Consider the following 112,407-nt stretch of genomic DNA (forward strand, 5'->3'; position numbering starts at 1 on the left):
CCCTGCCCCGATGGTGGAAGACAGCTAGTCCTTGTGCCTGGACCGCTGGCATCATCCTAGCTGGAGCATTTTGGATAACGTGTCTGCCAGGAGGCCCAACGAACCGGGCGTCCCTGGGGTGCGAGGGAATGGCTCGGAGCTGGTGGGCTCCGGGAAGAGCCAGGCATCGCGGCTGGGAGGGAGGGAAGCACAGAGCAGCTTTCAGAGGGAGAGGAAAGGATAGCAATTAACATTAAAAATGCAGGATGATTCCCAAAGCAGAGCTTGCCCCATCCAAGCGTGGTTTGTTCCTCCATCCCATTCGTTACACACCCATGAAATCTGGGAAGCAGGCGAAGAGGAGCAGAAATTTGCGGACACGCACACTGCGATCAGCAACGCCAAGGGACATGAGAGCTGAGCTGCCGGCGTGAGCAAACCCCGCGCTGGGAGCCGGAGCAGCAGCCAGCCGTTATGTCCCCAATAGCCACTCTTGTTTTAAGAAACTAATTTTAAGCCCAGGCTTGTGGGCCACGTTTTGGACTAAAGGTAGAAAAGTCTCAATTTTAAAAGAAAATATAGTTTAGGTAGCAAGTGTTAATTGCTTAACTCGGTTAAACAACATTCTAGGCACACCGTGGCTGGCAGAAGGCTGGAGGACGGGTGTGCACGTTCCCTGCCGGCTTCCCAGCCGTTTCGCTCGCAGCTGTGGCTGTTAGCAAGGGCAGGGGATCAGTGCCTGGGATGAGAGGGGATACAGCACACCGCAGCTCCAGAGACCGGAGAGGAGCCGGTCCATCATACCGAGAGCTGCGTTCAACCCTGCTTCGTCCCGGCTGCTTGCGTTAGCTCCAAGTATTAACGCCAGGAGGGCTGAAGCCCACGCAGACAGGTTCAGACGGGCTTGTTGTGCTGGTTTGGGCTGGGAGAGAGTTGATTTTCTTCAGAGTAGCTGCTATGGGGCCGTGTTTTGGATCCGTGCTGGAAGGAGTGTTGATGATAACCCCGGGATGTTTCAGTTCCTGCTGAGCAGTGCTGACACAGAGCCAAGGCCTTTGCTGCTCCTCACCCCACCTCACCAGCAAATAGCTGGGGGTGCACGAGGAGTTGGGAGGGGACACAGCCGGGACCGCCAACCCCAATGACCAAGGGGATATTCCATACCGTATGACGTCATGCTCAGCATATAAAACTGAGGAAAGAAAAGGAAGGGGGGGAGACGTTCGGAGTGATGGCATTTGTCTTCCCACATAACCGTTACGTGTGATGGAGCCCCCGGGCAGAGGCTGAGCACCCAAGGAGCAGCATCCCTTGCCAAGCTGAGCAAGCCCAGCACCAATTTTCTCTCCAGACAGGAGATATCCCACCAGCATGTCCGGCTACTTCTGGGGAGGGGGGGGCTGCTCCTTGGGAGCTGGCTCTTCCGTGGTCCTGGGGGTGTAGTTTGTGCTCTGATGCTGCTTGGGCTTTATCCTCCTTTATCCCGAAGGCAGCAGTAAAGGCTGAGCTCGCTCCTGATGCTGTAAGTGGCCGCGGACGCTGTGAAGCAACGGGGTGTCTCTAGGCTGCGTGTCTGCAGGGGACTGGCCGGGGAGGGGAAGACTCGCTGCTGCTCTCCCTGCGTCAAGTGCATTCCTCCACTAGAAGCAACAGGAGGCGAGGATTAAAAATAGAATTAAATCTTTATTCCTTTGAGAGTTTTCCCATTAAAAAAAAAAAAAAAATCCACATGCTGCTAATCTTTCCAAGGCAAAAGCTCCCCCAACTCGGGGGTTACGAGCAAGGCAGGACCCTCCTGTGAGCCCCGCTGCTGCGCTGCAAACGACGGCTGCCCTCGGAGCGGGGCTGGTGTGCGAGAGCTCCAGGCTTGGGTTTGGGAAAGCCACGAAAGATGTTTTCTTTTTTTAGCCTCCTGCTCTCTGTGAAGACATTAGGATTTGTATGGCTATGAGTAACTGCACTAGGAAAATCCTCCCACTGCTGTGCAGACGGATCTAGCAGAGTTCTGCAGAGCAGGGAAGAGCTGGGTGCAGGAAGGTGCCCAGCACCAGAGGAGTGGGTGATCACAGCCCACGTTCGCATTAGCAAGACACTTCTGTGCAGCGATGGGTTGCCAGGACTGGTCTAACTTACTATTTCTAAGGCAAGTAGGAAATTCATGTTCTTTTGCTAATCCCTAATCAGTTTTCCTGAGAGTGACGGCATTTTTGTTGGGTACAGTGGGTAAATCAATTAAACGCTTTATCAGGTTATTTCTACAAAAGCTGCTCTCCACACTCACCAAATGATTGATGAAGGAGCGACTCTCTTGCCTCCAGGGAATGGTGACTCAGAAGTGACCTTATTAAGCTATTTCACATAGCTGAGAATTAGACAACTCTGCTCAAAGAGACAAAGTAAACTTCATTACTTTGTTTAAAACTTCTTCGCCAGCTTTCAGATCCGTGAGGACCCTGAGGATGGTCTGCGCTCTCAGCTGGTTACTGGAAAACCGGGAGATTTTACAGGGCTTGATCTGTAGGAGCAAAGACTCCTGGCCAGCAGCGTTTCTGGGATCTGCTCGTAGGCTCCTGCTGATCTCAGTGCCGGGAGTCAAAAGCCAGAGCTAACTGCTTGAGTATGTACCTGTTAAATCAGCGTTACTTGTAATTCCTGTATTTGCTGAACTATGTATAGAAACCAGTGAAGACAAACAGTGCTGTAAATCAAATATTTTTTTTTTTATAAAATTATGCTCGTAGTAAGAAAGCCCCAAGTTAACTTTAGCCTTTATCTGAACTATAGCTATTAACTTAGTTGTAGGAAACATAAACTCAAGGCTTTCGTACCGTTTGAGATAGCTAAATGAACAGCCTTGGAGGTGTGGAATTAAGTTAACCAAACATGCCTAGACAGGTCACACGATTTCAGGAAATGAAAACCGCAGGTCAGGCATGCAGGGAAGCACAGCACCAGCGATGCATCTTCACATCCAGCCCTCAAATCTGGTGAGAACAGCAGAGGGGGAAAACTGCCCTGTGCCTTTCTGTCAAGATCATCCTCTCTACGGTCAATGAGTGATGCTCCTGAGCTTGGGAGCCTCTCGGGGCTGAGGAAAGGCCCCCCTACAGCTCAGCCATCCCATGATTGTGCAGAGGCAGGTCTGCAAGGGGCTGTTCCGCTGCTGTGAGCACCCTGGATGGGATTCAGGGACTCCGGGCTCTCTCCGTTTCCAGCGCTGTATTGATTTTAATAGAGACGACCTAGAGGGGAGCAGAACAGGCTGTGCTGTTTGAATTGTTTTAAAGTTTTTAAACAAGTTGGCTGTCTTCCTGGGCTCTTAAATTAAAGCGTGATTAAGTCACTTTCAGTCTGGAAAGAGCTGATGGGTGTTTCCTGGTTTGACTCTTTAAAATTTTGCTAGAGTGATTAATGCAATGAAAAATTCTCAACTCTCAAGTCAGGGCTGTCAGCCAACACTCAAAGCATTTATCTAAGCACATGCTCTGACTCTTTTGGCCTGTGGACAGGAGGAAATGGGACAAAATGAGGGTGTAGGAAAGAGTAGCTGGGCATAAAGGACACTGGCACAGCAACACCTGTACCTTAGTACTGATAATCGTTGTGGGAGGAGAAAAACTGCTGGTGACAAGGGTTTCATGGGAAGTTGACTTTCCCCCCGTGGTGGGGAAAAACCTGGCTAAACCTCAGCCCCAGCTCATGGCTACTTGGCAGTTGTTGGTTTTAAGTTATATGCAAGTAATCTTTGTGCAGCGCTGGTCCCAGCACGAAGGGAGCACACGTGAACGCTCCCCTGGTACGGCTGCGGTGCTGCTGCACTGGGAGAGCAGCCCTCCCTCCGTGCTGGGGCTCCACTATATCCTGGTAACGTCGCCGAGAACACGCAAGAGCTCCAGGCTTTCCCAGTTACTAGAAATGCCCGCGGTCTCCCTCCCTTTGATTTCCACGCTCCTTTCTAACATTTAAAAGCTCAAATCTATTTTGTTTCTTCCGGGATTGCTAACCAAAGCTGACTCCTGAATGAATTCTGTCTCCGCTTCGGTTAGTCATCCCTTCAGGACAGATTTAGTAACTGCTCAGGGAAACCGCACAGAAGCCAACAGTTCACCGTTGGAAGGCAGCACCCACTCGCTGTCAACTTCATCTTCTTCCGAGCTAGAAAGCTGAAAGTGCAGCAAGTCGGCCAGAATTAGGCGAACAAGCCTCTGGCCTCACCTGTTGGGTAGGAAGGTGGATAAATTGACACGTACCTAGTCCCGAACCTGACTGCAGGCTCCGGAAAGTTGCTGCAGTGTGAAATAACAGAGCAGAGATAGCAAATTATCTACAGCAGAGATCACCCTCCCCACCTGCCGGAGCACCCCTCGGGGCAAATGAACCTGCTGTGCCCCTGCGGCTCCAGGAAGGGCTGCCATCGCTCCTCGTGGGGGCAAACAGCCCCAAGTGCCACCACGGCTCCTTCGGAACTGCCGCAGCGCTGGCAGCACCTGCACCTGCCCCTGAACTCAAGCAAATCTCTCCTTGAGGTGCAGAATTAGTAGTGTTTTAAGGCTAAGGAATTCAAAAATGTATTTCTGACATGTTTACTGCTTGTATTTATTAAAGCTTATATGCTCCTCCAGAATTTTGCGTAACATTGGGTGACTAAAGGCACGTCATGTTAAAACTTGCCCTGGTAAGCAATAATACACCAGAGTATTTTAATGCGTAAATATGAGTCACGACACCGATGCTTTCAGGTAAGGACAGTTTATTTGTCCCTTTGAACAAATAAGGCAAGATATTTGAGACAGACCAAACAAAATCTCCTGTATCAAACTCAAAGGGGAATGCAATAAAAGTTACTATTTTGTACATATACAAACTAATGACCCAACACTATTATATACAAACAGCCAGACCTTACAAAATAGCATTTCAAGTCAGCACTTTATGCCAGTGTTGCTAATTTCTTTGTTACAAAAAAAGTTAAAGCTACAAACTTCACATTTTTAAGTCTCACACGACTGACATCATCAGTATGTCTGGGTTTCAGAAGCAAAGATAATGGTTTGTCCAGAACACTTTCAGCAATGCAGGAGCACACAAATGCAGTGTCACAATTCAGCAAGCTTTTTGCTTACAAACTCTGTTGGAACAACTTTTCCTTGGGGTACGAGCCTTGGTCTTAGCCTGGAGGACTCTGAGAAGTGAACAGGTACTACACTCCCAGAGACTCTATAAAGGGACTGAAAAGGGAATTATTTTCTCTAACAGATTGAAAATCAGTGAAGGAGAAAATAATTCCTCTGCATTAGAGCTCCAAGTGCAAGAAACATTATCGTCTCAGCCACTGCAAGCATTTAAGAAAGGTTCAAAGACAGTTAAGTCATTGGACCAGTTTTACTTATTTTGGTTCATTTGCTGTATTTTAAGACAATCACATCAGCAAAGCAGAGTATTTCAAGAGTGCTTACATTCAGTTACAGCAGTCACAGGTTGCATATTCCGTAAATAGACACCACCCTGTGGTGTTTCACCTAAAACTTGGGTTTTCTAATGCCCTCCGATCACTAGAAAGTTATCTACACAGTGCAGAGGTAAAACTACTCCCAGCAGAATCTGTTTGATCCACGCCACACACAAGCAGTGCACCGTTTCCCATGTCACATATCCATACATCTATCACACCAGAGGTGTTGGGCCAGATCCATCCAAGTGACTACAACAAGATCCAACACTTGACCAGAAAACTCCCTCCTAAGTTGCAGGAGTTTCTTTGATGCAAAGGGCGCTCATGAATATTGCTCATAATAAACACATGTTTAGGGCAAAACGTATTGCACAGATTTCAGACGAGCACTGTACGAGCCCTGACGTTCACACAGCACCTCATTAAACCTCATTAGAGAGTCAACAATGAAGATTTAACAACAATGAAGATTTTAATTACCTGGCTTTCCCAATTTGAACCCTTCCCGACACTTGAGGCTATCAAATAGCCTGTTATCCCAGTTACTTCAGCACCCCGAAACACTGCCCACTGCCTCCCTTTTCCCTTAGGGACAGCTGGTTTGCTGATCTCCGAAAGAGCTGCGTTCGCACTGCGTATCACGCCGAGACAAACTGATGCAACCAGATCTGCAGAGGGGGTAAAAATGGCTTGGTTCCTTTCACAGCAATGGAGCATACCTGTTAGCAGTAGCCAAGAGTCTGCTCCAAGGGGAAAAAAAAGAGCCTACGGAGGCGTGAAATGAGTATTTCACCTCTCTAGCAGCATTTGATTCAGGAGACACTGCTATTTAGTTTAATTATCTAGGTGATGCACCGAGGTCTAGTTCGGAAGAATGACATGGAAACTGTTCCCTCTATCAGAGCAAAATAAAAATAAATGGGTAGAAATACTTGCTCAGTCCAACTATTTCATCGTATGCTAGATATATCTAAAACTACAGACCTCTGCTTACAGCCCACGGGGCAGAGGCGTCACTTGGTCTCTGCCCTGCAACTGGGCTCTTTGCTGCTTCTCTTTTCTCTCCATTCTACTGGTGTGAGTTAATTGCACCATCCTCACAGCGATTGTACACGCTGGGGCATTTCGTTGATTGAGCTACACTGGGCAGGAATGGCAGGGAAATTTAAAGAAAGAATGCAAGAGCATCCAGAGGAACTGGAAGACAAGAGACTGAATCTCTTCCAGTAGGACATCAGTAATTGTCTTCTCATCCAGATCAACTCCACCTTTGCTCCACCACCATAAATGCACATCTTTGTTAATTCAACAAAATCTTTACTTTCAGTTCAACTTTTCTGATGTGCTAAACCTTGCAGAAATGTGAAGGATTGTGAAATTAAGTTTTTATTCAAGCATCTAAAGATGTAAATCTGAAATGAAGCCCATAAAATATTTCACAAACTGTGGAGATTTTTAAGTCCTCTCAGACACAGCAGAAGTACCTAATTCCTGAGAGAGGTTCACACAACTTCCACCCATTCAAACACTGGTTCCTTTTCCCAGCACTCCAACATCAGCAGGGTCTCCCTGAAGGACAGTTCCAAACAGACAGACAAAGGGGAATCAGATCATCAATTGGCTTTTGGTTTTAAGTCGGTGTGGATTAAATTCCAGAAGGTAATTTCTGATGGAGGCACAACACACTTTATCTACTCGTATTAAGTCATAAAGTACACAAAAAGAGGACAAAACTGAGGTCTTGAAGAAACCACACTTGCTTAAAGCACACAGTGTAAGGCATGGGGCTTATTACAGGCTTTTTAAAAAATGAGATTTAAGTTTCTTTCAAAAGGCTGGAACACTTTGTACATGTTCTCACCTGCTCTCTTCAGTGACCTACAACTTATCAGTACCTTAACAGTAGAAAGATACAGTTAACAGCTTGAAATTGAGTCTGTGTATTCACAAAGAAAAACAAAGCCAACACCCACAAAAGATGCAGCGGTTAATACCACATTCCATATTAACTTAAAACAAAATAGACTACTGAAAGTTCAGTTGAAAAGAGAGTGAGCCAACTTTCATTAGCCTATTTCTATCTGCTCCTCTGATTTAAAAACAATCCCCCTAAAAACAGTAACAAAACTCCTTCGGAATAATGTTTTAAATATATGTCTAACATTAAAACATACCATCAGGATTTTCCACTTATTGGCATTCCTGAGTTCACAAAGGTGCTATGGAAAAATAAATGAGCAGAAGTATTGCCCTCTATTTTGCTAGCGTATTTCAATAGAAATCAGTCTGTTCAGTAGTCATAAAAGCAAGGAGCTGATTGAGGATGGAGGAGTATTCTACCAGCGGCTCAGAAGTTCTGCTGCCGCCGCTTCTTGGCTTCAATGGCATCAAGGATCGGCTGCCGCTTCGACTGGTACTTCTGGCGGATCTCTTCAATCTCCTGCTCCATCATGGGGTCCAGGGCCGAGAGCCTCCGCTGAAGTTCCTCGACACTCCAAGTCTTTAGCTAGCAGGGAGACAAAAGAAGAACACACCGGCGTCAGCACAGCCACCATCCACACACCTACAGGGATTTTGCTGCCCACCTGACAGTCACAACGCATCTTCCAGCAGGAGAAGGTGGACAAGTTCTGCTCCAGACTGCTGCTCTCAACGAGACTGGCATGAGCCTCAGGACACTGGGCTGCTTTTGCTCATTTTACAGACACGTTACACGCTCTGTTTAGTGACAGCATGAGTGTATAAAACAACCAGTGAAATGCTTCTCCCATTGAGTTGTTTTTCTAATGCTTCATTTTGCAGGCTTAGAACAGAAATATGTTACTGAGATGCAACAGAAGCAAAGTTGTCTCCCCCTCCCCTTTCCTTGCAACTGAACTTCCTCCTGCTAAGTGACAAAAGGACACAAGGGAAGAGGGAGGAAAAAAATCATTGATAGAAGTTGCATTTGAAAAAACCCCTACATTTATGTACAATCAGAATTAACCTCAATCATGGTGAGGAATTCGGACTCCTCTAAGCTAGAAATCCCAAAACACACACAACAGGTCACTCTGAGTCAGCCTCAAACTGATATAATATGTAAGTACAATTTGTATTTTCCTGCACACGTGAAGATGTCAGGCTAGTCTGGACAAGCTTCCTTTCACTGAATTCCCTTTCTGCCTGCCCTTGGTTTAATTTGCTCTCTTGTGCATGTCAATTTGCTGAGAACTGGCACAGAAAAGTTTTATTCTGTGATTAGCGATGCCAAGTGTCATGCGGGAAAGTCTAGATTCTCTATAGCTACACCCTTTATATAATATTATAACTTGTGGAACAGACAGGATTTTAGGATTATGGTAAAAAATATGGACACTGGAACTGCTTCAAATGTTCACCTAAGCACCGGTCCTTTTCCCATCCAAGCCCAAGTGACCCCCAGAAACACACGGGAGATGCTGGTTTACGGCCACTGCAGCAGCATGGGAATGACTGTGCACCACCTGCTTTCAGCGACCGCCTGCTGTGGGAACTGAGAACGTGCAAAATAATTTGGGGTGGGGTTTTTTGGGTGTTGGGGTTTTTTTTGTGAACAAAGAAGTGTCAATTTTTAGACTTTCAACAAACGTTGTAATTGAGTGACTTATCTTTACTTCAGTTAAATGCAAGTGACACTGTTGTCCTGGTTTAGCTGGTAATTAGTGAGCTATCACGGTTCTTCAAGCCATTTCTGAACCAGCACACAGGGAAACGCTTGCTGCCTATTATAAGGCAACAACTGAATTACTGGCTGTTGAATGGCAGTTGTATAGTTTGCATCAGTCCTTAAAACGTATGTAAACACTAAAATATGGAAATCCTGATCCTGCTTCCTGAGGTGGAAGAGATACCAGTCCCCAAACCACAAAGTCATCTGTTAGCTCACTTCTCACAAGGTCTTTTGAAATTCTTTAGTGTATTCCACTAAAGAAGATATTTCCTAGTCGCAGTTACAGGATCACAAATCCGCTTTAATAATCTAGGCACAAGCAAAACAAAACCTTTTTAGTAAGGTTATACAGTCTTTTGGCCTCTCCAATCAGCCAACTGTTCATTAGAAAGACAAAGCACTTCCTCCTCAAAGATATACATTATTTATACACATTAATGCAACTTTACCAGACAGCAGTTTAAGTGGATGCATGGCACCAGTTGCCTTTTCACACTAATTTATCATGGAACAGGTAATTATTCACCATTCCCCTTCCTCCCAGCCCAGGGAATTGAACAGTCAAATAAAAATGCAAAAAAGAAGAAAACATTAATGCAAGTACTGAACACATACACCAAGCAGCTATATCGGCTCAAATGGCTGTCAGCTCTCCCAGAGCACCCAGCGCTAGACTTCTAGAAGAGAGTTTTGGAACAGATCTAAAATACCTCGCTCACAGCTTAAGCCAAGTATTAGGTGTCAGAAATCATCCTGGGGCTGCGATCTTCCATGGATGCCCTTTGAACCTTCTCCACCGTCCTCCCGAAGTGCTGGGTGCTGCTTACAGCCAGAAACAAATCGCCAGAGTCGGCGTACCAGACAGCAGAGCAGATTTACAGCGATGGTCTCTCCAGACCCCGAGAACGAGGCAGTAAGAAGAAAAAACTGCCGTACGGATGTTCTCGAACATCATCTAGCATTGTGGGACATCCTTCGTCCATACCAACAAGTCCTTCTGCTAACTGTAAGCAACTGCTTGCCAAGGGATGCAACTGCTCTGACAATTCCTGGGACCGTGTGATTGTCAGGACAGATGGCTAACAGCACGGAAGATACAGTATAGCTAAGTCTGGAGTGGGCAAAAGCCTACAGATGTATATTAATATGAACAAACCAGGAAGCGGGTTACCTGCGCAGACGTGTGATGCAGGACAAAGTAGCTACTTACGGAGCCTGATCATGGGTTAAACAGAACCAGGGTGGTGGGAGAGGGAAGTCGATGCAGGGCAAAAATCTAAGAGCACAGAAACACATCCTGTGTGCAATGCTATGTGTTGATGAGGACGAACTAATTACAGAGTTTTCATCTGGAATAACATGAGCATGACCGTGAATGCCATGCTACTCCTCAAAGAGGCAGAGAAGCCAAAGGGCATCATTAGCAAAAGGTCCAGAACGTGATCGTTCACCATAGATGAGCGGACGAGACTGACAGGCGTTCAATTGCTAACGAACGAGAGCCAAGCGCCCACGCAGTTGCAAAGGACACCTAGCCCTCTGCCCCCACTGTGCTTCAGGCCTGCGACACCACCAGCCCTGGGACCTGGGCTGGGCTATTTCTCAGCTTGTCCTTCCACTTGCACACGCATCTTTAAAGGAAAAAAAAAAAAACCCAGAGAACTGCTTAAACATGATGGCTTCCATTTCACTTTGCTGCGTGGCATTTCACTGGAAGCCAATGCCACAGACAGACTTCCTCCCAGAAATGAAGTTTTTAAACTCCAGCATATCAGTCTCTGCAGTGGTAGACTCCTGGGATCCTGACATTATTCTCTTAGAGAAACGCCAGAAGCAAAATAAAAAAAGAAGGACAAGGACAGAGCATCTCATGACAGACGGTTACTCAGGGTAAAGCCTCAGCGCTGAACAGCTGCAATTAGAGCTGGTTTTAGCCACGGGCTCAGTCCCATTCCTCTCCTCACTTCTCCTCAGCAATTCTTCTGTTATAAGAAGTTGTAAGTGTCTCTGGAAAAGCTATCTATTTTTGTCCACAGCGATCAAATAGCTAAGACAAACTTTTAAAGGAAGGAATCTCATTTCAAATGTAAAGGCTGATATAAAATACTTGTTCTAAGGTTGGTCAAACACATCTATCAACAGGGAGAGGAGGCAGCGCAGTGAAACTGTTCAAGCAAGGTTGTACGTGCAGAAAGCTAATTTTTAACCATTTGATTTAACAGTTGTATTTTTACTCAAGGTTTTGAGAATGATCTTAACTCTGTAAAAATGCCCAACTGAAGACAGATGCCAGAGGTGCAAGCGTTCACCTGAAAGCCTCTCGCACACGGCCACGCATGCCCTTCCCTGCTCCACAGGCTGCAGACACCACTGACAGCAACACCTCGTTTTACTATGCTGATGATTTCTACTATATAATTCAGAAGGACATATATAATTACATCCTTCGGAAGGACATAATCTATGGTCTTTCCATGCATATGCAGTTAACGATGGACAAAACAGGAACAGATCATTTGATATACAATTTCTTCTTCAAGGAGAAGATTCGTGAGCTATTCATGACATCCCTTTGCCAGCATTTCAGACAGACTTGCGGATAACTACTCTGCTGAACAACGTTCACCTCAAACTGCTTCTGAGTTACTGTCCTTTCAAATCAGCATTTTAAAAATAGGGGGAAAAAAAATACCACTTGCATTTGTTCCAGTCAGGGAAAGTGTCACTGCAACATGATATTCTACTGAATGTAAACGAATCTAAGCAGCGAAAGGAGAATAAATGAAGGCTCTCTGCAGACACGCAGACACAGGTTCAATATCCAAGGGCACCATGGTCTGAAATTTATACCTATGTCCTGAGCAAGAGGTGGTCTAAAAACCTCCACAGTATTTCTTAAACAGACCATGCCAGATTTGTATTTCACACATCATCTACTGTAAAACACAAAGCCTAGAGAATTAGCTCAGTGCCTTCCCAGTCCCCAAGAAAAACAAACAAAAAAAACAATCAGTGAAAACTTTTTGAATTAGAAGCCGATGCAAATGATTTATCACGGTTCTCTTGGTATATACAGTCTTTGCACTGAAGAGCACCCATGCCTGGTTTTCCTACAGCAGGGGCTGGAGCTTGACCAGTTTGGGATCTGGCACACTCCTCTGGTCCCTCGATGGCCCTTCAGCAGCACAAGGTCACCACTGACTGGGGTCACTCTGCACTACTGACATCAATACCATGTCATCCTCGAGTCACTTCAGCTATCATTCTTATTTGCTCGTTTACCAAAAACACTGCCAGCAAAATCCTCTTCCTGCATGAATTATAAACATCGAATATAAACGAGCTGTTTCCCAGCAGCTTTCACACGTTTCTCCCCCAACAAAGAGTTTCAACAGAGCACTAACTCACTGGCTGCACAGGAATCAGAAAATATTATCTTGGGGCAAGTGAAAAACATGTTCCTCCTGCAACCTGCTTGTTACTCGCTCACATTGAATCTGATCCCTAGATTTAGCACAAAGCCTTTTATTTGCATCTTTGCAACGTTTCATGCTATCCGGGCTTTGTTTTTAAATGCTTAGAAGTCCTGAAGCTTGTGCCAAACATGAACCCTCCATCTCCAGGGAGGGGATGCAGTTCTTCTCCCATCATCATGGCCCCTGATTTCTGATTCCTGTTTTATAGGAATATATATGACATTGGTGAGACAGGGTTATTTTCCTCATGGTGGAAGAGTTTTGCAGGAGGAGGATATTTTCAAGTCTTGATACTACAGCAAATCTTACAAATAAAATTAGGAAGTTGCTGTCTCCTTCCTTAGCCCTCTAGTCATACCCCTCTACCATAACTTCTGCGAGTTTGAACACTTGTCTTCCACATGCAGAGTATTTTCTGAATATCCTCCAACCTTTACCACCAGTAGCCTGTGGCTTCTTAGAAAGGCAACACCCAGCTGCAGCAATCGGTCTGCCCTTCACCCAAATATTCCAGGTGGCATTTACTGCTCAACATAACTCAATGTCAAACTTGTAAGTTTTAAATAGCCTTTAGAAAAACTGACTTTAGCAATTATCACTTCATAAGGGGCAGTGGGAGTTTGAAGACTAAAATACAGAAGTAATAAAATTGCAGCTTCCCACGCTACACAGGGAAATAAATTCTTAGTGGAAAAGATATGAGCTGGGTGGGAACTAAAGAAAAAAAAACCCCAACAAATTAATTGTCTATTTAGCACAGCTTTTATTGTTATATCTTCCTTTTCTGCCTAGTTTTACACTGCAATCTAACAGTTCTTGACTGCATGCCCAGCAATCAAAGCCCCCCAAAGAAACTGAGAACATCTTGAACCATAGTAATAGGGAGCACAACTCATTTATGTGCGTGTATTTAGACAGGCAAAATCCAAACATGGCTTGAGAAGTGTTTTTTATCCAAAGCAAGTTATCCAACCTATGCTAAACATTAAATGCCAAATAGAAATTTGCTGCTAGAGATAATGAAAAATATTACCAATGTAAGATAGTAGCAACAGGCTACTTCGGAAAAACAAAACAAAAAAGAAAACAGCTCAGTGGGACTACAATTTGTATGGAAGCACATCTGAGCCCCTCACGGGAGGCTACTGATTATCACAGGAGGCTACTGGTAACACCAGAAGTGGCTATGTATTAGAGATAAGTAGAAAAGAATTCCTACAAATAGTCTAGTAAGTGTTCAGATGTCCTTTGGGAAGGGAGGCTCTTCACGGAAGAGACTAATTAAACTCTTGCTTCACTTGACTGTGGCTATCAGCAATGCTATCAAGATGCTTCCCTTCCCATAAAAGCAAGGGCACCCTCGTACTTCCTCTCCAGATCCTGCAGATCAGCTCGATGCAAATCCACCTCAACTTCTGAACTTTTCTTCTATCATCTCCTCAAGCAGAGTTTTATTTCTGGGAGGCAATCACTCATTGGATGCCACTTCCTGCAACTATTTGTAGCAACCACCTCAGAGCGTAATTCAGCCCGCAGCACACCAGAGTGCATGGGTGCTGTAGAAGACCACGAGCTAGGGAGAGGTGTCAGATCTCGAGGATTCATGAATGTGAGCTCTGACGAGTGTAAGAACTGAGATTATTCTGGAATTAGTCTTCTGTGACTTGAAAGACTGGTTAAACATGGTATCAATTAAATGCTCGTATCAAATGTACTCTGAGGGAACAGATTACTGAATAGTACTATGCACCTTTTTTAAACCAGCAAAAAAAGCATTCAATTTCTCCGGCCAAAATTAAATGTAGAGGGTGATTTCTCATGCTAAGCAGTGCTCCAGACTTTGGGTCTTGAAAACGGTGATATAAATTGGTGTTGGAATAGCATGCCATTTTTTTTTCCTTAGCATTTTTCCTGAAATGCTGGCTCAATACCATTTGGCATACTTTCAGTCACTGATCTAAAAATTAAGTGCCTTGTTCTCATTTATGTTTCTAGCATAAGGAGGCCTCGATGTAATGTATGAGCAGGCATTAACTATTTATTCCCTGTAAGCTGTCCAAGGCAAGGGACACAAGAATCTAGGAACCTACAGGCACTTACCGCCCACTTTTCATCACGATTGTCAGGTCCCTACAACTTCACAAATCCGTCAAGCAGCCGTACTACAAAGGGGCTACAGTAAATGAGAACAAACCCCAGTGCCTACACAAACATTAATTATCTTGATTTTCCAGCCCTTTTAGCATTAGCATGTCAGTGAAGTTTCTCACTGTTATGAAAGCAGTGGATGAAATGCAGTCACTGTGGGATTTCATGCAAGATTAAAAATACAGATATTAATCTTTCAAAGGATTTGAAAAATAAGTCTCAGCAGCACAAGCTTCTGCTTTTAATGCATCTTAATTATTTAGGCAATGTGCTAGCAAAACACATCATGGGCTGCAGCATCCAGCACAAGTCAAAACAGCACTGCAGCTAAAACTTCCCAAAGAAAACAGGACAGGATCTGTGATCAGTGCACATCTGGAGACAGCTGTTTCAGACCACCTCATCTGGACAGCAGATGACTTCCCACAGAGAAGTAACACTCAACTTTCAACTAGCTCAGCATATGCTCTAGTGGCCAAGTCAACTTAAGTCAGGGCAAGTCAAGCAGCTGAAACAGTTAAATGAGTCCAATCACAGCATCACTTTTTGCGGAGGACGGACAGACACTAACACACTCAGCAATCGATCTCTAGGCAAACTGGAAAAAAGTATTTTAATAGAGTTATATCGGAGGAGACCCAGGCCACCTCAGATGACGTGTTTGGGCTAGCTTTACCTTTCACAAACGGGGAGTTTTATGGCTACTGAAAGTGAAACATCTTACTGCTACAATGCCAGTAAGGATCCTGGTTATTTTCTAGGTAGCTCTGCTTATTTGATTAAAATATAGGTGTATGATACTAGACCATTGTATCTGTACTATTCCTACAGAATTACTGGAAGACTGTGCCATTCTCCTTCCTGCCCTCCTCCCTGCCAGACACACTACAAACACCATGTCTAAACTGGAAACTTCTCTGTCCTGCATCTGCAGGAAGGACAGCAGCCAAGACCTCTCTTTTCAGCTTAGCAAGGCTTCTCTCAAGCTGCCACACGATCACGGGCTGATGGGCTTCTTGGGAAGCTGCCCCTCCATTCGATGCCTCTCGCAGCATCAGTACCGCTTCACTGATGGAGTCTCACTCCCCAGCAGCTGCCGAAGCTGCTGCTCTGCTCTAGCAAGAACTGCCTTAGTTTTAGTACTCAACTCTCTCTCATTTCAGGCTATATTTACACCCGCAATGTTTGATCCTGCTGGGCCCTCCTCAAGCATACTTTCAGAAGCTAATCCCTGTGACCGCTCTGGAAGAGACATACGTACATGCTTTAGATACAGGACTGCTCCTTCACCAGTTAAGGGGCATCTCTTCTTTACTTTCTCACCCTCCCCGCAGTTTGGAAGTTTTCCCCCATTTCTCGAAAGCCTGTAAGAGTTGGGGGAAGCTTTGCTGTTGGCAAGATGTCAGAAAATTCCCAATACAGAAACCAATTTCAGAGGATTATAGCAAACACCCACATCTCCCTGGCTACTCTGGCTACCCAGACATAACCAGGCAGCGATTATGCGGAGCGGTTCCCCACAGAGCAGAGCAGATTGCACAACTGTGGGAACACCATAGCCTGCATCAATAATGCTGGCATCCCCAAGCTGCTCTTAGCCAAGAATTGCACTTTATTAATCCTTACTGTAATCCTCAAAAGGCTCAAGAAAGTTTTGGTGTTACAGCCAGCAGAGCCATATAACCTCTGCATACCATTATTGCCCTCAGCATTGTACAGAAGTTATATTAAGGAAAAAAAAACCTCCAAAGTTGTAGTCATTGATATGGTGGTCATATAAAAAGAGCAATGCATTTTAATCTTCTGAGCTCCAAGATTAAATTTCCTTTTTTAACCTTAATAGCAATTATGAGTATGAATACTGTTACTCACTTCCAAAACCATCCCAAGTACCGTAACACACTTAATCTAAACAAAGAAAATGACAAATTATGTCAGTGTTATTCTGCAGCACTGAACTTCAAGAAGTCCAAACCTTAAAATCCTTTAGGGACTTAGAAAGTGGCTGACTAATCCTGTAACCACAAAGACAAGTTATCTCACTGGGGTTTTTTTTTCAGTAACTGAATTAGAAACCAAGCTAAAAGGTCAGCCTGTCTGGACAAGTTAAAAAAAAAAAAAAAGGCAAAAAAGGAGCATCACTTGCTTATAAAAAACACTTGCTTCCAAGAGATTTGATTAAGGAAAAACACAGTAGAGTTTTTTTTTTTCCTTCTCCAAGTGATTATGCTTTAATTTTCTTAAGTAAGAGTACCAAAATACCCCTGGACATGCTAAAATATATCATGTCATTGGGCTTTCAAGATCTGGCTAGCTGCACAAATCGACTGTAAAGTACACAGCTGACCAACCTGGGGTTTTTTTTCCTTTTTTTTCAAGAAAAGCAATCTGACAGAAAATGCTGATTCCTTTAAACCAAATAAAATTGTCTACAAATCTGAGGGGTTTAACTACGTTCTGCTAGGAAGGGTACGTGGGTCTGTAATGGAGCTTCCTTCCCATCCAACATACCCTTTCCTCTTCTCTCCCTTGTTCCTAAGGGCTCTACTCACCTAAGGATTAACAATTAATTTATTTATTTAGGATTACTTATCCTGAAGAAGTAAAAGTAAGAATACTGAAGTTAGAGCGATTCCCTCATACGATACTGCTCAGTGTACTATCACCATGAAACACAAATGTAACTGAAGTGGTAACCAATTAGTTAACACTAAATTAGTATGTGAATACAGTCTTCCATTACTAATGTGGAGTGAGAAGTTTGCTGCTGGTCTGTGAGCATCATTAACTTATTTGAAGACTGGACACGCTTAAATCTGCAATGCACAGTGAAGGTCTAAGACACACAGTTTCAGTTTCAAAGGTGAAGACTATATCATCCATGGTAAGCAGGCATTACAGATAGGCCAAAGTTGTTTAAAACTATCTTAACACTTAAGAGTATTAACCTTTATTCAACAAAAGTTTTTAATGTGAGTCTTAGTCTCTCCATTTATTCCTGACTCCAGGGTTGCTGCTGAAGGGGGTGTGTTTCCAGGAGGGCCACATCAGTTCCCTACCTCATGTACCCAAAAGCGAAGCTCGTTGCAAAACCCCGGTTCAACACTGCTCTGCCTCTCCTCCTTCACTAAGGGAAAGGAAGAAATAGCTGCTATTTGGAAGCAAGGGAATTGGGAGAGAGAATTAAAAGCTTTCTGAGGAAAGACTGAATTACAGAGCTTTCCAGCGCATCTTGAAAAATAAATAACTGCATGACCATGGGAGAGGTTGTCATCTTTAAAACTAGGGGCATATGTTTAATATCTCAGAGACAAATATTTTTGGGGGGACAGTCCCCCCGTGAACCATCTCCATAAAATCCATGTCGCAGGAACCTGCACGCCTTGCCATGCAAGGTTTTCCCAAGTGTTCACTATTACTTGGGCATCTATTTATAATGATTCTGTATGATGGCAAATCACAAACCCAGAAGGAATCAAGCACTCCATTCCCAAATAATACCCCTTTCAGACTATATCAGTCTTTGTGTATTAGGCTACTCTTTCTCCCTCTTTCTTGAAGGTCAAAGCTTGGGTTTTGAAGCCATCTGATCACTGAGGTTACTGAAATAAGTGATACCCTGGCCACTGGAAGTAGCCATGGCCAACTGCAAATTCCATTGTCTTCTCTGTGCGAGCAAGACCTCAAACATGCCTCACACATGATGAAACTCCCCCCGCAAAGTCTGGTGAGGTAAGCAGGAAGACACTCAGTAATTACACACACTGGCAACAAGCAACGTCTAGATTTTTCTGCAGGTTTTATAGCAATAGAAGAAGAGGGTGCACAAAGGCAAATGCACCAGGTCCAGAAGTCAGAGTGGAGATAACTTTGCTCCTCCACAGGCCATCAGTTCAGGCACTTGTCTGGATGAGACCCTGCCTATTGGAAAATATTTGCAGAGGCTTGATGGAGACCTTATCCTCAGGCTTTGCCCTTATGGTCCAGAGACTCCATCCTCCAAGAGGCGATCCAGAGCAGCTATATTAGGCTCCTGATGCAGAGAGTCCCCAAAAGAAGCCCTTTTTGCTACAGATGAGAAAAACCTGGACAAGCTTGTCTTTTTAAGCTACATTACCCTTTACAAACATTTGTACTGACAGATGAGTTGCAAGAAGATTTTAGAAGCATTTCAAATAGCTCTCGTTTGAGCAGCAGTGTTCTTTCTTTAAGGAAGATGCTGTGCCAAGAACACATCCAGCCTTGAAAACAGATCTCAAGGCATAACAAGGCTCAAACAGGTTTTCTAAAGAATTCAGTATGCTCAGAGATTTTTTTCCAGTGTCACACCTTCAATTATTAATCCCTCTTCCCTTTCTCCCCAAGCAGAAATGCACGTTGCAGCCTGACCTTAAACATACAGCAGTAGTGGAACAAATCCCATGATCAAAGACCCTGGCTGAAGTTCTGTTAGTTCATCCACAAAACTTTCAGTCAATGTCTCAGCTGATTAGATGCTACAGTAGGAAATGGGACTCCAAGATAGTCCAGGATGTTGAATTTACAAGTCTGAACACTCTCATATGAAGTTGATTTCAGGTTACATTATTTCAGTCTCCATTAAGGGCTATGACCTAAGCAATGCAACACAAACAACAGCAACTCATTTTAACTTCCCACTCACTGCAAGTTTCATTTAAAAGCCTTATGTCACAGAATGCCTGCTATATACAAAAATATAGCGGAAAAAAAAAAGAAATTTTGACAGCAAGTAGTGGCAGTAAATGCTTTGCAATCAATGTCAGTATGCACCAAAGTGAAAGCAGGTGGTGAGCAATGACCCTGTTACCAAATGGAAGAGAGCAGAAATCTATTCTCTTCCACAACAGATCTAAGAGTCAAGCCATTGAACTATCTTTCTCAATTTCAAATATTGCTAACAAATTTTAAAATGAAATGTGGTATCTTCCGGGGTTTTTTTTGTTTTGTTGTGTTGTTGTTATAAATGGAATTTAGAAAGGTTTATAAAACCTACATACATGGAGCCCGCTGTAAATCCCATCGGTGGTTTGAAGCAGCCGTGAATTTGGTGAGGTTTGCAGTAAGGCTCAGAGTGTCTTCCCCATGCAAATGTTACAGAAGATTCAATACCACTTAACAAACAATAAAAGAGATAAGCAAGCTGTTCCTGGGCTTATTTTTAAAATGACTGTATGTTTGATTACAAGGTGACAAAATGAACCATTTTTCCTTAATAAAGATGTCACAAGTTAAAAGTATTTGCTGGGGAGAACCTACTAAATATGCTGAAAAGGTAATGCTTAAAAGACACAAACAATTAGCAGAGTTTAAAAATTCTTGGCAGATGGCTGAAGAAAAAAAAAAAAGGAAATCCATTTAAGGGACATCAATGTTATGAATCAAGGCAGGTGACATTTAAAACCAATGAATAAAACATCACAAAAACCCTGTCTCTCTTTATAAATCATACTTCACAGTGGAAACTACAGCTAGGTACTACACTTTAAGAACTGCCGCAATTAGCAGGAGATACCATGGGGGTACAATTTCAGGTTTGGAAATTAATAGTCGTCTATTCTGGACTGTCTTCTGTTGTCAGGAAAATATGCTTTTTACTAGAGTCTGTTTTGTTTCCCAAAAAAATTATGGTCTTAATACTCTCCCATTGAATGAAAGCTTCATTTTAGATTTAGCACAGCACAAACAAGTTTACTTGTTTCTCAACTAGGAATGAGCCCTAGTTCCATAGGATCTAGACAGGGATATCTATCAGCCATCCCAGATCTGGCTTTATCTCTCAAACTGATGAATGCCCTAGCAAATAAGTTCACTTTACAATCAAAGTAACACTACTGGAAGAAATTAGTGCCTGAGAAGTAATTTTTATTCCAGCCAGCACTGGGAAAAAGGGGAGTTCATTATAGATGAAGGGAAGAAACTTTTGGACAGAGAAATCCCTGAAGATGCACTCAAAGTGTTTGGTTTAGTCTTGGAAAAATGTTATTGAAAAAAGCTCTACTTTAACCACACTTTTTTTTTTTCCTTCTGCCAAAAAATATACACATTCAAACGAGTTTTTGGAACAGTCAATCTTCACTCATCACACAAGGGTCAGAGTAACTTGCTCTCTTAAAAAAGGAGGAATGTATTGCAAGTTTCACAATAATTCAATAGACGTCTCAAGATTATTTGACTCTAAAATAATCCCATTTAAATGGCTGCAAATGCACACACTCCAATAAAGGTTTTTATATTCCTGTCCAAGTGGACAGACTCTCTGGAGTCTTAGTAACTAGTTCAGTTTACTCACTTGAGTAATTTGGATGGGAGAAAGGAGGAACAGAAAGATTAGTGTAGAGGCCTGCATCTGACACCTTTACCAAGCTGCTTAAAAGACAGAAGTAAAAAGGAGATAAAACTCAGAGGATCACAGTAGAGTCAGGAAACGCTATAAAATGATAAACTATAAAAAGTCACACAACGACAGCTTACCCATATAATGCAAGTACTTTTCTTCTAGCACCTGCCTTATCCATGTATCCTCAACATGCCATCTTCCTATTGCTAGAAAACACCCAAAGACCAGTTCCAACAAAATAAAAGCCAATTACTTCATCTGCCATCATTTTAAAAGCCTGCAACTGTACAGAAAATACTCCCAAGCTTTAAATTGATCGAACTTTTAGAAGGACGAAAGGTAGTAAAGCTATAAAGCATCAGTATTAGATTGCTAATAAATGCTATCCAAATGAATGTTCAAGAGAAACCAAAGACATTGAATGTTCCAGGTACTGGTAGACAACAAGCTGTTCAGAAGACAAATGACACCTTCACAGACAGAATACAATAAATTAGAGACTCTGGTCATTGTAAAGCAGGATGTGTTTACTGTTATTGATAAGCAATAAATCACCTGCCCTCTAACAGTTCCTCCCTATAAATCACTTCCACTGAAAGAAACAGACGGTTCCAGTATGCAGCCATCCTTCACCAGAGCCCTGAGCTGGGAGAAGAAATACACTGTGCCGAGTGATCTCCATTTTTAACTGCAGTCGTTCCGCAGCAGCGTAGGGGAAGGAGCAGGGCAATGCAAGAGACGTTAACACTGTGCACCGCCAGTACCAGCTGCAGCTTCTGCAGATTCCTGCTGGGACTGAGCAGAGTACAGAGCTGCAGGGTGCACCGGTCACTGCACGTCCCTGGCTCGGACTCCAGCCTGCAGTAATCCATCGTGGCTGGCGTTCGTATGCCTGGACCACACCTGATATGAGTAAGTAGGTTCTGATCTGCAGGCGTGGTCTGTCTACCAGCAGACTCAAAAATACAATATGATCCTAATGCGATTTGCTTTGAAACTATTAAGCTTTCTATAAACTGTTCAGTACAAACATCAAACTCTTGCTATCACACCAATACCTGGCTAACTAAAAGGAAAAGGATTCACATTCATGATTTCATCGCAAGCCAACAGCCATTTGTCCGAGTGAACAAGCTGAAGACACCATTAGACTAACACACTTTCCTTCTCTGCTGGTAAAGATACCAGAAGGGGTTTTACATATTTATTTATTTTAAAATCTTTTGTTTCCTATGTAATGTTTCAAACTACTAAGTAAAAGCATAGAAATGAGGATGTTAATGAAAAACAGTATATCCCAGATGAGAGCAGCATAATGAAACATTGTCTCAGTAAATGGAAAATTATATTTTTCTTTACTACTTCAAGAAAAATAATTATACCTCCACTCAGGTAAGAGGAAGGCTCGCTTTCATTTACATTATACTTGTAAAAAAGAAAGATCTAAGCAGTAGCTGTTAAAAGCTCTGGCTAGAAGCTGCTTATAGACAGACACAAAAAATATCAGAGTTTCCTATCAAGTAAGCATAAATGGACATACAGTTATTCAAAGCTATTTAAAGGAGGCTGCAGTTGCAATACCAATTCTTGCAGTGCAGGCAATTCAAGAACTCCAAAAGATGCATATATATTTTTAGAAACTGGACTTTATTGAAATGTAAGCGGTTTCTTCATGTTTTGCTTCAACAGTTTGCCAGACTATTGCTTTGCCTCTTACCTGAACAAACTGCAACTGCGAAATATGTTTCTACTGCTCCCTCCTTTGTCCCACTGGCTTGGTGAACCACCCAATTCCTACAGCTCCCTGCTCCAGGAGCCCCTGGCAGGACACAGTGGAAGGAAGAGGAACACTGTCTGGAGCAAGAGCTTCTAAACAAAACCAAAGACCACAGCAAGTAGTCTACAGATGCTTTTGAAACAAAGGTGCCTTATTTCAAAATTAGTAAATTTTAAGAAGCACAAGCCAGGGAGAAGTCAGATATCAACAGCAAGCTGTGCCCCAAGCACTTTGGAAAGACAGGTCACTGGAAAGTGATCCGTAGCTGTAGGATCAAACCCAGCCCTTGCTCCAACTCCTGTAACTCAGCAAAGCCCCTTCACTGCCCATCTCTGGCAGTCGGTGAGGTGGAGACAGGAACTGTTGCTTGTACGGGAGGGCTCTGACTGTGCAGCCCTGACAAAAGTGACAGCTGATCAGCACCTGCATTCTTCCCCTCAATTAGAGGCAATTAACACCTCCTGCTTATCCTTCCCTCTTTTGCCCTGAAAAGATTTCAGAAGCAACAGTCCTCCTGTTTGCAGGACAGTCTTCCCCAGCAGTAGAGAAACAGATGATGCTGCGCTGAGAAATGATAAAGCCTGTTTCGGGACTGGGGGAAATCACACCAACCTTTCCTGCGCAAAGAAATTCCCATCAGCAGACACTTCTGAAGAGATGAGCTAGCGCAGAGAACAGCACTCACAGCATGGAAACACAAGACCTGAAACGCCAGTTCGCTCACAGCAGACCAAAGCGTGGTGAACCTGTGGACAAAGGCCATGACAACAGCCATCTTCCAGAGACAGCCGAGGGATTTGCCACATCTACTCCTTCTGCAAACCTTGACACTCTCAGGGGCATACATTAATTTTATTTTTGTAAGGAAGAAAGTTCTGCTCCAAAGTTTTCCTGCTTCAATGAGAAAACCTGTGAAGGTAGACCCTCTTCATTATGCCAAGGAGAAGGAAAGACCCAACCTACTGGCTGCTGCTAATTGCAGGAATAGGAAAGGTCTGATTCACCAAGACCTAGCAGATGAAAGCAAATCAAGGGCTTCCCAACGGAAGCAGGATACTTCTCAGGAGAGAGACATAAACCTTGTTTCTGATTGTCAGCTTCCTTCCCAGAGCTGCGGCAGCAGGCTGCGGATTGCCAGTGCAGAAAACGACTGCTGATGGCTGCAGATCCCCACTGAGGTGGTGCATGGCAGTGCTTTCCTTCAAAAACTCAGCTATTACCTGGTGTTCTTCCAGTGAAGCGCAGACAGCAAGAGCAGCTAAAGAGAACGTAAAAGTGTCTGTACCAATTACGCTCTTGGCACAGGCAGGAACGGTCAGCAGATATACAGGTGCTGGAATCAAAAAAGCCTTGGAGCGAATGGCCTTGCATAAAGCCTGCTGAAAGACTCGATGTCCTGCGGTTCTCGTGCTCTAATGTCTGTTAAAAGTTCAGGTCCTATTTGACTCCGCATCCAAAACAATCTGCTAGGATCCTTAATTAGCACAGACTCGGTGATGTAAGAAAAAATATGAATTTCAGTTACAGCAAAACCTAAGCTCAACACCACAGGTATTAAAAAAAAAGCAGTTGCATCATGATGGCAAAATTCAAGACTGACAGGGGCACTACTGCCACTCATTTTCCCCAATGAAACCACGCTCAGGAAATAAAACTGAAAAGGTTTCAGTATTATCATAGCTACCGTAAGACACGAATGGCTGGAACCTGCTAATTTGCTAACAAACCCAGCTTTCAATAAAATGATTAGTGATATAACACACAACACTCATGACTGGATTATCCATAAATACCTGTTACAATTGGTTTGGCAAGACCGAAGGCTTTCAAGCAGGGTCCGAATGAAAAAAGTGATCCCACTTTAGCCACAAGTGATCATAGAATACTGACCTGGTCAGAGCAATTAAAAGGCTTTTAAAATAGGAATAAGCAAAGGATTTGTTGTGTCTAAGGGCAGGAAACACTGCACAATTGATTTTGCTGTATGTTAGAGTGCTACTGAAAGATTAAAGTGAAAAAATGTATGACATTGTCTAAACAAATCTTCTAGCATTATTAATTTAAGTCTGTGCAACAGTATGTGACTAATATTCACTGGCAAAATTAAATTAAACTACAAAAATTTTGAGATTATTATGGCAATTAGGAATTCTACATACATGCAGCCTGCCCATTAATAGCCTACACCTGCAGCATTTTTGTATTAGTTTGTTATGCTCTTCCTAAAAGCAAGAATTTTTACCCATAATTTGTAATTTTCCCCCCATGTTAAATAAATTGTAATGTTCTTGAAAACATTTTTTGTCATCAAGCAGGGCTTAAATCTTTTGAGATCCTTGTTCAAGCATGGGTGGGGATAAACATTAACACCATCGGGCATTGACTAATCAGTTCATAGTAACTTCTACCTCAGAAATCCAAGGCTGGAAATACGCTGCTGGAAATACACTGGGTTTATGCCACCTCAGACCACAACCAGGACACAGCCAGAGCATCACGGTTGGGAGGAATGGAGTTCATCACCTTTTAGAACAGGATTTCTGGAGGTTCAGCTCTGCAGTGGATGGGGCTGACTTGATCTAACCCTTATTTAAAATGACATTGCCATTGTGATATAAATAGTGTCTTATTTGCCTGCTTCAGAGGAACAATGTTAGTCAAGAAAAGGTCAAATGGTTTTGCTACAAGGAAAAAGAGCAAAAATCTGTTGTAATTTAATACTGACTTTTTTTTTTTTTTTGGAAGACAGGAGACTCCAGGTGCTAGTCCCATAGGAGGGAAAAGAATACAGAAGAGTAGACAAGGCATATTTATCTAGTCTGCAGTAGCACAAAGCAATAATATTTCAATCATTTCTTAAGGCCCAGGAGGAACTAGCATTCACCCAGCACCTCACTGATCTCATCTTTACTTGGAATCCTGCAAACTCTATAGACAAAGCCTGCTCAAACCTGCCTACTTTGACAATGCAGGAATAAGTTCTAGCTGCAGGCAAGTCTAGGACAGATGTACTTGACAGACCTACTAGTGAATGTTTACTTTTTACTCCACAATGATTATTGCATAGATACTTTGAATTAATATAGTATTAGTAAACATGACTTTTACCCATAGCTAGCCAAATTGATCCATTTTTAGCAAAACACGAAAAATACCCAGTTTTAAGTCTTTAAATACATTACACAACCTGAGGTTACTGCTACTAACCCTCAGATAAGCATTATAGAAATACCCACACATATTTATTACGGTTGGTTTCAAGCATTTTTCTTATCCTACAGAAAAGAAAGTAGCTCTGCTACAAAATTTGCATGCAAGACAGGCTAGTATAGTCATACACAGTCGAACTAGAGAAATACATACAGCTGGGAAGTGCAATTTCTACAAATTACTACATGAAGGTGACCCAAAGCCCGATTTATTGCTAGCTTTTATTGCTTGCTTTTATTGCTTCCAGCGCACTGGTAATCTATGCACATGGCAATACTTCAGTACTAAAGGAAATCAGTAAACAAGGTCACATGCGTGGCAAACAGTTGCTTTGCACATTCTAAAAATACTTGTAGGTCCTGTTTGCTAGAATGGCACCGACCTTTCCCTGCGTCATCCACGCTGCCTGTGCTGCTCCTGGGTGTAGCCTGCACCTACAGCTCCTGGTACGCAGGGTGGAATACATCCTACTCAGTGGAAATAAGGGTAATTGCTAAACTTGTTATCAACCAAATTAGAAAGTAAAAGAATTACAGCAAATTTCCCCTTGGGCCATCTTCTGCAGACTACAAAAGACTTCTAAGATATTCCAAACCAGCCCATCCTTCCTGGGAAATACCACACATTGAAAAATAATTGGTTATCATTAAATGAAGTTACAGCACGTAAGGTGAATGAGATAAACGAGTATCTGACTTGACTGGACTTGTGTGTTTGGCCCAGACCCTGTGATACACAGGCTGACAAGTCAGCTTGCAGGTTATTCTTGGAAAACACATTTATGCAGTGGCTTTAAGCCTTCAGGCTAAACATAACATAGTACAAAGGGCTACAAGAGAAGAAACACAGTAGGTCCCCTCAGCTAGCCATCTTTTTCAGTCTAAATAAGAAAATTCGAGATGCAGCAGCAAAGACAACAAAATATATGTAACAGCAGTAGTCTATACAATCTGTACAAAGAGAATGAAAGGCTCCAGCTATTATTCCAGCCTTAAAGTAAAGCATCTCCTCGAGTCGTGACTAGCAGAGGGATTTTGCTTTCCACGCTGCTTTGCGAAGGTGGAGTGAATCTCACCAACTACCGAATGTGGCATGACAACCTGCATCACGGGCAACACGAACAGACATCATAAGGGTGCACAATGCACTTGAAGCAAAGAGTGTTTGCACTGAAGTATCACAGAAAGAAAATGCAGCAGGGGGAACAGTGTTCAGCAGAACATGCATCTTCTGGCATTTTGAACTCAACCCAGAAATTTTCCATCCTAACAAAAATAATTAAATCATAAAATTTATAAATAAAAGATCTTTCTTTGGACTTCTGAAAAGTTCCTGAAAATTCTGAGCATGTGAACCTTAGTTACGAAGACTGAAATTGAGGATTTGAAAGAAAAATGAAGACAAGGTCAATGTTTATATAACAAAACAAAATCCAGTAACAAAGCCTGAGAAAAACAAGGAAATTCAATGGTTCTAACACTATAGATTCAGGATTTGCATTTTCCAACTGCCATCTGGAATCCTATTTTTTTTATTTTAAATGCATAATGGGGAAGTAAAGCAAGATAGCTTGTACCTTCACGTCCTCAGGCTTTTTTGTTCGCTTGTTTGTTTTTAAACAAGGAAAGTATACAGGTAATGACTGGTTATGATGACTGAGAAATACCTAAAGAAAATGAGTTTTTCCAAATGCCCCATCCAAATGCATTAGCAATTAGAATCTCCTCAAGTTTCCATTAGTCTGTCAAAACAAGAAATAATCTTATAGCAGCTCTGACTAAAACTCTTAAAGATTGTCACATTGATTGAATTTCAAAGTATAGACTTACAAATTCATAGTCTCCATCCTGTGGTACTTTCCAATCAGATGAATTTTTTGTCTGGCCAGACACATTCTTCCCAAAGCTATTGATTTGATTCTCCTTCTCCTTCTGCTCAAAATATTCAAGGAATGATGGTCTGGCTGGCTGCATCGTTTCATCCCTCCCTGGAAATATTAAAAATAATAAAAAAAGTTGTTTTGAAAAATATATTTTCAGTTATACTGCCTTACATCAAGCCCAAAAGTGATTTTATTTTTTTATAACACACTAAATCACACAGTACTGCTAAAGTACTATTTTTTCAGTAGTTTTTCAAACATAAAACTGACTGTACAGTGAGAAAACTGGAGAAGGGATGCTTAAAGCCCACCACACAAGCGATTGCAATGCTGGAGGCCTTGGCCTCTAGACCTGCAATCCATCCATCAAAGCACTCTACCAGGTAACCGAGCTTCATGCACTGAATGCTGGAACTAAACTGCGACCGAGTAGAGACGTCGGGTTTTTTTCATCCCAGCCAGGGTGCATGCACTGCAAAACACGCAAAGTTCCAAAACTAAACAGCGTTGTTTTACAAACAGAAACTCATCTTTATATTTCTGAATGGAATAGTACAAAAGCAAGGCTTTCAAAGACCACATCTACCATACAAATATCGCATTAATTGTCTTGGGTAGAAGTAGTCAAGTTCTATATTTCTTGGGCAGAAAGGATTAATTAGTTTGCAAAACTTCTTTTTTTTTTTTTTTTTCAAAACGAGTCAGTAAGTTTTCAAGTTTACTGCCTTAGTTTTCTTTTTTATAAGTTAATTCCTCTGAACACACCTTCTTAGTGGATTACACAAAGAAGCCAGATATATAGATTAACTATTCAATTCTAAACCCCATTTAAGAAACCTGGGGTAATAAGAAATGGGCAAGGGTACAAAAAGAGACAGAGGAGTCAAAATAATCCCCTAAATATGAATACTTTGACTTTTAAGAGCTGGTGCTTGGGAGGCTTATGAGACCTTTCTCAATAACAAAGAGTTCAGCCAGAGTGATGGGAGAAGAAAGAATGTAGCCAAGAGCACAAAGCTTTAGCACAACTAGATTTACATTATTCTCATTTGTCTAAATTATTCTTTAGAACAAGCAGAAGTTAAGAGAAAAGGAAGAATGCTGCTGATCTATTAAGAGCAATGAGCTAGTAAAACTACATTCTCATAGGGTGCCCAGATACGTTGGGAAGTTGGTGGGATTACGGATACGAGCACTAATCTATCCCACTTCTTCCTTCGGCCATCACACCATTTGATTCCCTGCTCGCCTGATTGAAAGCACTATTACATACAAATAAATCTAGCAACCCATTCAGCAAACAGGTTTCCATCACTGAAGGAAGAAACACGGGGTCACAAGTTCCCAGATCAAAGCAGATCCCCAGCGCAGTCTGGAGAGAGGAGGTGGGCTCCGGAAACGGAGGCAGCTTCAGCTGTAGGGTGACGACAGCGCGACAGGGAAGGAAGCGATGAAAAGTGAGAGGATGAAAATACTGATTTCCTAGCGCACACACAGCATAAAAGCCAATACAGGAAGAAAACACAACATTTAACTTCATAGCAAGTCAAGACCAAAAGACTTTCAGTATCTCCAAAGGAAATTTCTTTACTAGTGCAACCGGAACAGCATCAGATACTGCCCAGACTACTCGCACTTGTGAGTTACAGTGCAGCTAATATCTTGTGAGGAGTCTCAATCTAAACGAAGAGGCAGGCTCGCACAGCAAACGTGCTTTAACAGTGCTGCACCACAACATCATGACAGCTGCAAAGGCAGCTAAAGACTACGCACAGCTTAATGCCATTGCGCTGCTCTTTATGAGAAAACGCTTCACAAAAACCTGTGAGCATAATGGCAGTAAGCACTGTAACAATACCTAGTAAAATGTTTTTGTTCTGATAAAATATGGTTCTCTAGACACTGGAGTAGGTTAATCACACTTGAAACATATGTTTTAGGCAATGTTGAAAGAAGGAGTAAGACCAGAGTTAGCAGAAAACGGCATCACAATAAGCCTAATTCTGGACCGTGGAAATAAGTTCACTGTTGAATGCCAAACATTTGAAACAAATATAATCTGTCAGGCAGGCAATCAACCAAATGTTTAGAGCTTCAGACAAGCACAGAGGGGATGGAGCCATCTTTTGAGGGGTTTGTGGGGTCTGCGTAACACCAAGACTCTCCTACAAGAGCTGTACAGAAGGCAGGCTGTCACAAGACCGTCCTCGCTAAGGACACTCAGCAGTGCTTTCCTCTTGAAAAAATATAAGCTACTCTGGAAACCCATTAAGATTTAATCACTGAATATTATTCTTGCACATAAAATTGCCATCCAGTGATCCAGAACTTCCCTGGCAGACATTGTCTGATCCTCAGACAAGTGTATGAATTCCTTGGTCAGCTATGAGATACTTTAGGAAGTTATTTGTCTATAGACATGGTAAATACAGCACAAATTTCCACACAGTATGAGAAATCTTGGCAGGATATTCAGGTTGCGATACTGAGAGAAGTGTGGTTCTACACAGCCTGAAAAGTCATGATGCATTTTGAAAAAGCACTGCATCGTACTGCCTCTCCGGGGTCAGCTAAAAGCTCAAGCATGAACTGAAGTGCTTATACTTTTGCACTAAGACAACTGGAGCAAAGAAATTATTCTACCCCTGGCAGTAGTTCCTCTTTTTTTTTTAAAAAAAAACCCAAAAACATCATCGTACAGAATTAGATCTCGAAAGACACCTTCAGACAGGCTGCGTGAAGGTCAGTCAGGGAACACCTCTGTGAAGTGGAGAACAGATCTGCTGTTGGGAGTAATTACTGGAATACAATAGCAATCCAATTACTGCTAAGTGATAAAACATTTATTTATAATGAAGTAAATACACCCCTCGTATTCTGCTGCAGTCCAGCCTGTTTGAAGCAGGAGGTAAGTTGTTATGGCCAATCAATGCAACGTTCAATGTAGAAACAGAGAAATTCATAACTACCTAGGCTATTCTATACCCAGCTTCCTGACAGCCAGCTGGGGTCTCAGATTTTCTTTTTTTTTTTTTTTTTTTTGTGTAGGAAGCCTGAATTACTCAATCAAGTTTGTACTGTATGTTTTGAAAACAATTGTTTGCAGCACAGGAGACTTTGAAAGCAAGCATTTCACTCCAGTGACATTGGCTTATTCAGTTCTTTTCTGTTTTTTTTTAATTATTATTATTAAAAAAGACTGTGTGCTCATACCAGAGCTTAATTCAGATTGTCACATAAAATAATCATGCTCATTTCCCCACATCTTGTATTTTACCAAGAATTGCAATATTTGTAAACGACTAGTTACATGTACTGAACAACAACCTATTGTAGCAACAGTGAATTCTCAAAAGGCACTTCCAAACCCCAGCTTTATTTAACAAAACCTCTGTTTTCATGCAGAAATGAGACAGACAAAGGAGGAAGCACATGAAGTGCTGGTGGTAGCTTATAATCCTGAAGAGTACAACTGGATTTTCAGGCTGGAAAGCTGGAGGGCTGCAGCAGAAGGCTGCCTGGACACCGAATGGGTCTCTGCCATGCTGGGTGGGAAGGAAGGGGGTTTCTTCAGCCTGGGGAGGCCAGGAGAGGCTCTAGCTGCGATTTCCCACCCCAACAGGCCACCAGAGCCCCGCTCTCCCCAGCGAAAGAATGAGAGGAACGGTCTGAACTGCAGCAAGGGCAACTTAGCTGAACATAAGGAAGAAAGGTTTCACAACAGGGATGGTTGTGCAACGGAGCAGGGCCGGAAAGACTGTGCAAAGCCCTGAGCAACCGGATCCACATTGCACATGGTCCCAGCCATCACGCAGGGAACCAGACCGATGACCTCTGGAGGCCCCTGCCAAGCCAGGCTCTTGGACTCACGCTCCTCACACCCGCTGTCAGACACCTCTAACCTGGCAGTCACCTTAGGCCTTTCAACTGCATGCAGCATTTAGTCACCAGTTTTAGTACTTTTCTACACATCAACATGTAACACTGCATCTTTATTTAGCATTGGTGGGTTTTTTTGTTTAAACTGATTAAAATAGAGATAGCTAACTGACAAACAAAAAATGGGAAAAAGATAGTATAAAATGAAAAATATCTGGAATATAGATCTAAGATGTCCGAAATTTTAGTTGCTGCTATGATCTCAGTAGGGGTGCGTATGCAGCAAGACCGACAAACACTCCTGGAGACAGAAAGACATTACACCAAATCAATTATCATCCCAGCACGACTGGATTTCTTTTTGTCAGTCTTGGCACTTAACAGCAGTGTCATTTTTCCAAAGATGATCTGCTATTAATTCAACACAAGAATCACACCGCTATATCTTTAAGATAGTGATAGCAGGCAGCTGAAGGCAAAAATCGATCACTGCTATTTGCAGAAGCAGATGCTGCTGAAAGATGACACTGCACTAAATGTGTCTGTGCCAAAAAGCATTTAACTTCCTAGTTTTATAGGGTTAGACTAAAATATGAACATTTGACAGAAAGTGAGATCACAAGTGTGGCAAAGAAGAGAAGAGAAGGTCACCCTGCGGTGACAAGAAAGGCTTCACCATGCATTTATTTTGAAACCTAAAGAGTTGCTTGTAAGGATGAGCCATGAGAGCTCCCTGGAGCCATTAATGGTCTACCATTTGGATATGCAGTCATTTTTTTAGGAGCTGTATTAATTACACAAATGGAACACCACAGCTCTACTGGAGCCGGTCCAGCTGACTGCAGAATTGCAGGTTTGGGCTAGCTGTACGAGCCGTGGGCGCTGGGAGGACCGCTCAACATTCAGCCTGCCATGCAGTGAAGAGCAGAAGCCCTCCGCAGAAAACTCACAAGTGCTGTCTGGTATAAAGTCACATCTAGAAAAGTCTAAGAATGTCAGTATTGTTGTGTGTGAGAACAGAAAAAGATGTGAAATTGATTGGTCCAAAGGTAACAAATAGAAGGGGATATTTTGATTTTTAAAGGAGTTTATTACCGATTTCAGCGATAGTGTTACGCAAGCTGGGACAGTCCTTAACTAAAGCACAAACAGCCCAGACAAGCCAGAAGATGACTGGTGGATACAGGCAGGGCACAGCAAGAAGCCAGCGAGGCACCATCAGTGGCCTCAGCGTGCTGGATCCTCTCCTCTGCTGGGCTACAGCAAGGGCACGTTTTAAGGAAAAAGTAAACCTACGTGGTCCCTCCCAAGAAACATCACCTGAGTACTTGAGGAAATGGAAGAGGTCAGTCTTAGCAGCATACAGACCTCCTTACATCACACAAAAGATGACAAAGAAGGAGTCGAGAGCCTTCAAGATATTTTTATTTCCATATGATGCTGCAGAGAAAGTAGAGTTATAAAGAAGAAACAGCACAGTCAATTAAAGCAGCAAGAAACTTTTTTTCCCCCAGCAGTAAAGAATATCCACAAAAATAGATCATTCAGTCCCAGAAATCAAAGCACTCATTTCGTTGATTTTGTCAAATTAGCTCTCACAATTGAAAATTTTCAGAGGCTCATGAGCTTCAAAGGACACGTTCAAAATGAAAGTGGGATTTACAAAAGTCCTTCTATCTATCTGAACAAGCTTGCTGAGTAATGAAACTATAGAGTTTCTGCTTTTCTCTAAAATTGTTCTTCTGTACTCAAACTTGACAGCAGAAAAATCCTTGTTTTGCTATTCTTTCCTCTTGAAAAAGATTGCTATTATCTACCTAGGGTGAATATTCTAGAGTCACAAAGCTTGTCATGAGAGAGAGAAAGATAAGTTCAGGAACACATTTTGTGGTCTCTTTAGTCAACTCAGTACAGTTAATACTTAAAACACCTATTCTTGACGTCACGGTGAGAGATTTCCTCCCTTCTATCACAAAAATTGGAGCTAGAGTTGTGCCTGGGAACAGTCAGGAGATCATGCTACAAATTAATCTACAAAGAAGGTAATGTACATCAACAACAACGAAGTGATCAATTACTATGTTAGCAGTATCAAACTAAAACATGATACTTGGTACATGTATACATATTTGTCAAGATTCCAGGAGGCTGCAATCTTTAGAAAGACAAATGGCCTTGGCTCTGGCGAATACCTGTGTTACGAGAATGAGGTGTCAGCAGCAACAAGATCAAAACCTTTTAAATTGACTTGTGCTGGGAAAGTATCACAAACACCCTGCACAAAGCTCAAGAAGATGCAGCCCTGTGAGCAGAAGCTCTGCAGAGATGCAGTGAAGAGCACTCATGTTATCTTTAAATAAAGCAGAGCCAGAAAGGATCCCCTGGGATGAGCAGCACAACCTTCTGCTATCATAGACAAGATTATATAGTTCCTTTCACAGAGGGATCAAGATCTATTGCAAAGCAATTGGTTTGCTTTGTCCTTGCTGTTGACAGGCTTGCTGTTCTCCTACAGTTACAAACCCTCTCTCTTCCAGTCTGAAGTTTATGGGCAGCCAGCGTATGTGCACTTGTTCTTGAGCAAGCCTCAGCTCTTACGCACTCAAATCACTTTCCCTTAGAGTATTCACCTCCCCTCCTTGCCCTTTTTATTTTTTTTAAATACTTCTAATATCCAATGTTATCTTTCATTTGGGTGGTCTAAATAAGCATAGATCTTTGAGTTCTCACATAACAGGCTTAGTCCCCAGGAGTCTTAGCAAGCTTCTCTCTGTCTGCTTTAGATGGAATTATGTAATTTTAAGGCTTAAAGTGCACACGTATTTAGGATGCACAAAACAGTGCCTGATGATTATGTGCAAGCAACACTTCATTAATATTAAATTTCAAATGGAATTGCAGTTTTATTTGCTTCAGGCTATTTCTTAGAGATTACAGATGAACTTTAGCAGCTGGACAGCATAATTTGTAAGTATGAATAGGACTGAGTCATTTTATGCAGCAGAGCAGAGAGATGCCAATTTATTCAGCCAGAGCAAAAAGTGCTCCATCATTAATGAATTCACCCCATGGCAACACAAGCTGAGATTTCCTCACATTAAAAGCAGACTATATAACACTTCATATCTATTGAAGCTTATGAGGATAAGTCTTCCCATAATTATGGCCTATCTCAAACTAAATCAAAGCAGAACATACGTGACAGGTCCTGCCTTTAAGAAGGAGCTCCTAAATGACCATAAAAATCAATGCTAGGTATCCTAACTAATCTCTTTTAATGAATAAAAGACATCAAAGTCATCTAAGGAAAAGAGTACCAACACTCATCCAAAGCTGTGGTGTATATAACTGAGGACTCTTTCTGAAAGAGGAGGAAATCATCACAGTAATGAAGCTGTTTAAGACCAGGTTACCTCCTTTTGGATCTCTTTTACATAAAAACTCAGAAAAGATTATAAAGATATAGCAGCTTTCTTCCTTCATCAAAAATTTTCAGTGGACACCTACAGCTTTCACCTCATTAGCTTGAATTGCTAATTTAGTCCAGCAACTACAGTACGTGACACAGGCAGCGAGATGTGAAGGTGTGTCAGGAAAAAAGTGAACGTTTTGTATGCTGCATCATCTGGCTCAGGCTGCGATGGAGCTTAATGAGAAACAACCTCATCGACAGGGCTGCAATCTTCAGGTCCAGCACGCTGTGGGCAACAGCTCAGGCTCCCGAACTGGCATATAACCACTTGCTAACACCCTTTCTGTTCATAACCGGGAAACTCATTTGCTTATCTAGAGAGCACAGAAAACAACATGGCAATGAACTTCTTTTTTCCCCCCCCGAAGCTTGAAAATCTGCTGGTAAAAATGAATTTGGTTTTAAACTTCTGCAATTAAGGAATTTAAGAGTTTAGAGAGTCCTCCTCCTTCCTGCTAAGAAGGAAAGCTTTCTCCAGGGTTTACTTTGATCCAGTAGGAAGCAAGGTTATTCTTAGAAGAGACAGGTAGGTTACAGTTTGCCTATACATGCAAATATACGCACGCGTATGGGGCAGATATACTTACTAAGTGCTTTCCTACTACTCTATCTCTTCGTTGAGTCTCCTGAAACACATTTCCTCCTCTATGCTATTCAGGGCTCTCTTAGTCATACTTCCCATCTTCCTCAAGACAATGCTTCTGTCCAGGAAAAAAAAATAAATATCCCCCTACTTTCTACCCCCCAGCCATCAACAAATGCAGTGTTAGGAACAGCAAAAATAGCTGGGTTAAACACATACATCTCTTTCTCCAATTTCAATGTCTCTGAAAATATAAATATTAACAGATGATGAACTTTGTCGTAGCTTTAAAGCTTTGTCAAACATTCAGGACAACCGAAGGTAGACAAGCATCCAACTTAGACCCCAGATTTAACTTTTCTTCATGCTTCACTATTTTAATTGCTCACACACACTGCACAGAAGTCCAGTAGCCCACCACTATTCAAATGGAAAAAACAAACTCACAGCAAAAACCCAACAACAAAATGGCAGCGTATACCACTCCTCCCATCACACAAAAATACCATCCGCATGGCCACACAACCTGATGTTCTTAAACTGTGCTGGTCACTGTTTATGTCAAGTTTGCCAGCCAGGCTGCTATTAAGATAAGAGTCAGAAAGTAACACAGCTAGAAGAGTTATCTGTGAAGATTTATATTCTCTACACCTCAGGAGTGACAGTATAATGCTTCTCACAGTTCGAGAAAAGTTTAATCAATGGAGGTGTTTCTATAAACAGTGTGTTATTTCAATGCATAACACAGAGTGTTTTATGGTCCAATTCTGCCTAAATGGACCAATTTATTTTAAACACAAAAATGAACCACTGGACATTGATAACACTAAGTAGTGGGAAGCTGCTATGAGGAGCTATTGTCTACAGAGAAAACCAGCCAGTACCTTTGACATACACATGATATAAATCCTGACAAGACGTGGAGCTATTCTCTACAGTACCTGCATTAGCTATTTGGATAACCTGTATCCTCACATTTTTGGGCATCTACTGATACTACACCACCTATAGCTACCCCAGCTACACACCAGTAATACTTTATTCAATTATAATATTAATGCAATCACATAAACCTTCTGTCATCCACATTCATTCTGCTGTTCACGTTACAGCTTTTACAGTCATTGCTTTACATGAAAAATTACAGGTTAATTAGCAGAGACAGAACGTTTCCTGAGTCTTGGCAGTAACACTTCTCTGGTTTAGGTTTAAGTGTCACCCACTGGGCGCCTCACAAAGCCACCAAGACCAACAAGCTTACTCTGAATCATTTTTCTAATAGGAAATTGCCAAGTTTGCATTTTAGCTCATTTAATTTGCTAATGAAACCCAATCTTCCCTCTAAAGGCAGAATACCTTTTAAAAAGGACACAACCATACTTAGCAGCATGGACACGGCAAAAGCATAACAAAACCCAACCCACTCCTAATTTTATTATAAGAATTAAGCCTAGAAGTTTTTATTTTAGACATTCACAAGCTATTAAGAATTTTTACCTGCAGATTACATTATCAAGGTAGAGGCAACAACAGCGTTATCAGAGCTTCTGGTCTACCTCTGCACCAGACGCTCTACTGACAAAAACCCCATGCGCACAATTCTTCCACCCTCTCCAAATCCCTCATTCATCTCGACCCAAAAACCAGACAGCCCAACTCACACCACTGTCGACAGTTCTACATTCTCCAGTGTCGTTTTATTTGGTGCTTAAGCAAGAAAGAGGCACTTTAACATAGAAAGTAGGACAGATTATAGTACTAGACAAACTAGATCCTATTTCACTTGGATCTGATCATATTGCAGAGTTCAAGGAAAGCAATATGTTTATCTGCTTTATTATAAAATTACGTTCCACTCTAAATTGAGGACAAACTCATGCCAAGTTTCCACTATCTAAAAACCTACTGCAAATAAAGCAGAAAAAAGCAAAAAAAAGAGTAAAAAGTGTTGCGCCATTTACTAGCACTATATATTCCCTCATAGAAAAATTAAAAAAATATCATTTCAGACATATTCACAGTTCAAAAGTTATTCCAGCTCTCAAGCACAATGGAAACGTCTGTTATTACAAATGATTGTTCATGTATAGTTCTTCAGCTACTTCCAAAGTTTTCCTGGAATAGTTTAACTGCAATCCATAAGTAATCTGTTAGCAATCAATTTATAAGTAAAATGTGTCACAGCACAATTTAGTATCTGCTGTTTCAGGCACTCACTTGAGCGCTTTCAAAATGCGTAACAATGTCATAGCGACATTTTTAATACTGCCTGGATATTTATATTGAGTGCTTAGAAAAAAGCCAAGCAAGTGAAAGAATTTAAACAAACAGAATTACAGCTCAATTGACTACAAAACAAAAACTTCCCCTACAATGTAAAATACTAGAATTTAAGAATGTTTTCCCTCTGAGCCTGAGAAATTATGAATTGATTTATGCAAGAATCACTTTCAAGGCTATTGGAAGTTGTTTGCTAGAGATTTCTAAGACAATTCTGTCTAAAGCGTCATATTTTAATGTCCTATAAACACTTTTTACATTAAAAAGAAATAAAACCAAACAAAAAAAAGTGGTGAAGAGACAGATTTATTTTTTTAAATTAGGAGGAAGGGCTAGACCACCCGCTCAGAAGCCTTCAGTTAAAAAGCCCCAGACACCTAGGAAAGCTAAAGTCTCCTACTAATGCCATGCAACAAAAGAAATCTGAACGTTTTTATTGACCTAAAACAGGTTTTATTGTGAGTCATAACACAAGTTGCCAAGTGAAATATAGACTTCTTTAAAAATATGAATCAATGAAGTTTCTTCAAACTCAGTGGTTTCTAAGCAGGATTATTACATTTATATTTAAGATTACAAAAAGAACTTGCTCCAGAGAGTTCTGCAGCAGGGTGATGAGCTTTACAGTTAATTGAACTGAGTGTTAAGAGAACATGAATGTGGAAATGGCAAGCTGACAAATGGAGTTTTAGGCAATTCACCTAAAGGGCAAGCTGCTCAAAGACGCTGCCTCACAGTGCGTCCAAGAAAAACACAGAACTGCTCTGTGCGGCAGCAAGAATTTCAGCTTTGTGCTACTGGGGAAGGAGGAGAATAAGGCGTTAAGGAAAAGTTTAGTTTTAGTCTGGTACAATCATCTTCATTAATATCAGATTGCTTGCAATCAAGGTACAAGTTATTAGAGAGCAGCAGAACCTGCAGCAGAGCGAGCACTGAGTGCAGCTGGGTTTCATAGACACTACTGTGTGAAACCTGCCGAGATGGAAGCGGTACCGGTGTCAACCATCGCTTGCACTCAGGATCTCAGAATGCTTCCTCCAGAAGGCAGAGCTGCTCAAGCACTTCTGCCGCATACTCGGCTTTGAATACTGATACAGAGCAGCAGTTGAAGAACAGAGTGGTCTTAAGAAGTCTGAAGTCTAAGGGGGGGGTTTAAAATAAAAACTCGACTTTCTAGTCAGAGATCTCGAGCTCTTAGAGCTTGTTCTGGAGCTCCCTCTTGAGGTTAGATACTAGACTATATTGAAGACATTGCTATATCCTCATAACTGATACTACTCAAAATGAGAGTATGTCCTTGCAAATGATTATTATCAAAGGCATCTCCTGAAAACTCTGTACACTACTTTGTACAAAGCATTAGATGCTTTTGAGTTACAAGCGCTGCAATCTTAGGAAGATAAGCACATGTTAAACACAGGAAGATAAACTGAAGAGGCGCTTTACTTACACACCTTTGGTAGCCAGCGCAGGAGCACCACAGAGAGTAAAACCCCTGTTATTGTGAATCGTGAAATGGAACAGTACACAGCCATGATGAGAAATTAACAGTGTTGTCTATTTGTAAAGAAACTGCAACTTCACTTGATTTATTCAAGGCTTTAACATGTCACACTCTTTGGCTGACCTTTTAGCTACTCTAAGCATCCATCTCCTTGCTAGAGCTGACTTCTTCCACAAAACCCGATGGCGTCACTCCATCATCTTTGTTGCCACAAGCTGCTACACTGGCTGACGCCTCTCTGGTTTTTAATGTGCTGAATCAGTGTTTGCCAAAGTTCAGAAAACTCTTTAAACGAGTTCTGCTGAAGTTTCACTCCTGAAACCAGCATCTTTCCACAAGCTCTAGAGGGCCCCCACATGGAAGAAGCTTTCAACGCAGAAATTCCCAAGAAAAGGATTTTTCCAAACTCCTGCTGAGAATTTTTTCCTCTCCCACAACAGCTAAATGTTCAAAATCAGATGGCCAAGGAAGTCTTTGGAAGCAGTGCAAGAGCCAAAAGAACAAGCCTTGCCTACGATGGTTGTTCTTTACTGCTGCTGAGCCCCCACTCAGCACTTTCCTCGGTCCTTGAACAAACATCCATGCTGGCCAGCTGAGTCATCTATGACTACCTCTGCCTCATACTGTTGAGACTACCAAATCTGTGGGAACGGATTTCTAGGAGAATGTGTAATTGAGAAGAGATTCTCTTCTAGTCATACTTTTCCCTGCCATCTCTTTAATCCAAAAAAACCCCACCATTTTTAACGTTTTTCCAGGTCAAGCTGTGAGGCCTTCCACAGACTATCAGGGATCAAAGTCACATCATTTTACATCTTACATCCTATGACAAGGCTTGTAGTTTTAGCAAGCTTTTCTGTTTTGAGGCGGACTGGATTTCAACTTGAATGTCTCAGACCAGCGATGCACAGTTTATTCAGTCATCCTTAGTGATTAAAGTAACACTACAGAAATATGTAAGCCTGGAGAGATGCTGTCTCCTCCCCCTGCATGCTTAGCTGTGCTTAAAACGTGCAAGATATTTGTCATTTCATAAAGGTAGCCCTTAATTTGACGCATCAGTTCCGAAACAGATTTGCAGTTTTCAGATGCCAGGTTATAGCCAGATCACCTTCTAAAGCAGCACTATTTTTTTTTTATTAACCCTTTGCTAGAGTCTCCCTCCTCTACATTCTGTGAAAAAGACAAATAGACAAAAAAGCTAGATTCAGATCTTAGCACAGAAATTGTGCACTACTCATCAGCTATACCAAGTGCAAGACTAAAAAGAATGGCTTGAAACTCAGACCTAGGAAGGGTCTCTCTTCTCTACTGCCAAAGGCATTGACCTAAAGAGTTTTAGCTCCCTACAACCAAAAGCCATCACAGTAAGCTACCAAAAATATCAAAGCAGGTTGGGAATACATATCATAGCCCACATTAGGTCCTAAGTAATATTCTAGAAGTTAAAGATGTTTTCTTACTTTTCATGGTGCCCTCCTCCTCTTCCTCTTCTGTGTTTATGACCATTGTACCCAACTGGGATTCCAAGGTGCCATCATGTTCTATCATTGTGTTGGCTCCATCACTCATTGTGTTGACAGCTCTTATGGTACCAGTTTCATCTCCACTTGCCCTCACCATGGTACCTGAATCGCTTTCATCTTCTTCCTGTACAAGGATGCCATAAATACATTTTTACTGATGGTGGTGAAGTCCCCTGAAGAGTGTCTGTATTCAAGGACACTGGCAAGTCTTACTAATTCAGAGATTTTTTACAAATACACACGGAAGCCAACAACATTTTATTTTATGCACTTAGTTCTCTCCCTGTCATCTCCAAGCACATAATGAAAAGTCTTCATACTCTCCTGCCAGCTTCATAAATAAGAGAACAGATAAATAATCAGCAAAAGCTTCTCAATGCAACTTGTATGTCATTGCTGACCTGGTGAACGGTCTGTAAGAGTAGATTACAATACTCATTCGGTCATCAGTGTTTCTATTCATGTTGTCAGTTTTAACAGTTGACCTAAACTCCCTGTCTCAAGTGCTACAGTTCACTGAGGAGTCGTTAGTTATTAGACAGCAACAGGTCTAAGTCTAGAGTGCACATGGGCCATGGAAAAATGATCATCCTATTTTTAGGAGTTTGTCTTTAGCATTTAGGTAGTTTTATTTGCTATAAACTTCAGAAGAACTGAAGAAAAATTAACTGAATTTGCAAATCTTTAAAAAGAAATGAAATTATCAAAGTCTAGTCATCGTTGTCAGATAAAAAGTATTTCTTATCTTTCCATTTGTTAACAGGTACTATTAGTATAGAAGTTTGAATTATTGTTGTCAAGTCTCAAGAGGTTTTTGCTCCTGCAACAAACTCTGGTAGGACAACTTCCTGGCAGATAGTTACGCTAGCCAGAGGTAGTAGTTTCATTAGGTGGTGTGTGCTTCGCTAAGTATATATTGACTAGGAGTTCATGAAGAACAAGGTCAAAATTTCCACAATCTATTTAAATAGTTTCTTGGAAATGTGGACCAGCTATCTGACTGCAAGAACAGAAGTCACTTCCTAGGTTTACAGGAGAGTTTTTAGCATCTCACCTTGGATGAGAGGCTCGTGTTTTGTTATAAGGATGAAGTTCACAGTTCTTTAAGTCTGACCACAGTCTTACTGATCTGTATTAGTGTTAGAGGGAAAACACAGGTCTCGCACATCAAGCTGTAATACTCCATCTCAATGTCATTGAAAGGAAGAAGTACACCCCTCCGCATTCTTGTGTTCCATGCATTTTATCTGTTCTGTCAAGGGTGTCTATATAATTTACCTCCCAAGCTAAAAACCAATAGCAAGAGGAGGAGAAAACTATATGAGATGTTAATGGAGAAAAAGTAATTTTGTGTGGAGATGAGTGAGTGAGAGGAAGTAATAAATTTGTTAGCTACACATCATTTAACAAAGGACTACAGCAGAAATTTCCATAGCACTTGGAAGTGCTTCGTAACACTTTTCTGCTTGCAGACACGGAGTAGAGAAGCTTCGGGAAAAACACAGACGCTGACAGAGACCACTCGACTCCACTACACGGACACCATCTCTCAGCAATGTGACTCTCAATCAGTCAGAAACGAAGGAGACAGGGCAGGGACAATACTCTTAGAGTCAACATCATGGCGACACGACCAATAAAGTTACTTCCACGCTGAATAAATAGGTGGACCTAAACTGGAAAACTAGATGAACAATGTCTTCAGCATGGATATTGCGGACCACTCTAACCTCTGAAAAGGACTGGCATACAATGCCTTTTGTTGCCCATTTTATTTATTCAGGTTGAAGCAGGCAGAAGCTCAAAAAACAGCTTTCAACATGCTTCCCATGTTCACATGCTGTAACCACTGAAACAAGGAACCCGAACTTCAATTCACAGCAATCCCCTGAACACTTGTCATGCCCTCACCTCAGGTTTCTGTCGGTTGCTCTTGTGTGGTAGAAAGTTTCTATAAGGGGGGTTCTAAAGTACAACAATAGTAAAACAACATAACATACTTATATCATAGTGCATCACAGATTATATTATTATTTTATACTAGGAGAGCAGTCTAAGACCTGAATCTACAATGAAAAATTTCTCATTACTGCATAAATAATAAATCCATAATAATAATAGGAAAACGTATTGAGTCTTTTGCATACACTTTGTAGACCTATTCAATCGCAGGTCTCTAGCTACACTCCAAGCTAAACAGTAAGTCATACGCACTGGCTATCCCACTCAAATATAATGATCGAGCAGGGACCAAGCACCGGGTTAAGAAGTCATGAAGTAGAAAACTCGAGAACTAAGTCAAATCCATGAACAATTGGACAAAATATTGCAAACCCAACAAATAAGCAGCTAAGCCTTATGAAAGGAGAAAGAGTTTGGACTTTGTACACCATTGCTATTAAATACTCACTGAATTTTCTTCATCATCTTGATCGAGTTCACGCTGTTGCGCCTCTTGACGTTTCAGCTTGATATCCATTGCTTCATTAATCAAGTCTCGCAGAATTGACACTCCTTTGGCACTTTTAACAAACGGATGCTGAAAAACAAAAAATTTTGAAAACAAATAAGCACTGCATCTGAACCAAGATACGACAGTAAAACACTGTTACTATGGCCTACTTCCAATCAAAATTAAGGTTTAACTCAATACATTACTAAAATAAAAATCCAATACTCCTCTTTGGCACATGAGGGAGACCTACCACCCTCCAAACAAGATCATGCTCCAAAGGCACGACTACTGTGGGACCTTGGGCTCATTCCCCTTCCACAACTCTACTTATTCCTTTCCTTAGCAGCTTAGCTGTCAAGAACCAATTACACAGATCATCACCATGCCTAGAGCATTCCAAGCAATCACTTTCATTTAGCCTCCCCTTTTTAGTGTTTTAAGAGGCAGTTTCTTGGCAGCGCTGGTGAGAATTTGAAAGTAAAAAAAACAACTCCAAAAGCCAAACAAACAAAAAACCAACCCAAAGACGACAAAGATAGGAAGTTGAAGCTAGACTGGTTCTTAGAGAAGAACCGAAAAGTTGAAGTTAAGGTTTTTAAAATGACATATTAAAAAATAAAATCTATAGTAAGCAGGAGCAGCAAGAAATGAAACCAACATCCCAACAGACACGCAGCACTGCCTATCCTACCAAGTCTTTTCTAGAGCTTACATTCTGGTAAGAAAAGACAGACCTGCAGAAGCTGTGTTGCAGTGGCACGCTGCTCTGGGCTCTTCACAAGACACTGTTTTACAAAGTCTGTAAAATTGTCTGACCAGAGCTCTGGTTTCCGGAATGTTGGAGGCGGATTGGTAGGAATCATGAAAATTGCCTGAAAACAGAAGAATACTCCAGATTACCAAACAAAGCTTAAAGCTTTCCAACAATACAATATAAATACACACAAACATACACTGGTACTAAACAATGATAGACATTTCAGGTTTGCTGCTTCTGAAGAGTTTGTGTCAATATTATACACAAATTTCCTCATCAGGATCTAGTAGCAAGAAATCAGACTTCTCTTACTGAGTGCTTACACTTCTGCCTGAGCCATTATATGCCCCAAATGGTGTGGACCTGCCATTTTTAAGTCTTGAAAATTTGTGCTTGCATAAAAAAAATTGCTTTGGATAATACAGCTGAAAATATGTTTCTTCACACCCATAGCTGCAGCTATGTCTTAACAGAAGAGGATCACGATTTCCCTTCCCATGCAGATTCTCCTTCTCAAAGACTTGGTTTTCATTTAATCAACAGTACAGAGAACTGACAGAAAACAAATCATTTACTCTAAATTAAACCAGGATAGCATGTTGATAGGTTATTCAACCAGCTATAGTAGCAAAACCTTTCCATACAGCAATACATTTCAAAAGGCCACAGTCCTTACTCTCATAGGATGAATATCTGCATACGGTGGTTTGCCTTCAGCCATCTCTATTGCAGTGATTCCCAGAGACCAGATGTCTGCAACACAGTTATACCCAATTTCTTGAATCACTTCTGGAGCCATCCAAAATGGGGTCCCTATAACTGTGTTCCGCTTTGCCATGGTGTCCTGAGAAGAGCAGGATAAAGATGCAGACAATAGCAGTTGTATTAGCAGCAAACATTCATTAATGAATTATAACCCTAATTATCTTCCACTTGTGTGCATGCATATTATTAGACTCAGCAAGACTGGGATACAGAGGGCTGCAAAGAGGAATTGAAATACGCTTACAGAAGTTACAAATACTCTGAAGAAAACAACAAATGCTATTGCAAACCATTACTTGGGTCAAATGGCTCCCACAGAGGAAGCTCTGCTCTAATCCCTTGCTGGTTTAGCATCTCATTGTGTTGATGTAAAGGGCTAAAAACCAGTTTAGAACAATTTCTCAAAGTCTCCACAAGTACATCATACTCACATGCAGGTTAAAAAGATGAACTGAAGCATACACAACCATCTTGCTTTTACTTACTGTAAGCTGTCCTGCCACTCCAAAATCTGCAAGTTTAGCATGTCCCTCAGTATTCAGCAATATATTTCCAGCTTTGATGTCCCTGTGTATTTTCCTCATAAAATGCAGGTACTCTAGTCCTTTCAGTGTTGATTGCACTATTGTAGCAATTTCCTCCTCTGTGAGCTAAAGAAAAGAAGAGTTACTGCCAACCTATCAGTTGCCGAGAGGTAACACTATTGTGTTTCACAGAATCATAGAATGGTTTGGGTTGGAAGGGACCTCAAAGATCACCTAGTTCCCACCCCCCTGCCATTGGCAGGGACACCCTCCACTAGACCACGTTGCCCAAAGCCTCATCCAACCTGGTCTTAAACACTGCCAGGGATGGGGCCTCCACAACCTCTCTGGGCGACCTGTTCCAGTACCTCTACCATCCTCACGGGGAAGAATTTCTTTCTAACATCTAGTCTAAATCAGCCCTCCTTCATCTTAAACCCATTCCCCCTTGTCCTGTCACTACACTCCCTGACAAACAGTCCCTCACCATCTTTCCTGTAGGCCCCCTTCAGGTACTGGTAAACCACAATTAGATCTTTCAGTTCATGTTTTCCTGAGATTCACTAATTGCCATTTAATTGCCTTCACTAATGGTTGCCATACTAATGGGAAATTAGTTAGCAGCTTACAGCATTATGTAGTAGAATTAGATTACAACCAGCATACATATACACACATACCATCTCACAAACCATAACCCTTTCTCAACTAGTAATTATTATCCTGCAATAACCAAAGTAAGGCAAAGTAGAGTCTGTTATTCGGAATCGGTCTGGGTTTTCAGGAAAGCCAACAAACCAAAACCTGCTCCACCGATTACATTATGCAGGTAACCAAAACTCAATCAATGTAATCAGCTTTCTCATTTTCAGCGGAACAAAGGACTTGCATCTCGAGTTATGGCCAATGGTTATGGCAGGCATTGAACATCGTGAGAATTATGCCCAAACTACTCAGCTTCCTTCAGCTGCTGGACACCCCTATTTCCCATTCAAACATTCAAAGGAGAAAGGACGTACAGTTTTATTTCTTAATCGAATAATATCAGACACAGATCCAGCGCCGCAGTATTCCATGACTATCCACAGGTCTGTGTTCTTAAAATAGCTGCCATAATATTTCACCACGTGAGGACTATGAAGTGTGAAAAGAAAAGAAAACAAAGGGTCAGATACCAGTAACCAGCATAACTGAAGAAGTGCAATACATGGCAGAGACCCTAAGAAAGTTTTTAGAAATTCAGAGCTGAAGTGCCCCTGAAACCCTGATCAAAAGCATTCCAAAACAGTCTGAACTTGCACAGGGCTACTGCAGTCCTGCCAAGCCTCTTCCCCACAGCAATGCTCATCTGACCTGCCAGTAAGTCAGTTCAGGGAGCTAAACCTGAAAATAAATGCTATAATAATAAACCACCTGAAAATAAATGCTATAGAAATAAGGAGCCATGAGCCTTCAATCTGGTTTAGCTCCCTGAACCAGGTTACAACAAGGTCAGTGCTGTGGCAAGCAAGACAGCAGGACAAGGGAGTGAGGAACAGACCATGGCCACCCCTGGGAAAGCTGCTGCAGGGCATTTGCAACCAAACAGAAACACTGAATAAGGTCCAAAGTTTGCTGGAAAACAGCTAGAATGTTCACTAAGAGGAATGTTCCCCCACTACCACACACAACTACTTGTATCTAGAATTTAGTCCAGCATGTATTTTAGGAATCTTGTACAACCTAAAGCTGTCTCTCAGAGTCAGCTAACTGGTTGCCCAAAAAGCAACCAACCTAATCAAGTATATTGGTCAGAATAACCATCTGTCCTCTGGAAAAGGTAAAGCACCAAACTCACAGAAAGACTAAAGAACAAAAGTGTGCTTAATCTATTCTCTGCTGAATATTTTCTAATGAAAAACTGTAAAACTAGCAAGTCAGTCACACCACACTGTGTCCCTTAATGTTTGCGTGGAAAAGATGATGCTCCAGTGTTTTACTCCCTCTGCTGTTCATAACTGTAAGGTCTGTCTTTTAGGCCTGACAATGTTAATATTTAACTTCTTTTAATAGAGAGGCACTTAGTAATGCTTTCTAAGTTACACAGTAAGATTTTTCACAAGCAAATTCCTTTAAAGTTACGTTTTGTTGTCTGCCACCAGTCACCTTCATTTAAAGATAGTGAGAGTGAAGTGCAAGAAAGTGACTGGAACCATAGTTTTATATTGTTAATGCAATTTATTTTAAATCATTTTCTATGCCTGAAGTCCAAAGTAGTGTTTCTTAAGGCCACTTATTTCTTCATAACACCAGAAGAAATTAGTGTATTTTAAACTTTCAGCCTAGGATACACTTTGAGAGGAGGTCTTCTGCACCCACGAGCTCTTCGTTAGCTTAGTACACCTTTTCCCATAAGAACCATGCAGAGACAACCCAGAGCGCCAACCATCAGTCTGCAGAACTGCCAGCAAGTTATTCTGGGGATGCTCGGATCAGCAGACAGCTTGTATTGCAGTAGAACCTGCGCAGGCAGAAAACGGCCGGGAAGGACAATTCTGCCACCCAAGCAGATGACAGCACGTAGATGATGCACATGCAAGAGCAGTCATGCATTAGTGGCTCTCATCCACGTGCCCCTTAACAAAAAAAACTAAACAAAACCCCCTCTTCTAACAGTTTTCTATGTCCATACCAAAAGTTGTTTAGACTTTATTACCCCTTTGGACAAGGGAACTGCTGTTGAGCACACAGTCAAGTTACCACTGTTCAACAAGTGATGGCGCGTGGGGAGAACCGCAGTAACTGCTCACAGGCAGCAAGTGCAAGGTTATTCAACTTAGCTTAACGCTTTTTTGTTGCAAGCTCCATTTTTGTTGTCTTACCTTTGCTTGGATTAACACTACCCAAATGGTCAGTTAACATGACTCAGTTGATACGAGGTAACTTGATCGTACAAGTCCAGCCTTTTAAAAAACATTTAAGGCAACATCATGGCTTTTATTTGATTAAATGCTGGATCATAGACAATGCTTTTCTTTACAGACCGATAATGGGTTTTGCAGTATACATTTACCTGTCACATTGCTGCATTATGGATATTTCCTTTATAATCTCTTGCAGGTCAGATTCCACAGGAACTTGCTTAATTGCAACAACTTGACCTGTTTCTTTATGGATGGCTTTGAACACGCTGCCATAGGAGCTATGAAACAAAATATTAAACACACACATATATTGAAAGCAGTAACATTTTAAAAATGCAAGTCTTATGGGTTTGCTTTTTGCAAGTGCAGACATCAGGTAAAAAATTAACTTTCCTCCTGCTAAAAATATTTTGTCTTTTAATGTAAATAATCAGTCCACTAGCTTCTGAACACTGTAATAATACATATAAGTCACACCACACTGAGATGGTCAGAAAGGAGCCAGCCATCATTACATTGCTCATAGGTTTGGAAGGGCCTTTTACACAAACCCAACAAATGTAATTCTCTCTCTTCCCAGCAGGCAGTACCAGCTGAGCATCAGTAAGAACTGCACCTCTGATCAGAGAGGTTTGCTCGTTCTTGTCAGGTATTATCTGTCTTATTTCCAGCTTCTTTACTGACAGCATCTGGGCAGATTTACAACACAGTTTTTTCAAATGAACTGCTTAAGACGACAAACATGTCACTTGCTGAGCATTCCCTTGCTGCTCTGCCTTACCAAGCACACAATGCAACAGAAGTTCACTTCCACCACGCAGATTTTCCGCAAGAGGTACCAGGGATGAACCACAAAACCTCTCGAGTTCCCACAGAGCCCTATCAACTCCAGATTGGCATTTTTCAACAAGGTTTTAACTCCCTACTGCTGAGTTGTACGCTACTGTTTGGATTAAGATATCTTACTCCTGGGAAACAAATTCTTTATTCTGTAACTAACCAAACACAGTCACTATGCTAGGGCGTATCGTTGGAGTAACAGGATCATGACAAAAGTGAAAAATCAGAGACTGCTGAACATGTATCCATTATATAGATTTGTTCTTAGAAAAACGTACACTGGGCATGTTGGAATAGAACACATACCCTTCTCCAAGCTTCTCCAATACATCAAAAACCTCTTCAGGTTGTTTGGTTAAACTGTCTTCATCTAACTTCTTCAGCTGCCTGTATATGTAAGAATAGAGAAATTATTACATTTAGTTTTATGGCAGTTTGGGCTTTGTTGAAACAGAAGAATAAATAGCACCGCTTAAATGTACGCAAGGCTTAGCACGAAGTAAATTGATTATGAATTAAGTTTATTTCACCTGACCAGGAGACTGAATATTATTAGCATCCAATAGCAAAAGAGGACTAGGAATTACAGAGAACAGAATTTGATCAGGCACACAAATCTACAGCTCCTCTTTGTGGAAACACATCTCAGGATCAACACAACACTGCACAGTCTTACAGCTATTGAACATATCTGCTGAAGTTCAGTATCTTGTACTGAAGGATATGTACTAAGGCCATGCAAAAGGGAACATCATCTGCCCTGATGCCTTAGAGTATACGTGGAATACATCTGTTGGGAGGAAGGAGGCAATACTGATCTCGCTTGTACATTTTTAACATCAGAAGTTCAGATTTTGACTTTGTGGGCCTGGACATCACTAGGAGAATTGTATCAGGTTAAAAAAACCCCAAACAACCAACCCACCACAAACCCCCCAAAAACCAACCAACCAAAAAAAAAACCCAAAAGGAAACTCGTCTTTGACTCCTTTAGAATCTTAACACTGGTCCATCCCTCTTAAATTCATTGCTAATAAGAGTCAGTTGAAATACCTTCTAGGGAAAAAACTCCATGCTATGTACTGTGATCCTTCCCTTCACCCACAATACAACTTTCAGGGTGATTCCGAACACAATGCAACAAGATCAGCTGCATTTGTTTCAGTCCACCTCTACCACACCAGAGAGCAAGTTTACCAAGAAACCTCCTGCAACAGCTAAGGATTACATAAAGAAAAGGTTCTGAAATAAAAAAACCCTCTGAACTCCCTAAACCAGCTCATACAAGTTTTTGAAACACAGAAAGTTATTAGTCTCAGAGTTTTCAGAACTTACTGGTCTCACAGTGAGCAGTGTTTAAAGTGAAACGCATGTTGTCGCCTGCAACTGCAAATTACTACTGAAGGCTCTTACTGCTGCTGTTAAAGATGACTCCAGCCACAAGCTTGCTAATTTTAATACTAAACATATAATTTTTTTCCCCAATCTCTTCAGAAACAGAGTGAGAAATCACTCATTGATCCCTGGGTACTATGTTTATGCACAAAAGCCGTATAGGAGGAGCAGCTCATGCATGGAGTACATACAATGGCTTCCTGAAGCAAAGGAAACATCATAAAGAAGCAGACTCAGGAAGTGGTGAAATACTGAAAGTCGTCAGTAGCTTCCCTGTTAAGATAAGCAATAACCAACAGAATGTTACTTGTCCTTGTGAAAACAGGGAGCAAGGAAGGTGCGGGAAGGGCAGAAAAAGGAAAAACAATAATAATAATAATAAAAAAAAGTATCAGTGACCACAGAAGCCACCATTTCCAAGGAGCCCAAAAAGTGGCGATGCCAGAGACATCCTAACCTCAGCAAAAAGGATCTAAGGACTAAATTCTATTTAAAAAAAAAAGAAAAAAGCTTTTCACATACCCGAACACAATAACCAGACAACTACTGCACTTGCATCAAACTACCTCATCTCTGCTACAATCCGGGAGCACAATTACTTTGCACGGTCCAGTTCACCCAGCGCACTCGGTGCTGTCAGAGACACACTCTGCCTCTTTCTGCACGTCTGTACAACACGGGTACGACAGCCACACAAACCCAATCTCGCCTAAGCTGTTACTCAGATCTAATCTGAATCACCTTCCAGTTAAACAATCGCATAAGCAATTATAGAATAAAACCAGACTTTTTCTTCTTTTTTAATGGAAGATACATTGCTCTTTTGTTTAACCAAAAAAAAAAATAGACGCTTTATATCACCAAAGACCGGAGTTTCCTTTGTTCGCTGCCAGAAGCGTTGCCCGGACCCAGCTGCAAACCAGCGATAGCGTTTGACAGGCCGAACTCGCTCCCAGCCCTGCTCCGCCGCAGCCCGGCGCTCAGAGACAGGCGGCTCCCGGCTCCGCCCCGAGCTCGCCCCGACACCCCTCGAGGAGCCGGGCTCGCACCGCGCTGGGGAGACCGGGCCCGGCAGAGGCAGCGCCCGCACGGCACCGGGAGGGCAACGGACCTGCCCGCACCTCAGCCGGAGGGAAGAAGAGGTCATTACAGCGGCACGGGTCAGCACAGCCACGTTAACCGGTGGGAGCTTCCGCAGCCGCCGGTATTTCGGTTTAAGCCATTTTTCCACCACCTGAGCTCGGTGATGTCACAGCACGGACCTACCGGCGCCGCCCGGCTCGTCCCGGTACGAAGCGACTAACGCCAAGGGCCCTGCGGCCCCGGCACTCCTCCAGCCGCTGCCCGCCAGCTCGGAACGACGTGCACCGGCAGAGCCCCGGAGAGGCGGAGGGGCAGGAGCTCGGCACGGCCAGCTGCCCCGCTCCCGCCGGCGCCAGGCCCTGCGCCGACACCGCTCAGGCCCGGGACGCGCCGGCAACAAGAAGGCCGCGACACCCACACGGGCCGGCCGGAACGCAGCACCCCCGGTCCCCACGGGGATACACCAGCCGCCCGCCCTCCCCCTTACTTACCGGCGCGGGTGCCGCAGCTGCACCGTCTCCATAACGCTGCGGGGCGGCGGCCAGTCGGTGGAGCCGTCAGCCGGTCGGTCGCTCCCTCACCCCTCCATAACTGCCCGCCGCTTCCCCGCTTCCGCCCACCGCCGGAAGCCAGCGGGGAGCGCCCGCCCCCGCCCCGGCAGAGAGGGGCGTGGCCTCTCCCGGTCCCGGCCCGGCGCGGGCGGCAGCGGCGCGATGGCGGCATCGCCCAGCGCCCTGCGTCGGGCCGGCAACGAGGAGTTCCGCCGCGGGCAGTACGGGCCGGCCGCCGCGCTCTACACCCGCGCGTTGGCGCTGCTGGAGGCCGCAGGTATGGGGCGCCCTGAGCCGGGACGGGGCGGGCGGGCGGACCGACCCCGGCTGAACCCCTCTCCTGTTTGTGTCCCGGCGTAGGGGAGGCCGCCGCCGAAGAGCGGAGCGTGCTGCTCGCCAACCGCGCCGCCTGCCACCTCAAGGACGGCGCCTGCAGCCTCTGCGTCGCCGACTGCAGCGGGTGAGCTGCGGCGGGGCCGGGGGTGGCGGGGCCGGGGGTGGCGGGGCCGGGGGTGGCGGGGCCGGAGCGCTCATTCACTTGCTCCTCCGCGTTGGGTGAGGGCGGGGGGCGACACAGGGGCGGCGGCAGCCCCGGAGCAACGCCGGCCAGGCCCAGCCGCGTCCGAGGCCGCCCGCCCCGCAGGCCCGCCGGGCTCACGCCGGCGGCGGCGGCTCTTCCCCTCTGTCGCAGCGCCCTCGACCTGGTCCCGTTCGGGATCAAGCCCCTCCTCAGGCGGGCCGCGGCCTACGAGGCCCTGGAGAGGTACCAGCTGGCCTACGTGGACTACAAGACCGCGCTGCAGGTGGACTGCTCCATACAGGCGGCACACGACGGCGTCAACAGGTAACGCTACACGGTGCTCTGAGCGGGTGGTGCCCAGAGGCTTGGGAGTACGGCAGCTTCTGCGAGCCTTGCCTTGTTTCCGCAGCCATGTCAGGAGCAAGCTGGGTCCCGAGGACACGGGTGAAGCAACCGAGGCCTCTGATGGTTGGCGCAGGCTTGGCCGTGCTCCCTTTGTCTGCCAGCACCCTTAGCTTCTGTCAGAGTGCTGGTTGAGGGCTGGGAATGAATTCCCTGGGACTGTTTCTGCTTTGCTCGGTGCCTGTTTTAAAACAAATAACACACTACAGGCTCCAGTGCCCTGTGCGTTAAGCCTCCCTATGCTGACTGGTTTTACAGGCTGCCATAGTCCTTTTCTCTTGCTGGAGCTGTCTGCTTCACTGCATCGCTTGCCAGGCTGAGGAGCAACCCGCACAGCTCTTGCTTGCCTGAGCACTGACAGTCCCAGCCCTTGTCCTGTGGTATTTTTAGCCCTGAAGAAGCTCCTTTCATTAATGTCCTGTCTGTAGAAGGAACTTAGTTTAGATCGTGTAAAAGGGTTAGTGGAGAGATGCTGTCCTAAGTACATGAGCCAGGTTAAAAAGTGACCTTGCTGGCTAGGCAACTGCATGGCCCGTCCAGCCAACAGACAGAGTGACTGCCAGCTGTCTCTTCCAGGATGACTAAAGCCCTGCTGGAGAAAGATGGCGTGAACTGGCGCCAGAAGCTCCCACCAATCCCCACGGTCCCTGTTTCTGCCCAGACGAGGTGGAGCATTCCTTCTGCTGGAGCCCCCGAGGCAAACACTCCTGCAACTGCATCACAGGGAGAACCAGGTGAGAGCGTGCCCTTGGGCCCAGCACAGAGCCCTGTTGCTCAGAAGGGTGATGAACAAGGCAGCTGCCACGCCTGCTTGGCATGTCTGCAGCTGGGGCTGAGGCCTGGAGAAACCTGGGCCTGGTTCTGCCACAGCCTCTTTGGTCTATTCTGGCTCCTTTGATGTCTGTGTGTCTCATCTCTGGTATGGGGATATTTGCTTTCTGAGAGTCTGCACTGATCTTGTCAGTTTTATAGCGTTCTGTATTCTTTCACGCTGTTTCCAGACCAGACTGCTGCTGGCACGGAGAGAGCTCGAACTCTGAAGGAAGAAGGAAATGAACTTGTAAAGAAAGGAAACCATAAGAAAGCAGTTGAGAAGTACACTGAGAGTTTAAAGCTCAAACAGGAATGTGCAACTTACACCAACAGGTACTACTCAGCTCTTTGCCCAAGTACTTCTTGGGCCTTTATAAAAGCCACCGTGGTACTTCTGACAGAGCTGTCTAATGTTTGCTCCCAAACAAATGAATAAAACAAAAACACCCACACGTTTGCTCCAAGTGCAGTCTGCCCTGTAGTTTGTATAATGTTCTTTGATCAAATACTGCAAAAACTCTTGGAGACACTCAGCTTAGGGCTGCTAAGGGTTTTCTCCCTTTAATGCTTGTCTGCCAGGACTGTGTTACTTTCAGTAGTGTCTGCTGCCCCATGAACCACAAACTGCAGACTGCTATACTTAAAGACTCAAAGTACTTCTAAGGCAATTGCAGCAAGCAGAACATATTGTGGGCTGGTATAACTAGGAACCTCTGTGCAGGCTCTTAGCTTTACAGCAGGTTGCTCTAAAAATCTTTTTTTTTTTAATCTGAAAAACTGTTTCCACTTTCCCCCCTTATAACTGAAACAAACTTGAACTCAAAAGTAAGATTACATAGCATATGAGGATAAAGACTGTTTTTGGAGTCCAGCTTTGTGCTGCGCAGGGGTTGGCTGAGATCTGCTACATATGTTGCAGCAGTATACGCTGCTTTTAGCCAAAGGTCTCCAACCAGGTATCTGTATTGCAGAGCTCTCTGTTACCTGAATCTGAAGCAATACAAAGAAGCAGTACAGGACTGCACGGAAGCTCTGCGGTTAGATCCTACAAACGTTAAGGCACTCTACAGGCGTGCTCAAGCACTTAAGGAACTGAAGGTAAGCCAGAAGTTTTTGAACAGTTTTAGGCTAGGAGTAAAACTAGTCAGTGTGTGATCAGGGCAAGAGACACCATTTGGAACTCATTTCTGGGCTAGACAACATCTGCCATCAGATAGCTGAGACCTGTGTGGACTGGGGGGATTTTCTTTCACATCACTATTTGCTGGTTGGATGTTGTGTGTTTCTCAGCACCGGGTCCTGTTTCTGGAGATGCTGGAAACAGCAACGTGTTGTGTTGAGCTTTATCTTATTGTGTCTGGGGAAAGATTCTCTAGGAGTACTGCATTGGTGTTGGACTCAGAACCCACTTGAGTGATGAAATTGTCTTCTCAGCCTTAGTTTAAGCGTGTTTCAGAACAGCTACATTGATGCCAGTGCTTAAGCAACTATACAGAGGGAGTCACGGGCTTAGTTGTGTTGCGGGGTGGTAATTCTGCACCAAAAGCCTTAGGCTGCATTTTCAACGTACTAACACTTAAAAACATTCTCCTTCTAGGATTACAAATCAAGTATTGCTGATATCAAGAGCTTGTTGAAAACTGAACCAAAGAACACAGCTGCACTGAGATTACTGCAAGAACTGAACAGAGCCTAGGGTAACCAAGCAACAAGGGAAGCTTTGTTTTCCACTGCAGAAGAAAGCTTTTTCCCTTCTGATGCTGTTACAGGGACCAATCTTAATGCAGGATCGGTATTGAAATGTTATCTTCCACTGCTGCTGAGATGTAACAGGTTCTGTGCCAGCACAATGAAGGTTAAGACACACATTCTGTATAAAACTCTATTATCTGGCTCTAAGATAATTCAAAGTTTGAATGCCCCTCCCTGAGAGGCATAGAGGTTAACTTCCCTGGTTGAAGTCAACTTGCCTGTAATTATTTGCCTCAGGGACTTTTTCCATGTTGGCTAAGTTGCATGTGAAGTGGCTGTTCTCTTTCTGAAGAGCTACAGAGGTGTGTTTTTGTTGTTGTTTGGGTGTTTTCTTTTGTCCTTATGCAGGTGACAGTTTTGCTGCATTTGTGCTGCTATTACTTAAGTAAGGTTGCTGCAGGAACCGCTGCAGCTGCCTGAGCACCATGTACCATCCTTGTAACAGATGCACAGTTACTTGCACAGAGCCGAAATTGTTCCCTTTCCCACTTGATGCCTGCTGGCCCTCAGCTGAGTTTCTGCTGCTTACTGTGGCTGGGCAGATGTTTACAGTAGCAGCTTTCTTTTATTTTTAATTATTCTGCACATTAAAGAAAACAGCAGCAAGTTAAGCCTGCCTTGTTACACTGTGCACTACTTTTTTCAGATTCTGGGTGCTTGGGAACTTTACAGTTGTTTTTTGTGGGAGTTTTTTGTTTGTTTTTTAAAAACCACTTTAGCTCCTCTGTGCCTTTTGGAGCAGTTACTATAGATTGTTACAGGGAGGAGGATATGCAGTGTGGCTTACTACTTCATTGCATGTTTATACTTTTTGATTTTCTCCTTATCTGGTATTGATGGCACTGACTTAAAAGGGTAAGTAAAGTGATACTTGGAGTTACTCTATGAACCGTTAAACCCAGTTCTCATTAAAGCCATGTTTATTTTCACTTTAGAGCTGTGTTTTTTCCGCCATGATGGATGGTATAGAGGAACTGGAACACTTTAGCCACTTTACTTCATACTGTCCCCTCTTTTTGCCAGAGGGGTTCAAGCGCTGCTGTACAGAACCTTGCTCTGTCAGGTGGTGACAATACATCAGAGCCTCTAACCATTGCTCAGCCTTGCACGCTGTGCACTGGTAGAGTGCTTTAACTAGTAAGTCAGGACACTGGGCAACACTAGACCTGAGCCAACTTACAGTACAAGACCAGGAGATAGAAAATAGCCCATTAGTCAGAGTTCAAATATCTGTTTCATATGTCTCCCAGCAGTCAGGGTTTCAGGCAGGTACCCCACCAAACTGAATTTAGAGAGCAGACAATCCCTCTAATGCCATTAAAGACAAAGACTTCTTCTCCTAGCCTGACATTAAGTAACTTTTTGTAGGTCCCAGAGCTGTACTCCATCAGCTGTAATGGGCCAGGGCTTGAAACAACTCCCTGAGGGGCACAAATTGCTCTGTTCACTCCCGCTTTTAAGCGCCACAGCTCCATTGATCCTGCAGCCAGCACTTGCCCAAGCTTTTAGCAGGTACGTGTGATGGATTTCAGGGTGGGGAGGCACAGGCCAGCAGAGGAAGGTCACAGAATACAGGAGGAAGACTGGCTTCACTTAAAGTTAAGAGCTATCCTTGTAAGAGCCCTGCTGATAGCTGCCCTGTGGAACTACACCACCTCTAAGCAGCAGCAATGTGGTTTTGTTCCTTATCTCTCAGACTTTCCCTTGCAATACCAGCAGGTAGGAAAGATCAAGCACAGCAACAAGCCACACTGCTTAAGCCCAGGGTCACTTCTGCTCCCATCTCTGTTCTGTTCCAGCACCAGTGCTGCTGTCAGTGCAGGACACTGCCCAGGCATGCCGCGGTAGTGCCATGCATATGGGCAGAGTGCTTGCCAGAGGCACATCTTCATCTATCCCTTTCAAAAGCCACAGGAACTGTTCCAAACTAGAGGCTCCAGATTCACATTTGCATTGCTGCTCCTGCCTCGATTCCCTAAAGCCTCACACTTCCCTGAGGAGTTCAGCTAGGGAGCTACTCTGAAAACTTTCCAGTATCCTCCAGTATACATGGGGATCCATCTCCAACTTCACCTTTTCTGATAAAGATTTTAAAGATCACAGTCTTTGTTCATGTCATTTCTTAGGCTATTCTGGTGTCCCCGTGTTCCTTGGCCCCACTCTGCATTCCCTCTAGCTTTACAGCTCTCTTCTCAAGCCAAGACATCTAGCATTGCAGGTGGTGTTACTGGCACATCTGAACTGGCCCATTAACCTGAAAAAAGGTTGCAGACAAGCTAGCCAACAGCAGAAAGGTTACCTGTACAGTTCCGTTCCAGTTTCTTACATGCATTATACTCATGCAGAAACACATTTTTTCCTCTAGGGACTATGCATAAAAGCTTCCAGCCAGTTACGCTTTGGGAGAAATAACAAAGGTCCTGTATATTAGGTGGATTAAAGTCCTTTATAAGCATCTCACTGAGGAGGAGATATCTAAATAGTGCACAGTTCAGGCTGAGGCATCCACTATGAGGAAAAGAAATATTTAAGGAGGTCAGAGGAAGAATTGGCAAAACAAAAAGCAAGAAAAAGGAATGATGAAAAGCCCCAGGGAAGAGTTCCAGCTGAGCAGAACAGACACCATGCAGGAGCAAACGTGTAAGTGGTTTTATCAGAATGCTGGAAGGAAAACGAGAGGTAGGAGGGATGACTCAGCAGCCAGCTGAAGTGAGAGTATGATACAGCACAGAAGGAAGATTGAGGCAGCAACACCAGCACACAAGTTGGACGGAAAGAAGGTAGGTGGTGCTGGCGGAGGTGTGCTCCCGGCAGCTCAAGGAAGCAGTCAAGTAAGGTCAATACATCACCAGTCGAGTACCAAGGAGCCTCTAGGGACCAAAATTCCTTTCCTAAATAGGAAGAGCAGAGCATTAAGGCCAGGGTGATGACAGCAACATGCTCTGGGAGAGGCCCAGAGAGCAGAACACAGTAATAATGGGTCCCAGCTACTCCTGCGAGCAGGGAGTACCCCAGTGGGATGCAGTGCGGTTATGAACGTTTGCAGGCCCAGCAGTGACACCTTGAAACCACTGGTCAGGAACACACATTGGAGAAGCAGCTTTAGATTTACAGCTGCTCCACAATACCTTAAAATCTGGGTCTTGTGCATCGCAGACACACGCACAGCGTGGTGACCAGCAGAAGACACTTGGTGCCAGTGCTCCTGCAGGTGTACAAGGTCCCTTACAAAAGGGGAACCACAGGAAGATGATGCCTTTTTAAAGGAAGTTAAAAACAGATAGCTAGAAAGGATAAAATCCAGGCAGATGGTATGAACTGTGCTTAAAGCCATCCTCCTAGAGAGTCAGAAAGGATTAGGAGAGGCCGTTGGTTGGCAATTTGTTCATTTAATGTCATTAAGGGTCATTGTATGTCCCTTCCTGTCAGCTCTCGGGACGCCTGCCCCACCAGCATCACAAGCTTCAAACGCTAATTGCGGTAGCCTGACCGAAGTCCATCCCTCCACCTGCATGAAACAGAGAAAAAGTATTTGCTGTCCTTCTGCAAAGGGAACTAACCCATGCTTTAGGGGTGGAAGCATCAGTTCTTTATTGGTGTCAGCTACAGGAACAAATAAAACTACAGAACCCAATCAATTCACTAAAAATTATGATTCATCAGCACTCGTCATTTCCTGGGTAACTGAACCAGGCTGGGTTCCACACTACATTTCACAAGATGCTTTCAGTAGCAAGAAGAGAATTAACATGGCGATTTTTTACAGGTGCAGGAGGAAGCAATTCTGCAAGGTTTACAACACAAAAAAATAGGATGGGGCATTGAAGAGAAGCCAGGGTCACTGTACAGGCACGATTCCAAAAGCACGGTGGGGTTGCTGCTGCTGTTCTTCAAAAACCATGTTCTCAGGGCACGCTCTCAGTCCTGAAGTCTACAAAAAAACCCAAAGAACCCACATATGCAGTTCTCAACTGCTAAAGGAACAATTTCATCCAGGCAAGAATTCACCTGAACTTGGATTAACACAGTTTCCTTGTGATCACAAGTCAAGAAAATATTATCTTCAAAGGGGTACGTGATAGTCTGAATTGCTTGGTAGTGGGTCTGTCCCACTCTCAACAGCAGGGCCAGCTCTCCTGATCAAGCCTACACAGGACCACCAACATTTTACAGGTTCTGCAAAAAATCACTGGGAAATCCCAGGAAAGATTGTGCAGGTCCCCACTAGACCTACAGAAAAGCAAGGCCCTTTCCTATCTTCCTTCCTGGTTGCACAGTCATTGCCCTCGTGAACATAGAGAAAAAACCACGCAGAACCGTGTCTCCACAGTACAATTAAGTCAGGAAAATGGAGGATGGGATTTAGAAGTGGAATATTACAGTCAAAGATACTTACATTGCTCATCAAACCATACTTGGTCTGGACAAGAAACCCAATTCCCAGTTTCAGAGTCAGAAACCAGAGACCCTGAGCACACCACGCACACACCGACATCTGCAACAGCTCCCACACCTACCCAAGGTCACTGCAGGAACGCCGCGCTGCTCTTGTGCGAGGTCTCGGTAGCCTGGTGCGCTTGGAGAACAGCCACCGCTTCCTCGATCTTACAACAGAGAGCATAAGGGGGGGAAGAAGTTGAGTTGCTCCAGCATAGGAGCACACTGTACAAGAAATGCAATATTTCAGGTCCTGTCCTCTGCACAGAGCCACTTCCAAAAGATAAAGGACTTAATAATTATTAAAATCCAAGTCTGCTGCTTCTGCAGGAGACTGATCAGCTCACAGAACTCTTCTGTCTCTTCCCTAGGAAAATGCTGGGGCATCTCTCCTTTTCTATAGGATTCAGAATTGTCCAGAGAGAAATCGAACTTCCCTGTACGTGGAGCTGCCTGACACCACCCAGCAGAACCCAGGCTCCTTGAAAAAAGTGTCAGTGAGAGGGTAGAAGTGAATCCTGCCTCCACAGAGCAACAAGGAGATGCAGTCAATTCACTGCCGCTGTGCTGGTGGGAACCAAAGCTAAACATTCACCAGGATTAAGGAGGAAACTGAAGGAATGCTGCCAAGAGCCAGCGTTTATCTGGTTTCTATTCTCAGGAAAGAGCATTTCCCTATCTCCTCCGAGGGAGCGACACCCACCCTGCTTTTCCCCCCCTCTCACTTCCCAGCCACATCCAAACCACCTCAGAGCTTGGTCCGTGTTTTTGGGGAGCTGCTCTGAGCTCCTCCTGTTGCTGAAGGCAGGCAGGCATTCAGGCACTGGATGCCATGCCATCAATCTGGGGCACTTTCTGCTCATTTTTCACTTAAAAAGAAATCAGCTACCTGCTCTTCTCACGGCTGTCAACATCCTTGGCCCAACCTCTGGGCTGTGATCACCTTCCCTTGCAGCAGCAGGCAGTTAGCCCTTTGGGATGTGATTTGTTTGGGCACCGAGTGCCTCCTACCTTGGAGTGCAGGGAGTCGGGGGACTCCAGGAGCAGCAGCAGCTCGGAGTTGTCTATCTCCAGCAGCATCCCAGTGATCTTGCCGGCCAGCGAGGGATGCATCACGTGGATCAGAGGGTAGAGGCGCTCACCTGCTCCAGACACCAGGAAAGACATCAGCACTATGCAAGAGCTCCAGCATTTTCAAACCCAGTGCAAACCCTCCTGCCCTCCCAGCTCTGTCCTTCCAACTGAAAGGGGGTGGTGGTGGAGAAAAACAAAACAAACCAAAAATATAAAAAAAGAAATCATTGCTGCTCACAAGCAAAGCTTCTCCAGCATATCACAGCAACAGTGTTTGCAGGCAAAACGCGCCCAAAAATGGCACCCCATAAAACTGGGAGAATTAGCCCTACCTCTTTACGAGGAAGGAAAGCCATACAAAGAAACAGGTGTGGACGAGGAAAGCCACCTGTGGCCAGGGACAATGCTAATTGCCCTCCTCCTGCCATCCCATCCACCAATACATGGATTATTTCACTGCCAGATTCCCCACCACAGGTGTGCCAGGGTGCCTCAGCCCTGTGCACGTGCCTCCCTCTTCCCTCTTCAAATTACTCAGCTCCCAGCCCTCTCTTCGGCAGAGCTGACCCTAAACCCTGCAGCCACCAAGCTGTTCACCAGTGCCCGAGGGCAGTGATACAGGATGGCTCAGAGTTCAGGGGAATCGCAGATGCCCTGGTGCAGCCCGGCAGCACGGGCAGGATGGAGCCCTGCCTCTCCTGCAGAGCTTCGCCAGACGCTGTCTCACTGCCAGGCAGCTAATATAGACAGGGAGTGGTTTTGTTGCTTCCATACCCTTCCAACACAGCCCAGACTTTTTTTTCTTTTTTTTTTTTTTTTAAAGCAGCATATCAGAACAATGCCACAAAGACTTACAGCATCTCCTAGCAGCTAAAGTTTTCCCCGGCACATGCAAGTCCACGTACACGCCCAGCCCCATGGCTGGACCTACTCCGGCAGAGCAGCCCTGACACCCACCTATCATTTGCTTCTGCTCCTGAGGAGGGGCTGCTGCAAGCATGGATGCCGTCAGCGGCTCCTGCCCCTGGACGTGCACAGCAGGTTCTCCCGCCTGGGGAAAAAACAAAGAGCAGCAATCAGAAACGCTGGAAGCGATGCATGAGTTACCTGGCTGGCAGGAACGGTGCTTGTCCCTAAACCCAGCGGGGCATTTCACCCTTCCAGTGCAGACTCTGACACTGCCTCCTTGTATCCAAACGCCGGCTTCCAGGAAAGCCGGACCCAGGCATCACAGCTACTGGATCTGTAGCCCCAGTTACCCCAGTGGCCGCTGGGAAACATCCCCGTAGCACCAGTCAGAAACAGAGCCACGGGGCTGCCTGGGGTCAGCAGCCACGTTAACCCAGAGCGGGACCAGGACTGATGCACGTTGCGGTGGCTGCGCTGAAGCCGGGAGCTCACGGAGCTGTTACCTGCGGACCCACCACGGGCGGCACGTGCCCCATCGGCTGGACGTTCCTGACGGCCGAGGAGTACTTGTACTGCGGGGCACCCCGCGGCAGGGTGGGCGAGGAGGGCACCCGAGCGCTGACCGTCTGCGTCCCGATGTTGGCTGCAACAGGGATGGGAATGTTTGTAAGGAGGAGCCCATTAAATGCATGCCTGCACCAGGGAAGCTGAAGCTAGGAGGGCAGCATGCTGAACCAGAGGGCCTGAAGAATCCCCCCACGGGCTGAAAGCAGCCCTTGGGTCAAAGGCAGCTTCCCTGGGACAGGCAGGGCACTGCCCTCCTGCCTGCTGTTCTGCTCTGATTTTGTGCAGAGGGCAGGAGAGCTGGCAAAGGCACCTACGCCTTGTTGAATCTCCTCCAGAAACATCCGTCCGCATCAGTAGCTGGAGGACGGGCACGGCACCGAGGAGGGTGAGCTGCAAGAGCAAGTGCTCCTGGCTCACGCTGGGTCCTCTGCTGCAGGGAAGCGAGGGCAGGGGAACGAGGGAACAAGGACAAAAGGAGAGGGGACGAGCCAAAGCCAGCCCTCCCAGTCCCTCTGCTCGCTTCGGCAATAAGACAATGCCAAAGACCACCTTGGGCTAAATCGCACCAAGCCAGGAGGGTTGTAGGTAGATGCTGCCCCACCAGATGGTCCCACATTTTGGGGGACCTCAGACCTTCACCCACTCACCAGCTTCCACCCTGGGCTACTTCTGCCTTTCCTCAAATCCTGCCCTTGGAGGAACCTCAGAGGGGGCTACGGAGCCCTGGTGAGCATCCTCCTCACTCACACTAACACAAAGGACAGAGTTGATGGGATGAACAGAGAGTTGAAGCACTCTCCGTGTGAGCAGTGCTCGGGGCACCGCGTGCAGGACAGCAGCTCGGCCACCAGCCCTGCAGCAGCACAGACACGTTGTGCTGGCAAGGCGGAGAGGACACCCTGGGACACAGGGACAGCCCCAGCACAGCAAGGCCCTGGGGATGGCAGCACGGTCCGGTTCTCAGGCCATAGCTCCGAGCATCTCTACCATGAGCGTGTTTTACTGGAGGCTTGGTTTTCACAGCGATTCAGCTAGAGCCGGTGAGAACCTCTGCTACTGCCCAAAAGGCCCTTTCCCAACCTCTGCCTCAGTCTGAGCACTAAGTCTAAGGTGCCATGGCTGCATCATCATCATCTTTAATGAATGTATGCAAGAACAGTGGCCAACAAGACCAGTGTGCATATCAGAGACCTGTCCCATTACCTGAAAGACCACAACCCTCCCCAGAAGTTACACACTTATTTACTACAGACACTGCTCCAGTCCCATCACATCCAAGGGCACCATCCGGGCTCCTCCACCAGCAATCCCACAGACTGATCCATCTTCAGAGGCAGACCCAAGCTTGCAGCAAGCACCCTCGCCCACGCACAGCCGCTATGGCAATATCCAAGCCGGGTCCGTCCCCCACTCACCCACTCTCTGTGCCTGGGGGGGCACACGGGGCACCTGGGTGGAAGCCTGTCTCATGGTGCTGATGTTGGACAGCAGGCGCCGGGGCGGCGCGGCAGCCCTCAGGATGGGGGTAGCTGCAGGATATGCTGCTGTAGAGATGGAGTGTGATTAATAAAGCTTCTTGATAGCAAGGCATAGAAGGAGATGTGGTGGGGAGAGACCGTGGCTGGGGAAAGCTTGGGAGCACCTCACCTCTCGGGTCAACCCCAACATCTCAACTCCCAGTGCCCATCACTGTGACCCCTGCACCAAACCCCCGTGCTCTTCTCCAGGCAACAGCCCCCCATGGTTACACGCTTTGTGCTGCCTCTAGAGACCCTCAGTCCCTAACGGAGCCCAGCTCGTGCAGAGATCCCCCGGGCAGAGACAGGCTGACTCACGGGGAGGCCGGGAGGGCTGCGCACTCCAGCGAGTGGCAGGACGGACTGGGACAACTGGGCTGGGGCTGTAGAAGGTAGCTCTGGTTTGTGGCTGGAAAGGAGAACACGTTATCCATGGTGACTTGGGAGCCGAGCCAGATCTAACGCAGAGCATCTCAGCGGCCATCATGCCCAGACAGCAGCGCCAAAGCCACGCTCTGCAGTGTGCCAAAGCATTTCAAAGATTGACCTCTGGTCCTGCTGCCTGCGTGTCCTCCAGCAGCTCCACTTATCTACTCCCCATGAGCTTTTGCACCTCTGTAACCCTTCTCCCTCCCCCTGTTTCATCAGGGGACCTGTTCTCCATGCTCCCACCCTCCCACCAAACTCCTCATTGGTTCCCTCCTCTGAGGAGCAGTCGATAGCTACTAAACGCGCAGCCCACTGCCTGGAGCACCCACACCCCACCAGCATTTTGGCAAGCCCTGCCGCTTATGCGGAAGCTCAGGGCTGATCCCACCAGTCCCACGGCAGCGTGCACCCACGTCTGCACAAACCGAGACATTCCCCTCGGTCCAACTGCCACCCACCTCCTCCAGCCCAGGGCAAATTCGGGTCCCTGCATGAGGCTGCCATTCCGGAACAGGGACTCACCTGGGGGATGGGGGGTAGGAAGTACCCCGGGGGGGGATGGAAGGAGCCCAGGAGAGGGCCAGGCAGTGCCCTCATGGTGGCTAATCTTTGCATGTACTGGTTGGTGAGGATTGCTTTCCGCTCCTCTTTCCTTTGAGCGAGAGCGACGTAGAGAGGCTTAGTGCTGACGATCCGCCCGTTCATTTCTGTCACGGCCTTGGTAGCCTCTTCTGGGGAGGAAAAACATACAAACCCAAACCCTTTGCTGTGGCCACCCTCTGTCATCACCTAAAATTGGATTAGAACAAGACAGCTAAGTCCACAGATCGCCGCAGCACCCGCGAAGCATGGCATGGGGCGGGAGGGACATGCAGGACCCGCAGGCACCCCATTGCAGCCCCCACACCCCAGCTGGGACAGATGGAGCTGCATCCATGGGGCTCCACGGAGGGGTTTCTCCGGGGAACGGAAGGATTTGCTTGGGCACAACCAGTCGGTTTGGGAAACGAGGATGGCAGGGTCTGGGCAAGCCCAAGATCCACAGCCTGCGATCTTCCAGGGGGTCTATGCCCCAGCCCCACAGGGCCCATGGGCCAGCAATGCTCCGGTGCTTAATGCCGCAGGAGCCAGCGAGGGCTGGGGATCAGTGGGACACCGTGCCCGGCAGCTGGCAGGTTCCCAGTACCTGACCTTAAAGCCAGACCATCCCTCTGCACCCATACATACAGCCTTCAAGAGAAGCTTGACACAACTTTTGGTGGCAAGACCGACATTTTCATGGTTTTCCAAAAGGCAAAAGCCAGCCTGTCAGCCCGGCAAACCCCGAGCAAGGTGGCTTGTGGGTCATTTCCATTTGCATCGGTGTCACATTGGTCCAGAACGGCAGAGTGGCTGTGCAATATTCAGAATGATGTGGCTTTAAGGTCCCATCCCCTGCACCTCACCAGGGCTGGGTAACTCAGCAAAGCTACAAAATTTTTATTGAATCAATAAGCTCCTGAGGACAGCACGGGGTACAAGTGGCATGTCCTTCATGCTTGGCTCAAAATACAAGCTATCAGCAGGATGATAATCCCGATTCATTTCCAAGGGCTGAGCCCACTGGCCAGCTGACCCCAGGAGCCCCAGTGACAGCCCTGGTCCCTCACCTTGGCACTGGTGATGGTGCCATAGGGAGAGAACTCTTTCCTCAGCCTCTCGTCATCTATCCCATCATCCAGGTTCTTCACGTACAGGTTGACCCCCTGCAAGAGGGCAGAAAAGCAACTTAACCTCCTCCCAAAGGCACAGCGGGCTCCTAAAGTTTACCGTGGTTTTTCAAGCTGGATGCACGTTTCACCGGCAGCTCAGAGGGTGGGACAGCCCCTAAACGCGTCCTCTCCTGAGCTGCTGCAGGACTGGTGATGTGGGGAGAAGAGAGGACCACGTGTGTGCTCACTTGTAGGCAAGATGCCCCAAGTGAAGAAGACACCCAGACCATCGCTTTGAAGCTGCTCCAAGACCTCAGGAAGCCACCTCATTTCCAGACTAATATTTTAATTTCTGGAAAAGAGCAGATCCATTTGTTCACCTGCCAACATCATCCTGGGTTTAGATGTCTCTCCTCTTTCCTGATACTGCTTCCCAGGACATTACTAGGCAGCGACTGGACCCCTCTGTGAGTCTTTTTTAACTGCAGAAGGGACCCAGCACACTGACTTGCTCTGGAGAGCCCTGTGCTGCCCCCAAGCCAAGGATGTCTGGGACACGTGCCTGGTGCAGACCCGCAGGACAGAGCGCCCTGCTCTCCCCTTACCTGGTACCTGCTCACTCGCTCCTGCTTGATCTGCTCAAATTTCCTCTTCAGCTCACTCTGGCGCTCCATCCGCTTCTGGGCTCGGCCCACGTACACCATCCGCCCATTGATCTCTTTCCCATTCATGTCAGCCACCGCCTATCAGCCGAGGAAAGGGGTCTGAGCACAGCAGGTAGCCAAGGGCCACCCACCACCCCAGTCCAGCCCCACCATGAGCACAGACCCCCCTGGGGAGGGCAGGAGAGCAGCTCTGCTCCCCTTCGCCAGGTCCTGCCCATCCAGGCACCCCTGCCAGTGCCAGCACCCAGGCAAGCACAAAGCCGGTGAGGTTCCCCCCTGAGGAGAGGTGGGAACATCAGCAGGTGACAATCTGGGGGCTGAGACAGCAGACGTGCAGCGAGGAGCCTCTTGCCTTTTGGGCTTCTTCATGCTTCTCAAAGTTGACAAATCCAAAACCCTTCGAGCGACCAGTGTTGTCCATCATGACTTTGACACTTAGCGTCTTTCCTGCAAGAGGAAAGGAAAGCATCCATCTGAAGAAGGGTGCCCACTGAGGGGGTGCTCAGGAGCCACCATGAGACAATAGTCCAGCAAGGAGACCAGACGACCGTGACAGCACAGAAGAACCAGACAGAAGGACAGAGGCGGGATCCCTGCTGCGAGGCAAGAACACAAGGCTCCGCATGTCAGTGAGGGCGATCCCTCCTACCTGGGATGCTGCTGGCATTGCTCTTGGTTTTTTGGTTTCTCCAGCCAGAGCACTGAGCTCCTTTGGCCAGAAGTTTGTATCCCCTTTATATATGAACTCATGTATTGGGTTCATATGAAGGGTATTCACAAGTGACCTGAGCTAACACTGGCCAAGCACAGACAGAATGGTCCATGGGTTGGCACAACACTAAACCCTGTCGCAAGAGGCATCCTCCAGTAATGGACTACACTGAAAAGCCTTTTTTTGCTTTAAATTCAGACTCAGTGTCTCTTATTCCCAGGGCTCCTATAACCAGACAGCATGCTGGTTTCAAGACAGTTTCAAAAACTAACAAAACACACTCCCACACTTTTGTTACCTAGCAAAGTAAAAACCCCTTTTTTCCCCCGGGAGAGCACCTAATAAAGTTATCCTCCATCATTGCAGGAAAGTGCATGTCATGTCCCAATGGTTTAAGCCACTGTGGTCCTTCGGTGACATGGTGTTTAAGCAAGTCTTATCCCATCAAGAGAAGGGGCTTGGTATTTCAGTCGAGCACTCTCCCCAGCTTCCTTTGCAGTTGTTCCAGCTTATCAGACACGACGATATTTTGTTTCAACAACTGTACTCACCAAACTTGGAGAATATTTCCCGTAGTCTGTCGTCATCCATGTCATCCCCAAAGTTTTTGATGTAGACATTGGTAAACTCCATCGCCCTGGCCCCAAACTCTGCCTCGCGCTCTTTGCGGGATTTGAAATGGCCAACAAACCTGCAGGAAGCAAGGAAGGGGACATGAAACCCTCCATGTCCTCTGCAGAGGGAAGATGGACACAGGCACATCTGTCTCGGTACAGGCCAAGAGAGACCCCGTCACCTCGGGCTATGCTTTGCTCACCCATAAACCCACCCTGTGTTTCACGCCCAGCAACATCAGTGTGTCCCACCCAAGTGTTCCCCTACCCAGACCCCACTCGACACTACTGAAATGGGAAGAGCGGTTACAGGGCACAGCCCCACACTGGGGGTGTCACCCCAGGAGACCCCAAAGGATGCCACCAAGTGCCAGCTCTCTTCCTCCAAGGTATCCCCAGGCCCTTCAGGCAGCTGCTTGCCTCTGCGGAGACAGGGACGTAGAGAGTAAGGTGATGCAATGTAAGCAGAGAGCTGAAGAACAACAAAACCTCTTCCTGCCCAGATTATCTGATGCTGACTGCCGAGATCGAGGACCAGCCCTGCTTTGTGGGCACGCGTTACACCACCTCAGCAATAAAACACAGCCCAGGGTTGGACTCCTTCCCCACCATCAGGAACACCTCCAAACCACTACCACACTCCCACCAGCATCGACCACGACTGACTCATTGCCCCAGAGAGCAGCGGAGCCACCGTGCCCAGCATGGACAGGATGGGAAGAGGTGGCAGCCCGACCAGGGCAGGCGTTTGCTCCCAGGCGTTGCACCAAGGCAAGGGAGGACCAAGCACAGAGCCAAGGAGACACTCTCCTCTCCGGCACTTACACCTTCCGGTCATTGAGCAACATCCCATTCATGGTCTCAATGGCCCGAGTCGCTGCCTCATGAGTCTCAAAGTGAACAAAGCCATAGCCACGGGATCCATTTTCGTCACAAACCACCTACAAGTGCAGAGCCGGGGCAGGGGAGAAAAAAAAAAAAAGTCAGATCCTGGTTTTCTCCATGCTTGCACATGAATGAGTAGCAGGAAAACCCACCCTCATTTTCCAGGGGCATTTACCCTCCCTGACATCCCACTCCCACGACAGCTGAGCTGCGCTGGGGTGCTGGTGGCAGGGCAGGGAGCCAGGCGAGAGCTCTGCCCCGGGGCCACCCGGGGCCAGACGTCCTGCTGGGACCAAGGTGGTTGTTCTCCAGCACCCGGTGCTTTATATGACGCCCAATAGCTCACGGCTCACTGAGACCCGAGCGCCATCAACGCACTGAGCTCAGACAGGGCAACGTCTGTGCCTGTTGTGCAGGGACAAAGGGGGGGCAGGAGGAAAATCCCCCATTCCCAGGGGAAACACAGCAGGGCCTTTTGGCTTCAAAGCAGGTGGGAATTTAGAGGAAACTTCGCAGAAAGCAAAATGAGAAAGTGAATTTCAGCTGGCTGGATCACGCTGCATAGAACACGGGGCAGCTCTGCAGTTATTTCCTTTCCTGCAGGGCCCACGGGTGCGTGTACCTTGCACGACAGGATGTTTCCAAAGGCGGAGAACGTGTCGTACAGGGCTTTGTTATCAATGGAGTCATCCAGGTTCTTGATAAAGACATTTCCAACCCCCGACTTCCTGAGCCCGGGGTCCCGCTGGGACCACATGATGCGGATGGGACGGCCTTTGATCACTTCAAAGTTCATTGTGTCCAGGGCTCGCTCAGCTGGCAAAGAAGTGAACACAGGGGGAGAGAGGAAGGTAACAGAGACAGGTCGCCTTCACATCCTACAGCAGCTGAGATGGACACGGGAATCAGGGACACCATTGGACAGGGGCTCGTTAACCTAAATGACACAGGCAGCCCTTCCTCCCAGGGCAGCAGGGCCAGCTCTCCTTCCCACCAGCCACAACACTCCTTCCTTTTTATTTTTTTTTTCCTCTCCAAAGCACGTCTGACTCCCACAGGATCACTCATTTCACTGCAAGCCCCAGTTTGGCAGATGCCCAACTCATTTACCCAGGGAGGATTTTGGTCTCCAGGGCAACTAACCCCACGCCTTCCCATCACCGCTGCCTGGCCCCCGCATGAAACGCCTGTTGGGTACCGCACTACGTGGCACTGCATCGCCACGATGCCTGCCAGGAGAGAGGCCTCGCTTCTCCACGCCACAAGCCAGTGGGCAGGTGGCTGCCCCAGGAAAGGGCAAAAGGTGTTTTGGTGCCCTTCTCCCATACAAGCCCAAAGTCCAGCTGTCGCATCCTCTCCACCTCTAAGCAGAGATGGGAGTGGGATGGGTCACCTCCTCAGCCACAGAAGAAGAGAGAACAGATTGGGATTAGTTACAACCAAAACCCAACATTAGCAGAATATTGCCAAGCCATAACAGCTGAGGCAACCCCTCAAACAACTGCTCCTCCCTTTCCCACTCCCTGCCCTTCCTTCTCTTGCACACCCCAAGCCCCAGTTGCAAGGCAGCTCCTCGGGGCTGCCTTACAGGGAGCTTACCATCTGCGGGCTGCTGGAAGTTTATGTAGGCATAGCCCAGCGATCGGCGCGTGGCAACGTCCCGACAGACTCGGATGGACATGATGGGCCCAGCAGGTGAGAACTTCTCATAGAGCATGGCTTCGGTCACGTCTGGGTGGAGGTCCCCCACGTAGAGAGAGGCCAATGGATAGCCAGGGCCGCTGGCGTTCATGGTCAACCACAAAGCTCAGCTGCAGGGGAAGACAGACCCGAGGGTGCGGAGTGTGGGTTTCAGATCACGTGCAGTAACCATGGATCCACACTGGGGCTGGCCTCACTGCAGCAGCACGAGCTGTGCCCTTCCCACCAGCAACGGTAGGACTGGAAATGCCCCAAGGATGCTGCAGTTCCCAAGTTTTTTAGGGACATTTCAATGTCAGTGCAAAAGCCGAGCTGGGGAAACCTGCACATGTCAGAGCCCCCACAAACCTGGGGAGCAGCAAGAGGAACACACCACACACCCCGATTTGTTCCTTTCAACACTCAAGACCCAAGAGAAATAAAATGGAGCTTCATTCCTCAGAAGGTGAAGAGCCCTTTTCCACCAGGGACTTCCATTTTAATTCCTCCTTAACAACTCCCTCCAGCCATCTGCTCAGCCAGAGCAAACCCCAGGAGTCTGATGCACAGAGCAGCCCTGCCAGGGGAGCAGCTTCCCGCAAGCAGCCCTGCAGCTCACACCGCTGCAGCCAGCGCTCCCAGCAACCATCTCCATCTCTAACAAGGCAAACACGGGTTTTTAGCCAGCCCTTCCCAGAAAAACAAGCCTCAGTCTGCTGATGAGGCCCCCAAAGCAGGAAAATCGACACTCGGCGTCCCACTCTTTTCAGTTGGGTATAGAGTTGCATGTGAAGATGTCAGTCACCGCTTGGGACCGCCGAGGCACTGCCCGGGAAAACAGACACGCAGCTCCTGCCCTGAAAATTTAAGCCCATTTTTGGGGCTCTGACCTTAAAGCCCCAAAGACCTCAGATACTTGTTAAGATACCCTATGGATGCCCAAAATAAACACACACACAGAGGAGCGGTACATCAAGCAATTCCTCAGTCACAAGCAAGTCACGGCCGAGGGTGGAGCATGGGAGAGCTGGGCACCAGCTCCGTGAGACGGCCCTACCCCCCATGCAACCAAGATGCCCCTTCCAAGGACCTCACGGCAATGCTGACAGCACAACGGATACAGGCTGAGCGAGCAAACGCAGCATCCCTCCGCAGCTGCCGGGGCAGAGAGCGAGGGAAGGGAGCTGAGGGAGAGGACCAAGGCAGAACAGCGAGGACCGAGCAGGGATCCGGCCGAGGCGGGAGCCAGCAGAGATGCGGTACAGCCCCACCACCGCCGGCTGCCGAGCCCCTGGGGCACGCACAGCCAGCGACAGGGCGGAGGAGCGAGCTGCCCGCCCCCGCTCCGCCGGCGGGGACCCTCCGGCCGGCCACCCCCCGCTCCGGGCCAGGCACGGGAGGACCCCCCCTGCCCCGGGAGAAACCGCCCTCGCCGGCCCGGAGCTGGGCGGCCGGACCCCGACCCGCACTCACGCCGAGCGCTCCGGCGGGCTCGGCTCGGCTCTGCGCCGCTCCGGCTGCGGCTGTCGGCACCGCCCGCCTCTTCCCGCGGCGGCGGCGGGGGCGGGACGGAACGGGGCCCTCCCCGCCCTCCGCCAGCTGCGGCCCGGCCCGGCACCGCCCCGAGCAGGGCAGGGCAGCGGTAACCCCGGGGAAGCTCCCGGTAGCCCCCAGCCCCGCGGAGCTAAGGGGTGTGGGCAGAGAGCCAGCAGCTGCACCTCCTTCCCGCGCCCCCCCCCCCCCCCCCAAACTGCAGCTAGGGCAGCTGCCCGCGTTTCTCGTGTCTTTGCAAATAAACGGAAGGGTAACGGTGCTTCATTCGGCACTTGAACACTGACAGCACTTGCTAACGCTGCGTGTTCCACCTACACGTTTTTTAGGAAATCACCTGTAAGTTCTGGTAGGTAATTCCCTCAGGTTAAGAAATCCAGGCAGGAGCAGCTAAGACATACACAGCTCGGTACGAGTCCCTTATCGTTAGACACTTACGCAAACTCCACAGCAAACTCCCTCAACATCCAACAGAGACCCACGGGATACAGAACCTGGCCCCCGCCATCACCTGTCTGTCCGTCATTCTGTCTGGATGACACACGAGTGTTGTAAGATCACCTTCATCCACATCGTTATGTGCTGGACATAATGGTACGTGTATGATAGGTGATGATTTGTCGTTAAACAACTTGCTGTGTTGCTGAAATGCCGGATGAAAAGCACAGGAGCCCAGGGCAGAGGGCAGGGCAGTTCCACCAGCAGCTTCCCCAACACGACTGCTGGTGGCTGTGCTGGGCCTGGGTCACCAGCACCTCCACGTTTTGGCCAGACACATTCCTCGCAGCCCTCTGCTTCCACGCTTTTAAGCAGGGAAGCTAATGCAGCAGGTTGAGTGTCTCATGTTGATGTCAGCTGAACAGGTCTGCTAGATTTCATGAAAAAAAGCCGATTCCTCTGCTGCCATGGAGTCCTGGAACAAAAACTAACCCAAGCGTGGTTGCTCAGCTCCACCCCATCCGTGCCCTCGGAAGGGTCAGCTGCAGTGGAGATCAGGAGAAACCTGCCTTCCCAAAAGCCTTCTGGTGGCTCCCCACACTGAACTGCCTCACCAGAGGTCAGATGAGCACCAGTGCCAGGAATGAGAAGCAGCAGCACCAATTATGTCAGTTTAAACACGCAGAGTACACCCAGACTCTCACTGTGGCTGGGCCAGCTGGAGCGCCCCTTCCCACGATGATACAATTACTTGAAAAATTAAGATATTCCCTTAACTCATCAATGCTGCACACCAGTCTCCTAGGCTCATCATCCCCCAAAAGAGAAAGTAAGGATGGGAGACGTCATCTGAAATAACTGAGTCAGGACAAGTGCTCTATGAACCGGAGCAGCTAGCAGGACCCGGGAATTTTTCTTCTTGGAACTGACAACATCATCAGCATGAGCAGATTGGGAGTTGCCATGCACTATAAGATCATTTAAGAGCAGGTATGTCTATAAAGGCTGGAGAAAATGACAAAGTAGCATTAATTACAGATAAGAACAGAAGGAGCACCACCCAAAGCCAGGCACAGGATGGATCAGTGCTTGATCAGCACCTAGATTTTGGCATAACGCCTTTGCAGCAAAAGCCAAGGGATGTCATCCACTGAGCGCACGCCTGCACCGCCTCACTGCAGGAGAGAGGCTTTGAGAGCAGGAAAGACACTTGCTTCGGCCCCAACCAACCTCCTCTCCATCTCTTCAAGCGCTCCATTTCCAGGACACCTCCACTTGCACTTAAAATGGGTGTTTGCACACCTGGTAGTGCTTTTGCACACCACCAGCCAAGAAGAGCAGAGTTAACTGGCATGTATGCAGGTTATAGTTCCCTAGTGCAGCTGGGTTGATAGAGGGCCAGCTGAAGAGCTAACCCTGCGTTCACAATTGTGCGGTTAAAAGATTCCCTGGGGAAAAAGCTTTAAATGTAACCGATAGACTTTTCTCATGTATGGTGTGTTCAACCGTATGATATGAAATGACTCATGGTGAGTTAAATAGGTATTTATAGTTGCATTTCTTTTAAGTCCTGCAATGACAATATATTGTTAAGTACGACCTCAACAAAAATGAGAAGTGGTGTTCTGTACTACAAATCTGGGAGGGTGTGCGGGGAAGTCTCTCTGCAAAGGAATGAGTAATTAAGTATTCACACCATTTGGAAACCATGAATCAACTCACACAACCCAAGATCTGTGCATTTAATAAAAGTGGTGATTTTACTACCACAAGTTTTTTTGCCACTAGTACAGCAAAGATAACAGACACAAACAACTGATAAAATTTTTTTTTATTATTCACTTTTGAATTCTTTTACACTTTCCTGATTATTTTGTGTAAGGTGAAACTAGAACTGTTTAAAAGACATACACAAATCTAGTACATCAATAACCAGGTATTTCTTTTTGCTATACTATTCTCACAACCACGTGTGTGCTAGGCAATATAACCGTCACAGAAGCAAACTTTAGGCAGAATACTGGTCAGTAAAAACAAAGCGAAAAGAGCTACCAGATATACAGACAGGCTCGGTTCCACATTCACTACTGCATTTATCAAGCGCCAAGTATTAACTGCACAATTTGTTCAGCTAGTAGAGGGGAGTTTTAAAATCAGTGCATGAAATTCTCTTCAGCAGACAGATGGACAGACAAACAGATGGGTCCTATACCTAAGTGGAATGTGAAGGTAGGGGGATGATACCGTGAGACTGATAGGTGACTACTCCTAATCTTTTCCACTGCATTATTCACGTAACTCTTATTAGGTTTTATTTAATGGGACATGTTTGAAACATAACTAGGTGAGGACGTTTGGAGCTCAAATCTTACAAGCGCTACTGCATTCCAGTACAATAAACGGGAAATCCTGGATATTTGAGTCAGATCCTGGTACTACCAAAAAAACGGCAGACAGAGCTGATGACTGGAGCAGCACTGGCAGCTCTCAAACATCCAGGAAAGAAACCTGTCCTCAAGCAGACTCAGGTCTCACCCACTATCCTGACATCACCCACGATCAAATAAAGGATGACGCGTATGTGGGAGTCCAAAATTGCTTTAATGGAGTTTAAACAGGTGAGAGGGCCAAGGATGAACAGAGTCCAATGGGAGAAAAATTTCTATAAAGTGAACTTAAAGATGGCTCAGTGGATTCCTTAAGAAGTTTTCAGGATAAATTCAAAACGGGAATACCATGGAGATGTCGATTCACCTAAGAGTAAAGTAATGCAAAAGTGGCAGATCATCACTTCATGGTATCATCCAAACTAATAAGGCCATTCAAAAAATTGAATCTTCTCCTATTGCAAGTCCATGGCAGTGAACCAAGACTTCTCACTACTGAAGAATATCTAAGGTATAATCAGGTAAGTTATTGCTGTGGGAAGGGGCTTAGTCATGCATGTCATTTGAGCATGAAAGCACTTTTAGAAGTCAAATCCCAGTTATCTGCCAGTGTAAAGAATTTGGAAATCAAGCTGCTAACTCCCCCATTACCCTCCTCCCCAAAACAAACCCCATCCCCAGAAAGACAGGATTGACAAAGTGAGGTTTTGACTGAAAGCGGTGCCTCAGACTCGGTTACAAATGTCTACAGAGTGTGCCTGTTAAACTAATCGATAGCAGTGTTACTAACTGGAATGCCATACGTCGGATCGTTTTCCTTCCATGCCCCAGTGTCACAATAGAATCTCTATAACTTTCTGTACAACTTTACAACAGAATTGTACTTCGACTATTTTGGTGCCAAATTAAGCTTGCCAGAGTTACATAATTGATGTCTACTTTTCTACCAATAAGAGTTTTGTAAAGTCAATTGCAATCACAAAACCCATAATCACAGTGTTCAGTTAAAAATATAAACACGGTAATCATAACTGTAAATGTTCATAATAGGAAAGTTCGGAATGCCATTGTAATAACCGACCTCCGCTTTAAGTACGCAAAACACCAACCGTTTTTACCCCACAGACAGTTTTTGCTACGTTGAGGTTGTGAAAGTCGATGTACTATTCTTTTTGCTTGTCGCACAAAGGGATATATGTGTAGGATACAGGGTGACATTGAACATATAGTGAAGCGTGACAGCCATTAGTTCTCTCCCTCCCCAGCGTCCCCTTCATCTCCCTGGTTTTCCGACGTCCATAGCTGTAAAAAAATAAAAACACATGTTTATGTTGAAAGCATGCAGTTAATTACAATTGTCAGGAAAGGAAAGGCAGCATAATTAGCAGGAGCTGTGCAATTTTCTCAGCTACGAGCTATACAGAACTGAATGTAACAGTAAAGCTAAAGAATAATTAATGAACTAGAAAATGAGTAGAAGATAACAAGTAAAAAGCCAGCGCAAGTTTGCAAGCTCACCATAAAGCTGGCTGTTGAGAACAGACTCCACTTTGTGTTACCAAAAATCTGAGTTTGTTACAGTGGTTAATGAGGGATTTCTGGTTGAAACAAGCAAGTCTAACTGGTCTGGTTACAAAAAGCAGTGCAGTTAAGACATGCAGCTAATGCCTCAGAAAAGGCTTTTAATGGCACAAAACTAAAGCCTTCAGGTGCTGAGTCCCACTCAGAGGCGCCCAGCAGCCTGAAGAAGTAACAGCGCAGCCGTTTGCTTGTGATACTTACAGTGAGGTTGTCCCTAAGCAGCTGCATGATCAGAGTGCTGTCTTTGTACGACTCTTCATTCAGCGTATCCAGCTCTGCTATCGCTTCATCAAATGCCTAAAAATACGCAAGACAAAACACTTTCATACTCCGTTCTCCGGATTTGCTTCTGCTTACACAGAGCTTACAAATTTGTCACATTACTATTCAAATTCTATGACAAAAGTTTCCAGTATTCTTCTTTTCCACCAAGAGAAGAACCGTAAACCAAAGCGAGCACCAGATCACTAGACAACCAGTGGGAAAATGTAAGCCATACTGAAGAGGCAAGCGCACTCTCTGTCATACTGAAGAATAATTCACACAGCTTGAAGTCACGTTTAAGAACAACAAAAGCAATATTTTCATTAAAAATTAAAGTCTCACTGGTCTAAACTGGCAGCAAAAGACAAAGGTACCATTAAATTGATCTATGTATATTGTACATGATTAAGTAGGCAAGAAAACGGAAGACAAGGGTTTTTTGATGGTAGGGTGGAAGGTTTCGGATTTCTTTTCAAAACAGCATAGGAAATCAGGTATGTTCCACTAGAGATTAATAAAGCCATTTCTCCCATCAATCTATTACACGTGAAAGCCCATGCTGCAAGTCTGAGAGCTATGACTAAATGCTATTTCTTCACTGAGGCTTCAAACAGATGTAAGCATATTAACTAAAAAAGCAGGAACAGCAGCTTTGCACAGCAAAACATTATTTGTTAGAAAGTATTATTGAAGTGCACATTAAGAACACAGAGGTTCACCTAATGCCATGTTATTCAAGTTACTACCAGGTAACTTTCACAGATGCAAAAAGCTCCACTTAGAAGGCTCTAATTGTATTTTAAGGAGAAGAAAGAGAAAAGAAGACAAAAATGACTAGTCATTTCTTTGGCACATCCCACCACACAAGCTCTTTTTGGTCTCTGGAGCGAGAAGCACACACACACACCAGATAGACAAGGACCTAGCTAAGTTATCTAATTTACCTGAATATATACTGAGATGGCAATAGTTTAAAGATTACAGCATTTTTAAGGAATCTGATACAAAAATGCGTAATCATCTACAAAGTACTACTGTAATCACATAATTATCCCCTTAGCCTCCACAAAAATTGATAATATGAAGACTCTGCTTACCGTCTTTGCCAGGTTACAGGCTTTTTCAGGAGAATTTAGTATCTCATAGTAGAAGACAGAGAAATTTAGAGCCAAACCGAGTCGAATGGGGTGTGTTGGCTGCATCTCTTTCTTGCTAATTTCAAACGCCTCCTGGTAAGCTTGCTGAGAGTTTGCTACCGTTGCTGCAAGAAGTAATTACAATCATATTAATGCACATTACATCTCTGTGCTTTGTGAGGGAAGCTATTATATTCTTGGTCTAGACTACTGTGCCACCAGAAATCCACACAATTACATACGCGCACACGCTTCTTTCAATGTTTTCAGATATAAAAGCCTCCCAGTGGCTGAACTATTAAGGCAGAAATATTTGTTCAGATAAAGCTTTGAGATACAGCAATTAAGGTCAACATTTTAATAGAGACTTAAAATGAAATTTATTAAAAATAAATTCCAACCAATCTGAATGCACACAAGCTCTACTGAAGCCAAAGCATACTGTGATGAAACACTCACTGCCAGCCTAGCTGAAGAAGTAATAGTTCTGAATAATAAATCCAGACAAAACCATATGGGGAAGAAGAGATATCTAAACTACCCAGTTAAAATGAAGGAAACATTTAGCAGGTAGGTCATGAATTTTCTATTTCAGTTTGGGGTTTCAGAGGAAAGACAACAGTCACTTCCTGGCTAACGGGTAACAATAAGCTCCAGAATGGCGTCAAACTGAGTTTGCAAGACATGGACTACATCAGACACTCACCAGGAATTCAGGCACAGTTCAGCGTTACTTTAACATTTCAGGATTAATTGGCTTAGGACCCAGTAAGCCAATATCCCATATTTGCACGCAGAAAGCTTCCAAACAGTGAAGATTCGTGAGCTAAATTCATAGTTTAAACAACAGATGATAGGACCAAAGCATTTGCCATGAGAAAAAACACGTTCTCCAGAAAAAGGATTTGACACTACCAAATATAGTCAAAAATCAGTCACTGAGGTCGGGGGTTGCAAGCAGAATTTGATCACCTGTCAATCACTTCTATTAATTTCAGTAAAGTCTTTCTCTAAGAGTGACTTGGCACTGCACCATCTTCAGTAGTGAAAATAAACAAATACTTCATGTCAGGGGAAAAGAACGCAAGTATTTTATATATATTGTTCTGCTCGGGCCCCAGCAGAATGAGAGATTTCATCTCTACTTACTTTGCTTATTGTCCCCAGATGCCACCTCTGAGAGGTATCTGTAGTAATCGCCTTTCATTTTCAAATAGAAGACCTTGCTTTCTGGCTGCGTGGCATTGACAATAAGGTATTTATCCAGGAGTTCCTGAGAAAGGAAACATCACTTTTTTTTTTTTTTCCCCAAGTCATAAAAATAATGTCTGAAACAGAGCCTTCATTACAATGGTAAGCACAAACTGTTAAAACATTAACAATGACTTACGTATACTCACGCGTTAATCACTTTGCCTACTGTTGTCTAAACTCAGAAAAAAAGAGAAACTACTTGTATCCTAATCCCTGGAAAGCAGAGAACTTGTTATGTTGAGGCTATCCACAATCCTCTCCTGCAGAACCTAATGGCTATCGCAGGGCTTAAGACTACAAAGATTTTCCTTGAAATACACTGCTGCAAACCAATGCCCACAACCAAGCTAATGAAAAGCAGCAGCTTGATGTTAGTGAAGTCTGGTCACTTTTGCTGCCACAGACTTGAATTCTATACAGAGCAGTGAAATTATCCACAACAAATTGATTGTATCCGCAACTCCAGCTGAAAAGCTGAACAGTGGCGCAGTCAGCACGTGTGCATTCAGAGAGAGATGCGAAGACTGACAGTACTGACAGCAACTGCTCCTGACAGATCTCTAGCAAACTGAACGGCAATAAACAAAATCCCCTTCATCCAAGTGAAAGAAATAGCAAAACCGGTTTTGGGAAAGAAGTACACACCTTCTCCATCCCCAAAAGGTACTAAGCAAGCCTCAGGACATCAGCATTCATTAATGAAAGAACTTAAATGGTAGGCTTTTTAGCAGGGCTCATGCAGTGCCTGAGATGTAAATTTGTTTTCATCTGACTCCCAGCCAGCAGTTAGGGGTCTTCAACACTGCCTTGTTTGCTTTTTTCTATTAAAAAAAATAAATGCTATTTTATAACAAATTCCCTAAGAAACAAGCTAAATGACTTAGGAGCTAGAATCGTACCCAAGTATGTGTCTATGCAAAATTACTCCCCCGCTAAGGTGCTGCAGTGTCTCCAGCACAAGTAAGATTCCTTAAGCCTCTCTGAAGAACGCTGCAGTACTAACTACTGTTATTTTTGCTGTTGGATTATTACCAGAACATCATTGCAGATATCCTGCAATTCAGCCTCAATTTTCTCACGATATTCTCTTCCCATCTGCTGTTTCTTCTCGTTCCTCTCTGTTTTCTGTTCAATGCTGGAAATTACACGCCAGGACGAGCGACGGGCACCAACCACATTTTTGTAGGCAACTGAGAGTAGATTTCTTTCTTCATTGGACAGTTCATGTCCTTGCTCAGTGACAGCCTTCATAGCAGCAGCCATGTCATCGTAACGCTCAGCCTGTTCAGCCAGTTTGGCTTTCTGTACCAACTCACTTTTATCCATGGCTCTCCTGTAATTAATGGGGAATAAAAATAGAGAAAAATGTCTCTTGATTGTTTGCACAGTTAATGCTGAAGGGTGAAGCAGAACTCATAGTCATTAATAAGTGGGAAATCTATCAACTCTAATAAAGTAATATGAAGGGTTTATTTTTAAAAAATTATTTGACATTTTTCCAAATATGTACAATTTCTATGTGTAAATGACTAATCACAATCCTGAAGATCTGTAAGCATTAGTCTTCAAAATGGAGCAAAATTCATATTGCCATTAAGCACAGCACATCAATATGTTCCCTATGTAAATCTCTCCCCTTTCCTATACTGGCCACAGCTCAGCCTGGAAGACACCATATGTTCTAACCCAGAAATCACCAGTTTGGGTTGGTTTCTGGTTTTTTTTGTTTGTTTCCCTCTTGCTATTATACAACAGCAACTATTTAGGAGCATTGAAGCACTGGACAGCTCCTCCTGACACTGAAGATTTTTTGCACACTACAGGACATATTTGTGTGCGTTTAAATAAATATCCAGTAAAGCTGTAGTTGCTGGCAACTATGGAAAGTACTTTTACACTGTTCTACCAGAAAATAGGGTTTTTTTATATGTGCATCAATGTACATGTAATGGACAATTCTACACAGCTAGGGTGGCTGCAATCGCAGGTTTTCAAGACCTTTCAAACAACACAAAAACCGAATGGGACATGGCCCACATGATGGTTACTACTGCAAAACTAACTGCTTATCTGGAAACAACTTGTTTATCATTTCGGATAATGTAGTTTAGCAACTAAAGCCAAGAAAAACACATCACATGACCTCAGGGCCCCTGAAGAGCTTAAGCAATGAGAAATGAAGTTAGTAAGGAACGTGTCAGTGAGGCAGCTTGAGAGTGTTGCTTACTTCTACAAGACGATGCTAACATACAGTTAACTTGGCCACTGAGCTACCAACCTTATACTCAACCACCTAGGGCCAGGTTCACAGGAGAACTGAAACAAGTTTCTTTGTGAGGTATTGAGGTCCACTTACTATGATAAAGGCAAATTCCCAGACACCCCAAATTCATCTGTAAAATTTCTCCAGGTGCATAGGTTCACTTTTCGACAGACCCAGAACTGATATTCTTGTCAGTACTGAGCAATATTGTTCCTCTCCAACTCCCTAAATCCCAATCAGGACTCTCACTGTCCAGATGAGAAGTTTTCAGGCTGAGATCTAACAGCCTAAAAGCAACTTCTGAAAGAACAGTAAAAAGCAAACAAGAACAATAAGTCTTTCATAGGCTCCTGTTCATTAGACAAGCACCTACAGCCCTATTAGAAAGGACCAACAGGCTGAGAGCAATTGCTGTAGTCTTTTCCCCAGCTCTCTCCTTTGAAGATCCCAGTCTGACAGGCTCCTGATGGAGAACATCTCACACACACTGCTTGTATTTTAATCCAAGTATCACCTACCACACTATTATACCGGGAAACCAGTCCCCTATACTAAATCCTCAACCAGGACAAGGTGCAGACCCAAATTCCCATCGTGTGTATGAACAGTTTCAGAGTTTCCTACTGCCAAGGATGGAGTCCTCACTACAAAATTATTTTGAGATAAGCATATTCAATCCCTCCAGCTGAAGATCCTCCACTTTAGGGGGGGAAAAAAAAAATCACCCAAGACATCAAGTCAAACGTTATTTCACATGAAAGCTCTTGAAGTAAACCCAGCAACCAAACATCCTACCTGCTATATATTTGCAAGTCACACTCACTCCTGCTTGCGTCTGATCCTCTGTAGACCTAGCCTAATGCATCCATCCACATGAGGCACTCAGTAAGGATACGTAACGCTAAAACCAGCCTCCTGGAAAGAGACCTCTTGCAGACTTGTAAGTAAAGTTGGGCTGCAGTTCAGTTCCATTTCAAATACTGCATTTAAACCAGTGGATTCTGGCACCTACTAAAAGGCTACACACAGACTCAGACTGAAGCCCTCAACAAGACAGACTGACTGTGGTAGCAGCATGACAAGTTCTTGTAAAGCTGATTAATTTGGCTCTGTCTTTCCCAAGAGGTGTTTACCATGGGGATTTATTATCATTGGCTTCTGCAGACTTATCAAAAGAATAGCTCCTGAGGATGGAGAAGGATAAGTGGAGTTTGAGATGTGAATTTATTCACCCTGTGTCTTAGTACACTAAGTGTGTCTTAGTACCGATACATAACAAGCCTCAGGAAATCAGCAGACCATTTACCATAGAAAGAACCCATGCCACTTTTCACTGTTGAGTCTATCAAACCTCGTAAACCATTCCCTTAACTCAGCACTAAATTTAGACTATGTGCTTAACGCAGGAAGTAATTTGCAAGTGGCATTTTCCCTACCCACTCACTAAAATCTGAACATGAACAAAGTACACCTGAAGAATGCTTTTTATGTTACAAGAGTCAACATTAAATAACAGGACATTTAAACAAAACAGTTTCAGAGCAGTTCTAGTAACAGCCTGCACAGCTTCTAGAAGCATTTCTACTGCAACCATCTTATCTTCTCCTCCTCCTCTTCTTCTGGAATGCAATTATTTTGTAGAAAAAGCCTGCTTGTTGAAGTTCAGAGGCAAGTAGCTCCAACAGAGTTTATGTTTTGCCATTGAAAGGTCAGTATTATCTTTGATCTACACTTTGGCAATAGTGGTCTGATTCACAGACAAGTAATCCGTGCAGAATTATGTTTACAAGCAGTATAGAGTTTAGTTTAGAAATGGTGCACAGTTTGTTTTATCAAGCTCACTGACATATTTATCTGTAGATGCAAGTCAGCTCATGGCAGTCAATAGGTTCATATAAGGACACATGAAGGAAATCAGAGGGAACCGCAAGGGCATAAAGACCTAGTGGATAAAAGAGATCCAGAAACCAGTTGAACATATCAATTATACAGGTGAAATACCAGCACAAAGCATTAGAATGTTGTTTCTCATCAAACAACTTTCCTCAGTAGTGTAACTAATTTATGCACATCTTACATGTAACTCAAAACGATTACTGAAGATGGAGTTCCTCAGAACTTCACTGGCTTAGTTCTACATAAAAATTCAGTATACAGGGGCTCGAGTTGTTTACTTAATTCATCTTAATATCTGTACTGCTAGGAGGTTTGCTATGAAACACAAAGTACTATTCAATAACATGGATTTAACAGAACTTAAATGCAGTAAGAAAATCATTGCCCACACCAAAATAACCACAATTGACAGTAAACCTACCATTATTTCGTTCACAGGGTGCTGCATAAAGGAACGCTTAAAATCCTCATTTGATTCTCCATTGCTTACCTTGTTAGAAGCTTGGAGAGAGCTTTGCAGAGCTATGCTGGCTTGAGCTCCGAAAGAGGGAAGTGTTTGCCAGAAGGAAAAAAAGATACAAGGAAAGGAGTGATGTTTGAAAAGGCAAAGAAGCAACTATCAGTTATAACTGGTCCCTCCCATAGAGGAGATGAAAGCCACACTAACAATGGATCGGTGTGCCACGGTCCGAAACAAGCAAAGCCTACAGCTAAAAATACTCCTAGGCCACAAACAGAAGCCATCTAACAGAGGTTACCTGCAGCTAGGAGCAAAACACACAGAGGTGATGAAGAGGAGGCCAACAGGATGATCTACTCTAGGACTAATGAAGCCATGCCATGTTGGCAAGGGGGGAAAGAGGGAAGATGGAAAAAGGAACGGAGACGTGCAGATCACAGCCATGGAGGAGTCCTGAAAGTTGCCCATTCTAAGCAGAAGATTCTCTTATTAGATGCGTTAATACATTTCAAATTCTTAAGATGCTGTCTTCTTAAGAATCTGTCAAACCACAACTTAGTAGCCCTCCAAAAAGAAGTGGCTGGACACTATTTACAACAAGGAATGCCAACCACCAACCAGCAGTTACAGCCAATAGTACCAGCTGCCAGAAATTTGAATTACCCTAAATCCCACACTCTAAATACATTTTTTTTAATTATTTTTCCCCTCTATCTCCCATACAGCCAAGTTCTTTCAATCTCTCTTACAAATGCAGAACAGCATGTATACAGGTACTAAAACTTATAACTGCTTACTTCCCACCCCCAGAAAAGCCTTACACCTGTGTAGACAAGACTCTGAAACATATTACAAAGCATCAAAAGTAGAGAATCAAAAGTCAGAACCTGTAAAACACATTAGTTTGTAACTGCCTTGCTACTTTTTGTAGAAGATGCAGTAAGAAGGGAATGATGCGACCATTCTGGGAACAGCACCCAAAGTCAGTACGCTCACAGATCTTACAAGAGCGGATGGACACACAGAACTGGAGGTTTACATCTCAGTTAACAGCTGAGGAGTAAAACGTACAGATAACATTCTTCAGCAAACTGCAGGAGCTTGAGGAGAACTACATCTTACTGCTCAGCAGTTACTACCTCTGCTTCGTAGCTTTTATTGTTTTCAATCTAAATGAGCTGTTTAGGACAAAGCCAAACAGATCAGAAGTAACTGTGTTTAAAGTCCACAGAAATCAAACGAAAACTGATACTGAAAAAAATCTGGCTTATATAACATATTGAACTGACAAGGCAATACTAATAAGCCTACGGTGGTCTGAAGTCTGCTGCTCTCGATGACCTGTTCTTCTGATGCTAATTAAGTCATTGATTTTTGTGTACTGCTTTTCTCTTTATAGCAAGCATTAGAATCTATCAGGCAAACGCTTCCACTTTGTAAAAAAAAAAAAAAAAATTGGTGAGAAAGCAGCGTGGTTACTGGTTTGACATATTGGTCCCTAGTGAGTCAAGTAGACATACATGTTAACAGACCTGCATGTTTCACTGTGAAAAAAATCACTTTTACATTCATGTTTCCTGAACGTAAAACTGGATTTGGTGAAATGGGATGCAATCATACTTCTCCATCACAAACTTTGTAAGTCCAGTCAAATTATAACAGGAAAAGCAGCAGACTGGTACAGAACTTGTAGTTCAATCTTCCAGCAATACATGAACATACCTTATTTGATTTCTGGATGGGCAATTCATTCCAAAATTAAACAGTCACATGAGGTGAGTGGTATTTCAAATTACAGTTCTATAATTACAGAGGGTAAGAGCTTTGGAGATACTATTTCTAAAACAAATGGAAAATCCTTCTCCATTATTTGGGTACACGCATGCTGACACAAGTATCTGCATGATGTTGATGGCATTCACTGTCAAGGAGACATCACTCCCAATAGATATTCTTTATAGGAAAGGAATCAACTCTTTTTAAATGGAGTGCAAGAAACCTTCCTTGCTTTATCGTAGTATTAGGCATTTCACTTCATTAGTTGTATTTATTCTGGTTCCCTCAAAGGCTAACATGTCTTGTTAAATAACTGATTAGAAAATGAATATGTCTGTTAAGATCTGACCAGTGAAATCTTCCACATCTGTCAAGAGCTTGGGTATAACAAGTTCAGTAAAATACACTGCAAACATCATGAGGGAAAAGGAAAAACGACTTCATAGTTGTGATATTCTTGCTGACCTTGTGCTGTACATAACTTTAGCCTCCTCTGCATCTACTGATTAAGCGTCTATGCTGGCCTTCAGCTCCAATCTTATGCAAATGTTCAGATAAAATTAACATTCCATAAAGCCATGTCTAAACCTTCTCTGGCCATCTTCTGCCATCATTACTTGCTGCTTCCTAAAACCAACCAATATATTTGTTTAATAAAATGGCATTCAACAGTTTTCAGTCTCCATAGACAATTATGAAATACCTATGACAAGTACCAATAGCATGTAGGGATACTCATACTGTGTAGACAACTTAAATTTAGTGACAGTAGCCTTATTCATCTTAATGTAATTTAAGCGAGGGACTGCAGGCTGAAAAGCACTGCACTGCTACATGCCTACGGCACTTCACACAGGACAGCTGCAGGTGGAGACAAGCACGCAGTTCCAAAGCACAACATACTTACGCGGTAACACCTTTTTCTTCCAACTAGCAGAATTGGTTTTGGCTAGAGTCCAGGTAGAAATAGTGACTTATCCCAAAAATTCTTCCCCCAGGCATAAAGTTCATGCCAAACTAATGTATTCATATCACAGGTAAATCGCTTTTGTTAATAATAAACGGAGAGTATTTATGTTACAGGGTGGGGCAAAAAGTGCGGCCATGTAAAAGACACACTACTATAACGCCTAGTCTTACTGGGATGTATTAGGATACCAGACGGATTAGAGCACTAGCTCTTTACCTTATTATTCAAATCATTATTTACTTAACTCCTCCTCATGTGAGTTTATTCACATGCAGCACAAAAAGCTGCATACTGGCAAAGGCCTGCTTAGAAAAAAAAAAAAGACTCAACATCAAAATAGCAGAGATCAGAACATGCGGTACTGACATAATGAGGTTGAGAAAACCGCACCAGGCCCATCTGTGCAACGAGTCTATCACTTTATCGGTACCAATTTAATAAACAGAATATTATACAGGCTATATTTTTGCAGTCCTTTAACATGAAGAATGAAAAAGGCACTAGTATTCTTACTTGTTTTCTTTTCTAGACCAGTTTATGTCTCATTGTTATTTTAAAATAAAAGTTGTTTTTTTTTTCATAAAGAAATATTAAAATTTCTGACTGAGGTGTCCTGCAGCAGTGAACACGTAAAGACGCAAATATTCCTACAGCCACCAAAGTTACAAAACCTTACAAATGTTCTCAAACTCTCTGATATTTTTATGTAGGAATTTAGCTTTTATGGTGCTGTGTGATGTGCAGTTTGTTTTCCTACCACCAAAAAAGTTATTTTAACTATTAACAAAGAATTTAACTGAAAACAACCAATTTATATTGTAATCTTTGCATTAGATGCGTTTTTGCTCCCATATGTTAACACAGTGAGTGTATGCCACTGACATGTCATCATCCCAATTAATCTCTGATTAGACGTACTTCAAATAAAACCTACGGTTGTTAGTTTGGGGTTACTGCCCAGCCTTTTTGTAGACCGGGGCTGGCCTGAAGCAACCTTCTTTCCCTCTGGAGTCCTGCCTAAACGCATCTCTATTCCCAAACGGTCATAAATGATTAAAATTGGAAAATAATAATAAAATCATTTTCTTTCCTTCTAAAGCATTCACGACATTGCTGCGATCGCCTCTGGTCCTCCGTGAGCAGGCTCATACCGAACGGTGCGGACGCGGCACCTCCCCTCTCACGGCGAAGGGGCCCAGCATTTCGGCGGGGCACAGAGCCCCGGGTTTGGGGAGGCTGCGAGGACACCCCAACCCCTCTCCCGGTTTCGGGCCGTGAACGCAGGAGCCTTCGGGCAGAGGAGGGCTGTGACCGATACTGACCCTGACGAGGAGCGCCTCGCTTTCCTTCCTCCCCCGGCCGCCGGGCAGGGGAGCCCTTCGCTGCCGCTGCCCGCTCGGTACAGGTGTGCGCGGCCGGCCTCGCCCTCCGGGGAGCCAGTGACTCACTCAGGGCGGGGCAGGGCCGGGCGCTCCGGGAGGAGGAGGCGGCGCCGCCCGCTCGGGCTCCGCAGCGGCAGCCGAGGGAGGGTCACACCGTTACTCGGAGCGGGGAGGAGGGAGGGAGGCAGGACCCGCCACCCCCCCCGCCCTCCGCGCCGCGACCCTCCCGCGACGCGCCGGAGGCAGCCCCCACGGCCTGCTGCGGCCTCCGACACCCCTCCCCGCCGCGGGGCTGCGCCGGCCCGGTCGGCGGGGAAGAGCGGGCCCGTCCGGCGGGGAGGCGGGGGCCAGGCCGGGGAGGCCTCCCCCGCACAGTCCCGCGAGCGGCAGCGGGGCCGCAGCGGCCCAACCCCAGCGGCGGGAGAAGGGAGGGGGAACCCGGGCGGCGGGCAGGGCCGCGGGGAGTGGCCCGGGACCCTCACCTGGCGGGGGCGGCGGCACCGCGGCCTGGATCCCAGCGGGCGAGGCGACTCGGAGCGCGGCGGCCGCTCGGCGCACGCACACACACCCTGCGGCGCTCCGGCCCCGCTTCCGGCGCCGCCGACACGCCCCTTCCGGCGCCAGGGGGCGCCACCGCCCCTCCTGCCTCCCCATTGGGCCGGCGGGGCCGCGGGCGCCAGCCGGCTCTCGGTTGCTATAGCGACGGCAGGGGGCTCGGCCCCCTCCGCTCGCCCCGGCCCACCCGCCGCCTCAGCCGCCTCAGCCGCCTCAGCCGCCGCCGGCCAGCCCCGGCAGGGCCCGGCCCAGAAGCGCGCACCGTCGCCCGGGGAAGGGGGCTCGGCCAGGCCGGAGGGTGGGCGCCTTTCCTCAGCGCGGCGCTGCCGCCCCAAGGTGTTGGTGCGCGGGGAGGCGGAGGTGACCGAGGGCCTGTCGGCCTCCCCTGCTGCGTAAAGCCACCCAGAATAAGGCCTGCTTATTCTGTCACTCCTCGGCACTTTAGACTGTGAGTTCTTTGTTTTGTTCCACAGACGTAGGGCAATCCCTGGTGCGTCTCTGGCCACAATAAAGAGGTGGGCAGGGTGTCTAGGGGAGAGAGCCGCTCTGGCTGGGAAGTGCAGCAACCTCTTGAGTAACAAGGCGGCAGCATTTTTGGTTTTCTTGCCATTTCTCACTACTGTTCTCTGGCTGAACCTCAAGATAAGGGACGCCTCTGCAGACCACAGACAGTGGGTGCCATTCTGTGCACCATCATATAAGTAAAAGTTCACAAATGCTTTGAATTGCAAGATTACCTTTAAACACTCTTTCAGTAGTGGCTCCTCCCTACAATTTAAATCGCATGTTTTCACTGAAAAAAACAAGATCCTTATCGGCTAGATAAGTTTTATGCAGATGTAATAAATGACATTTACTCGAGAAATGACGAGAGAGAGCATTTTTGGGGCATGAGCAAAAGTCTAGCTTGGTCTCCAAGAATGAATCCAAGGAAAAGAGTTCGATTTTATAATGCATGTAATCTTTTTGGATAAGGAGTGACTGAACACACAACCTCTCCCTGCTCCCAAGCCTCATGTTTATAGCAGCACTACTTGTCGAAGCATTATTATTGGTGCTGAAAGGCAGTCTGTTCAGTTACAGTAGCCTGGAACCCAATTTTCTCTTATACTTTCAGATACAATCCTCGTCCCATCAAAGTCACTGTCAGATTCCTTCTTGGTGCTGGAAGGACTTCATTAGTTTCCTGCTTAGTCTCAGTCCAAAGGTTAATTACTTTGGAAAGTCAGGAGGAAAATTACTTGGCACCCATGAGTAAGATAACTCAGATAACTCAGCTGCAAACACTGAATCAGCTAGATCAGTTATTGTCATCTCTCTCTTGTTTTTTCTTCTCTAGGCGAAACTTGTTTTCCCCTGATCTTCTCCATAGCCCCTGTTTTCACAGTTTCCATCCGGGCCATTCCCAGTGTCCTTGCTGAGGCCTCGGGAGCACTGGTTCATGGCAGAATTACTTGTATTCAATGCTCCTTTCACGTATATCTGCATACAATACTTGGTTTGTAGAAATGTACTGTCAACGCCTGTTCATTTAGTCGCCTGCTGTACCTCCCTCAACCTTCTCACCTTGCTGCCTACTCTAGCTCGTCACTGCCCTCCCCGCGCTGTCACAGCTCATGCCTCCTACTTCCAGCAAGGTTCGCCTAGCTCCCTTCGTACTGCTCCTCTGATTTGTCCAGATCAAATTCCACTCATCGCTTCTGCAGTGCTTGCAGTTCTTAGCTGGTATTTTTGGACCATGCATTCTCCATCGCACTACCCAGGTAGAGCAATTCAGCACCGCGTAGTCACAGAGGTGAAAATACCACCCTCTGCTTTTACAGAGCACACTGCTGCTCCTGCAGCTCGGTGCCTGTTGGGCCAGAGGCCACTGAGACAACTGTCTTAATAATACGGTTCATTCCTCCATGAGCTTCTCTTACCCCGGGGTCTTCACACTCCATGTATCTCTGGTTCGGTGGGAGAGATAAGCAATGCATCCTGCAGTTTCTCCAGGCACAGAAGGGTGAAGGCTGGAACTAACACTAAACTTCAGCTCTGAAACATATTGCAACAGCAGCAAGTCTTTCAAAGTGTCACCTTTCATAGGAGGAAGTACGGATCGGCTTGACGTGGCTCAAAGGATCTAAAACTTTGTGCAAGAACAGCCTTTATCTCAGAGACAGGCTCAATCTGCGAATAAACAAGCTCAACCCAGAGACCAGCCTGCCCGGCTCTCCAATAGAAAATGCACTGCTCTGTGTTTTCCCAAAGAGACACATTTCAGGTAAATAAGCGTGAAGAAGCACAAATGGTATTTGGCTTTAGCAGGTGGCAGCACGCTTGTTGATGTGCTCACGGTGAGTTGCAGGCAGGTGTAGAGTAAACCCACTTCTGCTAGAGAGAGAGGATTTCAGTCTTCAAAATGCTTCTCTAGCACTAAGCTTACGTAGCATCAATACTAGTTAAAAGAAGGGGAACAACCTCATTGTCAAGGGTGGCCTGTTGCGGAACATGTCCGCTCCCTGTGCAAGCAGCAACACTAAGGGAAGTTGTTCCCAGCAGATGCGCAAGTGCTTGAGCTGCTTCGGCTGCTGCTCTCAACAGCGAGGTACCTGCCCTCAGGTGTCCGGCTTCTTGCACAAGAAAAGTGAACCTGAGATTTGTAGCAAAATATTGTATTTAAATGAATAAACTTTCACTCAGAAATAAACTCCTGATGAGTTGCTCAGTTTTTGTAATTTTTTTTGGTGATTTTTGTTGACAGCGATAGGTCTCAGATGATGTGGATACCAGAAGCAAACAGTTGATGGCACTACATGATCACTGTCCCTGCAACTGATGTCTCCCTGGCCACCCTGCAGCCTGTCTCTGAATGAAAAGGGAAGGGGTTACACTTTCCTGCTGCAGGAAAAACACTCACAAAATGTAATTGTTACCTACTAAGTATATTTTATTTCTTGATTCTTCTGTTCCTCATTTTCTCAATCTTCTGCTCTATGAGCAGCATGGACATTTCAGTCGTTCTGGAGCTGGATCTCACAGATCACTAAATAATGTATTAGGTGGTGGATCCCAAATGGGATTAGCGCTGTGGTTCATGGCAGCTGTCACAGCTGCCCTGCTAGAACTGATGGCTGGGGTGTCCAGCGGAAATCTGGTCAGTATATTACGAATTTCATCATTTGTCCATGCTGGTTGTGGTGCTGCTTTGAACCATATGTGGTGGAGATAAGAAGGAGGCTTGTAAGGAAGCCACACAGAACACAAAAAAGGAAAACGATCAGTATTTTTTTCATTAATATTTCTGCAATAGGAAATAAAAAAGCCCCAAGGGAAGAATTTCTACATTTCATGTCTGTCTTGTATTTTCTCTGTACATAAAGTGCTTGTGACATGACAGACAGCTGTGATGAAGTTAAAACTAGAATTAGGTTAGTTAGAATTAAATCTACAACCAAACTGGGATCAGGGATAAACATCTTGCATAGGATAGAATTAATATTAGCATTATTATTAACTTTAATTAAAGCAATATTTAAAGCAGAGAGGAACAGGTTTTCCTCATGGTCCCTGCCAGCTAACTGCTAGACTAAATAATACTTTGTTTGGGCATCTTTCAGTTTGTCCTTCTGTCCAAGGAATGCAAGTGGTTTAGTGCAGTTTTTCTACTAAACGCAATTTGGACTGAAGTCAAATGGCTTTTTTAGTTTGGAGGTGTTTAAAGGTCTGAAGGTTACTTCAGAGAACACAGTTAAGAGCATAATTGCAAAGCAACAAAGCAATATTTAAGAAGTAACTGTGGGAGCATGAAAATATAAATGACCTAAATAGTATAAAATAGTATGATGGGAAATGTGGGTAGAAGAAATGTCTTGGATGGGATAGGAGTCCAGCTCCAGGAATGCAATTTTGGCATAGTGTCCTAAACAGAGAATGCTATTTCTGGGGAAATGCACTGAACTTTGGGTCATGAATTAAACTCAGGTAATTTATGTTCAGCTCAGAAATAGTGGCAGTGCAAAAACCAAGCAGAAATGGAACAGAAGATATTGCTGTTCAATTTGTAGCCATTCAAACCTGCAGAGTTGTCGTGTACATCTGATGCCAGGTAATGCCTGAAAAAACCCAAGCCAAGGAACACATAGCAAGCCCTCCAAAGCTGCCAGCTCAACGACCTTACGGAAATCCAGTCTCAAAGCAGCACGTTCAGAAAGGTTTGAAGAGGTAACTTCCCAAGCCCTGATCTTTATTTATTAGCTGTTTCTGACAAGCCCTAAAGAAAGGCAAATGTCTTCATATTTTGAAATTGCATGGCAAGCGTTCATTTTATAGGAAACTCTGATCTTTAGGAAATACCAAAACTATTCCATTTCCTGATTTCTCATGCTTTTTGTCTCTTGGTCTTTAATACCAGTCCACCGTGTAGATCTTCCAGGCCAGTGTCAGTTCCAAGGCTTGGCTGCCTGGGGCTCGCAGAGCTCCAGCTTCCTCACCACCAGCTATCTTCCAGGTGCCTTTGAAGCGTGATTTCTGCTCAAAAAGTAGCTATGGAAGAAATATACCTCCATGGTGTAATCAGAGTTAGGGCTGTTAAAATTTTGACAGTGTTTCACTCCTCAGCGGGTGCAGGTCAGCTGGACTTCTTGATGGGGAGATGCAGCCAAAGGAAAAAGCTCCATTTGGCAGGAGGATGGATCCCTTTGGGGTTTGGTGAGATCAACTTAGACAAATCTGGGCCCCTTATGGCAAATATGGGAGAAACCTCTCAATACACGGAGTGGTGGAGCTCCTTCTTTGGTATAAAGCATAGGGGAGCCTGGCATCATGTTTTCGCTGAGTGTCTCTGGGGAAAGGCAGCTTCTCTCATGGCAATGTGTATCTGTTTCAGGCCATACTTCACAGTTGAGCCTGGGGTTTTGGTGTTTGCTTTGGTCCTTTTAAATAGTAACTATCTGAAGGCCTAAAAATCTGAAGCTTAAAGAACTATACAAGCTGCCTCGAGCTGTGAAGAGTTTCTTTATAATTAGAATAAATGCACAAAATATTTAGCCTTCATCCTGTGCAAACCCTGACTTTCAAAAAAGAATTTACAGCATAGGGTGGAGTTTTATCTGCTCCTAAATAGGACAACAATTCCCCTCCTTCCATTTCTACCCCAAATCTCAAATTTCAGTGTGCAGTGGACCAATTGCAGAAGAGGAGATGATCGTTCCTCTGCCTCCCTGTGCAAATGACTCTCAAAAACTTCATTTTTCTCAGAGAAGTCCGGGTGAGAGCTCTGAAGCAGCACGTCTCCAACTGGATATCTGTTCTTTATTCTGGTTTGTGGTTCAAGGTGTCTTTTTCTTAAGAAGCACCTACCACTAGACCATTAAGAGTTTAACAGTCCACAGCTTCCAAGGAAATGCTTACCAGCAGTCAGAGCTGGAAAATAATTCAGAGGATGGCATAGGTCTGATAAAAGGATTAATAAATCACAGCATGGAGAGCTGGGAGTTCAGTTTTGTCTGACACTGGCACTAAGGATTATTTTGTATATTCAGTGCTCTTAATTGCTTTTTCTCTCCAGAAGTTCAGTGTGCAGCTCTGGCATAGGCATTCTAGAGCTTTCCTGAACGAACTGAACTAGATTTCTTCCTAATTTATATTTAAAGACTGGTCCTTACAGCAGACTCTTTTATTTGAGGTATACTGATTGGACTGATAAGCACAGAGGGTATGGGGTGACACCTTTTCTCACTTCCATCATGGCAAAAGTAGAATATTTTTGCAGAACAAAACTGTGAACAATTCCAACCTAGCTCTGCTACTCCACTTTTCTTGGAATTGTTCCGTCTGTTTCTCTGAAAATGAAAGTCTGTTTTTACTCCTGCCACCTGCTATTTCCATATGAAAAAGCTGTTTTGTTATAATGAAGGTATCATTTCTCCCAAGGGCAAACTAAGGACATCTCATCACACTGATCTTCCTGAAATTTCAGTAACCAAATTCAATGTTACTAGACTTGATCTACTTTTTCACAAAGCGGTAAAGCTTTTCAAGGAAATCTCAAGTTCTGTCTGTGGGTATTTACAAAACAGAATGTCATCTCCCTGCCTCCCTGTAAGACAGTCTGATCTGGCAAAACAAGAAAGAGAATCCAAACCCAAGATTCACTTTAGCTTTGAGGCAAGCTGGTGACAAGCATTTGGAAACCAGAGTATGACTTCCAAGCACAGACCATATTTTTATCCCAGGCACAAGTGAAGAACACTGTGACCAACTTTCTTCATGGCAACTTCTTGATGAGAGCAAGGATGGGACAGTTGAGATGGCCTGAGGTTTGTCCTCTGTGCAAGTCAGCTTTTTGCAGATTCACTTGTGCTTTTTAAGAAACAATTTAAACTGCCCTTTGACTCCAGGAGAAACTCTCCAAATGAGTCATCTTTGACACCCACCTTTTAATGAAACCACTTAACATCACCAGCACTCTTCTCCCCACAGTATGGGTTAGTCCCACTTTCCAGAGGAGAGCAAGAAAAAATCTGTGGGGCTGATCATGGGCCACCCGAGTTTCCTCAGCAGGTGAGAATCAGGGAAAATTGATCCTCCTCTTAGTGTTTGTATAGATGAAAACATTATAACCCATCAGAGAGTGCGCTGTGGAGAACACAGGACACCCAGGAGTTCAGGATGCTGTTAGTTTGATGTTGTGGGCCTGGATGCACTTGCCGGAGGTACCCAGCTGCCTGCCCCAAGGCTTCTGCGCAGGTCTGCTGTGGGTCATCAGCTGGACCTTCAGCTATGCCTCAGGTCACCTTTTCGGAGCAGTGCAGACACAAACATGGAATCAGAAAAGATTGCCACAGTTGCATAGCTCCTTTCAGCGCTGTATCATTTCCCCCTGGCATTCCCCTTGGCTGAGATAGACTCCTTCCTCTGCCCAGAGTTCATGGGTATCATCAGGGATGAAAAGGAATAGCCCATGCTCTTGCTGCATTGAGGGCTGAAGAGAAGACATAGCTGAATTTTTGCTCAAATTCCCAGAAAGCCACCAACTGTCACCAGATCTCTGCCCAGGATGCTACAGCTGGTCTGAGACTTCCCAGGTTCAGAAAAACACGCTAGGAGCGTTGCTGCTTTTTTGACGACTTTCAGTTCTTGCCTAAAGTGAACCTGCAGGAATAAGGACTGGGGCCCATAACAGCCTGAGGCTCTCTGAAAATCCCAGCTGAGACATCCCTATTCGTATTAAAGATCTGCCTGGTTCTGCAACACATCTTTATTTCAGATCTGATTCATTTATCAAATACTCTCAGATCAGCCAAAGGCCAGGACAGTATATGGAGACGTGTTAATGCATTTACCCTTGGATTGCCAAGACATTATCTAATTATCTATGTTAATGCCAGCTGCCTTGGAACACAAAAAGCCCTTAATAAAGAAGCAACCATGGTAATGGAACGATGAAATGAAAATAGCAGAAGATGGCTCCCCAAGCTGGGCGAGTTTGAGATGCAAAGGGATAACAAAACCATCATAAACGTGCACCTAAAGTGTTTGCAAACATAAATGTATCAAGGAATTAAGTCATCTGTAGTTGTGGCCCCAGGAACTGAGACAGAGTGTGTCTTTTTATTTCAAATCAGTTTTTGGGCCAGATTCCTTGCAGGAAGCGTGGCAAAATTGCTGTGAGCCTGGAACTCCAAGTGCTACCAGCCACTAGATGTCCCAGAGCTGCACTCAAACCTGCAGCCCATCAGCTCCAGACAAAACGGCCAACTCGGCCGTGCAGGAGAGAGAATATCTTTTGGCAGGCTAACTGGTATAGGTGGAAAACTGAGGTCAGCTTTTGAGCACGTATGCCTTTCTCTAGGCCTTGTGGTTTTAGTGGTATTGTAGCTGTGAATGTGTGAGGAAATAAGGAATCTGGATAGATGGATCTGAAGAAGGGCTTCTACCTCCCAAAGTCGGTCTTGCTTCATTTATTACCTTAACCTGGGGTACAGCAACGCTACTACCACAACAGGAAAGCAAAGTGAGATGGGAAAGCCATTTCAGCGTTTATAAGCTCCTCAGGGTAAGGAAGAGCAGAAGAGAGAAGTATTTCTGCTCTTGTCAAGCTAGTGTCACCATGTGCTCTGCACGTGGTGGGTCACATAAAGGTGCAATGTCAAGTTGCTTTTCTTTTCCTGTTTCTCATTTGTGGTTTAGTGGCTTTGCTCAGCAAACTGCAATGATGCAAGTTTCTATACACACACACACTGTTTTGTGCCCACTGTTATTCCCTTCGTTTAATTGCTTTGCCATAATGTTCAGAAGGTTTTGTGATTCCGCTTGCAGCCCAGGAGAAAGCTGTGAATAGCTCACTAAGAGGCAAGAAACAGAAAATGGCTCAAGCGTGGCTCATGGTCCTTCCACACAAAAGCTTTAGAAACGAACACCTTTCCAACGTCCCAGTACCCGCAAAACCTCCTTCAGCCCACCTTTAACCTCCTATACACAGCATCGTCATCTTCATCCACTGTGGCAAGATATCTGGGTGGAAAAAGAGGATATGTCTGGGGAAACTCAAGAGAAGCCTCAAAATCCCACTGCTCCGCTTCCTACTCTAAGTACAGTCCTATACATAAACACTGATTTTTTCTGATTATTAGGGGAACCAAGAAGGCTGTGGTCCTGTGACATACCCGAATCTGCCTCTTTCCTGGATCTTCTGGACTCGCTTGCCACTCAGTTGCTATTTCTTCTCTGTCTGAGCAGTAATTCAATAACACATACCAGGAACCAGCCAACATGTCCACTAAGGGAACAGAAGCAATTTAATGTGATTCATGATCAGTCACAACTAAGCAACAAAGGTAATTTTTTGGCATTCATTCCTGGGAGTAAGGATTCAAGAAAAAAAAGCATATTCTTGATTAGATTCGAAGAAAGGAAAGGAGTCTGCAACCTACTCACAGACAGAAAGGAGGGCAGATTACTCCAGGACATCATTCTTTGCTGGATGAGGAGGGAGAATCCTAGCACCGTGGGGCTGCCACTTGTCTCCTCCAAACCATTCCTGCCAGAAGGTATAAAAAGTTGCAGGAGCCATGGCTGGATCTGATAGTATGAGGTTCTTGAAGTACTCTGATCTCTGGCGTCCTTCCCCTTGAATACATCAGCTACTAAGCAGGTGAGGTAGAAATGGGTGTCTAACAGGGTTTTGGAGGCAGGAAGGTTGCACGGGGGCATCTGCTCTCCGTTCTGGTGCAGAATGGGTGGGGTCATTTGTGCCCGGCAAGTCCTGAGGATGAATAAGAGAGGACTAATGAGAACATCAGGAAGAAACCATTTATTACTACTTCCCTTGGTAGGAAAATCCATCACGTTCTTCTCCTGTTCCTTCTACCTTACTTACAACTCAGTGACACCAGGTGACATTTTTTAGCTTAGTTATTTTATAAAGCCTGTGAGATAAATCACTGCCCAGTGAGGGAAATGAGCTCAGCAACATTTATAACAGTGTGGGGTCTCATGAAATCTTAATTTAATGACCTTTCAGTAAGAACAGAGGCAAATCTACACCACTGTCAGGGGACCATATCCTGTCCTGCCTGGGAAATGGACTCAATCAAATCCTGTCATTTGCATCTCTGACGGTTCTGAGCCTGTACTGCTGATGGGCCCAGGTCTCAAATGTTCCTCTCATTTAGTCTAATGAAAGTGCTCGGAGAGCTCATTTCTGCAGCCAAAGCCACAGACGGAGGGATAAAGCCTTTTTCCCAGGGTGTGGGCAGTGCTGGTGAAAGAGCCGTCGGCAGGCAGGACTGCCAGGCACGGGCTGGATGCTGTAATGCCATCTAAAAGCTGGCAGGGAGAGGAGCAGGACAGGCTCCTGTTGCCACACTAGCAGAGCACCTTCACCCCCCAAAGCTGTCATTTTGCACCTCAGTCCCAGAGAAGCCCCGTGGTAGGCAGGAGGGCAGCCAAGCCTCTGTCTATGCATGATGTGACAGCCCCTCACAGTGCCTAGGAGCCTCCCGCGGGCACGTATAGCACTGCGGTTAGTGGCATTAACACTAATAATAATTGTAATAGATCAGGACGATGTCCTGGGAACCGCACCCCAAAAGCCCAGCAATGGCAAGTTTACACTGCGCAGATCTCATAAGCAGAAGGTAGCAAGACAAAGCGCAGTGTGGGTTCTTGAGCAGGTGAGCTCAGGCTGCCCAGGCTGTTGTGCTCTTCCAGTCTCCAGAGGACTGGTGTTACTATCCTTTGTAATATGTTCCTTTGATGCTTCTTTACATGCCCACTTCTTCTTTATATGGCCATACCTCTGTGGTCTTCTCTGCACATATATCTAAATAATGGAAGAAATCAGAAGAAACAGTGAAGAAGCTCTGATGCCACCATTCCCATGATCATCATTATTTGTCATATCTACTGTCAGTTATGGCTTGCTTGTGCTGGGTTTTATCCAAAAACATGGGGATAAGCTATCGCTTGCCAGAGGGAACACACCGTGCGGTTTAGGGTGTGATGCAGCACATGGGGGTGGTCCAGACTGGCAGATGACCATCGCTCCCTGTTCAGCTGTGTGGCTTTTGCCGTGGTGACAGATTCCTCTGGTCCTGGGCAGAAGACAACCCCACTGACCAGCAAGCCTCTCGCCAGTGAGAAAGCAAAGGTAAAGTGTTTTGTGCTGGCTCTGCCCAGTGACAGGGAGAGGAGCACTCTTCAGAAGTAGAGAGCTGGCTTTGCCAGAAAGCTGCGTTCCTGGGTGGTGGGACACGGCTGTCAGGAAGCCTGGCCAAATGTCTCCGAGAGCTTGTGACGTGGTACTGCCTCGCCATCACATGCGCACCATCTGCCACCAGCTGTCCCCGAACACAGCCTGAACGCGGAGCTGCTCTGCAAAGCAAGGCTGCAAATTAGCTCAGTGAGAAGGAGTCCAGTAACAAATGCCACCCCACGCAGGGGTACCAAGTGTGCTCTGTGAAATGTGGCAGGTGAACTGCACAGCATCCTGCAAGCCCCAGGCCCCAAGCATCTCCCATGGTTGAAGCCAAGGGCTGCCCAGTCTGCCCGGCACTCAGCACGCAGCGTTCACACAACTGCCATCTCCGTGGGACTAAATGGCTTCATCTTCCGTGGCTTTCTCACTGCTAAAGGTTTGAAGAAGCCTCCAAAAAGAGAGGAGGCAGACAGGGCTGTGCTCTGGGTCACAGTATCATGATTCACTCCAGGCTGTGTTGGTGCAGAGCACGTGCACGTGTGCCCCTCGCACCTGGGTTAGCTCGAGCAGGTTTGGAGCATGACCCTCCTGCCAGCAAGAGGTCCATCAAGCTGCTGATTCCTCTGCCGACCTTGCTGATCTCCTGCAGCCCAGACAGCCCCGGCTGCCTCATCAGACGCCGCAGGACTGTCTGCCCTCCATCCACAACATGGCCAGGAAACACACTGTCCTTCCCACATGTGCACAAGAAAACGTGGAATTAGCGTTTGTTTTCTATAGGGCCAGTCTCCCGCGTATGGTCTATTGCCTTCTTTACTGCCCAGCACAGCTCCCCCAGAGCTGGAGGAATTTGCTGTTTTACGAGGAAACAATTATTGATGAACACTAAGGGTGTCACAGATTTTATTCTCCCCCACCCTCTCCCTTTCCTCTCCCAATTTTCGTGTTGTTGGAGACAGCCATCTGCCTCGCCTGCCCCAGGGCTCAGCCCTGGGGATAATAATATCTCCAAGCATTCCTGAGCACAGGGAAGCCATGAGCCAGCGGAGCCTGCAAGCACCAAGATGAGGAAGCCTCATGGGAACTGAGAGAAAATAGCAGGCCCAGCCTAATCATCCTCTTGGAGCACTCCCATCGCCTGGGAGGCTGAGACCGGCGGCGGAGAGAAGCTGCTCTGGGTTATCACTGCTGCACATGGAGCAAACCTGCGCCAGGCATCTTTCTGGATCCCCAGGCTGCTTGGCACCTGTCTACTACCCAGCTCAAAGTCAGAGACTTTGCAAAAAAAGTATGCCAATCTTACGAAATGCTTACTCGTGAGTTCCTCCCCAGGAAGGAAAACGTGGCTTTATAATGCAGCTCTTATACTCTCGTGTTTTACAGTAATCAGCTGCAGCTCGACAGCACCGTGACAACTTCAGCAAAGCCTGGAGCCGTGCTGCAGTCAGCAGAAGCTGGACAGAAGGAGCTGGCAGCTGTAGGATTGCCCCTTGCCTGACCCTCTGCAAACTGGGACTCGAGTGCAGCTGCAGGAGGCTGATAACATATTGCATTGCTTTGTGTACACACTGCAAAGCAGAAGGCACTGAGCCCCAGGACTCCTCTCCTCAAGAGGCTGGAATGTCAAGTCCAGCCTGCCTGGTAAAATCGATTCCTTCCTGCCAGAAGGCAGGATGAGCCTAACAGACCCTGCAGCAGCCAGGTAGCATGGGCAAAGGTTGCTTCTTGCAGCGCAGGGTTGAGTTCCACCATCCAGGGTTTTTCTCCCTGCCCTCAGGAAACAGGACTGTGCTCCACTTTTTCACTAAGGACTTAACTTCTCTCTCCCTGCAGTGCTGCAAGCCTTTCGCTAATGAGACATCCCTGCTCTAGAAACTCTGAAGAAAAAAAGCAAATTGTTGCCAACTTTCTGCAAGGTTCCTTTACAGGGAGCCCAGTAAAGCACAAGAATAGATCTGATCTGCTAGAAAGTAGGACTTTCTCCTCCCTAGAGCTTGTTCTGATTGCCGTGGAGCAAGCTGCAGCATGGTGATCCACCCGCGCTCAGGCGGATCAAGCCCAGAGGTGGACACAAGCCCAGATGCAGGTGGAGGATCCCCAGGTCCAGCTCAGTGGTGGCCTGCTACAGCAGAGCTCCTGGAGCGCAGGGAAAGGGCTCGATGCTACTGCTCTGTTCGTGATCTCCTGGTGGGTTTTAAAGCAAGGCAGATGCACATGAACTTCATTTCTCTCACCCTCCTGCCAGGTATGTGCTGTAAGTGCTGGAGATCGCTTCTGCAAACAGGTAGCCTCAACAGAAGGGAAGGTTCGTAGCAAACAAGAAGAGGTGACGTGGGCTTGGGAGGCTGGGAGCTTTCTCAGCAAATAATCCAGGTTGAATGGGGTCCTGCTGAGGAGGGGACAGGGATAGTGCCGCAGCTCCACACCTGTACAGGGCACTGAGTCTGGCCCAGGTGGTCCTACGGTGTGCCAGGGCTCCCTGGGGAAGGAGCTAATCCCATGTTTGCAAAATGCCCGCTCAGTGCTGGAGGTGGGCACGCTGGGATGACTGCCTTTGCCGGGGAAATACGCTACTCGGGGTGCCAGGCTGCCCGCAGCACCGCACAGGCGAGTAGGACAGGAAATCAGGGAGAACAAATATCCTGTTCAAATACCAGAGGACAGCGTGTAATTACCTGAGCTGGGAGCCAGCCAGGACTCCAGGAGTAATACTGCTGCGAGAGCAAAAGAGCTGAAAAGCGGGAGGAAGGGAGGGAGGGAGGGATGGAGGAGGTGGGTACCGAAGAGCCAGGTACAGGCTTTGATTCTGGTTTAGGAAGGTGACAGCATCTCTGCACTGTGCCCCTCACTGGGGCTTCGATCCAGCGTGGATGGAGAGAGAGATGTGGTCCCCAGCATGCCCTCCGCACCCCGTCTTCCCCAGCCACCCCGCTGCCCCCCCCGCCCTGTGGAGCTGGGGTGTCTGCTCAGGGGATGCTGCAGCCCCGGTTCTCCTTGTACCGTCCCTCACCACCGTGGCCCAGCCATAGTCCCTCTTGCTAGAGTCCAGAAGCTCCGCTGGCCTCTGCACTGGGCCACTTTGTACCCTGCGCCAGTCCCAAGGTAAGGTTTTGCAGCCACACCTGAACGCTGCCGGAATGGCGCAGAAGGAATTGAGCCCAAACCAGCCCCAGAACGTGGTGAGGAAGGTGTAGATGGGTTGGAGCAATGCACCACGAAATGCTTTGGGGACAGAGCAGGGAGTCGTAGGCTTCAGCTGGGGGTAGGAACACACTGTCACGGGAGCAGCATCGGGACAACAGTGCCAAGGGCTGGGGTGCTTGCAGAGACCGACCCACAGCGGTTTCAGCCTCACGTCTGTCACCTTCCTCAGAGCTGGATGAAACCTGCTGAGTTCAGACTCCTCCAGACTCTTCAGGGCTTTCAAGCACCAGGTCAGGCTGCGTTCTTTCACTCGATAGCTGGCAGCGGCAGCCTGGATGCTGGGCTGATGTGCGCATCAGGAAAGCAGCACTGCAGGTCTCTAAACCAGGAGGAAAACCTTTGTGCTTTCTGAGGGACGCAGTGCTGGAGGCTTTGCTGAGGAGCCTTCTCAAATTGGGCCAAGCCCTCCTGGTTCAATTTTGTGCCTGTATGGAAGGAATCTGGATGTGCACAGGATGATGATGATGTGCCATTTTCTCAGGACGCCACTGCGGTTCCTTGACTGGCTCATGCCGGGCTTTGGTCCCCCAGTCTCCACTGATAGCAGCTTGATTTTTGGAAGAGCAGCAGTTACGTGGCTGGGGGGTTGGACCTAGAAGCACCTCCAGGGATCAGCCTCGTGGGGCTGACCTGGTATGACTGACAGCGAAGTGTGAAGTGGACCAGGCTTCTTCAGGGAGGAGACCCTCACCCCGCAGAGCCTGGTCCCACCACCCCTAGATGCTCTTCCAAAGAGCTCTTTCCACATCTCCATCCGTATTGCTGCATATCCCATCACACTTTTCAAGAACAATTTTTCTCCTTAACCACCAGCCCGAAGTTTCAAAGTTAATTGGGGCTGGTGAGGTATAAATAGACGCTGGACCAGATGGAAACTCTGTCGTGATTTATAGCTAGCTGAGCCATCACATGTTCCACTTGTACTCTGAGCAAGGGCACTATTAATTATGACACTGCCCAGGCAGATCGCATGGGACGTTACAACAATGATAGTCAAGCTGAGGACTTAAATATAACCTGGCTGTGACGTTTTGCTGAGCGAGCGAGATGCAGAGAGGACCTGCCTGTTGCAGCAGCACAGTTTTCAGGGCATTGCTCCAGCAAGCCCCAGGGCAGCACGTGTTTTGGAGAGCTTTGGATGGACAAAACCAGCGTAGCTGGTCCTTCTCAGTGACTGTTCTTTTGCAGGATCCTGCTTTTGTCCAGGCAAAATGCAATAAAGCTGAGGGATATTTTCTCCATGCCGAGGCTGTGTTTTCTCCCCAGTAGCTGCTTTGAGAAGAGCCCACGTTACAGGCACCCTCTCACTGATGCAGCCAAAACCTCCTGCTCCAAAAAGGGAATTAGGATTGAGCTTCACCCACAAGGCTTCTCTTACAGTAATTTCCCTTCCCTGCACCTCTGCCTGGGGCCCCAGCAATGTGCTTCTGGATCCTGACACAATCCTCAGAGGAAGGAAAAGGCTCCCGTAGGAGAACCCAGGAGAGGAAGGGCTGGGATAAAGGAACAGGAGATGATGGAGGCCAAGCCCTGACAGTGGCTGGCCTCTGCTGCCAGCTACCCTCGCTGCACGAGGCAGCCTAAGCCCCGGGAAGAGAGCACTACGCATTCCTGGCCTGAGGAAGCCCATAAAAAAGAAGAAAAGGCTGTGTGAGCATCCCACCCCGCAAGCCCTGCATCCTTCACCCTGCAGCTCCAGCTGGACATGGAGCATCCTCGCACCAGTCCGGAGCGCACGCGTCGCCGCGAGGGGCTGCAGAGAGAGCGAGAGCGGGGCAGAGGGACGTCTCCTCATGGGCGTTTCCAGGGGGGGTATAAGGATCAAAGGACTTGCCGAAGGTGATCTGGGAGAGGCTGGGGCTGCACCAGGTCTCCTGAGTATCAGGCCTCTTCATCACTGCCTGCTTCTCCTCGCAGCCCACACTTAAAACATCTATTCGCTTATCCATTGTGAATTGGGATTTTGCTAATTACTGGAAGAAAATTAAGCCCAGGGCAAGGGGGGATGGCTATTCCTACCTTTCCCCAAGCTCTTTCTGCATGAGGAACAGATTCCCCATCCTTTACGAAGCAGTCAGTTCAAGAACAGTTTGCAGATGTCCTGATTTTTCTGGGACCTGCTGCTCAGAGGTAAAATGAGAACATGAGCCACAGCCTCCTCTTGCTTTTAGAAAGCATCGACCTCTTGCATTTCCCGCACTGCGTAGCTTCCAAAATACATACAAGTGTCACACAGCACTGTCAGATAGGGAGAAATCTTTACAAAAGCTTCCCTGGGAACTCTGCATCGCAAACTGAATAAGATGTGCAATTACAGAGCCATGATTTAAGAACTTAAAACCCAGCTAAGCTTGATAGAAGGTATCAGACTTACAAACAATATGCAGGGAGAATTTAATCTTGCAGGGACTGCAGTTATTTGAGGGGAGAGATTGTCTTTGGGATTAAGAGCCAAATTACTGCAAGTTTTTAGTAAATCTTTATATTTTCAGCCATACCTTATTATGGTGGTTTTGGGACAGGAGCTTGGTTTTATGATGGGCATAAATCCAGAAAAATAGTTCAGATTCTCTGAAACAGGCAAAAAATGAAGAAAATGGATTTGGACATTATCTGGGTGGCTGACTACTTGAAGCTCACACACAAGCATTTCATTAAGGCACGTGATTTTCCAGAAAGCACCAAAAGGAGGCAAAAAATATCTAATTTCCCCACTATTCCTAAAATCCCCCAAAAGAAGCCCTGAGCACACATACACGCCCCTCGCTGGGAACCCTGCAGTCACGCTGGGAAGCGCATGTCTGAGCATCCCTATTTTGAACTGATCTCAGTATTAACGCACCGCAGAAGCATTCACTCGGGATAGCATCCTCCTCGTTATCTTAGAGCTGAAGGAACCGGAGCCCACCTCCTCCTGGGCTGGGGGGGAATCGATGTGCTGGGGGGATGCTGGGGGGGAATCGATGCGCTTTGCAGGGCTCTGTGCCCGGATGGCCACAGCCCCGGCTGGACACATGCGGTGGCTTCGCGGCAGCCGGGGGAGGTGGAGAGCAGCGGGCTTGGGGGCTGCCGGGGCATCCCGCCTGTGGCCGGGTCCACAGATGTCTATCTTCCACCCGACAAATCCAAACACATCGATGCCGTGTCTTGGTGTGCAACAGACATATCTGTGCAAGAATCATGTTTGAGTTAAAGTTAGCATCGTTGCTGTAGCAGAGAGGGTAGGAGCTGGGGCAAATACTTTTCCTCCTTGATATCTCAGATTTAGGTGGCTTTATGCAGCTGGCAGCTGACTCCGGGACCGGGAGCTGAGCTCGGAGCCGAATGGAGCTGGTTGTCCCCAGCAACAGCACAGCATCCCTCTCCTGCTGCGTGACGGGTAATGTCACGTTATTAGAACAACATGGCCTGCAAAAATACTTGGGGAAAAAAACCCGAGTGGCCCTGGCTTGATGCAGGCAGTGCTGGCCCCTGTGTCCCCATGCAGCATCTCCCCGCAGCTTGTCCTTAGTGCCAGTCACCCCGGTTTGAGCGCTCGTCTTGCTGGATGATGTTTAACAAACCTGTTCATGTCTCTGCAGCTCTGTGAGCGGGGTGACAAATGCAAACTGCTTCAAGATCCTCTGTGGGAAATAACTCACTCCTGTCGCCAGACCTGAGCATGTGAGCATCGTTTTATCTACTGGGAATGCACGTCTATGCCAGGTGAACGTGGATATAGACCGCACATCATTAAATGAACCACGGAGGCCAGGAGTTGGCAGAAGGAAGGAGCAGCCTGGGACAGGGACCAAAATACTAAGCACACGCTTACTGAGGTGTTTGCAGGTCAAATCCACGGTACCAGAAACACCAGAAACCTCAGCTGCAGGGAAATGCGTTTGCAGGTGTCCAGGCTCCCCGCCAGCCGAGGAGCAAAGCTGCTCCAGAGCCCGCGTGGTGTTTGGTGTTGGTGTGGCGGGGGCTGTGTCTCTGCGCCTGAGCCATGCCATCTCCCCACGGGCACGGCTCCCGTGCAGGCTGCCGAGACCCCGCTGGGGCCGGGCACTGTCACGGCTGCCACGGCGGCAGGAGAAATGGTCTGTTCCCTGTCGCTTCGTGCTGCTGTGCTGCTGGCTCACCCGCTGCTCTTTCATGGGTCACGCTGCTCTGCCCGGCTCCGTTGGCTGCTTTGCCCTTTCCAGTCCAGCGCAATTGCTTTATTCCTGCTGGGATTCACATGGCTTCCCAAATTGGGTCAGTCTGGGCAAGTGCCAGGTCCCAAAGACCTTTTCCCCTTTGCACTTTCCATCAGAGGAGGCCGAGGGAAATCCGGGGCAGCAGCGTGCACTTGACCTGACGTGGGTACCAGGAGCTGCACCTCCTGAGAGCATCACGCGCACCATGGACATACCGTCATTCGAGGAGTCGTGTGATAACAGATTGCTATGACAGTGCCTTCCTTGTCCTGCTTGTCACCATGCCTGAGGTCACCTGCCATTGCAGACTGATCCAAGCAAAGTCCCCTTTCTGTCGAACATGTTCACGAACGCTGGCTGCTGCTCCTGGGCCAGCCGGGATCGCCTGCAGCATCCTCGCCAGGCCAGCACCATCCTCCCTGCCCACTGCCCGCTGCTCTGCCTGGGCAGCAGGGAGGCGACGGGCAGGGAAATATTCAGCTAGTTCAGGGCTGGCTTCTTGTTAGAGAAGCTTGATTCTCTCGGCAGGACGAGCACTTCTAATTTATGGTGACAGAGGGAAATAATTTGATGTTTTCTGGCAGCCGCACTCTTCTGTCAGCCATAACTTAATCCCCGGTGTGCGGAGCGCTGGCTCTGCGCAGAGGGAGCTGCCGGACAAGGCTCCCCGTCAGGAAATGGTCCCACCGAGGCTGCAGCCAGGCTCTCCTGATGGACACAGCAGGCTCGGTGCTAGCTCCCACATACCTGGCACTATTTCCCCGGCACTGCAACGTGACCTCCGCAGGGATGCAGCACCAGGCCACCTTGCACACCTTGCTGACACCCCCTGCTCCCTGTGCTCTCCCGGGAGGGAAAACCAGCTGTGCAAGCTGCTGTGCCCTCTGGGCTTTGAACACAACTCCTGCCACAGCACATGCCAGAAAATCCTTGCACAAGCTGTGGGTCAGCAGCAGACAAGGAAAAGCAAGGGTCCTTCCCTCCAGCACCTTTGCCCAGGCAGCACCATCCATCCCCACCGCGGGGCTGCTTCCCCCTCCCCGAGCCACCAGCTCCTTCCCCAGTGACCCTGGCTCACTCCCACTGCGGCTGCTGCCGTTCTGGGTGATTAATTCAGTGTGAGTAATTTTGGAGCAGATGATCTCATTCACGTGGTTCCTGCTATTTCTCTGGTGGAGAGGAGAGGAGAGGAGAGGAGAGGAGAGGAGAGGAGAGGAGAGGAGAGGAGAGGAGAGGAGAGGAGAGGAGAGGGGAGGGGAGGGGAGGGGAGGGGAGGAGAGGAGAGGAGAGGGGAACGGAACGCGATGTCCATGCAAGCTGTCCCGTGCATGCTTGGGAAGCCCGGCACCAGCCTGCAGACCACTTAGTGCTCCAGGCAGAGCAGAAGGAAATTTGCTGGCAAATTGGTTTCTCTCAATAGAGGGCAATTTAATCATTTAGGCTGATAAGAGCTCAATTATGGCTTTGCAACAAGGCCAGTGTTTGGGGCAGCAAGCGGCTCCTGTGGCCAAGGAGCAGCCTGGCTTGCTGGGCTCCTGGGGGGCTGGGGAAGGTCCCCGACATGGGACATGGCACTGGAGGCCATTGGAGACTTCCAAGCTCTGCTCCTGCCAGGGGACGGGGAGGCTTTGTGAGGGGTTGCAGGGACCTGCTGCGGTCCCCCCCTCGCCAATGGGAAATCCCAGTGGATCAGGCACCCTCTGACTGCCTACAAAGAGAGTCAGAGACATTAAAGAAATCAGTGGGCCTGTGTTTGGAGGGACAAGACCTGCATGGAGGCAGCCACCCTGTCGTGGGTCCTTGGGTGATGGGACAGTCATCGGCCAGGAGAGCGAGGGCGGCAGCGCTGCCTTGTCCCAGGCTGCACCGCGAGGACACTGGAGTGAACCCTATGAAATGGGATGAGATTAGCAAAGCAGCTGAATTATTCTAAGCTAATAAAGTACCTAGCCCAGATGGCTCCCACTATGAATACTATTAAAGAGAAAAACGCAGGGTAAATTAGGAGACTTGAGGATAAGGCTTTTAATTCATGTGCAGAAGATGCTCTGTGGGGTGGGGAGCAGCCCCCTTCCAGGGGCAGAGATTTGGTACTTCCTCACAGCCCCGGAGAGATGAGTATGTGCTCCTTCTCCCCCAATGTCTGCTATCTTTCCCTCGGAAACCTATGCTGGCTGCTCTCGTTGCCTCCTGGCACCACCAAGTTTGGAGCCACGGAGGTACTTCCCTGCCACGTGCACGCCCATGCAAACCCCAGCCGCTTGGGATCCGTTTGCAGAATTATTTCCCATCCCTGAGGGTGCTCTGAGCCCCCAGACACATCCGTGCTGGCCCCCTCCCGCTGTCTGATGGGAGCCCACACTAAGACTCTCTACTAAGGGAGCAGGCAACATGAATTTGCTCCTGAATTTCAGTGCCTGAAATAAGCCGTGAGCAGCAATGAGACCTGCGCTGTGTTCACCTGCGAAGGGCTGAGCTGCAGCCCCAGAAGCGGAGGGGCTCAGAGGGAGGGTGCATTGAAGGGCTAGGGGCAAACCACAGCCTGCCAGGTACTGTTTATCCCTCCCTCGCCCTGGGAAATGGATGGCGGAGGCAGTAAGTGAGGTTGTGGTGCAGAGCAGGGGTAGGCGCAGCCCTGCGCCGAACTGGAGGGAGCGGGGCAGTGCTAACTGGGGTCCACAGCGCCTGGGACAGCCGTGCCGTGCAGAGGAGAGTGACAGCTCCTGACCCCAGCCAGAGCAACTCAGGGCAGGGAAGCAGAGCGGGACCCAGCGGGTGCTTAGAGACACAGAGTTTCCTACCCACCACGGTGTCTGGCTGAGGGTGGACATTTAAAGCACATCCTTATTCCAAAAGGGAGAGGGAGAACCTGTAGCAGGGAGAAAAGAGCTGGGTTTGCTCCATCCGCAGTGGCTGGGGCGATAGATGGCTGGTGTGTTTAGTTTTTGAATTACCCTGATGAACTGTATAAGCTTGTTATTTGTTTTAATTAATGTGAAGGAAGCTGTCAGAGTGCCAGAAAGTGGTAAGAGGGAGGGAGCAGGGAGGGGAGATGGGGACGTTTGGAATTGAAGCATCCTATTAATATCCCCGCTGTTGTATGAAAGGGTCATTAACGAACGAAAGAAAAATGAGCGGGGAGGGAAACAAGAGAACCAAATCCCTCTGCCTCCCGCCGTCTGCGTTGCCACCAGGATCCTTCCAAGCACTGCCAGAGCCCTGCTGCCCCTGTTCCGTGCCTTCCTCTGCTGTCTTTAAGCTGCCGGGGGGGAGCCACGCTCCCATCGGCACTGGACAGAGCGGGAGGGTTTCGGGGACGATGAGAGCTGGTGCCTCACAACACTGACACCAGGCTGCTCAAAACTGCACCCATCCGCTCACATCCCGAGCGACACCTCCTGCCTTTGCCCAAGGACCTCACCTGGACACAGCCTCGCGCCCGCAGCGCTGCGCTGAGCAGCAAGGCTCGGCCGCGGCTGCAAATCTGCTGCTGAAGGCATCGACACCCCAGCCCCGGAGTGATGTTTGACAGGGAGAGGTGCTGCAACAGGCAGTAAAACCTCACTCGGTTTATTTCTCTCATTTTTTCTGCTCTTTTGGAGGTTAACGTGACCAGTGTGCATTCCCAGCCTTGCGCCGAAGCTGTGCTTGCCCAGGAATTGATTTGCCACGCTTGATATGGAAGAAAACAAAGATTAAATTTAAGCTATTTGTTCAGTATCTCAGTTACGCAATTGGACATCGTAGATTAGGGAAGGTGACCTCCTGTAGCACAGGGGGGATTTACTGACATGTTTGAGCAAAGATTACACTTCCTGGGATCCAGCACAGCTCAGGATGGGGGGGGGAAGGGTACCAACCCGGCTGTCCTGCCTGCCCACGCTGTTTCCCTACGCAGGTGCCTAAACCCTGGTGATCTCTGTCTTCCCCCAGAGCCTCAGACTGGAGGACCCAGGATCTCCAAAGCAGGGGCCAGTCTTGCTTCCTCCAGCAAGGAGGAAAGGGGGAAAAGGAAAGGAAAGAGAGATGAATGGGAGGGAAAGGGGGAAATGAGCGCTTGCAGGATCTCCGCCACCTGCTAAGCATGACCAGCCCGGGGAGATGGAGGATTTTGTTCTGGTAACCATCTCCCACGCTCCTGGCTCCTGAGAGCTTCATGGCGTTGGTGGAGCCAAGGCTCGGGGCTCTCGCTTGCTGCAGGGAGGCTCCCCGGGGCCGGGGCTAGTCCCGAGGGCTGCGGCAGTGGGCAGGGGGCAGGCAGAGGAGGGGATGCAACACCAGAAACCGTGGGAAGGTTCATTTGCTCAGGAGGCCATTAATGGAGCAGCAATTTAAAATTTAAATCTGTGTGCTTAAAAAAGAAAAGAAGGGAAAGAAACGCAGGGAGGGCTGGTGTTTGCATTGCAAACTGTCACTGTCTCTGTTTGTGAAAAGGCTTTTGACTGACAGCAAAGTTTGTCAGAGGCATCTGACGTCAGAGCTCTGCGCAGCGAGGTGTCGGAGTGACAGCTTGCCAGCGGCAACAGCAGCATCAGCCGCCTCTGGGTAGCTCCGAGCTCTCCTCCTCCTCCTCTTCGCCAGGCGTTCAGAGCAGACGAGCAGGCTGCCCCAGCACCGACCTGCCCGCTGCCCACGGAACTCCTGGGTGGAGGCGGACAGGAAAGATGCTTTCCCGCTTGCTGGATGCCACATGGCTACGGAGCCGTTGTACCTCGGTGCTGGGGACATCCTGACACAGGGAGGGCAGCGTGCCCAGAGCCAGGTCCCTCTGCCTGCAGCCCTGACCCCCCGCAGGGCACTGACAGCAGCTCGGCTGGGTCTGCGGCCGGGCAGGGGAGCGGTGGGGGGAGCTGGGCTGCTCGCAGGAGCGATGTCGCAGAGCAGACTCCAGCCCGGCACCTCCCAGGCGCGATGCAAGCCCCTTGCGCTTCTCCAACCCTCGCCGGGGGATTTTTTTCCTACCAAAGTGCTCCACGGCCCCTTCTCTGGCTTCTTCCTTGTTCAGAAAATTAATGAATGCGATAAGTGCCAGTCTGCAAGGCTAACCACCTCCCGGGCCTTCCCCCTCTCCTTGCCGGCTGCTGTGCCACCTCCGACACGACCTGGGTGAAGCAAGGGCTCTGCCTGAAGCAACGCAGGCAAATGACCAGGAGGCTAAACCAGTTATGGCATGCTTTGCCTCTGAAACAATACGGTAGCTCTGGCAGTGGCAGGGCAAGGCCAGGGCAGAGCTGAGGACAGAGGAGGAGGCTGGGGCGAAGGCAGCACGAA

The 112,407-nt window shown here is 46.2% G+C and overlaps 4 protein-coding genes across 9 annotated transcripts; 1 reads left to right on the forward strand and 3 right to left on the reverse strand.

The window, feature by feature from the left end:
• Positions 1-4,712: 4,712 nt before the first annotated feature.
• Positions 4,713-52,579, reverse strand: STK4 (serine/threonine kinase 4). Of its 5 annotated transcripts, XM_054845030.1 has the most exons (12): positions 52,431-52,577; positions 49,768-49,848; positions 48,771-48,899; positions 46,738-46,852; positions 45,680-45,844; positions 45,106-45,273; positions 44,407-44,544; positions 43,628-43,756; positions 43,129-43,182; positions 41,155-41,341; positions 27,921-28,078; positions 4,713-7,937 (listed from the first exon to the last, which is right to left on the reverse strand). In XM_054845030.1, exons 1-12 carry the CDS (start codon positions 52,460-52,462, stop codon positions 7,779-7,781), a joined length of 1,515 nt encoding a protein of 504 aa, XP_054701005.1. In that variant the 5' UTR covers positions 52,463-52,577; the 3' UTR covers positions 4,713-7,778. The 5 variants fall into 5 exon arrangements, with proteins under 5 accessions (XP_054701005.1, XP_054701006.1, XP_054701007.1 ...); XM_054845031.1 differs by lacking the exon at positions 43,129-43,182; XM_054845032.1 differs by lacking the exon at positions 27,921-28,078.
• A 15-nt stretch (positions 52,580-52,594) lies between these two features.
• On the forward strand, positions 52,595-56,909 carry TOMM34 (translocase of outer mitochondrial membrane 34). The gene is made up of 7 exons (XM_054845035.1): positions 52,595-52,767; positions 52,851-52,950; positions 53,182-53,334; positions 53,989-54,146; positions 54,414-54,558; positions 55,197-55,323; positions 55,823-56,909. The coding sequence occupies exons 1-7, from the start codon at positions 52,653-52,655 to the stop codon at positions 55,919-55,921; spliced, it is 897 nt and encodes a 298-aa protein (XP_054701010.1). The 5' UTR covers positions 52,595-52,652; the 3' UTR covers positions 55,922-56,909.
• A 2,649-nt stretch (positions 56,910-59,558) lies between these two features.
• On the reverse strand, positions 59,559-72,696 carry PABPC1L (poly(A) binding protein cytoplasmic 1 like). The gene is made up of 16 exons (XM_054845441.1): positions 72,631-72,696; positions 71,077-71,288; positions 70,100-70,293; positions 69,418-69,533; positions 68,530-68,669; positions 67,619-67,713; positions 67,207-67,344; positions 66,560-66,655; positions 65,433-65,699; positions 64,800-64,890; positions 64,380-64,508; positions 62,901-63,040; positions 62,446-62,539; positions 61,426-61,556; positions 60,495-60,581; positions 59,559-59,908 (listed from the first exon to the last, which is right to left on the reverse strand). Exons 2-15 carry the CDS (start codon positions 71,267-71,269, stop codon positions 60,501-60,503), a joined length of 1,905 nt encoding a protein of 634 aa, XP_054701416.1. The 5' UTR covers positions 71,270-71,288; positions 72,631-72,696; the 3' UTR covers positions 59,559-59,908; positions 60,495-60,500.
• A 2,266-nt stretch (positions 72,697-74,962) lies between these two features.
• Positions 74,963-89,130, reverse strand: YWHAB (tyrosine 3-monooxygenase/tryptophan 5-monooxygenase activation protein beta). Of its 2 annotated transcripts, none has more exons than XM_054845288.1 (6): positions 88,998-89,130; positions 80,801-81,101; positions 79,664-79,787; positions 78,476-78,639; positions 77,316-77,411; positions 74,963-76,835 (listed from the first exon to the last, which is right to left on the reverse strand). In XM_054845288.1, the coding sequence occupies exons 2-6, from the start codon at positions 81,092-81,094 to the stop codon at positions 76,779-76,781; spliced, it is 735 nt and encodes a 244-aa protein (XP_054701263.1). In that variant the 5' UTR covers positions 81,095-81,101; positions 88,998-89,130; the 3' UTR covers positions 74,963-76,778. The 2 variants fall into 2 exon arrangements, with proteins under 2 accessions (XP_054701263.1, XP_054701265.1); XM_054845290.1 differs by lacking the exon at positions 88,998-89,130 and adding an exon at positions 88,456-88,558.
• Positions 89,131-112,407: the final 23,277 nt, after the last annotated feature.

Source organism: Grus americana, chromosome 17 (assembly GCF_028858705.1).
Source record: "Grus americana isolate bGruAme1 chromosome 17, bGruAme1.mat, whole genome shotgun sequence".
Classification (NCBI taxonomy): Eukaryota; Metazoa; Chordata; class Aves; order Gruiformes; family Gruidae; genus Grus; species Grus americana.

Bases quoted from the DNA above. Each gene is read 5' to 3' on its own strand.
- YWHAB (XM_054845288.1), bottom strand. From the start codon at position 81,094: ATGGATAAAAGTGAGTTGGTACAGAAAGCCAAACTGGCTGAACAGGCT. The intron at 79,788-80,800 runs GTAATAATCCAA...TTCCTTTCTCAG, and splicing joins ATATCTGCAATGATGTTCTG to GAACTCCTGGATAAATACCT. The intron at 77,412-78,475 runs GTAAGCAGAGTC...GCGTATTTTTAG, and splicing joins CCTGTAACCTGGCAAAGACG to GCATTTGATGAAGCGATAGC.
- STK4 (XM_054845030.1), bottom strand. From the start codon at position 52,462: ATGGAGACGGTGCAGCTGCGGCACCCGCGCCG. The intron at 48,900-49,767 runs GTATGTGTTCTA...TTTGTTTCATAG, and splicing joins TTGGAGAAGCTTGGAGAAGG to CTCCTATGGCAGCGTGTTCA. The intron at 28,079-41,154 runs GTAAGAAAACAT...TAATATTTCCAG, and splicing joins GGAGGAGGGCACCATGAAAA to GGAGGGATGAAACGATGCAG.
- TOMM34 (XM_054845035.1), top strand. From the start codon at position 52,653: ATGGCGGCATCGCCCAGCGCCCTGCGTCGGGCCGGCAACGAGGAGTTC. The intron at 52,951-53,181 runs GTGAGCTGCGGC...CCTCTGTCGCAG, and splicing joins TGCGTCGCCGACTGCAGCGG to CGCCCTCGACCTGGTCCCGT. The intron at 53,335-53,988 runs GTAACGCTACAC...TGTCTCTTCCAG, and splicing joins GCACACGACGGCGTCAACAG to GATGACTAAAGCCCTGCTGG.
- PABPC1L (XM_054845441.1), bottom strand. From the start codon at position 71,269: ATGAACGCCAGCGGCCCTGGCTATCCATTGGCCTCTCTCTACGTGGGG. The intron at 70,294-71,076 runs GTAAGCTCCCTG...CTTCTTTGCCAG, and splicing joins CTTCCAGCAGCCCGCAGATG to CTGAGCGAGCCCTGGACACA. The intron at 68,670-69,417 runs GTAAGTGCCGGA...TGCTTCCTGCAG, and splicing joins TTGCTCAATGACCGGAAGGT to GTTTGTTGGCCATTTCAAAT.